The following is a 144,179-nucleotide window of genomic DNA, read 5'->3' as shown; positions in this document are numbered from 1 at the left end:
TCTGTGAAAATTCTTTCTGTTCTGTGCATTCAACTAACAGAGTTGAACCTTACTTTTGATTGAGCTGTTCTGAAACACTCTTTCTGTAGAAACTGCAATTGGACATGCTAAGCGCTAAGAGGCCTACATTGGGAAAAAGAATATCTTCAAATAAAAACTACACAGATGCATTCTGTGAAACTTATTTCTGATCTGTAAATTCAGTTAACAGAGATAAAACATATTTTTGATTGAGCAGTTATGAAACACTCTTTTTGTAGAAAATGCAAGTGGAGATTCGGAGCGCTAAGTGGGTAATAGTGGAAAAAGGAATGTCTTCAAATATAAACTACACAGAAACATTCGGTGAAACTTCTTTCTGATCTGTGCATTCAGCTAACAGAGTTAAACCATACTTTTGATTGAGCAGATCTGAACACTCTTTCTGTAGAAAATGCAACTGGACATTTGCAGCGCTAAGAGCGTAGTAGTGGAAAAAGGAATATATTCAAATATAAACTACACAGAAGCATTCTGTGAAACTTCTTTCTGATCTGAGCATTCAGCTAACAGAGTTAAACCATACCTTTGATTGAGCAGTTTTGAAACACTCTGTCTGTAGAAAATGCAACTGGACATTCGTAGCGCTAAGTGGGTAATCGTGGAAAAAAGAATATGTTCAAATATAAACTACACAGAAGCATTGTATGAAAATTCTTTCTGTTCTGTGCATTCAACTAACAGAGTTGAACCTTACTTTTGATTGAGCCGTTCTGAAACACTCTTTCTGTAGAAACTGCAATTGGACATGCTAAGCTCTAAGAGGCCTATATTGGGAAAAAGAATATCTTCAAATAAAAACTACACAGATGCATTCTGTGAAACTTATTTCTGATCTGTAAATTCAGTTAACAGAGATAAAACATATTTTTGATTGAGCAGTTATGAAACACTCTTTCTGTAGAAAATGCAAGTGGAGATTCGGAGCGCTAAGAGGGTAATAGTGGAAAAAGGAAAGTCTCCAAATATAAACTACACAGAATCATTCTGTGAAACTTCTTTCTGATCTGTGCATTCAGCTAACAGAGTTAAACCATACTTTTGATTGGGCAGATCTGAACACTCTTTCTGTAGAAAATGCAACTGGACATTTGGAGCGCAAAGAGCGTAGTAGTGGAAAAAGGAATATATTCAAATATAAACTACACAGAAGCATTCTGTGAAACTTCTTTCTGATCTGAGCATTCAGCTAACAGAGTTAAACCATACTTTTGATTGAGCAGTTTTGAAACACTCTGTCTGTAGGAAATGCAACTGGACATTCGTAGCGCTAAGTGGGTAATAGTGGAAAAAAGAATATGTTCAAATATAAACTACACAGAAGCATTGTATGAAACTTCTTTCTGTTCTGTGCATTCAACTAACAGAGTTGAACCTTACTTTTTATTGAGCCGTTCTGAAACACTCTTTCTGTAGAAACTGCAATTGGACATTCTGAGCGCTAAGAGGCCTATATTGGGAAAAAGTATGTCTACAAATAAAAACTACACAGAAGAATTGTGTGAAACTTCTTTCTGTTCTGTTTGTTCAACTAAAAGAGTTGAACCTTAGTTTTGATTGAGCCGTTCTGAAACACTCTTTCTGTAGAAAATGAAAGTGGAGATTCGGAGAGCTAAGAGAGTAATAGTGGAAAAAGGAATGTCTCCAAATATAAACTACACAGAATCATTCTGTGAAACTTCTTTCTGATCTGTGCATTCAGCTAACAGAGTTAAACCATACTTTTGATTGAGCAGATCTGAACACTCTTTCTGTAGAAAATGCAACTGGACATTTGGAGCGCTAAGAGAGTAGTAGTGGAAAAAGGAATATATTCAAATATAAACTACACAGAAGCATTCTGTGAAACTTCTTTCTGATCTGAGCATTCAGCTAACAGAGTTAAACCATACTTTTGATTGAGCAGTTTTGAAACACTCTGTCTGTAGAGAATGCAACTGGACATTCGTAGCGCTAAGTGGGTAATAGTGGAAAAAAGAATATGTTCAAATATAAACTACACAGAAGCATTGTATGAAACTTCTTTCTGTTCTGTGCATTCAACTAACAGAGTTGAACCTTTCTTTTGATTGAGCCTTTCTGAAACACTCTTTCTGTAGAAACTGCAATTGGACATTCTGAGCGCTAAGAGGCCTATATTGGGAAAAATAATATCTTCAAATAAAAACTACACAGAAGCATTGTGTGAAACTTATTTCTGAAATGTTCATTAAGCTAACAGAGTTAAACCATACTTTTGATTGCGCAGTTCTGAACACTCTTTCTGTAGAAAATGCAAGTGGACATTCGGAGCGCTAAGGGGGTAATAGTGGAAAAAGGAATATATTCAAATATAAACTACACAGTAGCATTCTGTGAAAATTCTTTCTGTTCTGTGCATTCAACTAAAAGAGTTGAACCTTACTTTTGATTGAGCCGTTCTGAAACACTCTTTCTGTAGAAACTGCAATTGGACATGCTAAGCGCTAAGAGGCCTATATTGGGAAAAAGAATATCTTCAAATAAAAACTACACAGATGCATTCTGTGAAACTTATTTCTGATCCGTAAATTCAGTTAACAGAGATAAAACATATTTTTGATTGAGCAGTTATGAAACGCTCTTTCTGTAGAAAATGCAAGTGGAGATTCGGAGCGCTAAGAGTGTAATAGTGGAAAAAGGAATGTCTCCAAATATAAACTACACAGAATCATTCTGTGAAACTTCTTTCTGATCTGTGCATTCATCTAACAGAGTTAAACCATACTTTTGATTGAGCAGATCTGAACACTCTTTCTGTAGAAAATGCAACTGGACATTTGGAGCGCTAAGAGAGTAGTAGTGGAAAAAGGAATATATTCAAATATAAACTACACAGAAGCATTCTGTGAAACTTCTTTCTGATCTGAGCATTCAGCTAACAGAGTTAAACCATACTTTTGATTGAGCAGTTTTGAAACACTCTGTCTGTAGAAAATGCAACTGGACATTCGTAGCGCTAAGTGGGTAATAGTGGAAAAAAGAATATGTTCAAATATAAACTACACAGAATCATTGTATGAAATTTCTTTCTGTTCTGTGCATTCAACTAACAGAGTTGAACCTTACTTTTTATTGAGCCTTTCTGAAACACTCTTTCTGTAGAAACTGCAATTGGACATTCTGAGCGCTAAGAGGACTATATTGGGAAAAATAATATCTTCAAATAAAAACTACACAGAAGCATTGGGTGAAACTTATTTCTGATATGTTCATTAAGCTAACAGAGTTAAACGATACTTTTGATTGCTCAGTTCTGAACACTCTTTCTGTAGAAAATGCCAGTGGACATTCGGAGCGCTAAGAGGGTAATAGTGGAAAAAGGAATATATTCAAATATAAACTACACAGTAGCATTCTGTGAAAATTCTTTCTGTTCTGTGCATTCAACTAACAGAGTTGAACCTTACTTTTGATTGAGCTGTTCTGAAACACTCTTTCTGTAGAAACTGCAATTGGACATGCTAAGCGCTAAGAGGCCTACATTGGGAAAAAGAATATCTTCAAATAAAAACTACACAGATGCATTCTGTGAAACTTATTTCTGATCTGTAAATTCAGTTAACAGAGATAAAACATATTTTTGATTGAGCAGTTATGAAACACTCTTTTTGTAGAAAATGCAAGTGGAGATTCGGAGCGCTAAGTGGGTAATAGTGGAAAAAGGAATGTCTTCAAATATAAACTACACAGAAACATTCGGTGAAACTTCTTTCTGATCTGTGCATTCAGCTAACAGAGTTAAACCATACTTTTGATTGAGCAGATCTGAACACTCTTTCTGTAGAAAATGCAACTGGACATTTGCAGCGCTAAGAGCGTAGTAGTGGAAAAAGGAATATATTCAAATATAAACTACACAGAAGCATTCTGTGAAACTTCTTTCTGATCTGAGCATTCAGCTAACAGAGTTAAACCATACCTTTGATTGAGCAGTTTTGAAACACTCTGTCTGTAGAAAATGCAACTGGACATTCGTAGCGCTAAGTGGGTAATCGTGGAAAAAAGAATATGTTCAAATATAAACTACACAGAAGCATTGTATGAAAATTCTTTCTGTTCTGTGCATTCAACTAACAGAGTTGAACCTTACTTTTGATTGAGCCGTTCTGAAACACTCTTTCTGTAGAAACTGCAATTGGACATGCTAAGCTCTAAGAGGCCTATATTGGGAAAAAGAATATCTTCAAATAAAAACTACACAGATGCATTCTGTGAAACTTATTTCTGATCTGTAAATTCAGTTAACAGAGATAAAACATATTTTTGATTGAGCAGTTATGAAACACTCTTTCTGTAGAAAATGCAAGTGGAGATTCGGAGCGCTAAGAGGGTAATAGTGGAAAAAGGAAAGTCTCCAAATATAAACTACACAGAATCATTCTGTGAAACTTCTTTCTGATCTGTGCATTCAGCTAACAGATTTAAACCATACTTTTGATTGGGCAGATCTGAACACTCTTTCTGTAGAAAATGCAACTGGACATTTGGAGCGCAAAGAGCGTAGTAGTGGAAAAAGGAATATATTCAAATATAAACTACACAGAAGCATTCTGTGAAACTTCTTTCTGATCTGAGCATTCAGCTAACAGAGTTAAACCATACTTTTGATTGAGCAGTTTTGAAACACTCTGTCTGTAGGAAATGCAACTGGACATTCGTAGCGCTAAGTGGGTAATAGTGGAAAAAAGAATATGTTCAAATATAAACTACACAGAAGCATTGTATGAAACTTCTTTCTGTTCTGTGCATTCAACTAACAGAGTTGAACCTTACTTTTTATTGAGCCGTTCTGAAACACTCTTTCTGTAGAAACTGCAATTGGACATTCTGAGCGCTAAGAGGCCTATATTGGGAAAAAGTATGTCTACAAATAAAAACTACACAGAAGAATTGTGTGAAACTTCTTTCTGTTCTGTTTGTTCAACTAAAAGAGTTGAACCTTAGTTTTGATTGAGCCGTTCTGAAACACTCTTTCTGTAGAAAATGAAAGTGGAGATTCGGAGAGCTAAGAGAGTAATAGTGGAAAAAGGAATGTCTCCAAATATAAACTACACAGAATCATTCTGTGAAACTTCTTTCTGATCTGTGCATTCAGCTAACAGAGTTAAACCATACTTTTGATTGAGCAGATCTGAACACTCTTTCTGTAGAAAATGCAACTGGACATTTGGAGCGCTAAGAGAGTAGTAGTGGAAAAAGGAATATATTCAAATATAAACTACACAGAAGCATTCTGTGAAACTTCTTTCTGATCTGAGCATTCAGCTAACAGAGTTAAACCATACTTTTGATTGAGCAGTTTTGAAACACTCTGTCTGTAGAGAATGCAACTGGACATTCGTAGCGCTAAGTGGGTAATAGTGGAAAAAAGAATATGTTCAAATATAAACTACACAGAAGCATTGTATGAAACTTCTTTCTGTTCTGTGCATTCAACTAACAGAGTTGAACCTTACTTTTGATTGAGCCTTTCTGAAACACTCTTTCTGTAGAAACTGCAATTGGACATTCTGAGCGCTAAGAGGCCTATATTGGGAAAAATAATATCTTCAAATAAAAACTACACAGAAGCATTGTGTGAAACTTATTTCTGAAATGTTCATTAAGCTAACAGAGTTAAACCATACTTTTGATTGCGCAGTTCTGAACACTCTTTCTGTAGAAAATGCAAGTGGACATTCGGAGCGCTAAGGGGGTAATAGTGGAAAAAGGAATATATTCAAATATAAACTACACAGTAGCATTCTGTGAAAATTCTTTCTGTTCTGTGCATTCAACTAAAAGAGTTGAACCTTACTTTTGATTGAGCCGTTCTGAAACACTCTTTCTGTAGAAACTGCAATTGGACATGCTAAGCGCTAAGAGGCCTATATTGGGAAAAAGAATATCTTCAAATAAAAACTACACAGATGCATTCTGTGAAACTTATTTCTGATCCGTAAATTCAGTTAACAGAGATAAAACATATTTTTGATTGAGCAGTTATGAAACGCTCTTTCTGTAGAAAATGCAAGTGGAGATTCGGAGCGCTAAGAGTGTAATAGTGGAAAAAGGAATGTCTCCAAATATAAACTACACAGAATCATTCTGTGAAACTTCTTTCTGATCTGTGCATTCATCTAACAGAGTTAAACCATACTTTTGATTGAGCAGATCTGAACACTCTTTCTGTAGAAAATGCAACTGGACATTTGGAGCGCTAAGAGAGTAGTAGTGGAAAAAGGAATATATTCAAATATAAACTACACAGAAGCATTCTGTGAAACTTCTTTCTGATCTGAGCATTCAGCTAACAGAGTTAAACCATACTTTTGATTGAGCAGTTTTGAAACACTCTGTCTGTAGAAAATGCAACTGGACATTCGTAGCGCTAAGTGGGTAATAGTGGAAAAAAGAATATGTTCAAATATAAACTACACAGAATCATTGTATGAAATTTCTTTCTGTTCTGTGCATTCAACTAACAGAGTTGAACCTTACTTTTTATTGAGCCTTTCTGAAACACTCTTTCTGTAGAAACTGCAATTGGACATTCTGAGCGCTAAGAGGACTATATTGGGAAAAATAATATCTTCAAATAAAAACTACACAGAAGCATTGGGTGAAACTTATTTCTGATATGTTCATTAAGCTAACAGAGTTAAACGATACTTTTGATTGCTCAGTTCTGAACACTCTTTCTGTAGAAAATGCCAGTGGACATTCGGAGCGCTAAGAGGGTAATAGTGGAAAAAGGAATATATTCAAATATAAACTACACAGTAGCATTCTGTGAAAATTCTTTCTGTTCTGTGCATTCAACTAACAGAGTTGAACCTTACTTTTGATTGAGCTGTTCTGAAACACTCTTTCTGTAGAAACTGCAATTGGACATGCTAAGCGCTAAGAGGCCTACATTGGGAAAAAGAATATCTTCAAATAAAAACTACACAGATGCATTCTGTGAAACTTATTTCTGATCTGTAAATTCAGTTAACAGAGATAAAACATATTTTTGATTGAGCAGTTATGAAACACTCTTTTTGTAGAAAATGCAAGTGGAGATTCGGAGCGCTAAGTGGGTAATAGTGGAAAAAGGAATGTCTTCAAATATAAACTACACAGAAACATTCGGTGAAACTTCTTTCTGATCTGTGCATTCAGCTAACAGAGTTAAACCATACTTTTGATTGAGCAGATCTGAACACTCTTTCTGTAGAAAATGCAACTGGACATTTGCAGCGCTAAGAGCGTAGTAGTGGAAAAAGGAATATATTCAAATATAAACTACACAGAAGCATTCTGTGAAACTTCTTTCTGATCTGAGCATTCAGCTAACAGAGTTAAACCATACCTTTGATTGAGCAGTTTTGAAACACTCTGTCTGTAGAAAATGCAACTGGACATTCGTAGCGCTAAGTGGGTAATCGTGGAAAAAAGAATATGTTCAAATACAAACTACACAGAAGCATTGTATGAAAATTCTTTCTGTTCTGTGCATTCAACTAACAGAGTTGAACCTTACTTTTGATTGAGCCGTTCTGAAACACTCTTTCTGTAGAAACTGCAATTGGACATGCTAAGCTCTAAGAGGCCTATATTGGGAAAAAGAATATCTTCAAATAAAAACTACACAGATGCATTCTGTGAAACTTATTTCTGATCTGTAAATTCAGTTAACAGAGATAAAACATATTTTTGATTGAGCAGTTATGAAACACTCTTTCTGTAGAAAATGCAAGTGGAGATTCGGAGCGCTAAGAGGGTAATAGTGGAAAAAGGAAAGTCTCCAAATATAAACTACACAGAATCATTCTGTGAAACTTCTTTCTGATCTGTGCATTCAGCTAACAGAGTTAAACCATACTTTTGATTGGGCAGATCTGAACACTCTTTCTGTAGAAAATGCAACTGGACATTTGGAGCGCAAAGAGCATAGTAGTGGAAAAAGGAATATATTCAAATATAAACTACACAGAAGCATTCTGTGAAACTTCTTTCTGATCTGAGCATTCAGCTAACAGAGTTAAACCATACTTTTGATTGAGCAGTTTTGAAACACTCTGTCTGTAGGAAATGCAACTGGACATTCGTAGCGCTAAGTGGGTAATAGTGGAAAAAAGAATATGTTCAAATATAAACTACACAGAAGCATTGTATGAAACTTCTTTCTGTTCTGTGCATTCAACTAACAGAGTTGAACCTTACTTTTTATTGAGCCGTTCTGAAACACTCTTTCTGTAGAAACCGCAATTGGACATTCTGAGCGCTAAGAGGCCTATATTGGGAAAAAGTATGTCTACAAATAAAAACTACACAGAAGAATTGTGTGAAACTTCTTTCTGTTCTGTTTGTTCAACTAAAAGAGTTGAACCTTAGTTTTGATTGAGCCGTTCTGAAACACTCTTTCTGTAGAAAATGAAAGTGGAGATTCGGAGAGCTAAGAGAGTAATAGTGGAAAAAGGAATGTCTCCAAATATAAACTACACAGAATCATTCTGTGAAACTTCTTTCTGATCTGTGCATTCAGCTAACAGAGTTAAACCATACTTTTGATTGAGCAGATCTGAACACTCTTTCTGTAGAAAATGCAACTGGACATTTGGAGCGCTAAGAGAGTAGTAGTGGAAAAAGGAATATATTCAAATATAAACTACACAGAAGCATTCTGTGAAACTTCTTTCTGATCTGAGCATTCAGCTAACAGAGTTAAACCATACTTTTGATTGAGCAGTTTTGAAACACTCTGTCTGTAGAGAATGCAACTGGACATTCGTAGCGCTAAGTGGGTAATAGTGGAAAAAAGAATATGTTCAAATATAAACTACACAGAAGCATTGTATGAAACTTCTTTCTGTTCTGTGCATTCAACTAACAGAGTTGAACCTTACTTTTGATTCAGCCTTTCTGAAACACTCTTTCCGTAGAAACTGCAATTGGACATTCTGAGTGCTAAGAGGCCTATATTGGGAAAAATAATATCTTCAAATAAAAACTACACAGAAGCATTGTGTGAAACTTATTTCTGAAATGTTCATTAAGCTAACAGAGTTAAACCATACTTTTGATTGCGCAGTTCTGAACACTCTTTCTGTAGAAAATGCAAGTGGACATTCGGAGCGCTAAGGGGGTAATAGTGGAAAAAGGAATATATTCAAATATAAACTACACAGTAGCATTCTGTGAAAATACTTTCTGTTCTGTGCATTCAACTAACAGAGTTGAACCTTACTTTTGATTGAGCCGTTCTGAAACACTCTTTCTGTAGAAACTGCAATTGGACATGCTAAGCGCTAAGAGGCCTATATTGCGAAAAAGAATATCTTCAAATAAAAACTACACAGATGCATTCTGTGAAACTTATTTCTGATCTGTAAATTCAGTTAACAGAGATAAAACATATTTTTGATTGAGCAGTTATGAAACACTCTTTCTGTAGAAAATGCAAGTGGAGATTCGGAGCGCTAAGAGGGTAATAGTGGAAAAAGGAATGTCACCAAATATAAACTACACAGAATCATTCTGTGAAACTTATTTCTGATCTGTGCATTCAGCTAACAGAATTAAACCATACTTTTGATTGAGCAGATCTGAACACTCTTTCTGTAGAAAATGCAACTGGACATTTGGAGCGCTAAGAGAGTAGTAGTGAAAAAAGGAATGTCTTCAAATATAAACTACACAGAAACATTCGGTGAAACTTCTTTCTGATCTGTGCATTCAGCTAACAGAGTTAAACCATACTTTTGATTGAGCAGATCTGAACACTCTTTCTGTAGAAAATGCAACTGGACATTTGCAGCGCTAAGAGCGTAGTAGTGGAAAAAGGAATATATTCAAATATAAACTACACAGAAGCATTCTGTGAAACTTCTTTCTGATCTGAGCATTCAGCTAACAGAGTTAAATCATACCTTTGATTGAGCAGTTTTGAAACACTCTTTCTGTAGAAAATGCAACTGGACATTCGTAGCGCTAAGTGGGTAATCGTGGAAAAAGGAATATGTTCAAATATAAACTACACAGAAGCATTGTATGAAAATTCTTTCTGTTCTGTGCATTCAACTAACAGAGTTGAACCTTACTTTTGATTGAGCCGTTCTGAAACACGCTTTCTGTAGAAACTGCAATTGGACATGCTAAGCGCTAAGAGGCCTATATTGGGAAAAAGAATATCTTCAAATAAAAACTACACAGATGCATTCTGTGAAACTTATTTCTGATCTGTAAATTCAGTTAACAGAGATAAAACATATTTTTGATTGAGCAGTTATGAAACACTCTTTCTGTAGAAAATGCAAGTGGAGATTCGGAGCGCTAAGGGGGTAATAGTGGAAAAAGGAATGTCTTCAAATATAAACTACACAGAATCATTCGGTGAAACTTCTTTCTGATCTGTGCATTCAGCTAACAGAGTTAAACCATACTTTTGATTGAGCAGATCTGAACACTCTTTCTGTAGAAAATGCAACTGGACATTTGGAGCGCTAAGAGAGTAGTAGTGGAAAAAGGAATATATTCAAATATAAACTACACTGAAGCATTCTGTGAAACTTCTTTCTGATCTGAGCATTCAGCTAACAGAGTTAAACCATACTTTTGATTGAGCAGTTTTGAAACACTGTGTCTGTAGAAAATGCAACTGGACATTCGTAGCGCTAAGTGGGTAATAGTGGAAAAAAGAATATGTTCAAATATAAACTACACAGAAGCATTGTATGAAACTTCTTTCTGTTCTGTGCATTCAACTAACAGAGTTGAACCTTACTTTTGATTCAGCCTTTCTGAAACACTCTTTCTGTAGAAACTGCAATTGGACATTCTGAGCGCTAAGAGGCCTATATTGGGAAAAATAATATCTTCAAATAAAAACTACACAGAAGCATTGTGTGAAACTTATTTCTGATATGTTCATTAAGATAACAGAGTTAAACCATACTTTTGATTGCGCAGTTCTGAACACTCTTTCTGTAGAAAATGCAAGTGGACATTCGGAGCGCTAAGGGGGTAATAGTGGAAAAAGGAATATATTCAAATATAAACTACACAGTAGCATTCTGTGAAAATACTTTCTGTTCTGTGCATTCAACTAACAGAGTTGAACCTTACTTTTGATTGAGCCGTTCTGAAACACTCTTTCTGTAGAAACTGCAATTGGACATGCTAAGCGCTAAGAGGCCTATATTGCGAAAAAGAATATCTTCAAATAAAAACTACACAGATGCATTCTGTGAAACTTATTTCTGATCTGTAAATTCAGTTAACAGAGATAAAACATATTTTTGATTGAGCAGTTATGAAACACTCTTTCTGTAGAAAATGCAAGTGGAGATTCGGAGCGCTAAGAGGGTAATAGTGGAAAAAGGAAGGTCTCCAAATATAAACTACACAGAATCATTCTGTGAAACTTATTTCTGATCTGTGCATTCAGCTAACAGAATTAAACCATACTTTTGATTGAGCAGATCTGAACACTCTTTCTGTAGAAAATGCAACTGGACATTTGGAGCGCTAAGAGAGTAGTAGTGAAAAAAGGAATATATTCAAATATAAACTACACTGAAGCATTCTGTGAAACTTCTTTCTGATCTGAGCATTCAGCTAACAGAGTTAAACCATAGTTTTGATTGAGCAGTTTTGAAACACTGTGTCTGTAGAAAATGCAACTGGACATTCCTAGCGCTAAGTGGGTAATAGTGGAAAAAAGAATATGTTCAAATATAAACTACACAGAAGCATTGTATGAAACTTCTTTCTGTTCTGTGCATTCAACTAACAGAGTTGAACCTTACTTTTGATTCAGCCTTTCTGAAACACTCTTTCTGTAGAAACTGCAATTGGACATTCTGAGCGCTAAGAGGCCTATATTGGGAAAAATAATATCTTCAAATAAAAACTACACAGAAGCATTGTGTGAAACTTATTTCTGATATGTTCATTAATCTAACAGAGTTAAACCATACTTTTGATTGCGCAGTTCTGAACACTCTTTCTGTAGAAAATGCAAGTGGACATTCGGAGCGCTAAGGGGGTAATAGTGGAAAAAGGAATATATTCAAATATAAACTACACAGTAGCATTCTGTGAAAATTCTTTCTGTTCTGTGCATTCAACTAACAGAGTTGAACCTTACTTTTGATTGAGCCGTTCTGAAACACTCTTTCTGTAGAAATTGCTATTGGACATGCTAAGCGCTAAGAGGCCTATATTGGGAAAAAGAATATCTTCAAATAAAAACTACACAGATGCATTCTGTGAAACTTATTTCTGATCTGTAAATTCAGTTAACAGAGATAAAACATATTTTTGATTGAGCAGTTATGAAACACTCTTTCTGTAGAAAATGCAAGTGGAGATTCGGAGCGCTAAGAGGGTAATAGTGGAAAAAGGAATGTCTCCAAATATAAACTACACAGAATCATTCTGTGAAACTTCTTTCTGATCTGTGCATTCATCTAACAGAGTTAAACCATACTTTTGATTGAGCAGATCTGAACACTCTTTCTGTAGAAAATGCAACTGGACATTTGGAGCGCTAAGAGAGTAGTAGTGGAAAAAGGAATATATTCAAATATAAACTACACAGAAGCATTCTGTGAAACTTCTTTCTGATCTGAGCATTCAGCTAACAGAGTTAAACCATACTTTTGATTGAGCAGTTTTGAAACACTGTGTCTGTAGAAAATGCAACTGGACATTCGTAGCGCTAAGTGGGTAATAGTGGAAAAAAGAATATGTTCAAATATAAACTACACAGAAGCATTGTATGAAACTTCTTTCTGTTCTGTGCATTCAACTAACAGAGTTGAACCTTACTTTGGATTGAGCCTTTCTGAAACACTCTTTCTGTAGAAACTGCAATTGGACATTCTGAGCGCTAAGAGGCCTCTATTGGGAAAAATAATATCTTCAAATAAAAACTACACAGAAGCATTGTTTGAAACTTATTTCTGATATGTTCATTAAGCTAACTGAGTTAAACCATACTTTTGATTTCACAGTTCTGAACACTCTTTCTGTAGAAAATGCAAGTGGACATTCAGAGCGCTAAGAGGGTAATAGTGGAAAAAGGAATATATTCAAATATAAACTACACAGTAGCATTCTGTGAAAATTCTTTCTCTTCTGTGCATTCAACTAACAGAGTTGAACCTTACTTTTGATTGAGCCGTTCTGAAACACTCTTTCTGTAGAAACTGCAATTGGACATGCTAAGCGCTAAGATTCCTACATTGGGAAAAAGAATATCTTCAAATAAAAACTACACAGATGCATTCTGTGAAACTTATTTCTGATCTGTAAATTCAGTTAACAGAGATAAAACATATTTTTGATTGAGCAGTTATGAAACACTCTTTTTGTAGAAAATGCAAGTGGAGATTCGGAGCGCTAAGAGGGTAATAGTGGAAAAAGTAATGTTTTCAAATATAAACCACACAGAATAATTCGGTGAAACTTCTTTCTGATCTGTGCATTCAGCTAACAGAGTTAAACCATACTTTTGATTGAGCAGATCTGAACACTCTTTCTGTAGAAAATGCAACTGGACATTTGGAGCGCAAAGAGCGTAGTAGTGGAAAAAGGAATATATTCAAATATAAACTACACAGAAGCATTCTGTGAAACTTCTTTCTGATCTGAGCATTCAGCTAACAGAGTTAAACCATACTTTTGATTGAGCAGTTTTGAAACACTCTGTCTGTAGGAAATGCAACTGGACATTCGTAGCGCTAAGTGGGTAATAGTGGAAAAAAGAATATGTTCAAATATAAACTACACAGAAGCATTGTATGAAACTTCTTTCTGTTCTGTGCATTCAACTAACAGAGTTGAACCTTACTTTTGATTGAGCCGTTCTGAAACACTCTTTCTGTAGAAACTGCAATTGGACATTCTGAGCGCTAAGAGGCGTATATTGGGAAAAAGAATGTCTACAAATAAAAACTACACAGAAGAATTGTGTGAAACTTCTTTCTGTTCTGTTTGTTCAACTAAAAGAGTTGAACCTTAGTTTTGATTGAGCCGTTCTGAAACACTCTTTCTGTGTAAAATGAAAGTGGAGATTCGGAGAGCTAAGAGAGTAATAGTGGAAAAAGGAATGTCTCCAAATATAAACTACACAGAATCATTCTGTGAAACTTCTTTCTGATCTGTGCATTCAGCTAACAGAGTTAAAACATACTTTTGATTGAGCAGATCTGAACACTCTTTGTGTAGAAAATGCAACTGGACATTTGGAGCGCTAAGAGAGTAGTAGTGGAAAAAGGAATATATTCAAATATAAACTACACAGAAGCATTCTGTGAAACTTCTTTCTGATCTGAGCATTCAGCTAACAGAGTTAAACCATACTTTTGATTGAGCAGTTTTGAAACACTCTGTCTGTAGAAAATGCAACTGGACATTCATAGCGCTAAGTGGGTAATAGTGGAAAAAAGAATATGTTCAAATATAAACTACACAGAAGCATTGTATGAAACTTCTTTCTGTTCTGTGCATTCAACTAACAGAGTTGAACCTTACTTTGGATTGAGCCTTTCTGAAACACTCTTTCTGTAGAAACTGCAATTGGACATTCTGAGCGCTAAGAGGCCTCTATTGGGAAAAATAATATCTTCAAATAAAAACTACACAGAAGCATTGTGTGAAAATTATTTCTGATATGTTCATTAAGCTAACAGAGTTAAACCATACTTTTGATTGCACAGTTCTGAACACTCTTTCTGTAGAAAATGCAAGTGGACATTCGGAGCGCTAAGAGGGTAATAGTGGAAAAAGGAATATATTCAAATATAAACTACACAGTAGCATTCTGTGAAAATTCTTTCTCTTCTGTGCATTCAACTAACAGAGTTGAACCTTACTTTTGATTGAGCCTTTCTGAAACACTCTTTCTGTAGAAACTGCAATTGGACATGCTAAGCGCTAAGAGGCCTACATTGGGAAAAAGAATATCTTCAAATAAAAACTACACAGATGCATTCTGTGAAACTTATTTCTGATCTGTAAATTCAGTTAACAGAGATAAAACATATTTTTGATTGAGCAGTTATGAAACACTCTTTCTGTAGAAAATGCAAGTGGAGATTCGGAGCGCTAAGAGGGTAATAGTGGAAAAAGGAATGTCTTCAAATATAAACTACACAGAATCATTCGGTGAAACTTCTTTCTGATCTGTGCATTCAGCTAACAGAGTTAAACCATACTTTTGATTGAGCAGATCTGAACACTCTTTCTGTAGAAAATGCAACTGGACATTTGGAGCGCTAAGAGCGTAGTAGTGGAAAAAGTAATATATTCAAATATAAACTACACAGAAGCATTCTGTGAAACTTCTTTCTGATCTGAGCATTCAGCTAACAGAGTTAAACCATACTTTTGATTGAGCAGTTTTGAAACACTCTGTCTGTAGAAAATGCAACAGGACATTCGTAGCGCTAAGTGGGTAATAGTGGAAAAAAGAATATGTTCAAATATAAACTACACAGAAGCATTGTATGAAACTTCTTTCTGTTCTGTGCATTCAACTAACAGAGTTGAACCTTACTTTTGATTGAGCCGTTCTGAAACACTCTTTCTGTAGAAACTGCAATTGGACATTCTGAGCGCTAAGAGGCCTATATTGGGAAAAAGAATGTCTACAAATAAAAACTACACAGAAGAATTGTGTGAAACTTCTTTCTGTTCTGTTTGTTCAACTAAAAGAGTTGAAACTTAGTTTTGATTGAGCCGTTCTGAAACACTCTTTCTGTAGAAAATGCAAGTGGAGATTCGGAGCGCTAAGAGGTTAATAGTGGAAAAAGGAATGTCTCCAAATATAAACTACACAGAATCATTCTGTGAAACTTCTTTCTGATCTGTGCATTCATCTAACAGAGTTAAACCATACTTTTGATTGAGCAGATCTGAACACTCTTTCTGTAGAAAATGCAACTGGACATTTGGAGCGCTAAGAGAGTAGTAGTGGAAAAAGGAATATATTCAAATATAAACTACACAGAAGCATTCTGTGAAACTTCTTTCTGATCTGAGCATTCAGCTAACAGAGTTAAACCATACTTTTGATTGAGCAGTTTTGAAACACTCTGTCTGTAGAAAATGGAACTGGACATTCGTAGCGCTAAGTGGGTAATAGTGGAAAAAAGAATATGTTCAAATATAAACTACACAGAAGCATTGTATGAAACTTCTTTCTGTTCTGTGCATTCAACTAACAGAGTTGAACCTTACTTTGGATTGAGCCTTTCTGAAACACTCTTTCTGTAGAAACTGCAATTGGACATTCTGAGCGCTAAGAGGCCTCTATTGGGAAAAATAATATCTTCAAATAAAAACTACACAGAAGCATTGTGTGAAACTTATTTCTGATATGTTCATTAAGCTAACTGAGTTAAACCATACTTTTGATTGCACAGTTCTGAACACTCTTTCTGTAGAAAATGCAAGTGGACATTCGGAGCGCTAAGAGGGTAATAGTGGAAAAAGGAATATATTCAAATATAAACTACACAGTAGCATTCTGTGAAAATTCTTTCTCTTCTGTGCATTCAACTAACAGAGTTGAACCTTACTTTGGATTGAGCCGTTCTGAAACACTCTTTCTGTAGAAACTGCAATTGGACATGCTAAGCGCTAAGAGCACTACATTGGGAAAAAGAATATCTTCAAATAAAAACTACACAGATGCATTCTGTGAAACTTATTTTGATCTGTAAATTCAGTTAACAGAGATAAAACATATTTTTGATTGAGCAGTTATGAAACACTCTTTTTGTAGAAAATGCAAGTGGAGATTCGGAGCGCTAAGAGGGTAATAGTGGAAAAAGGAATGTTTTCAAATATAAACCACACAGAATAATTCGGTGAAACCTCTTTCTGATCTGTGCATTCAGCTAACAGAGTTAAACCATACTTTTGATTGAGCAGATCTGAACACTATTTCTGTAGAAAATGCAACTGGACATTTGGAGCGCAAAGAGCGTAGTAGTGGAAAAAGGAATATATTCAAATATAAACTACACAGAAGCATTCTGTGAAACTTCTTTCTGATCTGAGCATTCAGCTAACAGAGTTAAACCATACATTTGATTGAGCAGTTTTGAAACACTCTGTCTGTAGGAAATGCAACTGGACATTCGTAGCGCTAAGTGGGTAATAGTGGAAAAAAGAATATGTGCAAATATAAACTACACAGAAGCATTGTATGAAACTTCTTTCTGTTCTGTGCATTCAACTAACAGAGTTGAACCTTACTTTTGATTGAGCCGTTCTGAAACACTCTTTCTGTAGAAACTGCAATTGGACATTCTGAGCGCTAAGAGGCCTATATTGGGAAAAAGAATGTCTACAAATAAAAACTACACAGAAGAATTGTGTGAAACTTTTTTCTGTTCTGTTTGTTCAACTAAAAGAGTTGAACCTTAGTTTTGATTGAGCCGTTCTGAAACTCTCTTTCTGTAGAAAATGAAAGTGGAGATTCGGAGAGCTAAGAGAGTAATAGTGGAAAAAGGAATGTCTCCAAATATAAACTACACAGAATCATTCTGTGAAACTTCTTTCTGATCTATGCATTCAGCTAACAGAGTTAAACCATACTTTTGATTGAGCAGATCTGAACACTCTTTCTGTAGAAAATGCAACTGGACATTTGGAGCGCTAAGAGAGTAGTAGTGGAAAAAGGAATATATTCAAATATAAACTACACAGAAGCATTCTGTGAAACTTCTTTCTGATCTGAGCATTCAGCTAACAGAGTTAAACCATACTTTTGATTGAGCAGTTTTGAAACACTGTGTCTGTAGAAAATGCAACTGGACATTCGTAGCGCTAAGTGGGTAATAGTGGAAAAAAGAATATGTTCAAATATAAACTACACAGAAGCATTGTATGAAACTTCTTTCTGTTCTGTGCATTCAACTAACAGAGTTGAACCTTACTTTTGATTCAGCCTTTCTGAAACACTCTTTCTGTAGAAACTGCAATTGGACATTCTGAGCGCTAAGAGGCCTATATTGGGAAAAAAAATATCTTCAAATAAAAACTACACAGAAGCATTGTGTGAAACTTATTTCTGAAATGTTCATTAAGCTAACAGAGTTAAACCATACTTTTGATTGCGCAGTTCTGAACACTCTTTCTGTGGAAAATGCAAGTGGACATTCGGAGCGCTAATAGGGTAATAGTGGAAAAAGGAATATATTCAAATATAAACTACACAGTAGCATTCTGTGAAAATTCTTTCTCTTCTGTGCATTCAACTAACAGAGTTGAACCTTACTTTTGATTGAGCCTTTCTGAAACACTCTTTCTGTAGAAACTGCAATTGGACATGCTAAGCGCTAAGAGGCCTACATTGGGAAAAAGAATATCTTCAAATAAAAACTACACAGATGCATTCTGCGAAACTTATTTCTGATCTGTAAATTCAGTTAACAGAGATAAAACATATTTTTGATTGAGCAGTTATGAAACACTCTTTCTGTAGAAAATGCAAGTGGAGATTCGGAGCGCTAAGAGGGTAATAGTGGAAAAAGGAATGTCTTCAAATATAAACTACACAGAATCATTCGGTGAAACTTCTTTCTGATCTGTGCATTCAGCTAACAGAGTTAAACCATACTTTTGATTGAGCAGATCTGAACACTCTTTCTGTAGAAAATGCAACTGGACATTTGGAGCGCTAAGAGCGTAGTAGTGGAAAAAGTAATATATTCAAATATAAACTACACAGAAGCATTCTGTGAAACTTCTTTCTGATCTGAGCATTCAGCTAACAGAGTTAAACCATACTTTTGATTGAGCAGTTTTGAAACACTCTGTCTGTAGAAAATGCAACAGGACATTCGTAGCGCTAAGTGGGTAATAGTGGAAAAAAGAATATGTTCAAATATAAACTACACAGAAGCATTGTATGAAACTTCTTTCTGTTCTGTGCATTCAACTAACAGAGTTGAACCTTACTTTTGATTGAGCCGTTCTGAAACACTCTTTCTGTAGAAACTGCAATTGGACATTCTGAGCGCTAAGAGGCCTATATTGGGAAAAAGAATGTCTACAAATAAAAACTACACAGAAGAATTGTGTGAAACTTCTTTCTGTTCTGTTTGTTCAACTAAAAGAGTTGAAACTTAGTTTTGATTGAGCCGTTCTGAAACACTCTTTCTGTAGAAAATGCAAGTGGAGATTCGGAGCGCTAAGAGGTTAATAGTGGAAAAAGGAATGTCTCCAAATATAAACTACACAGAATCATTCTGTGAAACTTCTTTCTGATCTGTGCATTCATCTAACAGAGTTAAACCATACTTTTGATTGAGCAGATCTGAACACTCTTTCTGTAGAAAATGCAACTGGACATTTGGAGCGCTAAGAGAGTAGTAGTGGAAAAAGGAATATATTCAAATATAAACTACACAGAAGCATTCTGTGAAACTTCTTTCTGATCTGAGCATTCAGCTAACAGAGTTAAACCATACTTTTGATTGAGCAGTTTTGAAACACTCTGTCTGTAGAAAATGGAACTGGACATTCGTAGCGCTAAGTGGGTAATAGTGGAAAAAAGAATATGTTCAAATATAAACTACACAGAAGCATTGTATGAAACTTCTTTCTGTTCTGTGCATTCAACTAACAGAGTTGAACCTTACTTTGGATTGAGCCTTTCTGAAACACTCTTTCTGTAGAAACTGCAATTGGACATTCTGAGCGCTAAGAGGCCTCTATTGGGAAAAATAATATCTTCAAATAAAAACTACACAGAAGCATTGTGTGAAACTTATTTCTGATATGTTCATTAAGCTAACTGAGTTAAACCATACTTTTGATTGCACAGTTCTGAACACTCTTTCTGTAGAAAATGCAAGTGGACATTCGGAGCGCTAAGAGGGTAATAGTGGAAAAAGGAATATATTCAAATATAAACTACACAGTAGCATTCTGTGAAAATTCTTTCTCTTCTGTGCATTCAACTAACAGAGTTGAACCTTACTTTGGATTGAGCCGTTCTGAAACACTCTTTCTGTAGAAACTGCAATTGGACATGCTAAGCGCTAAGAGCACTACATTGGGAAAAAGAATATCTTCAAATAAAAACTACACAGATGCATTCTGTGAAACTTATTTTGATCTGTAAATTCAGTTAACAGAGATAAAACATATTTTTGATTGAGCAGTTATGAAACACTCTTTTTGTAGAAAATGCAAGTGGAGATTCGGAGCACTAAGAGGGTAATAGTGGAAAAAGGAATGTTTTCAAATATAAACCACACAGAATAATTCGGTGAAACCTCTTTCTGATCTGTGCATTCAGCTAACAGAGTTAAACCATACTTTTGATTGAGCAGATCTGAACACTATTTCTGTAGAAAATGCAACTGGACATTTGGAGCGCAAAGAGCGTAGTAGTGGAAAAAGGAATATATTCAAATATAAACTACACAGAAGCATTCTGTGAAACTTCTTTCTGATCTGAGCATTCAGCTAACAGAGTTAAACCATACTTTTGATTGAGCAGTTTTGAAACACTCTGTCTGTAGGAAATGCAACTGGACATTCGTAGCGCTAAGTGGGTAATAGTGGAAAAAAGAATATGTGCAAATATAAACTACACAGAAGCATTGTATGAAACTTCTTTCTGTTCTGTGCATTCAACTAACAGAGTTGAACCTTACTTTTGATTGAGCCGTTCTGAAACACTCTTTCTGTAGAAACTGCAATTGGACATTCTGAGCGCTAAGAGGCCTATATTGCGAAAAAGAATGTCTACAAATAAAAACTACACAGAAGAATTGTGTGAAACTTTTTTCTGTTCTGTTTGTTCAACTAAAAGAGTTGAACCTTAGTTTTGATTGAGCCGTTCTGAAACTCTCTTTCTGTAGAAAATGAAAGTGGAGATTCGGAGAGCTAAGAGAGTAATAGTGGAAAAAGGAATGTCTCCAAATATAAACTACACAGAATCATTCTGTGAAACTTCTTTCTGATCTATGCATTCAGCTAACAGAGTTAAACCATACTTTTGATTGAGCAGATCTGAACACTCTTTCTGTAGAAAATGCAACTGGACATTTGGAGCGCTAAGAGAGTAGTAGTGGAAAAAGGAATATATTCAAATATAAACTACACAGAAGCATTCTGTGAAACTTCTTTCTGATCTGAGCATTCAGCTAACAGAGTTAAACCATACTTTTGATTGAGCAGTTTTGAAACACTGTGTCTGTAGAAAATGCAACTGGACATTCGTAGCGCTAAGTGGGTAATAGTGGAAAAAAGAATATGTTCAAATATAAACTACACAGAAGCATTGTATGAAACTTCTTTCTGTTCTGTGCATTCAACTAACAGAGTTGAACCTTACTTTTGATTCAGCCTTTCTGAAACACTCTTTCTGTAGAAACTGCAATTGGACATTCTGAGCGCTAAGAGGCCTATATTGGGAAAAATAATATCTTCAAATAAAAACTACACAGAAGCATTGTGTGAAACTTATTTCTGATATGTTCATTAAGCTAACAGAGTTAAACCATACTTTTGATTGCGCAGTTCTGAACACTCTTTCTGTAGAAAATGCAAGTGGACATTCGGAGCGCTAAGGGGGTAATAGTGGAAAAAGGAATATATTCAAATATAAACTACACAGTAGCATTCTGTGAAAATTCTTTCTGTTCTGTGCATTCAACTAACAGAGTTGAACCTTACTTTTGATTGAGCCGTTCTGAAACACTCTTTCTGTAGAAACTGCAATTGGACAAGCTAAGCGCTAAGAGGCCTATATTGGGAAAAAGAATATCTTCAAATAAAAACTACACAGATGCATTCTGTGAAACTTATTTCTGATCCGTAAATTCAGTTAACAGAGATAAAACATATTTTTGATTGAGCAGTTATGAAACACTCTTTCTGTAGAAAATGCAAGTGGAGATTCGGAGCGCTAAGAGGGTAATAGTGGAAAAAGGAATGTCTCCAAATATAAACTACACAGAATCATTCTGTGAAACTTCTTTCTGATCTGTGCATTCATCTAACAGAGTTAAACCATACTTTTGATTGAGCAGATCTGAACACTCTTTCTGTAGAAAATGCAACTGGACATTTGGAGCGCTAAGAGAGTAGTAGTGGAAAAAGGAATATATTCAAATATAAACTACACAGAAGAATTCTGTGAAACTTCTTTCTGATCTGAGCATTCAGCTAACAGAGTTAAACCATACTTTTGATTGAGCAGTTTTGAAACACTCTGTCTGTAGAAAATGCAACTGGACATTCGTAGCGCTAAGTGGGTAATAGTGGAAAAAAGAATATGTTCAAATATAAACTACACAGAAGCATTGTATGAAACTTCTTTCTGTTCTGTGCATTCAACTAACAGAGTTGAACCTTACTTTTTATTGAGCCTTTCTGAAACACTCTTTCTGTAGAAACTGCAATTGGACATTCTGAGCGCTAAGAGGCCTCTATTGGGAAAAATAATATCTTCAAATAAAAACTACACAGAAGCATTGTGTGAAACTTATTTCTGATATGTTCATTAAGCTAACAGAGTTAAACCATACTTTTGATTGCACAGTTCTGAACACTCTTTATGTAGAAAATGCAAGTGGACATTCGGAGCGCTAAGAGGGTAATAGTGGAAAAAGGAATATATTCAAATATAAACTACACAGTAGCATTCTGTGAAAATTCTTTCTCTTCTGTGCCTTCAACTAACAGAGTTGAACCTTAATTTGATTGAGCCGTTCTGAAACACTCTTTCTGTAGAAACTGCAATTGGACATGCTAAGCGCTAAGAGGCCTACATTGGGAAAAAGAATATCTTCAAATAAAAACTACACAGATGCATTCTGTGAAACTTATTTCTGATCTGTAAATTCAGTTAACAGAGATAAAACATATTTTTGATTGAGCAGTTATGAAACACTCTTTTTGTAGAAAATGCAAGTGGAGATTCGGAGCGCTAAGAGGGTAATAGTGGAAAAAGGAATGTCTTCAAATATAAACTACACAGAATCATTCGGTGAAACTTCTTTCTGATCTGTGCATTCAGCTAACAGAGTTAAACCATACTTTTGATTGAGCAGATCTGAACACTCTTTCTGTAGAAAATGCAAATGGACATTTGGAGCGCTAAGAGCGTAGTAGTGGAAAAAGGAATATATTCAAATATAAACTACACAGAAGCATTCTGTGAAACTTCTTTCTGATCTGAGCATTCAGCTAACAGAGTTAAACCATACTTTTGATTGAGCAGTTTTGAAACACTCTGTCTGTAGAAAATGCAACTGGACATTCGTAGCGCTAAGTGGGTAATAGTGGAAAAAAGAATATGTTCAAATATAAACTACACAGAAGCATTGTATGAAACTTCTTTCTGTTCTGTGCATTCAACTAACAGAGTTTAACCTTACTTTTGATTGAGCCGTTCTGAAACACTCTTTCTGTAGAAACTGCAATTGGACATTCTGAGCGCTAAGAGGCCTATATTGGGAAAAAGAATGTCTACAAATAAAAACTACACAGAAGAATTGTGTGAAACTTCTTTCTGTTTTGTTTGTTCAACTAAAGGAGTTGAACCTTAGTTTTGATTGAGCCGTTCTGAAACACTCTTTCTGTAGAAAATGCAAGTGGAGATTCGGAGCGCTAAGAGGGTAATAGTGGAAAAAGGAATGTCTCCAAATATAAAATACACAGAATCATTCTGTGAAACTTCTTTCTGATCTGTGCATTCAGCTAACAGAGTTAAACCATACTTTTGATTGAGCAGATCTGAACACTCTTTCTGTAGAAAATGCAACTGGACATTTGGAGTGCTAAGAGAGTAGTAGTGGAAAAAGGAATATATTCAAATATAAACTACACTGAAGAATTCTGTGAAACTTCTTTCTGATCTGAGCATTCAGCTAACAGAGTTAAACCATACTTTTGATTGAGCAGATTGAAACACTGTGTCTGTAGAAAATGCAACTGGACATTCGTAGCGCTAAGTGGGTAATAGTGGAAAAAAGAATATGTTCAAATATAAACTACACAGAAGCATTGTATGAAACTTCTTTCTGTTCTGTGCATTCAACTAACAGAGTTGAACCTTACTTTTGATTGAGCCTTTCTGAAACACTCTTTCTGTAGAAACTGCAATTGGACATTCTGAGCGCTAAGAGGCCTATATTGGGAAAAATAATATCTTCAAATAAAAACTACACAGAAGCATTGTGTGAAACTTATTTCTGATATGTTCATTAAGCTAACAGAGTTAAACCATACTTTTGATTGCGCAGTTCTGAACACTCTTTCTGTAGAAAATGCAAGTGGACATTCGGAGCGCTAAGGGGGTAATAGTGGAAAAAGGAATATATTCAAATATAAACTACACAGTAGCATTCTGTGAAAAAACTTTCTGTTCTGTGCATTCAACTAACAGAGTTGAACCTTACTTTTGATTGAGCCGTTCTGAAACACTCTTTCTGTAGAAACTGCAATTGGACATGCTAAGCGCTAAGAGGCCTATATTGGGAAAAAGAATATCTTCAAATAAAAACTACACAGATGCATTCTGTGAAACTTATTTCTGATCTGTAAATTCAGTTAACAGAGATAAAACATATTTTTGATTGAGCAGTTATGAAACACTCTTTCTGTAGAAAATGCAAGTGGAGATTCTGAGCGCTAAGAGGGTAATAGTGGAAAAAGGAATGTCTCCTAATATAAACTACACAGAATCATTCGGTGAAACTTCTTTCTGATCTGTGCATTCAGCTAAAAGAGTTAAAACATACTTTTGATTGAGCAGATCTGAACACTCTTTCTGTAGAAAATGCAACTGGACAGTTGGAGCGCTAAGGGCGTAGTAGTGGAAAAAGGAATATATTCAAATATAAACTACACAGAAGCATTCTGTGAAACTTCTTTCTGATCTGAGCATTCAGCTAACAGAGTTAAACCATACTTTTGATTGAGCAGTTTTGAAACACTCTGTCTGTAGAAAATGCAACTGGACATTCGTAGCGCTAAGTGGGTAAAAGTGGAAAAAAGAATATGTTCAAATATAAACTACACAGAAGCATTGTATGAAACTTCTTTCTGTTCTGTGCATTCAACTAACAGAGTTGAACCTTACTTTTGATTGAGCCGTTCTGAAACACTCTTTCTGTAGAAACTGCAATTGGACATTCTGAGCGCTAAGAGGCCTATATTGGGAAAAAGAATGTCTACAACTAAAAACTACACAGAAGAATTGTGTGAAACTTCTTTCTCTTCTGTTTGTTCAACTAAAAGAGTTGAACCTTAGTTTCGATTGAGCCGTTCTGAAACACTCTTTCTGTAGAAAATGCAAGTGGAGATTCGGAGCGCTAAGAGGGTAATAGTGGAAAAATGAATGTCTCCAAATATAAACTACACAGAATCATTCTGTGAAACTTCTTTCTGATCTGTGCATTCAGCTAACAGAGTTAAACCATACTTTTGATTGAGCAGATCTGAACACTCTTTCTGTAGAAAATGCAAATGGACATTTGGAGCGCTAAGAGAGTAGTAGTGGAAAAAGGAATATATTCAAATATAAACTACACTGAAGCATTCTGTGAAACATCTTTCTGATCTGAGCATTCAGCTAACAGAGTTAAACCATACTTTTGATTGAGCAGTTTTGAAACACTCTGTCTGTAGAAAATGCAACTGGACATTCGTAGCGCTAAGTGGGTAATAGTGGAAAAAAGAATATGTTCAAATATAAACTACACAGAAGCATTGTATGAAACTTCTTTCTGTTCTGTGCATTCAACTAACACAGTTGAACCTTACTTTTGATTCAGCCTTTCTGAAACACTCTTTCTGTAGAAACTGCAATTGGACATTCTGAGCGCTAAGAGGCCTATATTGGGAAAAATAATATCTTCAAATAAAAACTACACAGAAGCATTGTGTGAAACTTATTTCTGATATGTTCATTAAGCTAACAGAGTTAAACCATACTTTTGATTGCGCAGTTCTGAACACTCTTTCTGTAGAAAATGCAAGTGGACATTCGGAGCGCTAAGGGGGTAATAGTGGAAAAACGAATATATTCAAATATAAACTACACAGTAGCATTCTGTGAAAATTCTTTCTGTTCTGTGCATTCAACTAACAGAGTTGAACCTTACTTTTGATTGAGCCGTTCTGAAACACTCTTTCTGTAGAAACTGCAATTGGACATGCTAAGCGCTAAGAGGCCTATATTGGGAAAAAGAATATCTTCAAATAAAAACTACACAGATGCATTCTGTGAAACTTATTTCTGATCTGTAAATTCAGTTAACAGAGATAAAACATATTTTTGATTGAGCAGTTATGAAACACTCTTTCTGTAGAAAATGCAAGTGGAGATTCGGAGCGCTAAGAAGGTAATAGTGGAAAAAGGAATGTCTCCAAATATAAACTACACAGAATCATTCTGTGAAACTTCTTTCTGATCTGTGCATTCAGCTAACAGAGTTAAACCATACTTTTGATTGGGCAGATCTGAACACTCTTTCTGTAGAAAATGCAACTGGACATTTGGAGCGCTAAGAGAGTAGTAGTGGAAAAAGGAATATATTCAAATATAAACTACACAGAAGCATTCTGTGAAACTTCTTTCTGATCTGAGCATTCAGCTAACAGAGTTAAACCATACTTTTGATTGAGCAGTTTTGAAACACTCTGTCTGTAGAAAATGCAACTGGACATTCGTAGCGCTAAGTGGGTAATAGTGGAAAAAAGAATATGTTCAAATATAAACTACACAGAAGCATTGTATGAAACTTCTTTCTGTTCTGTGCATTCAACTAACAGAGTTGAACCTTACTTTGGATTGAGCCTTTCTGAAACACTCTTTCTGTAGAAACTGCAATTGGACATTCTGAGCGCTAAGAGGCCTCTATTGGGAAAAATAATATCTTCAAATAAAAACTACACAGAAGCATTGTGTGAAACTTATTTCTGATATGTTCATTAAGCTAACTGAGTTAAACCATACTTTTGATTGCACAGTTCTGAACACTCTTTCTGTAGAAAATGCAAGTGGACATTCGGAGCGCTAAGAGGGTAATAGTGGAAAAAGGAATATATTCAAATATAAACTACACAGTAGCATTCTGTGAAAATTCTTTCTCTTCTGTGCATTCAACTAACAGAGTTGAACCTTACTTTTGATTGAGCCGTTCTGAAACACTCTTTCTGTAGAAACTGCAATTGGACATGCTAAGCGCTAAGAGGCCTACATTGGGAAAAAGAATATCTTCAAATAAAAACTACACAGATGCATTCTGTGAAACTTATTTCTGATCTGTAAATTCAGTTAACAGAGATAAAACATATTTTTGATTGAGCAGTTATGAAACACTCTTTTTGTAGAAAATGCAAGTGGAGATTCGGATCGCTAAGAGGGTAATAGTGGAAAAAGGAATGTCTTCAAATATAAACCACACAGAATAATTCGGTGAAACTTCTTTCTGATCTGTGCATTCAGCTAACAGAGTTAAACCATACTTTTGATTGAGCAGATCTGATCACTCTTTCTGTAGAAAATGCAACTGGACATTTGGAGCGCAAAGAGCGTAGTAGTGGAAAAAGGAATATATTCAAATATAAACTACACAGAAGCATTCTGTGAAACTTCTTTCTGATCTGAGCATTCAGCTAACAGAGTTAAACCATACTTTTGATTGAGCAGTTTTGAAACACTCTGTCTGTAGGAAATGCAACTGGACATTCGTAGCGCTAAGTGGGTAATAGTGGAAAAAAGAATATGTTCAAATATAAACTACACAGAAGCATTGTATGAAACTTCTTTCTGTTCTGTGCATTCAACTAACAGAGTTGAACCTTACTTTTGATTGAGCCGTTCTGAAACACTCTTTCTGTAGAAACTGCAATTGGACATTCTGAGCGCTAAGAGGCCTATATTGGGAAAAAGAATGTCTACAAATAAAAACTACACAGAAGAATTGTGTGAAACTTCTTTCTGTTCTGTTTGTTCAACTAAAAGAGTTGAAACTTAGTTTTGATTGAGCCGTTCTGAAACACTCTTTCTGTAGAAAATGAAAGTGGAGATTCGGAGAGCTAAGAGAGTAATAGTGGAAAAAGGAATGTCTCCAAATATAAACTACACAGAATCATTCTGTGAAACTTCTTTCTGATCTGTGCATTCAGCTAACAGAGTTAAACCATACTTTTGATTGAGCAGATCTGAACACTCTTTCTGTAGAAAATGCAACTGGACATTTGGAGCGCTAAGAGAGTAGTATTGGAAAAAGGAATATATTCAAATATAAACTACACAGAAGCATTCTGTGAAACATCTTTCTGATCTGAGCATTCAGCTAACAGAGTTAAACCATACTTTTGATTGAGCAGTTTTGAAACACTGTGTCTGTAGAAAATGCAACTGGACATTCGTAGCGCTAAGTGGGTAATAGTGGAAAAAAGAATATGTTCAAATATAAACTACACAGAAGCATTGTATGAAACTTCTTTCTGTTCTGTGCATTCAACTAACAGAGTTGAACCTTACTTTTGATTCAGCCTTTCTGAAACACTCTTTCTGTAGAAACTGCAATTGGACATTCTGAGCGCTAAGAGGCCTATATTGGGAAAAATAATACCTTCAAATAAAAACTACACAGAAGCATTGTGTGAAACTTATTTCTGATATGTTCATTAATCTAACAGAGTTAAACCATACTTTTGATTGCGCAGTTTTGAACACTCTTTCTGTAGAAAATGCAAGTGGACATTCGGAGCGCTAAGAGGGTAATAGTGGAAAAAGGAATATATTCAAATATAAACTACACAGTAGCATTCTGTGAAAATTCTTTCTGTTCTGTGCATTCAACTAACAGAGTTGAACCTTACTTTTGATTGAGCCGTTCTGAAACACTCTTTCTGTAGAAACTGCAATTGGACATGCTAAGCGCTAAGAGTCCTGCATTGGGAAAAATAATATCTGCAAATAAAAACTACACAGATGCATTCTGTGAAACTTATATCTGATCGGTAAATTCAGTTAACAGAGATAAAACATATTTTTGATTGAGCAGTTATGAAACACTCTTTTTGTAGAAAATGCAAGTGGAGATTCGGAGCGCTAAGAGGGTAATAGTGGAAAAAGGAATGTCTTCAAATATAAACTACACAGAATCATTCGGTGAAACTTCTTTCTGATCTGTGCATTCAGCTAACAGAGTTAAACCATACTTTTGATTGAGCAGATCTGAACACCCTTTCTGTGGAAAATGCAACTGGACATTTGGAGCGCTAAGAGCGTAGTAGTGGAAAATGGAATATATTCAAATATAAACTACACAGAAGCATTCTGTGAAACTTCTTTCTGATCTGAGCATTCAGCTAACAGAGTTAAACCATACTTTTGATTGAGCAGTTTTGAAACACTCTGTCTGTAGAAAATGCAACTGGACATTCGTAGCGCTAAGTGGGTAATAGTGGAAAAAAGAATATGTTCAAATATAAACTACACAGAAGCATTGTATGAAACTTCTTTCTGTTCTGTGCATTCAACTAACAGAGTTGAACCTTACTTTTGATTGAGCCGTTCTGAAACACTCTTTCTGTAGAAACTGCAATTGGACATTCTGAGCGCTAAGAGGCCTATATTGGGAAAAAGAATGTCTACAAATAAAAACTACACAGAAGAATTGTGTGAAACTTCTTTCTGTTCTGTTTGTTCAACTAAAAGAGTTGAACCTTAGTTTTGATTGAGCCGTTCTGAAACACTCTTTCTGTAGAAAATGCAAGTGGAGATTCGGAGCGCTAAGAGGGTAATAGTGGAAAAAGGAATGTCTCCAAATATAAACTACACAGAATCATTCTGTGAAACTTCTTTCTGATCTGTGCATTCAGCTAACAGAGTTAAACCATACTTTTGATTGAGCAGATCTGAACACTCTTTCTGTAGAAAATGCAACTGCACATTTGGAGCGCTAAGAGAGTAGTAGTGGAAAAAGGAATATATTCAAATATAAACTACACAGAAGCATTCTGTGAAAATTCTTTCTGAACTGAGCATTCAGCTAACAGAGTTAAACCATACTTTTGATTGAGCAGTTTTGAAACACTCTGTCTGTAGAAAATGCAACTGGACATTCGTAGCGCTAAGTGGGTAATAGTGGAAAAAAGAATATGTTCAAACATAAACTACTCAGAAGCATTGTCTGAAACTTCTTTCTGTTCTGTGCATTCAACTAAAAGAGTTGAACCTTACTTTTGATTGAGCCGTTCTGAAACACTCTTTCTGTAGAAACTGCAATTGGACATTCTGAGCGCTAAGAGGCCTATATTGGGAAAAAGAATGTCTACAAATAAAAACTACACAGAAGAATTGTGTGAAACTTCTTTCTGTTCTGTTTGTTCAACTAAAAGAGTTGAACCTTAGTTTTGATTGAGCCGTTCTGAAACACTCTTTCTGAAGAAAATGCAAGTGGAGATTCGGAGCGCTAAGAGGGTAATAGTGGAAAAAGGAATGTCTCCAAATATAAACTACACAGAATCATTCGGTGAAACTACTTTCTGATCTGTGCATTCAGCTAACAGAGTTAAACCATACTTTTGATTGAGCAGATCTGAACACTCTTTCTGTAGAAAATGCAACTGGACATTTGGAGCGCTAAGAGCTTAGTAGTGGAAAAAGGAATATATTCAAATATAAACTACACAGAAGCATTCTGTGAAACTTCTTTCTGATCTGAGCATTCAGCTAACAGAGTTAAACCATACTTTTGATTGAGCAGTTTTGAAACACTCTGTCTGTAGAAAATGCAACTGGACATTCGTAGCACTAAGTGGGTAATAGTGGAAAAAAGAATATGTTCAAATATAAACTACACAGAAGCATTGTATGAAACTTCTTTCTGTTCTGTGCATTCAACTAACAGAGTTGAACCTGACTTTTGATTGAGCCTTTCTGAAACACTCTTTCTGTAGAAACTGCAATTGGACATTCTGAGCGCTAAGAGGCCTATATTGGGAAAAATAATATCTTCAAATAAAAACTACACAGAAGCATTTTGTGAAACTTAATTCTGATATGTTCATTAAGCTAACAGAGTTAAACCATACTTTTGATTGCGCCGTTCTGAACACTCTTTCTGTAGAAAATGCAAGTGGACATTCGGAGCGCTAAGAGGGTAATAGTGGAAAAAGTAATATATTCAAATATAAACTACACAGTAGCATTCTGTGAAAATTCTTTCTGTTCTGTGAATTCAACTAACAGAGTTGAACCTTACTTTTGATTGAGCCGTTCTGAAACACTCTTTCTGTAGAAACTGCAATTGGACATGCTAAGCGCTAAGAGGCCTACATTGGGAAAAAGAATATCTTCAAATAAAAACTACACAGATGCATTCTGTGAAACTTATTTCTGATCTGTAAATTCAGTTAACAGAGATAAAACATATTTTTGATTGAGCAGTTATGAAACACTCTTTTTGTAGAAAATGCAAGAGGAGATTCGGAGCGCTAAGAGGGTAATAGTGGAAAAAGGACTGTCTTCAATATAAACTACACAGAATCATTCGGTGAAACTTCTTTCTGATCTGTGCATTCAGCTAACAGAGTTAAACGATACTTTTGATTGAGCAGATCTGAACACTCTTTCTGTAGAAAATGCAACTGGACATTTGGAGCGCTAAGAGCGTAGTAGTGGAAAAAGGAATATATTCAAATATAAACTACACAGAAGCATTCTGTGAAACTTCTTTCTGATCTGAGCATTCAGCTAACAGAGTTAAACCATACTTTTGATTGAGCAGTTTTGAAACACTCTGTCTGTAGAAAATGCAACTGGACATTCGTAGCGCTAAGTGGGTAATAGTGGAAAAAAGAATATGTTCAAATATAAACTACACAGAAGCATTGTATGAAACTTCTTTCTGTTCTGTGCATTCAACTAACAGAGTTGAACCTGACTTTTGATTGAGCCTTTCTGAAACACTCTTTCTGTAGAAACTGCAATTGGACATTCTGAGCGCTAAGAGGCCTCTATTGGGAAAAATAATATCTTCAAATAAAAACTACACAGAAGCATTGTGTGAAACTTATTTCTGATATGTTCATTAAGCTAACAGAGTTAAACCATACTTTTGATTGCGCAGTTCTGAACACTCTTTCTGTAGAAAATGCAAGTGGACATTCGGAGCGCTAAGAGGGTAATAGTGGAAAAAGGAATATATTCAAATATAAACTACACAGTAGCATTCTGTGAAAATTCTTTCTCTTCTGTGCCTTCAACTAACAGAGTTGAACCTTAATTTGATTGAGCCGTTCTGAAACACTCTTTCTGTAGAAACTGCAATTGGACATGCTAAGCGCTAAGAGGCCTACATTGGGAAAAAGAATATCTTCAAATAAAAACTACACAGATGCATTCTGTGAAACTTATTTCTGATCTGTAAATTCAGTTAACAGAGATAAAACATATTTTTGATTGAGCAGTTATGAAACACTCTTTTTGTAGAAAATGCAAGTGGAGATTCGGAGCGCTAAGAGGGTAATAGTGGAAAAAGGAATGTCTTCAAATATAAACTACACAGAATCATTCGGTGAAACTTCTTTCTGATCTGTGCATTCAGCTAACAGAGTTAAACCATACTTTTGATTGAGCAGATCTGAACACTCTTTCTGTAGAAAATGCAAATGGACATTTGGAGCGCTAAGAGCGTAGTAGTGGAAAAAGGAATATATTCAAATATAAACTACACAGAAGCATTCTGTGAAACTTCTTTCTGATCTGAGCATTCAGCTAACAGAGTTAAACCATACTTTTGATTGAGCAGTTTTGAAACACTCTGTCTGTAGAAAATGCAACTGGACATTCGTAGCGCTAAGTGGGTAATAGTGGAAAAAAGAATATGTTCAAATATAAACTACACAGAAGCATTGTATGAAACTTCTTTCTGTTCTGTGCATTCAACTAACAGAGTTTAACCTTACTTTTGATTGAGCCGTTCTGAAACACTCTTTCTGTAGAAACTGCAATTGGACATTCTGAGCGCTAAGAGGCCTATATTGGGAAAAAGAATGTCTACAAATAAAAACTACACAGAAGAATTGTGTGAAACTTCTTTCTGTTTTGTTTGTTCAACTAAAGGAGTTGAACCTTAGTTTTGATTGAGCCGTTCTGAAACACTCTTTCTGTAGAAAATGCAAGTGGAGATTCGGAGCGCTAAGAGGGTAATAGTGGAAAAAGGAATGTCTCCAAATATAAAATACACAGAATCATTCTGTGAAACTTCTTTCTGATCTGTGCATTCAGCTAACAGAGTTAAACCATACTTTTGATTGAGCAGATCTGAACACTCTTTCTGTAGAAAATGCAACTGGACATTTGGAGTGCTAAGAGAGTAGTAGTGGAAAAAGGAATATATTCAAATATAAACTACACTGAAGAATTCTGTGAAACTTCTTTCTGATCTGAGCATTCAGCTAACAGAGTTAAACCATACTTTTGATTGAGCAGATTGAAACACTGTGTCTGTAGAAAATGCAACTGGACATTCGTAGCGCTAAGTGGGTAATAGTGGAAAAAAGAATATGTTCAAATATAAACTACACAGAAGCATTGTATGAAACTTCTTTCTGTTCTGTGCATTCAACTAACAGAGTTGAACCTTACTTTTGATTGAGCCTTTCTGAAACACTCTTTCTGTAGAAACTGCAATTGGACATTCTGAGCGCTAAGAGGCCTATATTGGGAAAAATAATATCTTCAAATAAAAACTACACAGAAGCATTGTGTGAAACTTATTTCTGATATGTTCATTAAGCTAACAGAGTTAAACCATACTTTTGATTGCGCAGTTCTGAACACTCTTTCTGTAGAAAATGCAAGTGGACATTCGGAGCGCTAAGGGGGTAATAGTGGAAAAAGGAATATATTCAAATATAAACTACACAGTAGCATTCTGTGAAAAAACTTTCTGTTCTGTGCATTCAACTAACAGAGTTGAACCTTACTTTTGATTGAGCCGTTCTGAAACACTCTTTCTGTAGAAACTGCAATTGGACATGCTAAGCGCTAAGAGGCCTATATTGGGAAAAAGAATATCTTCAAATAAAAACTACACAGATGCATTCTGTGAAACTTATTTCTGATCTGTAAATTCAGTTAACAGAGATAAAACATATTTTTGATTGAGCAGTTATGAAACACTCTTTCTGTAGAAAATGCAAGTGGAGATTCTGAGCGCTAAGAGGGTAATAGTGGAAAAAGGAATGTCTCCTAATATAAACTACACAGAATCATTCGGTGAAACTTCTTTCTGATCTGTGCATTCAGCTAAAAGAGTTAAAACATACTTTTGATTGAGCAGATCTGAACACTCTTTCTGTAGAAAATGCAACTGGACAGTTGGAGCGCTAAGGGCGTAGTAGTGGAAAAAGGAATATATTCAAATATAAACTACACAGAAGCATTCTGTGAAACTTCTTTCTGATCTGAGCATTCAGCTAACAGAGTTAAACCATACTTTTGATTGAGCAGTTTTGAAACACTCTGTCTGTAGAAAATGCAACTGGACATTCGTAGCGCTAAGTGGGTAAAAGTGGAAAAAAGAATATGTTCAAATATAAACTACACAGAAGCATTGTATGAAACTTCTTTCTGTTCTGTGCATTCAACTAACAGAGTTGAACCTTACTTTTGATTGAGCCGTTCTGAAACACTCTTTCTGTAGAAACTGCAATTGGACATTCTGAGCGCTAAGAGGCCTATATTGGGAAAAAGAATGTCTACAACTAAAAACTACACAGAAGAATTGTGTGAAACTTCTTTCTCTTCTGTTTGTTCAACTAAAAGAGTTGAACCTTAGTTTCGATTGAGCCGTTCTGAAACACTCTTTCTGTAGAAAATGCAAGTGGAGATTCGGAGCGCTAAGAGGGTAATAGTGGAAAAATGAATGTCTCCAAATATAAACTACACAGAATCATTCTGTGAAACTTCTTTCTGATCTGTGCATTCAGCTAACAGAGTTAAACCATACTTTTGATTGAGCAGATCTGAACACTCTTTCTGTAGAAAATGCAAATGGACATTTGGAGCGCTAAGAGAGTAGTAGTGGAAAAAGGAATATATTCAAATATAAACTACACTGAAGCATTCTGTGAAACATCTTTCTGATCTGAGCATTCAGCTAACAGAGTTAAACCATACTTTTGATTGAGCAGTTTTGAAACACTCTGTCTGTAGAAAATGCAACTGGACATTCGTAGCGCTAAGTGGGTAATAGTGGAAAAAAGAATATGTTCAAATATAAACTACACAGAAGCATTGTATGAAACTTCTTTCTGTTCTGTGCATTCAACTAACACAGTTGAACCTTACTTTTGATTCAGCCTTTCTGAAACACTCTTTCTGTAGAAACTGCAATTGGACATTCTGAGCGCTAAGAGGCCTATATTGGGAAAAATAATATCTTCAAATAAAAACTACACAGAAGCATTGTGTGAAACTTATTTCTGATATGTTCATTAAGCTAACAGAGTTAAACCATACTTTTGATTGCGCAGTTCTGAACACTCTTTCTGTAGAAAATGCAAGTGGACATTCGGAGCGCTAAGGGGGTAATAGTGGAAAAACGAATATATTCAAATATAAACTACACAGTAGCATTCTGTGAAAATTCTTTCTGTTCTGTGCATTCAACTAACAGAGTTGAACCTTACTTTTGATTGAGCCGTTCTGAAACACTCTTTCTGTAGAAACTGCAATTGGACATGCTAAGCGCTAAGAGGCCTATATTGGGAAAAAGAATATCTTCAAATAAAAACTACACAGATGCATTCTGTGAAACTTATTTCTGATCTGTAAATTCAGTTAACAGAGATAAAACATATTTTTGATTGAGCAGTTATGAAACACTCTTTCTGTAGAAAATGCAAGTGGAGATTCGGAGCGCTAAGAAGGTAATAGTGGAAAAAGGAATGTCTCCAAATATAAACTACACAGAATCATTCTGTGAAACTTCTTTCTGATCTGTGCATTCAGCTAACAGAGTTAAACCATACTTTTGATTGGGCAGATCTGAACACTCTTTCTGTAGAAAATGCAACTGGACATTTGGAGCGCTAAGAGAGTAGTAGTGGAAAAAGGAATATATTCAAATATAAACTACACAGAAGCATTCTGTGAAACTTCTTTCTGATCTGAGCATTCAGCTAACAGAGTTAAACCATACTTTTGATTGAGCAGTTTTGAAACACTCTGTCTGTAGAAAATGCAACTGGACATTCGTAGCGCTAAGTGGGTAATAGTGGAAAAAAGAATATGTTCAAATATAAACTACACAGAAGCATTGTATGAAACTTCTTTCTGTTCTGTGCATTCAACTAACAGAGTTGAACCTTACTTTGGATTGAGCCTTTCTGAAACACTCTTTCTGTAGAAACTGCAATTGGACATTCTGAGCGCTAAGAGGCCTCTATTGGGAAAAATAATATCTTCAAATAAAAACTACACAGAAGCATTGTGTGAAACTTATTTCTGATATGTTCATTAAGCTAACTGAGTTAAACCATACTTTTGATTGCACAGTTCTGAACACTCTTTCTGTAGAAAATGCAAGTGGACATTCGGAGCGCTAAGAGGGTAATAGTGGAAAAAGGAATATATTCAAATATAAACTACACAGTAGCATTCTGTGAAAATTCTTTCTCTTCTGTGCATTCAACTAACAGAGTTGAACCTTACTTTTGATTGAGCCGTTCTGAAACACTCTTTCTGTAGAAACTGCAATTGGACATGCTAAGCGCTAAGAGGCCTACATTGGGAAAAAGAATATCTTCAAATAAAAACTACACAGATGCATTCTGTGAAACTTATTTCTGATCTGTAAATTCAGTTAACAGAGATAAAACATATTTTTGATTGAGCAGTTATGAAACACTCTTTTTGTAGAAAATGCAAGTGGAGATTCGGATCGCTAAGAGGGTAATAGTGGAAAAAGGAATGTCTTCAAATATAAACCACACAGAATAATTCGGTGAAACTTCTTTCTGATCTGTGCATTCAGCTAACAGAGTTAAACCATACTTTTGATTGAGCAGATCTGATCACTCTTTCTGTAGAAAATGCAACTGGACATTTGGAGCGCAAAGAGCGTAGTAGTGGAAAAAGGAATATATTCAAATATAAACTACACAGAAGCATTCTGTGAAACTTCTTTCTGATCTGAGCATTCAGCTAACAGAGTTAAACCATACTTTTGATTGAGCAGTTTTGAAACACTCTGTCTGTAGGAAATGCAACTGGACATTCGTAGCGCTAAGTGGGTAATAGTGGAAAAAAGAATATGTTCAAATATAAACTACACAGAAGCATTGTATGAAACTTCTTTCTGTTCTGTGCATTCAACTAACAGAGTTGAACCTTACTTTTGATTGAGCCGTTCTGAAACACTCTTTCTGTAGAAACTGCAATTGGACATTCTGAGCGCTAAGAGGCCTATATTGGGAAAAAGAATGTCTACAAATAAAAACTACACAGAAGAATTGTGTGAAACTTCTTTCTGTTCTGTTTGTTCAACTAAAAGAGTTGAAACTTAGTTTTGATTGAGCCGTTCTGAAACACTCTTTCTGTAGAAAATGAAAGTGGAGATTCGGAGAGCTAAGAGAGTAATAGTGGAAAAAGGAATGTCTCCAAATATAAACTACACAGAATCATTCTGTGAAACTTCTTTCTGATCTGTGCATTCAGCTAACAGAGTTAAACCATACTTTTGATTGAGCAGATCTGAACACTCTTTCTGTAGAAAATGCAACTGGACATTTGGAGCGCTAAGAGAGTAGTATTGGAAAAAGGAATATATTCAAATATAAACTACACAGAAGCATTCTGTGAAACATCTTTCTGATCTGAGCATTCAGCTAACAGAGTTAAACCATACTTTTGATTGAGCAGTTTTGAAACACTGTGTCTGTAGAAAATGCAACTGGACATTCGTAGCGCTAAGTGGGTAATAGTGGAAAAAAGAATATGTTCAAATATAAACTACACAGAAGCATTGTATGAAACTTCTTTCTGTTCTGTGCATTCAACTAACAGAGTTGAACCTTACTTTTGATTCAGCCTTTCTGAAACACTCTTTCTGTAGAAACTGCAATTGGACATTCTGAGCGCTAAGAGGCCTATATTGGGAAAAATAATACCTTCAAATAAAAACTACACAGAAGCATTGTGTGAAACTTATTTCTGATATGTTCATTAATCTAACAGAGTTAAACCATACTTTTGATTGCGCAGTTTTGAACACTCTTTCTGTAGAAAATGCAAGTGGACATTCGGAGCGCTAAGAGGGTAATAGTGGAAAAAGGAATATATTCAAATATAAACTACACAGTAGCATTCTGTGAAAATTCTTTCTGTTCTGTGCATTCAACTAACAGAGTTGAACCTTACTTTTGATTGAGCCGTTCTGAAACACTCTTTCTGTAGAAACTGCAATTGGACATGCTAAGCGCTAAGAGTCCTGCATTGGGAAAAATAATATCTGCAAATAAAAACTACACAGATGCATTCTGTGAAACTTATATCTGATCGGTAAATTCAGTTAACAGAGATAAAACATATTTTTGATTGAGCAGTTATGAAACACTCTTTTTGTAGAAAATGCAAGTGGAGATTCGGAGCGCTAAGAGGGTAATAGTGGAAAAAGGAATGTCTTCAAATATAAACTACACAGAATCATTCGGTGAAACTTCTTTCTGATCTGTGCATTCAGCTAACAGAGTTAAACCATACTTTTGATTGAGCAGATCTGAACACCCTTTCTGTGGAAAATGCAACTGGACATTTGGAGCGCTAAGAGCGTAGTAGTGGAAAATGGAATATATTCAAATATAAACTACACAGAAGCATTCTGTGAAACTTCTTTCTGATCTGAGCATTCAGCTAACAGAGTTAAACCATACTTTTGATTGAGCAGTTTTGAAACACTCTGTCTGTAGAAAATGCAACTGGACATTCGTAGCGCTAAGTGGGTAATAGTGGAAAAAAGAATATGTTCAAATATAAACTACACAGAAGCATTGTATGAAACTTCTTTCTGTTCTGTGCATTCAACTAACAGAGTTGAACCTTACTTTTGATTGAGCCGTTCTGAAACACTCTTTCTGTAGAAACTGCAATTGGACATTCTGAGCGCTAAGAGGCCTATATTGGGAAAAAGAATGTCTACAAATAAAAACTACACAGAAGAATTGTGTGAAACTTCTTTCTGTTCTGTTTGTTCAACTAAAAGAGTTGAACCTTAGTTTTGATTGAGCCGTTCTGAAACACTCTTTCTGTAGAAAATGCAAGTGGAGATTCGGAGCGCTAAGAGGGTAATAGTGGAAAAAGGAATGTCTCCAAATATAAACTACACAGAATCATTCTGTGAAACTTCTTTCTGATCTGTGCATTCAGCTAACAGAGTTAAACCATACTTTTGATTGAGCAGATCTGAACACTCTTTCTGTAGAAAATGCAACTGCACATTTGGAGCGCTAAGAGAGTAGTAGTGGAAAAAGGAATATATTCAAATATAAACTACACAGAAGCATTCTGTGAAAATTCTTTCTGAACTGAGCATTCAGCTAACAGAGTTAAACCATACTTTTGATTGAGCAGTTTTGAAACACTCTGTCTGTAGAAAATGCAACTGGACATTCGTAGCGCTAAGTGGGTAATAGTGGAAAAAAGAATATGTTCAAACATAAACTACTCAGAAGCATTGTCTGAAACTTCTTTCTGTTCTGTGCATTCAACTAAAAGAGTTGAACCTTACTTTTGATTGAGCCGTTCTGAAACACTCTTTCTGTAGAAACTGCAATTGGACATTCTGAGCGCTAAGAGGCCTATATTGGGAAAAAGAATGTCTACAAATAAAAACTACACAGAAGAATTGTGTGAAACTTCTTTCTGTTCTGTTTGTTCAACTAAAAGAGTTGAACCTTAGTTTTGATTGAGCCGTTCTGAAACACTCTTTCTGAAGAAAATGCAAGTGGAGATTCGGAGCGCTAAGAGGGTAATAGTGGAAAAAGGAATGTCTCCAAATATAAACTACACAGAATCATTCGGTGAAACTACTTTCTGATCTGTGCATTCAGCTAACAGAGTTAAACCATACTTTTGATTGAGCAGATCTGAACACTCTTTCTGTAGAAAATGCAACTGGACATTTGGAGCGCTAAGAGCTTAGTAGTGGAAAAAGGAATATATTCAAATATAAACTACACAGAAGCATTCTGTGAAACTTCTTTCTGATCTGAGCATTCAGCTAACAGAGTTAAACCATACTTTTGATTGAGCAGTTTTGAAACACTCTGTCTGTAGAAAATGCAACTGGACATTCGTAGCACTAAGTGGGTAATAGTGGAAAAAAGAATATGTTCAAATATAAACTACACAGAAGCATTGTATGAAACTTCTTTCTGTTCTGTGCATTCAACTAACAGAGTTGAACCTGACTTTTGATTGAGCCTTTCTGAAACACTCTTTCTGTAGAAACTGCAATTGGACATTCTGAGCGCTAAGAGGCCTATATTGGGAAAAATAATATCTTCAAATAAAAACTACACAGAAGCATTTTGTGAAACTTAATTCTGATATGTTCATTAAGCTAACAGAGTTAAACCATACTTTTGATTGCGCCGTTCTGAACACTCTTTCTGTAGAAAATGCAAGTGGACATTCGGAGCGCTAAGAGGGTAATAGTGGAAAAAGTAATATATTCAAATATAAACTACACAGTAGCATTCTGTGAAAATTCTTTCTGTTCTGTGCATTCAACTAACAGAGTTGAACCTTACTTTTGATTGAGCCGTTCTGAAACACTCTTTCTGTAGAAACTGCAATTGGACATGCTAAGCGCTAAGAGGCCTACATTGGGAAAAAGAATATCTTCAAATAAAAACTACACAGATGCATTCTGTGAAACTTATTTCTGATCTGTAAATTCAGTTAACAGAGATAAAACATATTTTTGATTGAGCAGTTATGAAACACTCTTTTTGTAGAAAATGCAAGAGGAGATTCGGAGCGCTAAGAGGGTAATAGTGGAAAAAGGACTGTCTTCAATATAAACTACACAGAATCATTCGGTGAAACTTCTTTCTGATCTGTGCATTCAGCTAACAGAGTTAAACGATACTTTTGATTGAGCAGATCTGAACACTCTTTCTGTAGAAAATGCAACTGGACATTTGGAGCGCTAAGAGCGTAGTAGTGGAAAAAGGAATATATTCAAATATAAACTACACAGAAGCATTCTGTGAAACTTCTTTCTGATCTGAGCATTCAGCTAACAGAGTTAAACCATACTTTTGATTGAGCAGTTTTGAAACACTCTGTCTGTAGAAAATGCAACTGGACATTCGTAGCGCTAAGTGGGTAATAGTGGAAAAAAGAATATGTTCAAATATAAACTACACAGAAGCATTGTATGAAACTTCTTTCTGTTCTGTGCATTCAACTAACAGAGTTGAACCTGACTTTTGATTGAGCCTTTCTGAAACACTCTTTCTGTAGAAACTGCAATTGGACATTCTGAGCGCTAAGAGGCCTCTATTGGGAAAAATAATATCTTCAAATAAAAACTACACAGAAGCATTGTGTGAAACTTATTTCTGATATGTTCATTAAGCTAACAGAGTTAAACCATACTTTTGATTGCGCAGTTCTGAACACTCTTTCTGTAGAAAATGCAAGTGGACATTCGGAGCGCTAAGAGGGTAATAGTGGAAAAAGGAATATATTCAAATATAAACTACACAGTAGCATTCTGTGAAAATTCTTTCTGTTCTGTGCATTCAACTAACAGAGTTGAACCTTACTTTTGATTGAGCCGTTCTGAAACACTCTTTCTGTAGAAACTGCAATTGGACATGCTAAGCGCTAAGAGGCCTATATTGGGAAAAAGAATATCTTCAAATAAAAACTACACAGATGCATTCTGTGAAACTTATTTCTGATCTGTAAATTCAGTTAACAGAGATAAAACATATTTTTGATTGAGCAGTTATGAAACACCCTTTTGTAGGAAATGCAAGTGGAGATTCGGAGCGCTAAGAGGCTAATATTGGAAAAAGGAATGTCTCCAAATGTAAACTACACAGAATCATTCTGTGAAACTTCTTTCTGATCTGTGCATTCAGCTAACAGAGTTAAACGATACTTTTGATTGAGCAGATCTGAACACTCTTTCTGTAGAAAATGCAACTGGACATTTGGAGCGCTAAGAGAGTAGTAGTGGAAAAAGGAATATATTCAAATATAAACTACACAGAAGCATTCTGTGAAACTTCTTTCTGATCTGAGCATTCAGCTAACAGAGTTAAACCATACTTTTGATTGAGCAGTTTTGAAACACTCTGTCTGTAGAAAATGCAACTGGACATTCGTAGCACTAAGTGGGTAATAGTGGAAAAGAATATGTTCAAATATAAACTACACAGAAGCATTGTATGAAACTTCTTTCTGTTCTGTGCATTCAACTAACAGAGTTGAACCTTACTTTTGATTGAGCCGTTCTGAAACACTCTTTCTGTAGAAACTGCAATTGGACATTCTGAGTGCTAAGAGGCCTCTATTGGGAAAAATAATATCTTCAAATAAAAACTACACAGAAGCATTGTGTGAAACTTATTTCTGATATGTTCATTAAGCTAACAGAGTTAAACCATATTTTGATTGCGGAGTTCTGAACACTCTTTCTGTAGAAAATGCAAGTGGACATTCGGAGCGCTAAGAGGGTAATAGTGGAAAAAGGAATATATTCAAATATAAACTACACAGTAGCATTCTGTGAAAATTCTTTCTGTTCTGTGCATTCAACTAACAGAGTTGAACCTTACTTTTGATTGAGCCGTTCTGAAACACTCTTTCTGTAGAAACTGCAATTGGACAAGCTAAGTGCTAAGAGGCCTACATTGGGAAAAAGAATATCTTCAAATAAAAACTACACAGATGCATTCTGTGAAACTTATTTCTGATCTGTAAATTCAGTTAACAGAGATAAAACATATTTTTGATTGAGCAGTTATGAAACACTCTTTTTGTAGAAAATGCAAGAGGAGATTCGGAGCGCTAAGAGGGTAATAGTGGAAAAAGGAATGTCTTCAAATATAAACTACACAGAATCATTCGGTGAAACTTCTTTCTGATCTGTGCATTCAGCTAACAGAGTTAAACCATACTTTTGATTGAGCAGATCTGAACACTCTTTCTGTAGAAAATGCAACTGGACATTTGGAGCGCTAAGAGCGTAGTAGTGGAAAAAGGAATATATTCAAATATAAACTACACAGAAGCATTCTGTGAAACTTCTTTCTGATCTGAGCACTCAGCTAACAGAGTTAAACCATACTTTTGATTGAGCAGTTTTGAAACACTCTGTCTGTAGAAAATGCAACTGGACATTCGTAGCGCTAAGTGGGTAATAGTGGAAAAAAGAATATGTTCAAATATAAACTACACAGATGCATTGTATGAAACTTCTTTCTGTTCTGTGCATTCAACTAACAGAGTTGAACCTTACTTTTATTGAGCCGTTCTGAAACACTCTTTCTGTAGAAACTGCAATTGGACATTCTGAGCGCAAAGAGGCCTATATTGGGAAAAAGAATGTCTACAAATAAAAACTACACAGAAGAATTTTGTGAAACTACTTTCTGTTCTGTTTGTTCAACTAAAAGAGTTGAACCTTAGTTTTGATTGAGCCGTTCTGAAACACTCTTTCTGTAGAAAATGCAAGTGGAGATTCGGAGCGCTAAGAGGGTAATAGTGGAAAAAGGATTGTCTCCAAATATAAACTACACAGAATCATTCTGTGAAACTTCTTTCTGATCTGTGCATTCAGCTAACAGAGTTAAAAAATACTTTTGATTGAGCAGATCTGAACACTCTTTCTGTAGAAAATGCAACTGGACATTTGGAGCGCTAAGAGAGTAGTAGTGGAAAAAGGAATATATTCAAATATAAACTACACAGAAGAATTCTGTGAAACTTCTTTCTGATCTGAGCATTCTGCTAACAGAGTTAAACCATACTTTTGATTGAGCAGTTTTGAAACACTCTGTCTGTAGAAAATGCAACTGGACATTCGTAGCGCTAAGTGGGTAATAGTGGAAAAAAGAATATGTTCAAATATAAACTACACAGAAGCATTGTATGAAACTTCTTTCTGTTCTGTGCATTCAACTAACAGAGTTGAACCTTACTTTTGATTGAGCCGTTCTGAAACACTCTTTCTGTAGAAACTGCAATTGGACATGCTAAGCGCTAAGAGGCCTACATTGGGAAAAAGAATATCTTCAAATAAAAACTACACAGATGCATTCTGTGAAACTTATTTCTGATCTGTAAATTCAGTTAACAGAGATAAAACATATTTTTGATTGAGCAGTTATGAAACACTCTTTTTGTAGAAAATGCAAGAGGAGATTCGGAGCGCTAAGAGGGTAATAGTGGAAAAAGGACTGTCTTCAATATAAACTACACAGAATCATTCGGTGAAACTTCTTTCTGATCTGTGCATTCAGCTAACAGAGTTAAACGATACTTTTGATTGAGCAGATCTGAACACTCTTTCTGTAGAAAATGCAACTGGACATTTGGAGCGCTAAGAGCGTAGTAGTGGAAAAAGGTATATATTCAAATATAAACTACACAGAAGCATTCTGTGAAACTTCTTTCTGATCTGAGCATTCAGCTAACAGAGTTAAACCATACTTTTGATTGAGCAGTTTTGAAACACTCTGTCTGTAGAAAATGCAACTGGACATTCGTAGCGCTAAGTGGGTAATAGTGGAAAAAAGAATATGTTCAAATATAAACTACACAGAAGCATTGTATGAAACTTCTTTCTGTTCTGTGCATTCAACTAACAGAGTTGAACCTCACTTTTGATTGAGCCTTTCTGAAACACTCTTTCTGTAGAAACTGCAATTGGACATTCTGAGCGCTAAGAGGCCTATATTGGGAAAAATAATATCTTCAAATAAAAACTACACAGAAGCATTGTGTGAAACTTATTTCTGATATGTTCATTAAGCTAACAGAGTTAAACCATACTTTTGATTGCGCAGTTCTGAACACACTTTCTGTAGAAAATGCAAGTGGACATTCGGAGTGCTAAGAGGGTAATAGTGGAAAAAGGAATATATTCAAATATAAACTACACAGTAGCATTCTGTGAAAATTCTTTCTGTTCTGTGCATTCAACTAACAGAGTTGAAAATTACTTTTGATTGAGCCGTTCTGGAACACTCTTTCTGTAGAAACTGCAATTGGACATGCTAAGCGCTAAGAGGCCTACATTGGGAAAAAAATATCTTCAAATAAAAACTACACAGATGCATTCTGTGAAACTTATTTCTGATATGTAAATTCAGTTAACAGAGATAAAACATATTTTTGATTGAGCAGTTATGAAACACTCTTTTTGTAGAAAATGCAAGTGGAGATTCGGAGCGCTAAGTGGGTAATAGTGGAAAAAGGAATGTCTTCAAATATAAACTACACAGAATCATTTGGTGAAACTTCTTTCTGATCTGTGCATTCAGCTAACAGAGTTAAACCATACTTTTGATTGAGCAGATCTGAACACTCTTTCTGTAGAAAATGCAACTGGACATTTGGAGCGCTAAGAGCGTAGTAGTGGAAAAAGGAATATATTCAAATATAAACTACACAGAAGCATTCTGTGAAACTTCTTTCTGATCTGAGCATTCAGCTAACAGAGTTAAACCATACTTTTGATTGAGCAGTTTTGAAACACTCTGTCTGTAGAAAATGCAACTGGACATTCGTAGCGCTAAGTGGGTAATAGTGGAAAAAAGAATATGTTCAAATATAAACTACACAGAAGCATTGTATGAAACTTCTTTCTGTTCTGTGCATTCAACTAACAGAGTTGAACCTTACTTTTGATTGAGCCTTTCTGAAACACTCTTTCTGTAGAAACTGCAATTGGACATTCTGAGCGCTAAGAGGCCTCTATTGGGAAAAATAATATCTTCAAATAAAAACTACACAGAAGCATTGTGTGAAACTTATTTCTGATATGTTCATTAAGCTAACAGAGTTAAACCATACTTTTGATTGCGCAGTTCTGAACACTCTTTCTGTAGAAAATGCAAGTGGACATTCGGAGCGCTAAGAGGGTAATAGTGGAAAAAGGAATATATTCAAATATAAACTACACAGTAGCATTCTGTGAAAATTCTTTCTGTTCTGTGCATTCAACTAACAGAGTTGAACCTTACTTTTGATTGAGCCGTTCTGAAACACTCTTTCTGTAGAAACTGCAATTGGACATGCTAAGCGCTAAGAGGCCTATATTGGGAAAAAGAATATCTTCAAATAAAAACTACACAGATGCATTCTGTGAAACTTATTTCTGATCTGTAAATTCAGTTAACAGAGATAAAACATATTTTTGATTGAGCAGTTATGAAACACTCTTTTTGTAGAAAATGCAAGTGGAGATTCGGAGCGCTAAGAGGCTAATATTGGAAAAAGGAATGTCTCCAAATGTAAACTACACAGAATCATTCTGTGAAACTTCTTTCTGATCTGTGCATTCAGCTAACAGAGTTAAACGATACTTTTGATTGAGCAGATCTGAACACTCTTTCTGTAGAAAATGCAAATGGACATTTGGAGCGCTATGGGAGTAGTAGTGGAAAAAGGAATATATTCAAATATAAACTACACAGAAGCATTCTGTGAAACTTCTTTCTGATCTGAGCATTCAGCTAACAGAGTTAAACCATACTTTTGATTGAGCAGTTTTGAAACACTCTGTCTGCAGAAAATGCAACTGTACATTCGTAGCGCTAAGTGGGTAATAGTGGAAAAAAGAATATGTTCAAATATAAACTACACAGAAGCATTGTATGAAACTTCTTTCTGTTCTGTGCATTCAACTAACAGAGTTGAACCTTACTTTTGATTGAGCCTTTCTGAAACACTCTTTCTGTAGAAACTGCAATTGGACATTCTGAGCGCTAAGAGGCCTACATTGGGAAAAATAATATCTTCAAATAAAAACTACACAGAAGCATTGTGTGAAACATATTTCTGATATGTTCATTAAGCTAACAGAGTTAAACCATACTTTTGATTGCGCAGTTCTGAACACTCTTTCTGTAGAAAATGCAAGTGGACATTCGGAGCGCTAAGAGGGTAATAGTGGAAAAAGGAATATATTCAAATATAAACTACACAGTAGCATTCTGTGAAAATTCTTTCTGTTCTGTGCATTCAACTAACAGAGTTGAACCTTACTTTTGATTGAGCCGTTCTGAAACACTCTTTCTGTAGAAACTGCAATTGGACATGCTAAGCGCTAAGAGGCCTACATTGGGAAAAAGAATATCTTCAAATAAAAACTACACAGATGCATTGTGTGAAACTTATTTCTGATCTGTAAATTCAGTTAACAGAGATAAAACATATTTTTGATTGAGCAGTTAGGAAACACTCTTTTTGTAGAAAATGCAAGTGGAGATTCGGAGCGCTAAGTGGGTAATAGTGGAAAAAGGAATGTCTTCAAATATAAACTACACAGAATCATTCGGTGAAACTTCTTTCTGATCTGTGCATTCAGCTAACAGAGTTAAACGATACTTTTGATTGAGCAGATCTGAATACTCTTTCTGTAGAAAATGCAACTGGACATTTGGAGCGCTAAGAGAGTAGTAGTGGAAAAAGGAATATATTCAAATATAAACTACACAGAAGTATTCTGTGAAACTTCTTTCTGATCTGAGCATTCAGCTAACAGAGTTAAACCATATTTTGATTGAGCAGTTTTGAAACACTCTGTCTGTAGAAAATGCAACTGGACATTCGTAGCACTAAGTGGGTAATAGTGGAAAAAAGAATATGTTCAAATATAAACTACACAGAAGCATTGTATGAAACTTCTTTCTGATCTGTGCATTCAACTAACAGAGTTGAACCTTACTTTTGATTGAGCCTTTCTGAAACACTCTTTCTGTAGAAACTGCAATTGGACATTCTGAGTGCTAAGAGGCCTCTATTGGGAAAAATAATATCTTCAAATAAAAACTACACAGAAGCATTGTGTGAAATTTATTTCTGATATGTTCATTAAGCTAACAGAGTTAAACCATATTTTGATTGCGCAGTTCTGAACACTCTTTCTGTAGAAAATGCAAGTGGACATTCGGAGCGCTAAGAGGGTAATAGTGGAAAAAGGAATATATTCAAATATAAACTACACAGTAGCATTCTGTGAAAATTCTTTCTGTTCTGTGCATTCAACTAACAGAGTTGAACCTTACTTTTGATTGAGCCGTTCTGAAACACTCTTTCTGTAGAAACTGCAATTGGACAAGCTAAGTGCTAAGAGGCCTACATTGGGAAAAAGAATATCTTCAAATAAAAACTACACAGATGCATTCTGTGAAACTTATTTCTGATCTGTAAATTCAGTTAACAGAGATAAAACATATTTTTGATTGAGCAGTTATGAAACACTCTTTTTGTAGAAAATGCAAGAGGAGATTCGGAGCGCTAAGAGGGTAATAGTGGAAAAAGGAATGTCTTCAAATATAAACTACACAGAATCATTCGGTGAAACTTCTTTCTGATCTGTGCATTCAGCTAACAGAGTTAAACCATACTTTTGATTGAGCAGATCTGAACACTCTTTCTGTAGAAAATGCAACTGGACATTTGGAGCGCTAAGAGCGTAGTAGTGGAAAAAGGAATATATTCAAATATAAACTACACAGAAGCATTCTGTGAAACTTCTTTCTGATCTGAGCACTCAGCTAACAGAGTTAAACCATACTTTTGATTGAGCAGTTTTGAAACACTCTGTCTGTAGAAAATGCAACTGGACATTCGTAGCGCTAAGTGGGTAATAGTGGAAAAAAGAATATGTTCAAATATAAACTACACAGATGCATTGTATGAAACTTCTTTCTGTTCTGTGCATTCAACTAACAGAGTTGAACCTTACTTTTATTGAGCCGTTCTGAAACACTCTTTCTGTAGAAACTGCAATTGGACATTCTGAGCGCAAAGAGGCCTATATTGGGAAAAAGAATGTCTACAAATAAAAACTACACAGAAGAATTTTGTGAAACTACTTTCTGTTCTGTTTGTTCAACTAAAAGAGTTGAACCTTAGTTTTGATTGAGCCGTTCTGAAACACTCTTTCTGTAGAAAATGCAAGTGGAGATTCGGAGCGCTAAGAGGGTAATAGTGGAAAAAGGATTGTCTCCAAATATAAACTACACAGAATCATTCTGTGAAACTTCTTTCTGATCTGTGCATTCAGCTAACAGAGTTAAAAAATACTTTTGATTGAGCAGATCTGAACACTCTTTCTGTAGAAAATGCAACTGGACATTTGGAGCGCTAAGAGAGTAGTAGTGGAAAAAGGAATATATTCAAATATAAACTACACAGAAGAATTCTGTGAAACTTCTTTCTGATCTGAGCATTCTGCTAACAGAGTTAAACCATACTTTTGATTGAGCAGTTTTGAAACACTCTGTCTGTAGAAAATGCAACTGGACATTCGTAGCGCTAAGTGGGTAATAGTGGAAAAAAGAATATGTTCAAATATAAACTACACAGAAGCATTGTATGAAACTTCTTTCTGTTCTGTGCATTCAACTAACAGAGTTGAACCTCACTTTTGATTGAGCCTTTCTGAAACACTCTTTCTGTAGAAACTGCAATTGGACATTCTGAGCGCTAAGAGGCCTATATTGGGAAAAATAATATCTTCAAATAGAAACTACACAGAAGCATTGTGTGAAACTTATTTCTGATATGTTCATTAAGCTAACAGAGTTAAACCATACTTTTGATTGCGCAGTTCTGAACACACTTTCTGTAGAAAATGCAAGTGGACATTCGGAGTGCTAAGAGCGTAATAGTGGAAAAAGGAATATATTCAAATATAAACTACACAGTAGCATTCTGTAAAAATCTTTCTGTTCTGTGCATTCAACTAACAGAGTTGAAAATTACTTTTGATTGAGCCGTTCTGGAACACTCTTTCTGTAGAAACTGCAATTGGACATGCTAAGCGCTAAGAGGCCTACATTGGGAAAAAGAATATCTTCAAATAAAAACTACACAGATGCATTCTGTGAAACTTATTTCTGATCTGTAAATTCAGTTAACAGAGATAAAACATATTTTTGATTGAGCAGTTATGAAACACTCTTTTTGTAGAAAATGCAAGAGGAGATTCGGAGCGCTAAGAGGGTAATAGTGGAAAAAGGACTGTCTTCAATATAAACTACACAGAATCATTCGGTGAAACTTCTTTCTGATCTGTGCATTCAGCTAACAGAGTTAAACGATACTTTTGATTGAGCAGATCTGAACACTCTTTCTGTAGAAAATGCAACTGGACATTTGGAGCGCTAAGAGCGTAGTAGTGGAAAAAGGAATATATTCAAATATAAACTACACAGAAGCATTCTGTGAAACTTCTTTCTGATCTGAGCATTCAGCTAACAGAGTTAAACCATACTTTTGATTGAGCAGTTTTGAAACACTCTGTCTGTAGAAAATGCAACTGGACATTCGTAGCGCTAAGTGGGTTATAGTGGAAAAAAGAATATGTTCAAATATAAACTACACAGAAGCATTGTATGAAACTTCTTTCTGTTCTGTGCATTCAACTAACAGAGTTGAACCTCACTTTTGATTGAGCCTTTCTGAAACACTCTTTCTGTAGAAACTGCAATTGGACATTCTGAGCGCTAAGAGGCCTATATTGGGAAAAATAATATCTTCAAATAAAAACTACACAGAAGCATTGTGTGAAACTTATTTCTGATATGTTCATTAAGCTAACAGAGTTAAACCATACTTTTGATTGCGCAGTTCTGAACACACTTTCTGTAGAAAATGCAAGTGGACGTTCGGAGTGCTAAGAGGGTAATAGTGGAAAAATGAATATATTCAAATATAAACTACACAGTAGCATTCTGTGAAAATTCTTTCTGTTCTGTGCATTCAACTAACAGAGTTGAACCTTACTTTTGATTGAGCCGTTCTGAAACACTCTTTCTGTAGAAACTGCAATTGGACATGCTAAGCGCTAAGAGGCCTACATTGGGAAAAAAATATCTTCAAATAAAAACTACACAGATGCATTCTGTGAAACTTATTTCTGATATGTAAATTCAGTTAACAGAGATAAAACATATTTTTGATTGAGCAGTTATGAAACACTCTTTTTGTAGAAAATGCAAGTGGAGATTCGGAGCGCTAAGTGGGTAATAGTGGAAAAAGGAATGTCTTCAAATATAAACTACACAGAATGATTTGGTGAAACTTCTTTCTGATCTGTGCATTCAGCTAACAGAGTTAAACCATACTTTTGATTGAGCAGATCTGAACACTCTTTCTGTAGAAAATGCAACTGGACATTTGGAGCGCTAAGAGCGTAGTAGTGGAAAAAGGAATATATTCAAATATAAACTACACAGAAGCATTCTGTGAAACTTCTTTCTGATCTGAGCATTCAGCTAACAGAGTTAAACCATACTTTTGATTGAGCAGTTTTGAAACACTCTGTCTGTAGAAAATGCAACTGGACATTCGTAGCGCTAAGTGGGTAATAGTGGAAAAAAGAATATGTTCAAATATAAACTACACAGAAGCATTGTATGAAACTTCTTTCTGTTCTGTGCATTCAACTAACAGAGTTGAACCTGACTTTTGATTGAGCCTTTCTGAAACACTCTTTCTGTAGAAACTGCAATTGGACATTCTGAGCGCTAAGAGGCCTATATTGGGAAAAATAATATCTTCAAATAAAAACTACACAGAAGCATTTTGTGAAACTTAATTCTGATATGTTCATTAAGCTAACAGAGTTAAACCATACTTTTGATTGCGCCGTTCTGAACACTCTTTCTGTAGAAAATGCAAGTGGACATTCGGAGCGCTAAGAGGGTAATAGTGGAAAAAGGAATATATTCAAATATAAACTACACAGTAGCATTCTGTGAAAATTCTTTCTGTTCTGTGCATTCAACTAACAGAGTTGAACCTTACTTTTGATTGAGCCGTTCTGAAACACTCTTTCTGTAGAAACTGCAATTGGACATGCTAAGCGCTAAGAGGCCTACATTGGGAAAAAGAATATCTTCAAATAAAAACTACACAGATGCATTGTGTGAAACTTATTTCTGATCTGTAAATTCAGTTAACAGAGATAAAACATATTTTTGATTGAGCAGTTATGAAACACTCTTTTTGTAGAAAATGCAAGTGGAGATTCGGAGCGCTAAGTGGGTAATAGTGGAAAAAGGAATGTCTTCAAATATAAACTACACAGAATCATTCGGTGAAACTTCTTTCTGATCTGTGCATTCAGCTAACAGAGTTAAACGATACTTTTGATTGAGCAGATCTGAATACTCTTTCTGTAGAAAATGCAACTGGACATTTGGAGCGCTAAGAGAGTAGTAGTGGAAAAAGGAATATATTCAAATATAAACTACACAGAAGTATTCTGTGAAACTTCTTTCTGATCTGAGCATTCAGCTAACAGAGTTAAACCATACTTTTGATTGAGCAGTTTTGAAACACTCTGTCTGTAGAAAATGCAACTGGACATTCGTAGCACTAAGTGGGTAATAGTGGAAAAAAGAATATGTTCAAATATAAACTACACAGAAGCATTGTATGAAACTTCTTTCTGTTCTGTGCATTCAACTAACAGAGTTGAACCTTACTTTTGATTGAGCCTTTCTGAAACACTCTTTCTGTAGAAACTGCAATTGGACATTCTGAGTGCTAAGAGGCCTCTATTGGGAAAAATAATATCTTCAAATAAAAACTACACAGAAGCATTGTGTGAAATTTATTTCTGATATGTTCATTAAGCTAACAGAGTTAAACCATATTTTGATTGCGGAGTTCTGAACACTCTTTCTGTAGAAAATGCAAGTGGACATTCGGAGCGCTAAGAGGGTAATAGTGGAAAAAGGAATATATTCAAATATAAACTACACAGTAGCATTCTGTGAAAATTCTTTCTGTTCTGTGCATTCAACTAACAGAGTTGAACCTTACTTTTGATTGAGCCGTTCTGAAACACTCTTTCTGTAGAAACTGCAATTGGACAAGCTAAGTGCTAAGAGGCCTACATTGGGAAAAAGAATATCTTCAAATAAAAACTACACAGATGCATTCTGTGAAACTTATTTCTGATCTGTAAATTCAGTTAACAGAGATAAAACATATTTTTGATTGAGCAGTTATGAAACACTCTTTTTGTAGAAAATGCAAGAGGAGATTCGGAGCGCTAAGAGGGTAATAGTGGAAAAAGGAATGTCTTCAAATATAAACTACACAGAATCATTCGGTGAAACTTCTTTCTGATCTGTGCATTCAGCTAACAGAGTTAAACCATACTTTTGATTGAGCAGATCTGAACACTCTTTCTGTAGAAAATGCAACTGGACATTTGGAGCGCTAAGAGCGTAGTAGTGGAAAAAGGAATATATTCAAATATAAACTACACAGAAGCATTCTGTGAAACTTCTTTCTGATCTGAGCACTCAGCTAACAGAGTTAAACCATACTTTTGATTGAGCAGTTTTGAAACACTCTGTCTGTAGAAAATGCAACTGGACATTCGTAGCGCTAAGTGGGTAATAGTGGAAAAAAGAATATGTTCAAATATAAACTACACAGATGCATTGTATGAAACTTCTTTCTGTTCTGTGCATTCAACTAACAGAGTTGAACCTTACTTTTATTGAGCCGTTCTGAAACACTCTTTCTGTAGAAACTGCAATTGGACATTCTGAGCGCAAAGAGGCCTATATTGGGAAAAAGAATGTCTACAAATAAAAACTACACAGAAGAATTTTGTGAAACTACTTTCTGTTCTGTTTGTTCAACTAAAAGAGTTGAACCTTAGTTTTGATTGAGCCGTTCTGAAACACTCTTTCTGTAGAAAATGCAAGTGGAGATTCGGAGCGCTAAGAGGGTAATAGTGGAAAAAGGATTGTCTCCAAATATAAACTACACAGAATCATTCTGTGAAACTTCTTTCTGATCTGTGCATTCAGCTAACAGAGTTAAAAAATACTTTTGATTGAGCAGATCTGAACACTCTTTCTGTAGAAAATGCAACTGGACATTTGGAGCGCTAAGAGAGTAGTAGTGGAAAAAGGAATATATTCAAATATAAACTACACAGAAGAATTCTGTGAAACTTCTTTCTGATCTGAGCATTCTGCTAACAGAGTTAAACCATACTTTTGATTGAGCAGTTTTGAAACACTCTGTCTGTAGAAAATGCAACTGGACATTCGTAGCGCTAAGTGGGTAATAGTGGAAAAAAGAATATGTTCAAATATAAACTACACAGAAGCATTGTATGAAACTTCTTTCTGTTCTGTGCATTCAACTAACAGAGTTGAACCTCACTTTTGATTGAGCCTTTCTGAAACACTCTTTCTGTAGAAACTGCAATTGGACATTCTGAGCGCTAAGAGGCCTATATTGGGAAAAATAATATCTTCAAATAAAAACTACACAGAAGCATTGTGTGAAACTTATTTCTGATATGTTCATTAAGCTAACAGAGTTAAACCATACTTTTGATTGCGCAGTTCTGAACACACTTTCTGTAGAAAATGCAAGTGGACATTCGGAGTGCTAAGAGCGTAATAGTGGAAAAAGGAATATATTCAAATATAAACTACACAGTAGCATTCTGTAAAAATCTTTCTGTTCTGTGCATTCAACTAACAGAGTTGAAAATTACTTTTGATTGAGCCGTTCTGGAACACTCTTTCTGTAGAAACTGCAATTGGACATGCTAAGCGCTAAGAGGCCTACATTGGGAAAAAGAATATCTTCAAATAAAAACTACACAGATGCATTCTGTGAAACTTATTTCTGATCTGTAAATTCAGTTAACAGAGATAAAACATATTTTTGATTGAGCAGTTATGAAACACTCTTTTTGTAGAAAATGCAAGAGGAGATTCGGAGCGCTAAGAGGGTAATAGTGGAAAAAGGACTGTCTTCAATATAAACTACACAGAATCATTCGGTGAAACTTCTTTCTGATCTGTGCATTCAGCTAACAGAGTTAAACGATACTTTTGATTGAGCAGATCTGAACACTCTTTCTGTAGAAAATGCAACTGGACATTTGGAGCGCTAAGAGCGTAGTAGTGGAAAAAGGAATATATTCAAATATAAACTACACAGAAGCATTCTGTGAAACATCTTTCTGATCTGAGCATTCAGCTAACAGAGTTAAACCATACTTTTGATTGAGCAGTTTTGAAACACTCTGTCTGTAGAAAATGCAACTGGACATTCGTAGCGCTAAGTGGGTTATAGTGGAAAAAAGAATATGTTCAAATATAAACTACACAGAAGCATTGTATGAAACTTCTTTCTGTTCTGTGCATTCAACTAACAGAGTTGAACCTCACTTTTGATTGAGCCTTTCTGAAACACTCTTTCTGTAGAAACTGCAATTGGACATTCTGAGCGCTAAGAGGCCTATATTGGGAAAAATAATATCTTCAAATAAAAACTACACAGAAGCATTGTGTGAAACTTATTTCTGATATGTTCATTAAGCTAACAGAGTTAAACCATACTTTTGATTGCGCAGTTCTGAACACACTTTCTGTAGAAAATGCAAGTGGACGTTCGGAGTGCTAAGAGGGTAATAGTGGAAAAATGAATATATTCAAATATAAACTACACAGTAGCATTCTGTGAAAATTCTTTCTGTTCTGTGCATTCAACTAACAGAGTTGAAAATTACTTTTGATTGAGCCGTTCTGGAACACTCTTTCTGTAGAAACTGCAATTGGACATGCTAAGCGCTAAGAGGCCTACATTGGGAAAAAAATATCTTCAAATAAAAACTACACAGATGCATTCTGTGAAACTTATTTCTGATATGTAAATTCAGTTAACAGAGATAAAACATATTTTTGATTGAGCAGTTATGAAACACTCTTTTTGTAGAAAATGCAAGTGGAGATTCGGAGCGCTAAGTGGGTAATAGTGGAAAAAGGAATGTCTTCAAATATAAACTACACAGAATGATTTGGTGAAACTTCTTTCTGATCTGTGCATTCAGCTAACAGAGTTAAACCATACTTTTGATTGAGCAGATCTGAACACTCTTTCTGTAGAAAATGCAACTGGACATTTGGAGCGCTAAGAGCGTAGTAGTGGAGAAAGGAATATATTCAAATATAAACTACACAGAAGCATTCTGTGAAACTTCTTTCTGATCTGAGCATTCAGCTAACAGAGTTAAACCATACTTTTGATTGAGCAGTTTTGAAACACTCTGTCTGTAGAAAATGCAACTGGACATTCGTAGCGCTAAGTGGGTAATAGTGGAAAAAAGAATATGTTCAAATATAAACTACACAGAAGCATTGTATGAAACTTCTTTCTGTTCTGTGCATTCAACTAACAGAGTTGAACCTGACTTTTGATTGAGCCTTTCTGAAACACTCTTTCTGTAGAAACTGCAATTGGACATTCTGAGCGCTAAGAGGCCTATATTGGGAAAAATAATATCTTCAAATAAAAACTACACAGAAGCATTTTGTGAAACTTAATTCTGATATGTTCATTAAGCTAACAGAGTTAAACCATACTTTTGATTGCGCCGTTCTGAACACTCTTTCTGTAGAAAATGCAAGTGGACATTCGGAGCGCTAAGAGGGTAATAGTGGAAAAAGGAATATATTCAAATATAAACTACACAGTAGCATTCTGTGAAAATTCTTTCTGTTCTGTGCATTCAACTAACAGAGTTGAACCTTACTTTTGATTGAGCCGTTCTGAAACACTCTTTCTGTAGAAACTGCAATTGGACATGCTAAGCGCTAAGAGGCCTACATTGGGAAAAAGAATATCTTCAAATAAAAACTACACAGATGCATTGTGTGAAACTTATTTCTGATCTGTAAATTCAGTTAACAGAGATAAAACATATTTTTGATTGAGCAGTTATGAAACACTCTTTTTGTAGAAAATGCAAGTGGAGATTCGGAGCGCTAAGTGGGTAATAGTGGAAAAAGGAATGTCTTCAAATATAAACTACACAGAATCATTCGGTGAAACTTCTTTCTGATCTGTGCATTCAGCTAACAGAGTTAAACGATACTTTTGATTGAGCAGATCTGAATACTCTTTCTGTAGAAAATGCAACTGGACATTTGGAGCGCTAAGAGAGTAGTAGTGGAAAAAGGAATATATTCAAATATAAACTACACAGAAGTATTCTGTGAAACTTCTTTCTGATCTGAGCATTCAGCTAACAGAGTTAAACCATACTTTTGATTGAGCAGTTTTGAAACACTCTGTCTGTAGAAAATGCAACTGGACATTCGTAGCACTAAGTGGGTAATAGTGGAAAAAAGAATATGTTCAAATATAAACTACACAGAAGCATTGTATGAAACTTCTTTCTGTTCTGTGCATTCAACTAACAGAGTTGAACCTTACTTTTGATTGAGCCTTTCTGAAACACTCTTTCTGTAGAAACTGCAATTGGACATTCTGAGTGCTAAGAGGCCTCTATTGGGAAAAATAATATCTTCAAATAAAAACTACACAGAAGCATTGTGTGAAATTTATTTCTGATATGTTCATTAAGCTAACAGAGTTAAACCATATTTTGATTGCGGAGTTCTGAACACTCTTTCTGTAGAAAATGCAAGTGGACATTCGGAGCGCTAAGAGGGTAATAGTGGAAAAAGGAATATATTCAAATATAAACTACACAGTAGCATTCTGTGAAAATTCTTTCTGTTCTGTGCATTCAACTAACAGAGTTGAACCTTACTTTTGATTGAGCCGTTCTGAAACACTCTTTCTGTAGAAACTGCAATTGGACAAGCTAAGTGCTAAGAGGCCTACATTGGGAAAAAGAATATCTTCAAATAAAAACTACACAGATGCATTCTGTGAAACTTATTTCTGATCTGTAAATTCAGTTAACAGAGATAAAACATATTTTTGATTGAGCAGTTATGAAACACTCTTTTTGTAGAAAATGCAAGAGGAGATTCGGAGCGCTAAGAGGGTAATAGTGGAAAAAGGAATGTCTTCAAATATAAACTACACAGAATCATTCGGTGAAACTTCTTTCTGATCTGTGCATTCAGCTAACAGAGTTAAACCATACTTTTGATTGAGCAGATCTGAACACTCTTTCTGTAGAAAATGCAACTGGACATTTGGAGCGCTAAGAGCGTAGTAGTGGAAAAAGGAATATATTCAAATATAAACTACACAGAAGCATTCTGTGAAACTTCTTTCTGATCTGAGCACTCAGCTAACAGAGTTAAACCATACTTTTGATTGAGCAGTTTTGAAACACTCTGTCTGTAGAAAATGCAACTGGACATTCGTAGCGCTAAGTGGGTAATAGTGGAAAAAAGAATATGTTCAAATATAAACTACACAGATGCATTGTATGAAACTTCTTTCTGTTCTGTGCATTCAACTAACAGAGTTGAACCTTACTTTTATTGAGCCGTTCTGAAACACTCTTTCTGTAGAAACTGCAATTGGACATTCTGAGCGCAAAGAGGCCTATATTGGGAAAAAGAATGTCTACAAATAAAAACTACACAGAAGAATTTTGTGAAACTACTTTCTGTTCTGTTTGTTCAACTAAAAGAGTTGAACCTTAGTTTTGATTGAGCCGTTCTGAAACACTCTTTCTGTAGAAAATGCAAGTGGAGATTCGGAGCGCTAAGAGGGTAATAGTGGAAAAAGGATTGTCTCCAAATATAAACTACACAGAATCATTCTGTGAAACTTCTTTCTGATCTGTGCATTCAGCTAACAGAGTTAAAAAATACTTTTGATTGAGCAGATCTGAACACTCTTTCTGTAGAAAATGCAACTGGACATTTGGAGCGCTAAGAGAGTAGTAGTGGAAAAAGGAATATATTCAAATATAAACTACACAGAAGAATTCTGTGAAACTTCTTTCTGATCTGAGCATTCTGCTAACAGAGTTAAACCATACTTTTGATTGAGCAGTTTTGAAACACTCTGTCTGTAGAAAATGCAACTGGACATTCGTAGCGCTAAGTGGGTAATAGTGGAAAAAAGAATATGTTCAAATATAAACTACACAGAAGCATTGTATGAAACTTCTTTCTGTTCTGTGCATTCAACTAACAGAGTTGAACCTCACTTTTGATTGAGCCTTTCTGAAACACTCTTTCTGTAGAAACTGCAATTGGACATTCTGAGCGCTAAGAGGCCTATATTGGGAAAAATAATATCTTCAAATAAAAACTACACAGAAGCATTGTGTGAAACTTATTTCTGATATGTTCATTAAGCTAACAGAGTTAAACCATACTTTTGATTGCGCAGTTCTGAACACACTTTCTGTAGAAAATGCAAGTGGACATTCGGAGTGCTAAGAGGTTAATAGTGGAAAAAGGAATATATTCAAATATAAACTACACAGTAGCATTCTGTGAAAAATCTTTCTGTTCTGTGCATTCAACTAACAGAGTTGAAAATTACTTTTGATTGAGCCGTTCTGGAACACTCTTTCTGTAGAAACTGCAATTGGACATGCTAAGCGCTAAGAGGCCTACATTGGGAAAAAAATATCTTCAAATAAAAACTACACAGATGCATTCTGTGAAACTTATTTCTGATATGTAAATTCAGTTAACAGAGATAAAACATATTTTTGATTGAGCAGTTATGAAACACTCTTTTTGTAGAAAATGCAAGTGGAGATTCGGAGCGCTAAGTGGGTAATAGTGGAAAAAGGAATGTCTTCAAATATAAACTACACAGAATGATTTGGTGAAACTTCTTTCTGATCTGTGCATTCAGCTAACAGAGTTAAACCATACTTTTGATTGAGCAGATCTGAACACTCTTTCTGTAGAAAATGCAACTGGACATTTGGAGCGCTAAGAGCGTAGTAGTGGAAAAAGGAATATATTCAAATATAAACTACACAGAAGCATTCTGTGAAACTTCTTTCTGATCTGAGCATTCAGCTAACAGAGTTAAACCATACTTTTGATTGAGCAGTTTTGAAACACTCTGTCTGTAGAAAATGCAACTGGACATTCGTAGCGCTAAGTGGGTAATAGTGGAAAAAAGAATATGTTCAAATATAAACTACACAGAAGCATTGTATGAAACTTCTTTCTGTTCTGTGCATTCAACTAACAGAGTTGAACCTGACTTTTGATTGAGCCTTTCTGAAACACTCTTTCTGTAGAAACTGCAATTGGACATTCTGAGCGCTAAGAGGCCTATATTGGGAAAAATAATATCTTCAAATAAAAACTACACAGAAGCATTTTGTGAAACTTAATTCTGATATGTTCATTAAGCTAACAGAGTTAAACCATACTTTTGATTGCGCCGTTCTGAACACTCTTTCTGTAGAAAATGCAAGTGGACATTCGGAGCGCTAAGAGGGTAATAGTGGAAAAAGGAATATATTCAAATATAAACTACACAGTAGCATTCTGTGAAAATTCTTTCTGTTCTGTGCATTCAACTAACAGAGTTGAACCTTACTTTTGATTGAGCCGTTCTGAAACACTCTTTCTGTAGAAACTGCAATTGGACATGCTAAGCGCTAAGAGGCCTACATTGGGAAAAAGAATATCTTCAAATAAAAACTACACAGATGCATTGTGTGAAACTTATTTCTGATCTGTAAATTCAGTTAACAGAGATAAAACATATTTTTGATTGAGCAGTTATGAAACACTCTTTTTGTAGAAAATGCAAGTGGAGATTCGGAGCGCTAAGTGGGTAATAGTGGAAAAAGGAATGTCTTCAAATATAAACTACACAGAATCATTCGGTGAAACTTCTTTCTGATCTGTGCATTCAGCTAACAGAGTTAAACGATACTTTTGATTGAGCAGATCTGAATACTCTTTCTGTAGAAAATGCAACTGGACATTTGGAGCGCTAAGAGAGTAGTAGTGGAAAAAGGAATATATTCAAATATAAACTACACAGAAGTATTCTGTGAAACTTCTTTCTGATCTGAGCATTCAGCTAACAGAGTTAAACCATACTTTTGATTGAGCAGTTTTGAAACACTCTGTCTGTAGAAAATGCAACTGGACATTCGTAGCACTAAGTGGGTAATAGTGGAAAAAAGAATATGTTCAAATATAAACTACACAGAAGCATTGTATGAAACTTCTTTCTGTTCTGTGCATTCAACTAACAGAGTTGAACCTTACTTTTGATTGAGCCTTTCTGAAACACTCTTTCTGTAGAAACTGCAATTGGACATTCTGAGTGCTAAGAGGCCTCTATTGGGAAAAATAATATCTTCAAATAAAAACTACACAGAAGCATTGTGTGAAATTTATTTCTGATATGTTCATTAAGCTAACAGAGTTAAACCATATTTTGATTGCGCAGTTCTGAACACTCTTTCTGTAGAAAATGCAAGTGGACATTCGGAGCGCTAAGAGGGTAATAGTGGAAAAAGGAATATATTCAAATATAAACTACACAGTAGCATTCTGTGAAAATTCTTTCTGTTCTGTGCATTCAACTAACAGAGTTGAACCTTACTTTTGATTGAGCCGTTCTGAAACACTCTTTCTGTAGAAACTGCAATTGGACAAGCTAAGTGCTAAGAGGCCTACATTGGGAAAAAGAATATCTTCAAATAAAAACTACACAGATGCATTCTGTGAAACTTATTTCTGATCTGTAAATTCAGTTAACAGAGATAAAACATATTTTTGATTGAGCAGTTATGAAACACTCTTTTTGTAGAAAATGCAAGAGGAGATTCGGAGCGCTAAGAGGGTAATAGTGGAAAAAGGAATGTCTTCAAATATAAACTACACAGAATCATTCGGTGAAACTTCTTTCTGATCTGTGCATTCAGCTAACAGAGTTAAACCATAATTTTGATTGAGCAGATCTGAACACTCTTTCTGTAGAAAATGCAACTGGACATTTGGAGCGCTAAGAGCGTAGTAGTGGAAAAAGGAATATATTCAAATATAAACTACACAGAAGCATTCTGTGAAACTTCTTTCTGATCTGAGCACTCAGCTAACAGAGTTAAACCATACTTTTGATTGAGCAGTTTTGAAACACTCTGTCTGTAGAAAATGCAACTGGACATTCGTAGCGCTAAGTGGGTAATAGTGGAAAAAAGAATATGTTCAAATATAAACTACACAGATGCATTGTATGAAACTTCTTTCTGTTCTGTGCATTCAACTAACAGAGTTGAACCTTACTTTTATTGAGCCGTTCTGAAACACTCTTTCTGTAGAAACTGCAATTGGACATTCTGAGCGCAAAGAGGCCTATATTGGGAAAAAGAATGTCTACAAATAAAAACTACACAGAAGAATTTTGTGAAACTACTTTCTGTTCTGTTTGTTCAACTAAAAGAGTTGAACCTTAGTTTTGATTGAGCCGTTCTGAAACACTCTTTCTGTAGAAAATGCAAGTGGAGATTCGGAGCGCTAAGAGGGTAATAGTGGAAAAAGGATTGTCTCCAAATATAAACTACACAGAATCATTCTGTGAAACTTCTTTCTGATCTGTGCATTCAGCTAACAGAGTTAAAAAATACTTTTGATTGAGCAGATCTGAACACTCTTTCTGTAGAAAATGCAACTGGACATTTGGAGCGCTAAGAGAGTAGTAGTGGAAAAAGGAATATATTCAAATATAAACTACACAGAAGAATTCTGTGAAACTTCTTTCTGATCTGAGCATTCTGCTAACAGAGTTAAACCATACTTTTGATTGAGCAGTTTTGAAACACTCTGTCTGTAGAAAATGCAACTGGACATTCGTAGCGCTAAGTGGGTAATAGTGGAAAAAAGAATATGTTCAAATATAAACTACACAGAAGCATTGTATGAAACTTCTTTCTGTTCTGTGCATTCAACTAACAGAGTTGAACCTCACTTTTGATTGAGCCTTTCTGAAACACTCTTTCTGTAGAAACTGCAATTGGACATTCTGAGCGCTAAGAGGCCTATATTGGGAAAAATAATATCTTCAAATAAAAACTACACAGAAGCATTGTGTGAAACTTATTTCTGATATGTTCATTAAGCTAACAGAGTTAAACCATACTTTTGATTGCGCAGTTCTGAACACACTTTCTGTAGAAAATGCAAGTGGACATTCGGAGTGCTAAGAGGGTAATAGTGGAAAAAGGAATATATTCAAATATAAACTACACAGTAGCATTCTGTGAAAAATCTTTCTGTTCTGTGCATTCAACTAACAGAGTTGAAAATTACTTTTGATTGAGCCGTTCTGGAACACTCTTTCTGTAGAAACTGCAATTGGACATGCTAAGCGCTAAGAGGCCTACATTGGGAAAAAAATATCTTCAAATAAAAACTACACAGATGCATTCTGTGAAACTTATTTCTGATATGTAAATTCAGTTAACAGAGATAAAACATATTTTTGATTGAGCAGTTATGAAACACTCTTTTTGTAGAAAATGCAAGTGGAGATTCGGAGCGCTAAGTGGGTAATAGTGGAAAAAGGAATGTCTTCAAATATAAACTACACAGAATCATTTGGTGAAACTTCTTTCTGATCTGTGCATTCAGCTAACAGAGTTAAACCATACTTTTGATTGAGCAGATCTGAACACTCTTTCTGTAGAAAATGCAACTGGACATTTGGAGCGCTAAGAGCGTAGTAGTGGAAAAAGGAATATATTCAAATATAAACTACACAGAAGCATTCTGTGAAACTTCTTTCTGATCTGAGCATTCAGCTAACAGAGTTAAACCATACTTTTGATTGAGCAGTTTTGAAACACTCTGTCTGTAGAAAATGCAACTGGACATTCGTAGCGATAAGTGGGTAATAGTGGAAAAAAGAATATGTTCAAATATAAACTACACAGAAGCATTGTATGAAACTTCTTTCTGTTCTGTGCATTCAACTAACAGAGTTGAACCTCACTTTTGATTGAGCCTTTCTGAAACACTCTTTCTGTAGAAACTGCAATTGGACATTCTGAGCGCTAAGAGGCCTACATTGGGAAAAATAATATCTTCAAATAAAAACTACACAGAAGCATTGTGTGAAACATATTTCTGATATGTTCATTAAGCTAACAGAGTTAAACCATACTTTTGATTGCGCAGTTCTGAACACTCTTTCTGTAGAAAATGCAAGTGGACATTCGGAGCGCTAAGAGGGTAATAGTGGAAAAAGGAATATATTCAAATATAAACTACACAGTAGCATTCTGTGAAAATTCTTTCTGTTCTGTGCATTCAACTAACAGAGTTGAACCTTACTTTTGATTGAGCCGTTCTGAAACACTCTTTCTGTAGAAACTGCAATTGGACATGCTAAGCGCTAAGAGGCCTACATTGGGAAAAAGAATATCTTCAAATAAAAACTACACAGATGCATTGTGTGAAACTTATTTCTGATCTGTAAATTCAGTTAACAGAGATAAAACATATTTTTGATTGAGCAGTTATGAAACACTCTTTTTGTAGAAAATGCAAGTGGAGATTCGGAGCGCTAAGTGGGTAATAGTGGAAAAAGGAATGTCTTCAAATATAAACTACACAGAATCATTCGGTGAAACTTCTTTCTGATCTGTGCATTCAGCTAACAGAGTTAAACGATACTTTTGATTGAGCAGATCTGAATACTCTTTCTGTAGAAAATGCAACTGGACATTTGGAGCGCTAAGAGAGTAGTAGTGGAAAAAGGAATATATTCAAATATAAACTACACAGAAGTATTCTGTGAAACTTCTTTCTGATCTGAGCATTCAGCTAACAGAGTTAAACCATATTTTGATTGAGCAGTTTTGAAACACTCTGTCTGTAGAAAATGCAACTGGACATTCGTAGCACTAAGTGGGTAATAGTGGAAAAAAGAATATGTTCAAATATAAACTACACAGAAGCATTGTATGAAACTTCTTTCTGATCTGTGCATTCAACTAACAGAGTTGAACCTTACTTTTGATTGAGCCTTTCTGAAACACTCTTTCTGTAGAAACTGCAATTGGACATTCTGAGTGCTAAGAGGCCTCTATTGGGAAAAATAATATCTTCAAATAAAAACTACACAGAAGCATTGTGTGAAATTTATTTCTGATATGTTCATTAAGCTAACAGAGTTAAACCATATTTTGATTGCGCAGTTCTGAACACTCTTTCTGTAGAAAATGCAAGTGGACATTCGGAGCGCTAAGAGGGTAATAGTGGAAAAAGGAATATATTCAAATATAAACTACACAGTAGCATTCTGTGAAAATTCTTTCTGTTCTGTGCATTCAACTAACAGAGTTGAACCTTACTTTTGATTGAGCCGTTCTGAAACACTCTTTCTGTAGAAACTGCAATTGGACAAGCTAAGTGCTAAGAGGCCTACATTGGGAAAAAGAATATCTTCAAATAAAAACTACACAGATGCATTCTGTGAAACTTATTTCTGATCTGTAAATTCAGTTAACAGAGATAAAACATATTTTTGATTGAGCAGTTATGAAACACTCTTTTTGTAGAAAATGCAAGAGGAGATTCGGAGCGCTAAGAGGGTAATAGTGGAAAAAGGAATGTCTTCAAATATAAACTACACAGAATCATTCGGTGAAACTTCTTTCTGATCTGTGCATTCAGCTAACAGAGTTAAACCATACTTTTGATTGAGCAGATCTGAACACTCTGTAGAAAATGCAACTGGACATTTGGAGCGCTAAGAGCGTAGTAGTGGAAAAAGGAATATATTCAAATATAAACTACACAGAAGCATTCTGTGAAACTTCTTTCTGATCTGAGCACTCAGCTAACAGAGTTAAACCATACTTTTGATTGAGCAGTTTTGAAACACTCTGTCTGTAGAAAATGCAACTGGACATTCGTAGCGCTAAGTGGGTAATAGTGGAAAAAAGAATATGTTCAAATATAAACTACACAGATGCATTGTATGAAACTTCTTTCTGTTCTGTGCATTCAACTAACAGAGTTGAACCTTACTTTTATTGAGCCGTTCTGAAACACTCTTTCTGTAGAAACTGCAATTGGACATTCTGAGCGCAAAGAGGCCTATATTGGGAAAAAGAATGTCTACAAATAAAAACTACACAGAAGAATTTTGTGAAACTACTTTCTGTTCTGTTTGTTCAACTAAAAGAGTTGAACCTTAGTTTTGATTGAGCCGTTCTGAAACACTCTTTCTGTAGAAAATGCAAGTGGAGATTCGGAGCGCTAAGAGGGTAATAGTGGAAAAAGGATTGTCTCCAAATATAAACTACACAGAATCATTCTGTGAAACTTCTTTCTGATCTGTGCATTCAGCTAACAGAGTTAAAAAATACTTTTGATTGAGCAGATCTGAACACTCTTTCTGTAGAAAATGCAACTGGACATTTGGAGCGCTAAGAGAGTAGTAGTGGAAAAAGGAATATATTCAAATATAAACTACACAGAAGAATTCTGTGAAACTTCTTTCTGATCTGAGCATTCTGCTAACAGAGTTAAACCATACTTTTGATTGAGCAGTTTTGAAACACTCTGTCTGTAGAAAATGCAACTGGACATTCGTAGCGCTAAGTGGGTAATAGTGGAAAAAAGAATATGTTCAAATATAAACTACACAGAAGCATTGTATGAAACTTCTTTCTGTTCTGTGCATTCAACTAACAGAGTTGAACCTCACTTTTGATTGAGCCTTTCTGAAACACTCTTTCTGTAGAAACTGCAATTGGACATTCTGAGCGCTAAGAGGCCTATATTGGGAAAAATAATATCTTCAAATAAAAACTACACAGAAGCATTGTGTGAAACTTATTTCTGATATGTTCATTAAGCTAACAGAGTTAAACCATACTTTTGATTGCGCAGTTCTGAACACACTTTCTGTAGAAAATGCAAGTGGACGTTCGGAGTGCTAAGAGGGTAATAGTGGAAAAAGGAATATATTCAAATATAAACTACACAGTAGCATTCTGTGAAAATTCTTTCTGTTCTGTGCATTCAACTAACAGAGTTGAAAATTACTTTTGATTGAGCCGTTCTGGAACACTCTTTCTGTAGAAACTGCAATTGGACATGCTAAGCGCTAAGAGGCCTACATTGGGAAAAAAATATCTTCAAATAAAAACTACACAGATGCATTCTGTGAAACTTATTTCTGATATGTAAATTCAGTTAACAGAGATAAAACATATTTTTGATTGAGCAGTTATGAAACACTCTTTTTGTAGAAAATGCAAGTGGAGATTCGGAGCGCTAAGTGGGTAATAGTGGAAAAAGGAATGTCTTCAAATATAAACTACACAGAATGATTTGGTGAAACTTCTTTCTGATCTGTGCATTCAGCTAACAGAGTTAAACCATACTTTTGATTGAGCAGATCTGAACACTCTTTCTGTAGAAAATGCAACTGGACATTTGGAGCGCTAAGAGCGTAGTAGTGGAAAAAGGAATATATTCAAATATAAACTACACAGAAGCATTCTGTGAAACTTCTTTCTGATCTGAGCATTCAGCTAACAGAGTTAAACCATACTTTTGATTGAGCAGTTTTGAAACACTCTGTCTGTAGAAAATGCAACTGGACATTCGTAGCGCTAAGTGGGTAATAGTGGAAAAAAGAATATGTTCAAATATAAACTACACAGAAGCATTGTATGAAACTTCTTTCTGTTCTGTGCATTCAACTAACAGAGTTGAACCTGACTTTTGATTGAGCCTTTCTGAAACACTCTTTCTGTAGAAACTGCAATTGGACATTCTGAGCGCTAAGAGGCCTATATTGGGAAAAATAATATCTTCAAATAAAAACTACACAGAAGCATTTTGTGAAACTTAATTCTGATATGTTCATTAAGCTAACAGAGTTAAACCATACTTTTGATTGCGCCGTTCTGAACACTCTTTCTGTAGAAAATGCAAGTGGACATTCGGAGCGCTAAGAGGGTAATAGTGGAAAAAGGAATATATTCAAATATAAACTACACAGTAGCATTCTGTGAAAATTCTTTCTGTTCTGTGCATTCAACTAACAGAGTTGAACCTTACTTTTGATTGAGCCGTTCTGAAACACTCTTTCTGTAGAAACTGCAATTGGACATGCTAAGCGCTAAGAGGCCTACATTGGGAAAAAGAATATCTTCAAATAAAAACTACACAGATGCATTGTGTGAAACTTATTTCTGATCTGTAAATTCAGTTAACAGAGATAAAACATATTTTTGATTGAGCAGTTATGAAACACTCTTTTTGTAGAAAATGCAAGTGGAGATTCGGAGCGCTAAGTGGGTAATAGTGGAAAAAGGAATGTCTTCAAATATAAACTACACAGAATCATTCGGTGAAACTTCTTTCTGATCTGTGCATTCAGCTAACAGAGTTAAACGATACTTTTGATTGAGCAGATCTGAATACTCTTTCTGTAGAAAATGCAACTGGACATTTGGAGCGCTAAGAGAGTAGTAGTGGAAAAAGGAATATATTCAAATATAAACTACACAGAAGTATTCTGTGAAACTTCTTTCTGATCTGAGCATTCAGCTAACAGAGTTAAACCATACTTTTGATTGAGCAGTTTTGAAACACTCTGTCTGTAGAAAATGCAACTGGACATTCGTAGCACTAAGTGGGTAATAGTGGAAAAAAGAATATGTTCAAATATAAACTACACAGAAGCATTGTATGAAACTTCTTTCTGTTCTGTGCATTCAACTAACAGAGTTGAACCTTACTTTTGATTGAGCCTTTCTGAAACACTCTTTCTGTAGAAACTGCAATTGGACATTCTGAGTGCTAAGAGGCCTCTATTGGGAAAAATAATATCTTCAAATAAAAACTACACAGAAGCATTGTGTGAAATTTATTTCTGATATGTTCATTAAGCTAACAGAGTTAAACCATATTTTGATTGCGCAGTTCTGAACACTCTTTCTGTAGAAAATGCAAGTGGACATTCGGAGCGCTAAGAGGGTAATAGTGGAAAAAGGAATATATTCAAATATAAACTACACAGTAGCATTCTGTGAAAATTCTTTCTGTTCTGTGCATTCAACGAACAGAGTTGAACCTTACTTTTGATTGAGCCGTTCTGAAACACTCTTTCTGTAGAAACTGCAATTGGACAAGCTAAGTGCTAAGAGGCCTACATTGGGAAAAAGAATATCTTCAAATAAAAACTACACAGATGCATTCTGTGAAACTTATTTCTGATCTGTAAATTCAGTTAACAGAGATAAAACATATTTTTGATTGAGCAGTTATGAAACACTCTTTTTGTAGAAAATGCAAGAGGAGATTCGGAGCGCTAAGAGGGTAATAGTGGAAAAAGGAATGTCTTCAAATATAAACTACACAGAATCATTCGGTGAAACTTCTTTCTGATCTGTGCATTCAGCTAACAGAGTTAAACCATACTTTTGATTGAGCAGATCTGAACACTCTTTCTGTAGAAAATGCAACTGGACATTTGGAGCGCTAAGAGCGTAGTAGTGGAAAAAGGAATATATTCAAATATAAACTACACAGAAGCATTCTGTGAAACTTCTTTCTGATCTGAGCACTCAGCTAACAGAGTTAAACCATACTTTTGATTGAGCAGTTTTGAAACACTCTGTCTGTAGAAAATGCAACTGGACATTCGTAGCGCTAAGTGGGTAATAGTGGAAAAAAGAATATGTTCAAATATAAACTACACAGATGCATTGTATGAAACTTCTTTCTGTTCTGTGCATTCAACTAACAGAGTTGAACCTTACTTTTATTGAGCCGTTCTGAAACACTCTTTCTGTAGAAACTGCAATTGGACATTCTGAGCGCAAAGAGGCCTATATTGGGAAAAAGAATGTCTACAAATAAAAACTACACAGAAGAATTTTGTGAAACTACTTTCTGTTCTGTTTGTTCAACTAAAAGAGTTGAACCTTAGTTTTGATTGAGCCGTTCTGAAACACTCTTTCTGTAGAAAATGCAAGTGGAGATTCGGAGCGCTAAGAGGGTAATAGTGGAAAAAGGATTGTCTCCAAATATAAACTACACAGAATCATTCTGTGAAACTTCTTTCTGATCTGTGCATTCAGCTAACAGAGTTAAAAAATACTTTTGATTGAGCAGATCTGAACACTCTTTCTGTAGAAAATGCAACTGGACATTTGGAGCGCTAAGAGAGTAGTAGTGGAAAAAGGAATATATTCAAATATAAACTACACAGAAGAATTCTGTGAAACTTCTTTCTGATCTGAGCATTCTGCTAACAGAGTTAAACCATACTTTTGATTGAGCAGTTTTGAAACACTCTGTCTGTAGAAAATGCAACTGGACATTCGTAGCGCTAAGTGGGTAATAGTGGAAAAAAGAATATGTTCAAATATAAACTACACAGAAGCATTGTATGAAACTTCTTTCTGTTCTGTGCATTCAACTAACAGAGTTGAACCTCACTTTTGATTGAGCCTTTCTGAAACACTCTTTCTGTAGAAACTGCAATTGGACATTCTGAGCGCTAAGAGGCCTATATTGGGAAAAATAATATCTTCAAATAAAAACTACACAGAAGCATTGTGTGAAACTTATTTCTGATATGTTCATTAAGCTAACAGAGTTAAACCATACTTTTGATTGCGCAGTTCTGAACACACTTTCTGTAGAAAATGCAAGTGGACATTCGGAGTGCTAAGAGGGTAATAGTGGAAAAAGGAATATATTCAAATATAAACTACACAGTAGCATTCTGTGAAAAATCTTTCTGTTCTGTGCATTCAACTAACAGAGTTGAAAATTACTTTTGATTGAGCCGTTCTGGAACACTCTTTCTGTAGAAACTGCAATTGGACATGCTAAGCGCTAAGAGGCCTACATTGGGAAAAAAATATCTTCAAATAAAAACTACACAGATGCATTCTGTGAAACTTATTTCTGATATGTAAATTCAGTTAACAGAGATAAAACATATTTTTGATTGAGCAGTTATGAAACACTCTTTTTGTAGAAAATGCAAGTGGAGATTCGGAGCGCTAAGTGGGTAATAGTGGAAAAAGGAATGTCTTCAAATATAAACTACACAGAATCATTCGGTGAAACTTCTTTCTGATCTGTGCATTCAGCTAACAGAGTTAAACGATACTTTTGATTGAGCAGATCTGAATACTCTTTCTGTAGAAAATGCAACTGGACATTTGGAGCGCTAAGAGAGTAGTAGTGGAAAAAGGAATATATTCAAATATAAACTACACAGAAGTATTCTGTGAAACTTCTTTCTGATCTGAGCATTCAGCTAACAGAGTTAAACCATACTTTTGATTGAGCAGTTTTGAAACACTCTGTCTGTAGAAAATGCAACTGGACATTCGTAGCACTAAGTGGGTAATAGTGGAAAAAAGAATATGTTCAAATATAAACTACACAGAAGCATTGTATGAAACTTCTTTCTGTTCTGTGCATTCAACTAACAGAGTTGAACCTTACTTTTGATTGAGCCTTTCTGAAACACTCTTTCTGTAGAAACTGCAATTGGACATTCTGAGTGCTAAGAGGCCTCTATTGGGAAAAATAATATCTTCAAATAAAAACTACACAGAAGCATTGTGTGAAATTTATTTCTGATATGTTCATTAAGCTAACAGAGTTAAACCATATTTTGATTGCGCAGTTCTGAACACTCTTTCTGTAGAAAATGCAAGTGGACATTCGGAGCGCTAAGAGGGTAATAGTGGAAAAAGGAATATATTCAAATATAAACTACACAGTAGCATTCTGTGAAAATTCTTTCTGTTCTGTGCATTCAACGAACAGAGTTGAACCTTACTTTTGATTGAGCCGTTCTGAAACACTCTTTCTGTAGAAACTGCAATTGGACAAGCTAAGTGCTAAGAGGCCTACATTGGGAAAAAGAATATCTTCAAATAAAAACTACACAGATGCATTCTGTGAAACTTATTTCTGATCTGTAAATTCAGTTAACAGAGATAAAACATATTTTTGATTGAGCAGTTATGAAACACTCTTTTTGTAGAAAATGCAAGAGGAGATTCGGAGCGCTAAGAGGGTAATAGTGGAAAAAGGAATGTCTTCAAATATAAACTACACAGAATCATTCGGTGAAACTTCTTTCTGATCTGTGCATTCAGCTAACAGAGTTAAACCATACTTTTGATTGAGCAGATCTGAACACTCTTTCTGTAGAAAATGCAACTGGACATTTGGAGCGCTAAGAGCGTAGTAGTGGAAAAAGGAATATATTCAAATATAAACTACACAGAAGCATTCTGTGAAACTTCTTTCTGATCTGAGCACTCAGCTAACAGAGTTAAACCATACTTTTGATTGAGCAGTTTTGAAACACTCTGTCTGTAGAAAATGCAACTGGACATTCGTAGCGCTAAGTGGGTAATAGTGGAAAAAAGAATATGTTCAAATATAAACTACACAGATGCATTGTATGAAACTTCTTTCTGTTCTGTGCATTCAACTAACAGAGTTGAACCTTACTTTTATTGAGCCGTTCTGAAACACTCTTTCTGTAGAAACTGCAATTGGACATTCTGAGCGCAAAGAGGCCTATATTGGGAAAAAGAATGTCTACAAATAAAAACTACACAGAAGAATTTTGTGAAACTACTTTCTGTTCTGTTTGTTCAACTAAAAGAGTTGAACCTTAGTTTTGATTGAGCCGTTCTGAAACACTCTTTCTGTAGAAAATGCAAGTGGAGATTCGGAGCGCTAAGAGGGTAATAGTGGAAAAAGGATTGTCTCCAAATATAAACTACACAGAATCATTCTGTGAAACTTCTTTCTGATCTGTGCATTCAGCTAACAGAGTTAAAAAATACTTTTGATTGAGCAGATCTGAACACTCTTTCTGTAGAAAATGCAACTGGACATTTGGAGCGCTAAGAGAGTAGTAGTGGAAAAAGGAATATATTCAAATATAAACTACACAGAAGAATTCTGTGAAACTTCTTTCTGATCTGAGCATTCTGCTAACAGAGTTAAACCATACTTTTGATTGAGCAGTTTTGAAACACTCTGTCTGTAGAAAATGCAACTGGACATTCGTAGCGCTAAGTGGGTAATAGTGGAAAAAAGAATATGTTCAAATATAAACTACACAGAAGCATTGTATGAAACTTCTTTCTGTTCTGTGCATTCAACTAACAGAGTTGAACCTCACTTTTGATTGAGCCTTTCTGAAACACTCTTTCTGTAGAAACTGCAATTGGACATTCTGAGCGCTAAGAGGCCTATATTGGGAAAAATAATATCTTCAAATAAAAACTACACAGAAGCATTGTGTGAAACTTATTTCTGATATGTTCATTAAGCTAACAGAGTTAAACCATACTTTTGATTGCGCAGTTCTGAACACACTTTCTGTAGAAAATGCAAGTGGACATTCGGAGTGCTAAGAGGGTAATAGTGGAAAAAGGAATATATTCAAATATAAACTACACAGTAGCATTCTGTGAAAATTCTTTCTGTTCTGTGCATTCAACTAACAGAGTTGAAAATTACTTTTGATTGAGCCGTTCTGGAACACTCTTTCTGTAGAAACTGCAATTGGACATGCTAAGCGCTAAGAGGCCTACATTGGGAAAAAAATATCTTCAAATAAAAACTACACAGATGCATTCTGTGAAACTTATTTCTGATATGTAAATTCAGTTAACAGAGATAAAACATATTTTTGATTGAGCAGTTATGAAACACTCTTTTTGTAGAAAATGCAAGTGGAGATTCGGAGCGCTAAGTGGGTAATAGTGGAAAAAGGAATGTCTTCAAATATAAACTACACAGAATCATTTGGTGAAACTTCTTTCTGATCTGTGCATTCAGCTAACAGATTTAAACCATACTTTTGATTGAGCAGATCTGAACACTCTTTCTGTAGAAAATGCAACTGGACATTTGGAGCGCTAAGAGCGTAGTAGTGGAAAAAGGAATATATTCAAATATAAACTACACAGAAGCACTCTGTGAAACTTCATTCTGATCTGAGCATTCAGCTAACAGAGTTAAACCATACTTTTGATTGAGCAGTTTTGAAACACTCTGTCTGTAGAAAATGCAACTGGACATTCGTAGCGCTAAGTGGGTAATAGTGGAAAAAAGAATATGTTCAAATATAAACTACACAGAAGCATTGTATGAAACTTCTTTCTGTTCTGTGCATTCAACTAACAGAGTTGAACCTTACTTTTGATTGAGCCTTTCTGAAACACTCTTTCTGTAGAAACTGCAATTGGACATTCTGAGTGCTAAGAGGCCTCTATTGGGAAAAATAATATCTTCAAATAAAAACTACACAGAAGCATTGTGTGAAACTTATTACTGATATGTTCATTAAGCTAACAGAGTTAAACCATATTTTGATTGCGCAGTTCTGAACACTCTTTCTGTAGAAAATGCAAGTGGACATTCGGAGCGCTAAGAGGGTAATAGTGGAAAAAGGAATATATTCAAATATAAACTACACAGTAGCATTCTGTGAAAATTCTTTCTGTTCTGTGCATTCAACTAACAGAGTTGAACCTTACTTTTGATTGAGCCGTTCTGAAACACTCTTTCTGTAGAAACTGCAATTGGACAAGCTAAGCGCTAAGAGGCCTACATTGGGAAAAAGAATATCTTCAAATAAAAACTACACAGATGCATTCTGTGAAACTTATTTCTGATCTGTAAATTCAGTTAACAGAGATAAAACATATTTTTGATTGAGCAGTTATGAAACACTCTTTTTGTAGAAAATGCAAGAGGAGATTCGGAGCGCTAAGAGGGTAATAGTGGAAAAAGGAATGTCTTCAAATATAAACTACACAGAATCATTCCGTGAAACTTCTTTCTGATCTGTGCATTCAGCTAACAGAGTTAAACCATACTTTTGATTGAGCAGATCTGAACACTCTTTCTGTAGAAAATGCAACTGGACATTTGGAGCGCTAAGAGCGTAGTAGTGGAAAAAGTAATATATTCAAATATAAACTACACAGAAGCATTCTGTGAAACTTCTTTCTGTTCTGTGCATTCAACTAACAGAGTTGAACCTTACTTTTGATTGAGCCGTTCTGAAACACTCTTTCTGTAGAAACTGCAATTGGACATTCTGAGCGCAAAGAGGCCTATATTGGGAAAAAGAATGTCTACAAATAAAAACTACACAGAAGAATTTTGTGAAACTACTTTCTGTTCTGTTTGTTCAACTAAAAGAGTTGAACCTTAGTTTTGATTGAGCCGTTCTGAAACACTCTTTCTGTAGAAAATGCAAGTGGAGATTCGGAGCGCTAAGAGGGTAATAGTGGAAAAAGGATTGTCTCAAAATATAAACTACACAGAATCATTCTGTGAAACTTCTTTCTGATCTGTGCATTCAGCTAACAGAGTTAAAAAATACTTTTGATTGAGCAGATCTGAACACTCTTTCTGTAGAAAATGCAACTGGACATTTGGAGCGCTAAGAGAGTAGTAGTGGAAAAAGGAATATATTCAAATATAAACTACACAGAAGCATTCTGTGAAACTTCTTTCTGATCTGAGCATTCTGCTAACAGAGTTAAACCATACTTTTCATTGAGCAGTTTTGAAACACTCTGTCTGTAGAAAATGCAACTGGACATTCGTAGCGCTAAGTGGGTAATAGTGGAAAAAAGAATATGTTCAAATATAAACTACACAGAAGCATTGTATGAAACTTCTTTCTGTTCTGTGCATTCAACTAACAGATTTGAACCTCACTTTTCATTGAGCCTTTCTGAAACACTCTTTCTGTAGAAAATGCAATTGGACATTCTGAGCGCTAAGAGGCCTATATTGGGAAAAATAATATCTTCAAATAAAAACTACACAGAAGCATTGTGTGAAACTTATTTCTGATATGTTCATTAAGCTAACAGAGTTAAACCATACTTTTGATTGCGCAGTTCTGAACACTCTTTCTGTAGAAAATGCAAGTGGACAATCGGAGCACTAAGAGGGTAAGAGTGGAAAAAGGAATATATTCAAATATAAACTACACAGTAGCATTCTGTGAAAATACTTTCTGTTCTGTGCATTCAACTAACAGAGTTGAACCTTACTTTTGATTGAGCCGTTCTGAAACACTCTTTCTGTAGAAACTGCAATTGGACATGCTAAGCGCTAAGAGGCCTACATTGGGAAAAAGAATATCTTCAAATAAAAACTACACAGATGCATTCTGTGAAACTTATTTCTGATCTGTAAATTCAGTTAACAGAGATAAAACATATTTTTGATTGAGCAGTTATGAAACACTCTTTTTGTAGAAAATGCAAGTGGAGATTCGGAGCGCTAAGTGGGTAATAGTGGAAAAAGGAATGTCTACAAATATAAACTACACAGAATCATTCGGTGAAACTTCTTTCTGATCTGTGCATTCAGCTAACAGAGTTAAACCATACTTTTGATTGAGCAGATCTGAACACTCTTTCTGGAGAAAATGCAACTGGACATTTGGAGCGCTAAGAGCATAGTAGTGGAAAAAGGAATATATTCAAATATAAACTACACAGAAGCATTCTGTGAAACTTCTTTCTGATCTGAGCATTCAGCTAACAGAGTTAAACCATACTTTTGATTGAGCAGTTTTGAAACACTCTGTCTGTAGAAAATGCAACTGGACATTCGTAGCGCTAAGTGGGTAAGAGTGGACAAAAGAATATGTTCAAATATAAACTACACAGAAGCATTGTATGAAACTTCTTTCTGTTCTGTGCAATCAACTAACAGAGTTGAACCTTAATTTTGATTGAGCCGTTCTGAAACACTCTTTCTGTAGAAACTGCAATTGGACATTCTGAGCGCTAAGAGGCTTATATTGGGAAAAAGAATGTCTACAAATAAAAACTACACAGAAGAATTGTGTGAAACTTCTTTCTGTTCTGTTTGTTCAACTAAAAGAGTTGAACCTTAGTTTTGATTGAGCCGTTCTGAAACACTCTTTCTGTAGAAAATGCAAGTGGAGATTCGGAGCGCTAAGAGGGTAATAGTGGAAAAAGGAATGTCTCCAAATATAAACTACACAGAATCATTCTGTGAAACTTCTTTCTGATATGTGCATTCAGCTAACAGAGTTAAACCATACTTTTGATTGAGCAGATCTGAACACTCTTTCTGTAGAAAATGCAACTGGACATTTGGAGCGCTAAGAGAGTAGTAGTGGAAAAAGGAATATATTCAAATATAAACTACACAGAAGCATTCTGTGAAACTTCTTTCTGATCTGAGCATTCAGCTAACAGAGTTAAACCATACTTTTGATTGAGCAGTTTTGAAACACTCTGTCTGTAGAAAATGCAACTGGACATTCGTAGCGCTAAGTGGGTAATAGTGGAAAAAAGAATATGTTCAAATATAATCTACACAGAAGCATTGTATGAAACTTCTTTCTGTTCTGTGCATTCAACTTACAGAGTTGAACCTTACTTTGGATTGAGCCTTTCTGAAACACTCTTTCTGTAGAAACTGCAATTGGACATTCTGAGCGCTAAGAGGCCTCTATTGGGAAAAATAATATCTTCAAATAAAAACTACCCAGAAGCATTGTGTGAAACTTATTTCTGATATGTTCATTAAGCTAACAGAGTTAAACCATACTTTTGATTGCGCAGTTCTGAACACTCTTTCTGTAGAAAATGCAAGTGGACATTCGGAGCGCTAAGAGGGTAATAGTGGAAAAAGGAATATATTCAAATATAAACTACACAGTAGCATTCTGTGAAAATTCTTTCTGTTCTGTGCATTCAACTAACAGAGTTGAACCTTACTTTTGATTGAGCCGTTCTGAATCACTCTTTCTGTAGAAAATGCAATTGGACATGCTAAGCGCTAAGAGGCCTACATTGGGAAAAAGAATATCTTCAAATAAAAACTACACAGATGCATTCTGTGAAACTTATTTCTGATCTGTAAATTCAGTTAACAGAGATAAAACATATTTTTGATTGAGCAGTTATGAAACACTCTTTTTGTAGAAAATGCAAGTGGAGATTCGGAGCGCTAAGTGGGTAATAGTGGAAAAAGGAATGTCTACAAATATAAACTACACAGAATCATTCGGTGAAACTTCTTTCTGATCTGTGCATTCAGCTAACAGAGTTAAACCATACTTTTGTTTGAGCAGATCTGAACACTCTTTCTGTAGAAAATGCAACTGGACATTTGGAGCGCTAAGAGCATAGTAGTGGAAAAAGGAATATATTCAAATATAAACTACACAGAAGCATTCTGTGAAACTTCTTTCTGATCTGAGCATTCAGCTAACAGAGTTAAACCATACTTTTGATTGAGCAGTTTTGAAACACTCTGTCTGTAGAAAATGCAACTGGACATTCGTAGCCCTAAGTGGGTAATAGTGGACAAAAGAATATGTTCAAATATAAACTACACAGAATCATTGTATGAAACTTCTTTCTGTTCTGTGCATTCAACTAACAGAGTTGAACCTTACTTTTATTGAGCCTTTCTGAAACACTCTTTCTGTAGAAACTGCAATTGGACATTCTGAGCGCTAAGAGGCCTATATTGGGAAAAAGAATGTCTACAAATAAAAACTACACAGAAGAATTGTGTGAAACTTCTTTCTGTTCTGTTTGTTCAACTAAAAGAGTTGAACCTTAGTTTTGATTGAGCCGTTCTGAAACACATTTTCTGTAGAAAATGCAAGTGGAGATTCGGAGCGCTAAGAGGGTAATAGTGGAAAAAGGAATGTCTCCAAATATAAACTACACAGAATCATGCTGTGAAACATCTTTCTGATCTGTGCATTCAGCTAACAGAGTTAAACCATCCTTTTGATTGAGCAGATCTGAACACTCTTTCTGTAGAAAATGCAACTGGACATTTGGAGCGCTAAGAGAGTAGTAGTGGAAAAAGGAATATATTCAAATATAAACTACACAGAAGCATTCTGTGAAACTTCTTTCTGATCTGAGCATTCAGCTAACAGAGTTAAACCATACTTTTGATTGAGCAGTTTTGAAACACTCTGTCTGTAGAAAATGCAACTGGACATTCGTAGCGCTAAGTGGGTAATAGTGGAAAAAAGAATATGTTCAAATATAAACTACACAGAAGCATTGTATGAAACTTCTTTCTGTTCTGTGCATTCAACTTACAGAGTTGAACCTTACTTTTGATTGAGCCTTTCTGAAACACTCTTTCTGTAGAAACTGCAATTGGACATTCTGAGCGCTAAGAGGCCTATATTGGGAAAAATAATATCTTCAAATAAAAACTACACAGAAGCATTGTGTGAAACTTATTTCTGATATGTTCATTAAGCTAACAGAGTTAAACCATACTTTAGATTGCGCAGTTCTGAACACTCTTTCTGTAGAAAATGCAAGTGGACATTCGGAGCGCTAAGAGGGTAATAGTGGAAAAAGGAATATATTCAAATATAAACTACACAGTATCATTCTGTGAAAATTCTTTCTGTTCTGTGCATTCAACTAACAGAGTTGAACCTTACTTTTGATTGAGCCGTTCTGAAACACTCTTTCTGTAGAAACTGCAATTGGACATGCTAAGCGCTAAGAGGCCTACATTGGGAAAAAGATTATCTTCAAATAAAAACTACACAGATGCATTCTGTGAAACTTATTTCTGATCTGTAAATTCAGTTAACAGAGATAAAACATATTTTTGATTGAGCAGTTATGAAACACTCTTTTTGTAGAAAATGCAAGTGGAGATTCGGAGCGCTAAGTGTGTAATAGTGGAAAAAGCAATGTCTACAAATATAAACTACACAGAATCATTCGGTGAAACTTCTTTCTGATCTGTGCATTCAGCTAACAGAGTTAAACCATACTTTTGATTGAGCAGATCTGAACACTCTTTCTGTAGAAAATGCAAGTGGACATTTGGAGCGCTAAGAGCATAGTAGTGGAAAAAGGAATATATTCAAATATAAACTACACAGAAGCATTCTGTGAAACTTCTTTCTGATCTGAGCATTCAGCTAACAGAGTTAAACCATACTTTTGATTGAGCAGTTTTGAAACACTCTGTCTGTAGAAAATGCAACTGGACATTCGTAGCGCTAAGTGGGTAAGAGTGGACAAAAGAATATGTTCAAATATAAACTACACAGAAGCATTGTATGAAACTTCTTTCTGTTCTGTGCAATCAACTAACAGAGTTGAACCTTACTTTTGATTGAGCCTTTCTGAAACACTCTTTCTGTAGAAACTGCAATTGGACATTCTGAGCGCTAAGAGGCCTATATTGGGAAAAAGAATGTCTACAAATAAAAACTACACAGAAGAATTGTGTGAGACTTCTTTCTGTTCTGTTTGTTCAACTAAAAGAGTTGAACCTTAGTTTTGATTGAGCCGTTCTGAAACACATTTTCTGTAGAAAATGCAAGTGGAGATTCGGAGCGCTAAGAGGGTAATAGTGGAAAAAGGAATGTCTCCAAATATAAACTACACAGAATCATGCTGTGAAACATCTTTCTGATCTGTGCATTCAGCTAACAGAGTTAAACCATACTTTTGATTGAGCAGATCTGAACACTCTTTCTGTAGAAAATGCAACTGGACATTTGGAGCGCTAAGAGAGTAGTAGTGGAAAAAGGAATATATTCAAATATAAACTACACAGAAGCATTCTGTGAAACTTCTTTCTGATCTGAGCATTCAGCTAACAGAGTTAAACCATACTTTTGATTGAGCAGTTTTGAAACACTCTGTCTGTAGAAAATGCAACTGGACATTCGTAGCGCTAAGTGGGTAAGAGTGGACAAAAGAATATGTTCAAATATAAACTACACAGAAGCATTGTATGAAACTTCTTTCTGTTCTGTGCAATCAACTAACAGAGTTGAACCTTAATTTTGATTGAGCCGTTCTGAAACACTCTTTCTGTAGAAACTGCAATTGGACATTCTGAGCGCTAAGAGGCTTATATTGGGAAAAAGAATGTCTACAAATAAAAACTACACAGAAGAATTGTGTGAAACTTCTTTCTGTTCTGTTTGTTCAACTAAAAGAGTTGAACCTTAGTTTTGATTGAGCCGTTCTGAAACACTCTTTCTGTAGAAAATGCAAGTGGAGATTCGGAGCGCTAAGAGGGTAATAGTGGAAAAAGGAATGTCTCCAAATATAAACTACACAGAATCATTCTGTGAAACTTCTTTCTGATATGTGCATTCAGCTAACAGAGTTAAACCATACTTTTGATTGAGCAGATCTGAACACTCTTTCTGTAGAAAATGCAACTGGACATTTGGAGCGCTAAGAGAGTAGTAGTGGAAAAAGGAATATATTCAAATATAAACTACACAGAAGCATTCTGTGAAACTTCTTTCTGATCTGAGCATTCAGCTAACAGAGTTAAACCATACTTTTGATTGAGCAGTTTTGAAACACTCTGTCTGTAGAAAATGCAACTGGACATTCGTAGCGCTAAGTGGGTAATAGTGGAAAAAAGAATATGTTCAAATATAATCTACACAGAAGCATTGTATGAAACTTCTTTCTGTTCTGTGCATTCAACTTACAGAGTTGAACCTTACTTTGGATTGAGCCTTTCTGAAACACTCTTTCTGTAGAAACTGCAATTGGACATTCTGAGCGCTAAGAGGCCTCTATTGGGAAAAATAATATCTTCAAATAAAAACTACCCAGAAGCATTGTGTGAAACTTATTTCTGATATGTTCATTAAGCTAACAGAGTTAAACCATACTTTTGATTGCGCAGTTCTGAACACTCTTTCTGTAGAAAATGCAAGTGGACATTCGGAGCGCTAAGAGGGTAATAGTGGAAAAAGGAATATATTCAAATATAAACTACACAGTAGCATTCTGTGAAAATTCTTTCTGTTCTGTGCATTCAACTAACAGAGTTGAACCTTACTTTTGATTGAGCCGTTCTGAATCACTCTTTCTGTAGAAAATGCAATTGGACATGCTAAGCGCTAAGAGGCCTACATTGGGAAAAAGAATATCTTCAAATAAAAACTACACAGATGCATTCTGTGAAACTTATTTCTGATCTGTAAATTCAGTTAACAGAGATAAAACATATTTTTGATTGAGCAGTTATGAAACACTCTTTTTGTAGAAAATGCAAGTGGAGATTCGGAGCGCTAAGTGGGTAATAGTGGAAAAAGGAATGTCTACAAATATAAACTACACAGAATCATTCGGTGAAACTTCTTTCTGATCTGTGCATTCAGCTAACAGAGTTAAACCATACTTTTGTTTGAGCAGATCTGAACACTCTTTCTGTAGAAAATGCAACTGGACATTTGGAGCGCTAAGAGCATAGTAGTGGAAAAAGGAATATATTCAAATATAAACTACACAGAAGCATTCTGTGAAACTTCTTTCTGATCTGAGCATTCAGCTAACAGAGTTAAACCATACTTTTGATTGAGCAGTTTTGAAACACTCTGTCTGTAGAAAATGCAACTGGACATTCGTAGCCCTAAGTGGGTAATAGTGGACAAAAGAATATGTTCAAATATAAACTACACAGAATCATTGTATGAAACTTCTTTCTGTTCTGTGCATTCAACTAACAGAGTTGAACCTTACTTTTATTGAGCCTTTCTGAAACACTCTTTCTGTAGAAACTGCAATTGGACATTCTGAGCGCTAAGAGGCCTATATTGGGAAAAAGAATGTCTACAAATAAAAACTACACAGAAGAATTGTGTGAAACTTCTTTCTGTTCTGTTTGTTCAACTAAAAGAGTTGAACCTTAGTTTTGATTGAGCCGTTCTGAAACACATTTTCTGTAGAAAATGCAAGTGGAGATTCGGAGCGCTAAGAGGGTAATAGTGGAAAAAGGAATGTCTCCAAATATAAACTACACAGAATCATGCTGTGAAACATCTTTCTGATCTGTGCATTCAGCTAACAGAGTTAAACCATCCTTTTGATTGAGCAGATCTGAACACTCTTTCTGTAGAAAATGCAACTGGACATTTGGAGCGCTAAGAGAGTAGTAGTGGAAAAAGGAATATATTCAAATATAAACTACACAGAAGCATTCTGTGAAACTTCTTTCTGATCTGAGCATTCAGCTAACAGAGTTAAACCATACTTTTGATTGAGCAGTTTTGAAACACTCTGTCTGTAGAAAATGCAACTGGACATTCGTAGCGCTAAGTGGGTAATAGTGGAAAAAAGAATATGTTCAAATATAAACTACACAGAAGCATTGTATGAAACTTCTTTCTGTTCTGTGCATTCAACTTACAGAGTTGAACCTTACTTTTGATTGAGCCTTTCTGAAACACTCTTTCTGTAGAAACTGCAATTGGACATTCTGAGCGCTAAGAGGCCTATATTGGGAAAAATAATATCTTCAAATAAAAACTACACAGAAGCATTGTGTGAAACTTATTTCTGATATGTTCATTAAGCTAACAGAGTTAAACCATACTTTAGATTGCGCAGTTCTGAACACTCTTTCTGTAGAAAATGCAAGTGGACATTCGGAGCGCTAAGAGGGTAATAGTGGAAAAAGGAATATATTCAAATATAAACTACACAGTATCATTCTGTGAAAATTCTTTCTGTTCTGTGCATTCAACTAACAGAGTTGAACCTTACTTTTGATTGAGCCGTTCTGAAACACTCTTTCTGTAGAAACTGCAATTGGACATGCTAAGCGCTAAGAGGCCTACATTGGGAAAAAGATTATCTTCAAATAAAAACTACACAGATGCATTCTGTGAAACTTATTTCTGATCTGTAAATTCAGTTAACAGAGATAAAACATATTTTTGATTGAGCAGTTATGAAACACTCTTTTTGTAGAAAATGCAAGTGGAGATTCGGAGCGCTAAGTGTGTAATAGTGGAAAAAGCAATGTCTACAAATATAAACTACACAGAATCATTCGGTGAAACTTCTTTCTGATCTGTGCATTCAGCTAACAGAGTTAAACCATACTTTTGATTGAGCAGATCTGAACACTCTTTCTGTAGAAAATGCAAGTGGACATTTGGAGCGCTAAGAGCATAGTAGTGGAAAAAGGAATATATTCAAATATAAACTACACAGAAGCATTCTGTGAAACTTCTTTCTGATCTGAGCATTCAGCTAACAGAGTTAAACCATACTTTTGATTGAGCAGTTTTGAAACACTCTGTCTGTAGAAAATGCAACTGGACATTCGTAGCGCTAAGTGGGTAAGAGTGGACAAAAGAATATGTTCAAATATAAACTACACAGAAGCATTGTATGAAACTTCTTTCTGTTCTGTGCAATCAACTAACAGAGTTGAACCTTACTTTTGATTGAGCCTTTCTGAAACACTCTTTCTGTAGAAACTGCAATTGGACATTCTGAGCGCTAAGAGGCCTATATTGGGAAAAAGAATGTCTACAAATAAAAACTACACAGAAGAATTGTGTGAGACTTCTTTCTGTTCTGTTTGTTCAACTAAAAGAGTTGAACCTTAGTTTTGATTGAGCCGTTCTGAAACACATTTTCTGTAGAAAATGCAAGTGGAGATTCGGAGCGCTAAGAGGGTAATAGTGGAAAAAGGAATGTCTCCAAATATAAACTACACAGAATCATGCTGTGAAACATCTTTCTGATCTGTGCATTCAGCTAACAGAGTTAAACCATCCTTTTGATTGAGCAGATCTGAACACTCTTTCTGTAGAAAATGCAACTGGACATTTGGAGCGCTAAGAGAGTAGTAGTGGAAAAAGGAATATATTCAAATATAAACTACACAGAAGCATTCTGTGAAACTTCTTTCTGATCTGAGCATTCAGCTAACAGAGTTAAACCATACTTTTGATTGAGCAGATTTGAAACACTCTGTCTGTAGAAAATGCAACTGGACATTCGTAGCGCTAAGTGGGTAATAGTGGAAAAAAGAATATGTTCAAATATAAACTACACAGAAGCATTGTATGAAACTTCTTTCTGTTCTGTGCATTCAACTTACAGAGTTGAACCTTACTTTTGATTGAGCCTTTCTGAAACACTCTTTCTGTAGAAACTGCAATTGGACATTCTGAGCGCTAAGAGGCCTATATTGGGAAAAATAATATCTTCAAATAAAAACTACACAGAAGCATTGTGTGAAACTTATTTCTGATATGTTCATTAAGCTAACAGAGTTAAACCATACTTTTGATTGCGCAGTTCTGAACACTCTTTCTGTAGAAAATGCAAGTGGACATTCGGAGCGCTAAGAGGGTAATAGTGGAAAAAGGAATATATTCAAATATAAACTACACAGTAGCATTCTGTGAAAATTCTTTCTGTTCTGTGCATTCAACTAACAGAGTTGAACCTTACTTTTGATTGAGCCGTTCTGAAACACTCTTTCTGTAGAAACTGCAATTGGACATGCTAAGCGCTAAGAGGCCTACATTGGGAAAAAGAATATCTTCAAATAAAAACTACACAGATGCATTCTGTGAAACTTATTTCTGATCTGTAAATTCAGTTAACAGAGATAAAACATATTTTTGATTGAGCAGTTATGAAACACTCTTTTTGTAGAAAATGCAAGTGGAGATTCGGAGCGCTAAGTGGGTAATAGTGGAAAAAGGAATGTCTACAAATATAAACTACACAGAATCATTCGGTGAAACTTCTTTCTGATCTGTGCATTCAGCTAACAGAGTTAAACCATACTTTCGATTGAGCAGATCTGAACACTCTTTCTGTAGAAAATGCAACTGGACATTTGGAGCGCTAAGAGCATAGTAGTGGAAATAGGAATATATTCAAATATAAACTACACAGAAGCATTCTGTGAAACTTCTTTCTGATCTGAGCATTCAGCTAACAGAGTTAAACCATACTTTTGATTGAGCAGTTTTGAAACACTCTGTCTGTAGAAAATGCAACTGGACATTCGTAGCGCTAAGTGGGTAAGAGTGGACAAAATAATATGTTCAAATATAAACTACACAGAAGCATTGTATGAAACTTCTTTCTGTTCTGTGCAATCAACTAACAGAGTTGAACCTTACTTTTGATTGAGCCGTTCTGAAACACTCTTTCTGTAGAAACTGCAATGGGACATTCTGAGCGCTAAGAGGCTTATATTGGGAAAAAGAATGTCTACAAATAAAAACTACACAGAAGAATTGTGTGAAACTTCTTTCTGTTCTGTTTGTTCAACTAAAAGAGTTGAACCTTAGTTTTGATTGAGCCGTTCTGAAACACTCTTTCTGTAGAAAATGCAAGTGGAGATTCGGAGCGCTAAGAGGGTAATAGTGGAAAAAGGAATGTCTCCAAATATAAACTACACAGAATCATTCTGTGAAACTTATTTCTGATCTGTGCATTCAGCTAACAGAGTTAAACCATACTTTTGATTGAGCAGATCTGAACACTCTTTCTTTAGAAAATGCAACTGGACATTTGGAGTGCTAAGAGGGTAGTAGTTGAAAAAGGAATATATTCAAATATAAACTACACAGAAGCATTCTGTGAAACTTCTTTCTGATCTGAGCATTCAGCTAACAGAGTTAAACCATACTTTTGATTGAGCAGTTTTGAAACACTCTGTCTGTAGAAAATGCAACTGGACATTCGTAGCGCTAAGTGGGTAATAGTGGAAAAAAGAATATGTTCAAATATAAACTACACAGAAGCATTGTATGAAACTTCTTTCTGTTCTGTGCATTCAACTTACAGAGTTGAACCTTACTTTTGATTGAGCCTTTCTGAAACACTCTTTCTGTAGAAACTGCAATTGGACATTCTGAGCGCTAAGAGGCCTCTATTGGGAAAAATAATATCTTCAAATAAAAACTACCCAGAAGCATTGTGTGAAACTTATTTCTGATATGTTCATTAAGCTAACAGAGTTAAACCATACTTTTGATTGCGCAGTTCTGAACACTCTTTCTGTAGAAAATGCAAGTGGACATTCGGAGCGCTAAGAGGGTAATAGTGGAAAAAGGAATATATTCAAATATAAACTACACAGTAGCATTCTGTGAAAATTCTTTCTGTTCTGTGCATTCAACTAACAGAGTTGAACCTTACTTTTGATTGAGCCGTTCTGAAACACTCTTTCTGTAGAAAATGCAATTGGACATGCTAAGCGCTAAGAGGCCTACATTGGGAAAAAGAATATCTTCAAATAAAAACTACACAGATGCATTCTGTGAAACTTATTTCTGATCTGTAAATTCAGTTAACAGAGATAAAACATATTTTTGATTGAGCAGTTATGAAACACTCTTTTTGTAGAAAATGCAAGTGGAGATTCGGAGCGCTAAGTCGGTAATAGTGGAAAAAGGAATGTCTACAAATATAAACTACACAGAATCATTCGGTGAAACTTCTTTCTGATCTGTGCATTCAGCTAACAGAGTTAAACCATACTTTTGTTTGAGCAGATCTGAACATTCTTTCTGTAGAAAATGCAACTGGACATTTGGAGCGCTAAGAGCATAGTAGTGGAAAAAGGAATATATTCAAATATAAACTACACTGAAGCATTCTGTGAAACTTCTTTCTGATCTGAGCATTCAGCTAACAGAGTTAAACCATACTTTTGATTGAGCAGTTTTGAAACACTCTGTCTGTAGAAAATGCAACTGGACATTCGTAGCCCTATGTGGGTAATAGTGGACAAAAGAATATGTTCAAATATAAACTACACAGAATCATTGTATGAAACTTCTTTCTGTTCTGTGCATTCAACTAACAGAGTTGAACCTTACTTTTATTGAGCCTTTCTGAAACACTCTTTCTGTAGAAACTGCAATTGGACATTCTGAGCGCTAAGAGGCCTATATTGGGAAAAAGAATGTCTACAAATAAAAACTACACAGAAGAATTGTGTGAGACTTCTTTCTGTTCTGTTTGTTCAACTAAAAGAGTTGAACCTTAGTTTTGATTGAGCCGTTCTGAAACACATTTTCTGTAGAAAATGCAAGTGGAGATTCGGAGCGCTAAGAGGGTAATAGTGGAAAAAGGAATGTCTCCAAATATAAACTACACAGAATCATGCTGTGAAACATCTTTCTGATCTGTGCATTCAGCTAACAGAGTTAAACCATCCTTTTGATTGAGCAGATCTGAACACTCTTTCTGTAGAAAATGCAACTGGACATTTGGAGCGCTAAGAGAGTAGTAGTGGAAAAAGGAATATATTCAAATATAAACTACACAGAAGCATTCTGTGAAACTTCTTTCTGATCTGAGCATTCAGCTAACAGAGTTAAACCATACTTTTGATTGAGCAGATTTGAAACACTCTGTCTGTAGAAAATGCAACTGGACATTCGTAGCGCTAAGTGGGTAATAGTGGAAAAAAGAATATGTTCAAATATAAACTACACAGAAGCATTGTATGAAACTTCTTTCTGTTCTGTGCATTCAACTTACAGAGTTGAACCTTACTTTTGATTGAGCCTTTCTGAAACACTCTTTCTGTAGAAACTGCAATTGGACATTCTGAGCGCTAAGAGGCCTATATTGGGAAAAATAATATCTTCAAATAAAAACTACACAGAAGCATTGTGTGAAACTTATTTCTGATATGTTCATTAAGCTAACAGAGTTAAACCATACTTTTGATTGCGCAGTTCTGAACACTCTTTCTGTAGAAAATGCAAGTGGACATTCGGAGCGCTAAGAGGGTAATAGTGGAAAAAGGAATATATTCAAATATAAACTACACAGTAGCATTCTGTGAAAATTCTTTCTGTTCTGTGCATTCAACTAACAGAGTGGAACCTTACTTTTGATTGAGCCGTTCTGAAACACTCTTTCTGTAGAAACTGCAATTGGACATGCTAAGCGCTAAGAGGCCTACATTGGGAAAAAGAATATCTTCAAATAAAAACTACACAGATGCATTCTGTGAAACTTATTTCTGATCTGTAAATTCAGTTAACAGAGATAAAACATATTTTTGATTGAGCAGTTATGAAACACTCTTTTTGTAGAAAATGCAAGTGGAGATTCGGAGCGCTAAGTGGGTAATAGTGGAAAAAGGAATGTCTACAAATATAAACTACACAGAATCATTCGGTGAAACTTCTTTCTGATCTGTGCATTCAGCTAACAGAGTTAAACCATACTTTTGATTGAGCAGATCTGAACACTCTTTCTGTAGAAAATGCAACTGGACATTTGGAGCGCTAAGAGCATAGTAGTGGAAATAGGAATATATTCAAATATAAACTACACAGAAGCATTCTGTGAAACTTCTTTCTGATCTGAGCATTCAGCTAACAGAGTTAAACCATACTTTTGATTGAGCAGTTTTGAAACACTCTGTCTGTAGAAAATGCAACTGGACATTCGTAGCGCTAAGTGGGTAAGAGTGGACAAAATAATATGTTCAAATATAAACTACACAGAAGCATTGTATGAAACTTCTTTCTGTTCTGTGCAATCAACTAACAGAGTTGAACCTTACTTTTGATTGAGCCGTTCTGAAACACTCTTTCTGTAGAAACTGCAATGGGACATTCTGAGCGCTAAGAGGCTTATATTGGGAAAAAGAATGTCTACAAATAAAAACTACACAGAAGAATTGTGTGAAACTACTTTCTGTTCTGTTTGTTCAACTAAAAGAGTTGAACCTTAGTTTTGATTGAGCCGTTCTGAAACACTCTTTCTGTAGAAAATGCAAGTGGAGATTCGGAGCGCTAAGAGGGTAATAGTGGAAAAAGGAATGTCTCCAAATATAAACTACACAGAATCATTCTGTGAAACTTATTTCTGATCTGTGCATTCAGCTAACAGAGTTAAACCATACTTTTGATTGAGCAGATCTGAACACTCTTTCTTTAGAAAATGCAACTGGACATTTGGAGTGCTAAGAGAGTAGTAGTTGAAAAAGGAATGTATTCAAATATAAACTACACAGAAGCATTCTGTGAAACTTCTTTCTGATCTGAGCATTCAGCTAACAGAGTTAAACCATACTTTTGATTGAGCAGTTTTGAAACACTCTGTCTGTAGAAAATGCAACTGGACATTCGTAGCGCTAAGTGGGTAATAGTGGAAAAAAGAATATGTTCAAAGATAAACTACACAGAAGCATTGTATGAAACTACTTTCTGTTCTGTGCATTCAACTTATAGAGTTGAACCTTACTTTTGATTGAGCCTTTCTGAAACACTCTTTCTGTAGAAACTGCAATTGGACATTCTGAGCGCTAAGAGGCCTATATTGTTAAAAATAATATCTTCAAATAAAAACTACACAGAAGCATTGTGTGAAACTTATTTCTGATACGTTCATTAAGCTAACAGAGTTAAACCATACTTTTGATTGCGCAGTTCTGAACACTCTTTCTGTAGAAAATGCAAGTGGACATTCGGAGCGCTAAGAGGGTAATAGTGGAAAAAGGAATATATTCAAATATAAACTACACAGTAGCATTCTGTGAAAATTCTTTCTGTTCTGTGCATTCAACTAACAGAGTTGAACCTTACTTTTGATTGAGCCGTTCTGAAACTCTCTTTCTGTAGAAACTGCAATTGGACATGCTAAGCGCTAAGAGGCCTACATTGGGAAAAAGAATATCTTCAAATAAAAACTACACAGATGCATTCTGTGAAACTTATTTCTGATCTGTAAATTCAGTTAACAGAGATAAAACATATTTTTGATTGAGCAGTTATGAAACACTCTTTTTGTAGAAAATGCAAGTGGAATTTCGGAGCGCTAAGAGGGTAATAGTGGAAAAAGGAATGTCTTCAAATATAAACTACACAGAATCATTCGGTGAAACTTCTTTCTGATCTGTGCATTCAGCTAACAGAGTTAAACCATACTTTTGATTGAGCAGATCTGAACACTCTTTCTGTAGAAAATGCAACTGGACATTTGGAGCGCTAAGAGAGTAGTAGTGGAAAAAGGAATATATTGAAATATAAACTACACAGAAGCATTCTGTGAAACTTCTTTCTGATCTGAGCATTCAGCTAACAGAGTTAAACCATACTTTTGATTGAGCAGTTTTGAAACACTCTGTCTGTAGAAAATGCAACTAGACATTCGTAGCGCTAAGTGGGTAATAGTGGAAAAAAGAATATGTTCAAATATAAACTACACAGAAGCATTGTATGAAACTTCTTTCTGTTCTGTGCATTCAACTTACAGAGTTGAACCTTACTTTTGATTGAGCCGTTCTGAAACAGTCTTTCTGTAGAAACTGCAATTGGACATTCTGAGCGCTAAGAGGCCTCTATTGGGAAAAATAATATCTTCAAATAAAAACTACACAGAAGCATTGTGTGAAACTTATTTCTGATATGTTCATTAAGCTAACAGAGTTAAACCATACTTTTGATTGAGCAGATCTGAACACTCTTTCTGTAGAAAATGCAACTGGACATTTGGAGCGCTAATAGCGTAGTAGTGGAAAAAGGAATATATTCAGAGATAAACTACACAGAAGCATTCTGTGAATCTTCTTTCTGATCTGAGCATTCAGCTAACAGAGTTAAACCATACTTTTGATTTAGCAGTTTTGAAACACTCTGTCTGTAGAAAATGCAACTGGACATTCGTAGCGCTAAGTGGGTAATAGTGGAAAAAAGAATATGTTCAAATATAAACTACACAGAAGCATTGTATGAAACTTCTTTCTGTTCAGTGCATTCAACTAACAGAGTTGAACCTTACTTTTGATTGAGCCTTTCTGAAACACTCTTTCTGTAGAAACTGCAATTGGACATTCTGAGCGCTAAGAGGCCTCTATTGGGAAAAATAATATCTTCAAATAAAAACTACACAGAAGCATTGTGTGAAACTTATTTCTGATATGTTCATTAAGCTAACAGAGTTAAACCATACTTTTGATTGCGCAGTTCTGAACACTCTTTCTGTAGAAAATGCAAGTGGACATTCGGAGCGCTAAGAGGGTAATAGTGGAAAAAGGAATATATTCAAATATAAACTACACAGTAGCATTCTGTGAAAATTCTTTCTGTTCTGTGCATTCAACTAACAGAGTTGAAAATTACTTTTGATTGAGCCGTTCTGAAACACTCTTTCTGTAGAAACTGCAATTGGACATGCTAAGCGCTAAGAGGCCTACATTGGGAAAAAAATATCTTCAAATAAAAACTACACAGATGCATTCTGTGAAACTTATTTCTGATCTGTAAATTCAGTTAACAGAGATAAAACATATTTCTGATTGAGCAGTTAAGAAACACTCTTTTTGTAGAGAATGCAACTGGACATTCGGAGCGCTAAGTGGGTAATAGAGGAAAAAAGAATATGTTCAAATATAAACTACACAGAATCATTTGGTGAAACTTCTTCCTGATCTGTGCATTCAGCTAACAGAGTTAAACCATACTTTTGATTGAGCAGATCTGAACCCTCTTTCTGTAGAAAATGCAACTGGACATTTGGAGCGCTAAGAGCGTAGTAGTGGAAAAAGGAATATATTCAAATATAAACTACACAGAAGCATTCTGTGAAACTTCTTTCTGATCTGAGCATTCAGCTAACAGAGTTAAACCATAATTTTGATTGAGCAGTTTTGAAACACTCTGTCTGTAGAAAATGCAACTGGACATTCGTAGCGCTAAGTGGGTAATAGTGGAAAAAAGAATATGTTCAAATATAAACTACACAGAAGCATTGTATGAAACTTCTTTCTGTTCTGTGCATTCAACTAACAGAGTTGAACCTTACTTTTGATTGAGCCGTTCTGAAACACTCTTTCTGTAGAAACTGCAATTGGACATTCTGAGCCCTAAGAGGCCTATATTGGGAAAAAGAATGTCTACAAATAAAAACTACACAGAATAATTGTGTGAAACTTCTTTCTGTTCTGTTTGTTCAACTAAAAGAGTTGAACCTTAGTTTTGATTGAGCCGTTCTGAAACACTCTTTCTGTAGAAAATGCAAGTGGAGATTCGGAGCGCTAAGACGGTAATAGTCGAAAAAGGAATATCTTCAACTAAATACTACACAGAAGCATTCTGTGAAACTTCTTTCTGTTCTGTGCATTCAACTAAAATAGTTGAACATTAGTTTTGATTGAGCCGTTCTGAAACACTCTTTCTGTAGAAAATGAAAGTGGAGATTTGGAGCGCTAACAGTGTAATAGTGGAAAAAGGAATATCTTCAAATATAAAATACACAGAATCATTCTGTGAAACTTCTTTCTGATCTGAACATTCAGGTAACAGAGTTAAAACATGCTTTTGATTGAGCAGTTCTGAACACTCTTTCTGTAGAAAATGCAACTGGACATTTGGAGCGCTAAGAGGGAAGTAGTGGAAAAGGGTATATATTCAAATATAAACTACACAGAAGAATTCTGTGAAACTTCTTTCTGATCTGAGCATTCAGCTAACAGAGTTAAACCATACTTTTGATTGAGCAGTTTTGAAAAACTCTGTCTGTAGAAAATGCAATTGGACATTCGGAGCGCTAAGTGGGTAATAATGGAAAAAGGAATATGTTCATATATAAACTACACAGAAGCATTGTATGAAACTTCTTTCTGTTCTGTGCATTCAACTAACAGAGCTGAACCTTACTTTTGATTGAGCCTTTCTGAGACACTCTTTCTGTAGAAACTGCAATTGGACATTCTGAGCGCTAAGAGGCCTATATTGGGAAAAATAATATCTTCAAATAAAAACTACACAGAAGCATTGTGTGAAACTTATTTCTGATATGTATATTAAGCTAACAGAGTTAAACCATACTTTTGATTGCGCAGTTCTGAACACTCTTTCTGTAGAAAATGCAAGTGGACATTCGGAGCGCTAAGAGGGTAATAGTGGAAAAAGGAATATATTCAAATATAAACTACACAGTAGCATTCTGTGAAACTTCTTTCTGTTCTGTGCATTCAACTAACAGAGTTGAACCTTACTTTTGATTGAGCCGTTCTGAAACACTCTTTCTGTAGAAACTGCAACTAGACATTTGGAGCGATAAGAGGGTAGTAGTGGAAAAAGGAATATATTCAAATATAAACTACACGGAAGCATTCTGTGAAACTAATTTCTGATCTGAGCATTCAGCTAACAGAGTTAAACCATACTTTTGACTGAGCAGTTTTGAAACACTCTGTCTGTAGAAAATGCAACTGGACATTCGGAGCGCTAAGTGGGTAATAGTGGAAAAAGGAATATGTTCAAATATAAACTACACAGAAATATTGTATGAAACATCTTTATGTTCTGTACATTCAACTAACAGAGTTGAAACTTACTTTTGATTGAGCCGTTCTGAAACACTCTTTCTGTAGAAACTGCAATTGGACATTCGGAGCCCTAAGAGGCCTATATTGGGAAAAATAATATATTCAAATAAAAACTACACAGAGGTATTGTGTGAAACTTATTTCTGATATGTGCATTCAGCTAACAGAGTTAAACCATACTTTTGATTGCGCAGTTCTGAACACTCTTTCCGTAGAAAATGCAAGTTGACATTCGGAGCGCTAAGAGGGTAATAGTGGAAAAAGCAATATACTCAAATATAAACTACACAGAAACATTCTGTGAAACTTCTTTCTGTTCTCTGCATTCAACTAACTGAGTTGAACCTTGCTTTTGATTGAGCCGTTCTGGAACACTCTTTCTGTAGAAAATGCAATTGGACATTCTGAGCGCTAAGAGGCCTATATTGGGAAAAAGAATATCTACAAATAAAAACTACACAGAAGCATTCTGTGAAACTTATTTCTGTTCTGTGCATTCAACTAAAAGTGTTGAACCTTAGTTTTGATTGAGCCGTTCTGAAACTCTCTTTCTGTAGAAAATGCAAGTGGACATTCGGAGCGCTAAGTTAGTAATAGTGGAAAAAGGAATATCTCCAAATAAAAACTACACAGAAGCATTCTCTGAAACTCCTTTCTCTTCTCTGCATTCAAATAACAGAGCTGAGCCTTACTTTTGAAGGAGCAGTTCTGAAACACTCTTTGTGTAGAAACTGCCAGTGGAAATTCAGAGCGCTAAGAGGGTAATAGTCGAAAAAGGAATATCTTCAACTAAATACTACACAGAAGCATTCTGTGAAACTTCTTTCTGTTCTGTGCATTCAACTAAAAGAGTTGAAACTTAGTTTTGATTGAGCCGTTCTGAAACACTTTTTCTGTAGAAAATGAAAGTGGAGATTCGGAGCGCTAAGAGGGTAATAGTGGAAAAAGGATTATCTTCAAATATAAACTACACAGAATGACTCTGTGAAACTTCTTTCTGATATGTGCATTCAGCTAACAGAGTTAAACCATAGTTTTGATAGTGCAGTTCTGAACACTCTTTCTGTTGAAAATGCAACTGGACATTTGGAGCGCTAAGAGGGTAGTAGTGGAAAAAGGAATATATTCAATTATAAGCTACACAGAAGCATTCTGTGAAACTTCTTTCCGATCTGAGCATTCCGCTAACAGAGTTAAACCATACTTTTGATTGAGGAGATTTGAAACACTCTGACTGTAGAAAATGCAACTGGACATTCGGAGCGCTAAGTGGGTAATAATGGAAAAAGGAATATGTTCAAATATAAACAACACAGAAGCATTGTATGAAACTTCTTTCTGTTCTGTGCATTCAACTAACAGAGTTGAACCTTACTTTTGATTGAGCCGTTCTGAAACACTCTTTCTGTAGAAACTGCAATTGGACATTCTCAGCTCTAAGAGGCCTATATTGGGAATAATAATATCTTCAAATAAAAACTACACAGCAGCATTGTGTGAAACTTATTTCTGATATGTGCATTCAGCTAACAGAGTTAAACCGTACATTTGATTGCGCAGTTCTGAACACTCTTTCTGTAGAAAATGCAAGTGGACATTCGGAGCGCTAATACGGTAATAGTGGAAAAAGGAATATATTCAATTATAAACTACACAGAAGCATTCTGTGAAACTTCTTTCTGTTCTGTGCATTCAACTAACTGAGTTGAACCTTACATTTGATGGAGCCGTTGTGAAACACTCTTTCTGTAGAAACTGCAATTGGACATTCTGACTGCTAAAAGGCCTATATTGGGAAAAAGAATATCTACAAATAAAAACTACACAGAAGCATTCGGTGAAACTTCTTTCTGATCTGTGCATTCAACTAACAGAGTAAAACCATACTTTTGATTGAGCCGTTCTGAACACTCTTTCTGTAGAAAATGCAAGTGGACATTCGGAGCGTTAAGAGGGTAATAGTTGAAAAAGGAATATATTCAAATATAAACTACACAGAAGCATTCTGTGAAACTTCTTTCTGTTCTGTGCATTCAACTAACAGAGTTGAACCTTACTTTTGATTGAGACGTTCTGAAACACTCTTTCTGTAGAAACTGCAATTGGACTTTCTAAGCGCTAAGAGGCCTACATTGTTAAAAAGAATAACTTCAAATAAAAACTACACAGAAGCATTCTGTGAAACATATTTCTGATATGTGCATTCAGTTAACAGAGCTAAAACATACTTTTGATTGAGCAGTTATGAAACACTCTTTGTGTAGAAAATATAAGTGGACCTTCGGAGCGCTAAGATTGTAATAGAGGAAAAAGGATTATCTCCAAATAAAAACCACACAGAAGCATTCTCTGAAACTCCTTTCTGTTCTCTGAATTCAACTAACAGAGTTGAGCCTTACTTTTGAAGGAACAGTTCTGAAACACTCTTTGTGTAGAAACTGCCAGTGGACATTCGGAGCGCTAAGTGGGTAATAGTCAATAAAGGAATATCTTCAACTAAATACTACATAGAAGCATTCTGTGAAACTCCTTTCTGTTCTGTGCATTCAACTAAAAGAGGTGAACCTTACTTTTCATTGAGCCGTTCTGAAACACTCTTTCTATAGAAACTGCAATTGGACATTCTGAGCGCTAAGAGGCCTATATTGGTAAAAAGAATATTTTCATATAAACACTACACAGAAGCATTCTGTGAAACTTCTTTCTGATCTGTGCATTCAGCTAACAGAGTCAAACCATACTTTGGATTGAGCAGTTCTGAAACACTCTTTCTGTAGAAAATGCTACTGGACATTTGGAGCGCAAAGTTGGTAATAGTGGAAAAAGGAATATCTTCAAATATAAACTACACAGAATCATTCTGTGAAACTTCTTTCTGATCTGTGCATTCAGCTAACAGAGTTAAAGCATACTTTTGATTGAGCCGTTCTGAACACTCTTTCTGTAGAAAATGCAACTGGACACTTGGAGCGCTAAGAGGGTAGTAGTGGAAAAAGTAATATATTCAAATATAAACTACACAGAAGCATTGTATGAAACTCCTTTCTCTTCTGTGCATTTAACTAACAGAGTTGAACCTTATTTTTGATTGAGCCGTTCTGAAACACTCTTTCTTTAGAAAATGCAAGTGGATATTCGCAGCGCTAAGACGGTAATACTGGAAAAGGAATATATTCAAATATAAACTACACAGAAGCATTCTGTGAAACTTATTTCTGTTCTGTGCATTCAACTAACTGAGTTGAACCTTACTTTTGATGGAGCCGTTCTGAAAAGCTCTTTCTCTAGAAACTGCAATTGGACATTCTGAGCGCTAAGAGGCCTATATTTTGAAAAAGAATATCTTCAAATAAAAACTACACAGAAGCATTCTGTGAAACTTATTTCGGATATGGGCATTCAACTAATAGAGTAAAACCATACTTTTGATTGAGCCTTTCTGAACACTCTTTCTGTAGAAAATGCAAGTGGACATTCTGAGCGCTAAGAGGGTAATACTAGAAAAAGTAATATCTTCAAATATAAACTACACAGAATCATTCTGTGAAACTTCTTTCTGATCTGTGCATTCAGCTAACAGAATTAAACCATACTTTTCATTGAGCAGTTCTGAACACTCTTTCTGTAGAAAATGCAACTAGACATTTGGAGCGATAAGAGGGTAGTAGTGGAAAAAGGAATATATTCAAATATAAACTACACGGAAGCATTCTGTGAAACTTCTTTCTGATCTGAGCATTCAGCTAACAGAGTTAAACCATACTTTTGACTGAGCAGTTTTGAAACACTCTGTCTGTAGAAAATGCAACTGGACATTCGGAGCGCTAAGTGGGTAATAATGGAAAAAGGAATATGTTCAAATATAAACTACACAGAAGCATTGTATGAAACTTCCTTCTGTTCTGTGCATTCAAGTAACAGAGTTGAGCCTTACTTTTGATTGAGCCGTTCTGAAACACTCTTTCTGTAGAAACTGCAATTGGACATTCTGAGCGCTAAGAGGCCTATATTGGGAATAATAATATCTTCAAATAAAAACTACACAGCAGCATTGTGTGAAACTTATTTCTGATATGTGCATTCAGCTAACAGAGCTAAACCATACTTTTGATTGCGCAGTTCTGAACACTCTTTCTGTAGAAAATGCAAGTGGACATTCGGAGCGCTAATACGGTAATAGTGGGAAAAGGAATATATGAAATTATAAACTACACAGAAGCATTCTGTGAAACTTCTTTCTGTTCTGTGCATTCAACTAACAGAGTTGAACCTTACATTTGATTGAGCCGTTCTGAAACACTCTTTCTGTAGAAACTGCAATTGGACTTTCTAAGCGCTAAGAGGCCTACATTGTTAAAAAGAATATCTTCAAATAAAAACTACACAGAAGCATTCTGTGAAACTTATTTCTGATCAGTGCATTCAGTTAACAGAGCTAAACCATACTTTTGATTGAGCAGTTATGAAACACTCGTTCTGTAGAAAATGCAAGTGGACATTCGGAGCGCTAATATTGTAATAGAGGAAAAGGGAATATCTCCAAATAAAAACTACACAGAAGCATTCTCTGAGACTCCTTTCTGTTCTCTGCATTCAACTAACAGAGTTCAGCCTTACTTTTGAAGGAGCAGTTCTGAAACACTCTTTGTGTAGAGACTACCAGTGGACATTCGGAGCGCTAAGTGGATAATAGTCAAAAAAGGAATATCTTCAACTAAATACTACACAGAAGCATTCTGTGAAACTTCTTTCTGTTCTGTGCATTCAACTAAAAGAGGTGAACCTTATTTTTATTGAGCCGTTCTGAAACACTCTTTCTATAGAAACTGCAATTGGACATTCTGAGCGCTAAGAGGCCTATATTGGTAAAAAGAATATCTTCATATAAACACTACACAGAAGCATTCTGTGAAACTTCTTTCTGATCTCTGCATTCAACTAACAGAGTTAAACCATACTTTTGATTGAGCAGTTCTGAAACACTCTTTCTGTAGAAAATGCAACTGGACATTTGGAGCGGTAAGTGGGTAATAGTGGAAAAAGTAATATCTTCAAATATCAACTACACAGAATCATTCTGTGAAACTTCTTTCTGATCTGTGCATTCAGCTAACAGAATTAAACCATACTTTTGATTGAGCAGCTCTGAACACTCTTTCTGTAGAAAATGCAACTGGACATTTGGAGCGCTAAGAGGGTAGTAGTGGAAAAAGGGATATATTCAAATACAAACTACACAGAAGCATTCTGTGAAACTTCTTTCTGTTCTTTGCATTCAACTAACGGAGTTGAACCTTACTTTTGATGCAGCCGTTCTGAAACACTCTTTCTGTAGAAACTGCAATTGGACATTCTGAGCGCTAAGAGGCCTATATTGGGAAAAAGAATATCTTCAAATAAAAACTACACAGAAGCATTCTGTTAAACTTATTTCTGATATTGGCATTCAGCTAATAGAGTTAAACCACAGTTTGATTGAGCAGTTCTGAACACTCTTTCTGTAGAAAATGCAAGTGGACATTCGGAGCGCTAAGAGGGTAATAGTGGAAAAAGGAATATATTCAAATATAAACTACACAGAAGCATTCTGTGAAACTTCTTTCTGTTCTGTGCATTCAACTAAAAGAGTTGAACCTTACTTTTGATTGAGCAGTTCTGAAACACTCTTTCGGTAGATAATGCAACTGGACATTTGGAGCGCTAAGTGGGTAATAGTGGAAAAAGGAATATCTTCAAATATAAACTACACAGAAGCATTGTATGAAACTTCTTTCTGTTCTGTGCATTCAACTAACACTATTGAACCTTATTTTTGATTGAGCAGTTCTGTAACACTCTTTCTGTAGATACTGCAATTGGACATTCAGAGCGCTAAGTGGCCTATATTGGGAAAAAGAATTTCTTCAAATAAAAACTACACAGAAGCATTCTGTGAAACTTCTTTCTGATCTGTTCATACAGCTAACAGAGTTAAACCATTCTTTTGATTGAGCAGTTCTGACCACTCTTTCTGTAGAAAATGCAAGTGGACATTCGGAGCGCTAAGATTGTAATAGTGGAAAATGGAATATCTCCAAATAAAAACTACACAGAAGCATTCTCTGAAACTCCTTTCTGTTCTCTGCATTCAACTAACAGAGCTGAGCCTTACTTTTGAAGTAGCAGTTCTGAAACACTCTTTGTGTAGAAACTGCCAGTGGACATTCGGAGCACTAAGACGGTAATAGTCGAAAAAGGAATATCTTCAACTAAATACTACACTGAAGCATTCTGTGAAACTTCTTTCTGTTCTGTGCATTCAACTAAAAGAGTTGAACCTTAGTTTTGATTGAGCCGTTCTGAAACACTCTTTCTGTAGAAAATGCAAGTGGAGATTCGGAGCGCTAAGAGGGTAATAGTGGAAAAAGTAATATCTTCAAATATGAACTACACAGAATCATTCTGTGAAACTTCTTTCTGATCTGTGCATTCAGCTAACAGAGTTAAACCATACTTTTGATTGAGCAGTTCTGAACACTCTTTCTGTAGAAAGTGCAACTGGACATTTGGAGCGCTAAGAGGGTAGTAGTGGAAAAAGGAATATATTCAAATATAAACTACACAGAAGCATTCTGTGAAACTTCTTTCTGATCTGAGCATTGAGCTAACAGATTTAAACCATACTTTTGATTGAGCAGTTTTGAAACACTCTGTCTGTAGAAAATGCAACTGGACATTCGGAGCGCTAAGTGGGTAACAGTGGAAAAAGGAATATGTTCAAATATAAACTACACAGAAGCATTGTATGAAACTTCTTTCTGTTCTGTGCATTCAACTAACAGTGTTGAACCTTACTTTTGATTGAGCCGTTCTGAAACACTCTTTCTGTAGAAACTGCAATTGGACATTCTGCGCGCTAAGAGGCCTATATTGGGAAAAATAATATCTTCAAATAAAAACTACACAGAAGCATTGTGTGAAACTTATTTCTGATATGTGCATTCAGCTAACAGAATTAAACCATACTTTTGATTGCGCAGTTCTGAACACTCTTTCTGTAGAAAATGCAAGTGGACATTCGGAGCGCTAAGAGGGTAATAGTGAAAAAGGAATTTATTCAAATCTAAACTACACAGAAGCATTCTGTGAAACTTCGTTCTGTTCTTTGCATTCAACTAAAAGAGTTGAACCATATTTTTGATTGAGCCTTTCTGAAACACTCTTCCTGTAGAAACATTCAGGCTGTAGATATCACCAGTGTACCTTGCCTTCCTGGTAATAATGACATAATCTTTCTTCCTCCCCTGGCCACTCTCAGCCTTGGAAGTTACTGGCTAGTGGATAGTAGATACTGGATGAGCCATCACACGGTGGCCCTGGCACAGAAAGCCTGGGTGACACGGCTCCACACAGCATAATTCAGACGGGCTGTGGGAAATATCATGTGGGGAAGCAATGTCGTTTCAACAAAGAACTCAGCAGGATAAATACGACCAATCTCATGTCTCACAAATGATCACTTGTGTCTGAATGTCTTCCATTTCTGTTCGTATTCATGCCTTATGGGTTAAGTCTCATCCCCAAGTATGTTTCTAGTGAATATGAAAGACCCTATTGTCACATATTTCTTTCTTTATATGCAACTACCACCATTTCATTAACTTTTGCTTAAAGGAACAATTTTTAAAAGTAATCTGACATGTTACTTTACCATTTTTTGATCAATTTATTTTGTGTCTTCTTTACATATATTTTGAAGGGCCATATCTGAAACAGAACTTTCCTTTTTCATTAAAAAACTAGCATATGTGGGCTATGTGCCTTTATATTCATTTTATTGACTATTTTACAATGAACAGTCTTATATTTTACTTTATACTAATTCCTCCAGATTAATGACAAGTATTTAACCTAACATATTGATCCATCTCACGTAATATTAGTTTAACTTCAATTAATTCCTTCCTTTTTACTCATAATCAACATTTTTCCTGATGAGAAATTAAGAAAGAAGATATGTTTGGCACCTCTGTCCATATCTTTGCCCATTTCTTACTCCTCTAAGAAGGCAAGAGATTCTAATCTGATTACACATTACCAATTAATTGGGCCACATTTACTTGTGGGCCATCTGGCTGAATATTTTTTAATCATGAGCAAACCATGGTGCTCTTCTTCTCTCTTGCCCCTGCCTTAACGCAGTAAGGCATTTTCCTTGGCTTATTTCCTTCTCATTGCAGCAGAGTTGAAATGTGAGACGGGGTGTAGCTTCTCCTAACCCCTGGCACATCATCTGATGGAACTGAAGAGTGAGAAATGACCTCCACGGACCTGGAGCCTCAGCTTCAGGTCTCCACCGAGATGCCACATTGGAGGCAAGCTCAACGCAATGCCTTTATTAGAAACGTTTTTAAAAGGGAACCCGTATTCACGTTTGTCAGGACACTGCTTATCTCTCTAGTTGAACCCGTATAACTTACTTTATAAGATGGTAAGATACAAAGACTCTTAATCTTCCATCTACCAGGACTCTTGACATAAATTGAAAGCTCACTTATAACAGCTCTAGCATCCCAAGTGCCTTTGACTACACTCCAATTTAACTTATTGTTCAGTTTTTATATAAATGTCTTCCTTATATTGTGCTTAATTTTCTTATTAATTTAACATTTTCAGAAGAATACTCATTCTGAGAAGTTCACAAATCAGTTAGGCTTAAGTTTTTAAATAAATGTTTTAAAAATATTAAAGGCACACGTATGAAACAATGATACTAGACTTAATTATGGAGAGCAGCCTCCCCTACAAATTTCAGCCACAACACAAGAGCAGTAAGCAGATCAGTCCCCTCACCTTCATTCCAACATTTCAAGTGACTGGGGAAAGAATAGGGACAAAATAAAATAAATCAAAATAAAGGTTTCTTGTGGAACACTGAAAAATTATTATGTGCTAAAGTGTAAGAATGCTTTATATCCATCCCATCGTTTGTCCTGGGAGGTACTTTCTATTATTGATTTCATTTGACAAATGAGGAAACAGAGGTCTGAATAGGTAGAGAAACAATTGTCAACTTTCTACTTCTTAGTATAACTTTACTACCTCTGAGGCCTGCCTGCATTCCTGCACTGGGGTTTCATGGACATTGCTCGAGACCACTGGCCCTATGTCTGTCATCTTTTATGTTTCATTTATAAACACCCTCAGCTCTTGATCTGTGAGGGTCTTAATAAATAGAGCTGTATTAAATTTTTGCGCTTTAAAAATAATATATGATATTAAGAAATAGTAATTCTGATAACAGCTTAAGCCATAATATGAAGTGTGCTGATACAAGAGGAGTTTGTAGGTCTTAAAAAAAAAACTAAGCTTTAATTTAGTACAAGTTTCTGACTTTCCTGCTAAAATTTATCTAGGAGTATATATAAAGAAAAGGCCTTATTGAATAAACTGGTAAATGCATCTCTCAAGTTTTATTTTATATTCAACATAATATGAAGTAAAAATAAAAATAAAATACAACTAAGAAATATAGCATTGGCTACTTTTCGAAACATTTCTCCACAAAATAGGGGGTAAAATATGAAAAAGTTTTGACACAATGTTTTGAGTCTCTATTTATTTATAACCTAAAGGAAATAAGAATTTGATATGCCTCAAGGAAAAAAAATCCAACGAAGAGTTTTTTTGTGGGGGAAAGAAAGCCTACTATCCAGCCTCAGAGATTAGATTTAAAAGCCAAAGAAAACTTTGTTAGATTATAGTGTGACAGAGCAAACCAATCTTTAAATCTACCAAAACACTTCTAGAATGCTAGAACACAGTATGTGTGAGAAAATAACAAGTGTTTTGAGAAACATCATTTTTTAATGTCCTAAACCACTGACTTACAACATATGAAAAGATGTGGCATGACACGAATTTGAGAATATATACTGTAGAACAGCTATTAACAAGCTTTTCTTGGTACTGAAGTGTGTTCCACAAAACAGTTTTTACTCTTACATGAAGAAGACAGTGAACCAAAGTAAATTAAACTACCAGAAACAGGTGTTAGCTTGACATTAAGAACCCACAAATCTACATTTGTTTCCATTCCTAAAAATCAGCTTTCAATTAATAATAATATAATCATTAAAAAATATATATTTTTAAAGCGTCTGTTTACTTTCCTTAACTTGTAAATCACTACTGGTGTTTCCAACTCTCTTAGTGAATTTAAATGACAATATCATTCCTTAATTTTTCTATGACCTGAAAACGTCCGATTAGAAAATGAGCAAATTGCTCACAATGCTGATAAAAATCAAAGTAAAAGCTTGTATTTAAGAACATCAGTCTCTACTAAAACGAGAAATACCTAAAAATACGAATATATCCGAAATGTCGCAAAGCACATAAACCAGGTTGAAATAAAAATTTGGATGGGCAATTATGTAACATAAAGCCAGATAACCCAACCAGTTCATACATTTTATACTCAATATAGGATATTATAAATTAGATAGTTACTGATGAGATAATAGCTTTTATAGTTAACTCTGTAGTAATTAAGCAGGATGGCAAGGCAGCAAAGAGGTCAAATTAATTTCTGAGTTCTTCCATTTATCTTTAGAAATGATAGGGAAAATTCTAACTCCAAAAGTGTTTTGTGGGAATCTAAAGAACAGTTTTGACAAAGAGGGGGTCTCAAGAAAGCATTTATGATTAAGCAACCTGACATAAACAGTAACTGCAAATTGTTAGAACCAGTTGATGTTTATCTAAATGGATAAATCATTCATCTGAATAATTATCAACCCAGACAAACTATAGGCCCTGAAATTGCAATTATGAAAGAGAACCAATCAAATGTTAAGACCAAATTTAAAATTTTAGCAATGGTAGAAACTATGAATCATAAAATGCTACCTTTGACTCAAGAAATGCAACCCTTGGTTAGACAGCATATTAAAAACTAGATGGCTAATGAGGTATTTGTATGGTTTCTTTTTATACTTGTTTTTGTGACATTAAGAATCTCAAAGAATCACAAATTCAAATAAAGCAATAGGCCTCTTCTCTCTGAGTTTAGCTTAGACCTTCCCTTACCTAACACGTCTGAACGTGTTCTTTGTTCTTGAACAAGATTTCGCCATTAAAACTCACACAGAAAGAACTTGTCAAGACTTTACTAAACAAAGTTTAGGATGTTTCTAATTTTCATTAAAAAATAGTGTAGGAATTTTAATGAGATTACATAATTTCTAAGTCAGTTATTTAAGACCCACCAAATTACAATAATTTATTTCTTTCAGGAAAAAAAAAAAACTAGCCATCAGCCTGCTGTCCGGCTTCATCAGCTCTAGACGCAAACAGGAAACTAAGGCAATATTCCATTGAGAGCTGATGGTGGTTTATACCAAGTAGTGTCAGTGCAAATTACCTCAACAGGCATTCAGTTTAAAAGTAGACTTGCAGGATTTCCTGATGGATTGAATCTGGGAAAACTAGAAATAGCAGGTAAGGATAACTTCATAGAGTTTGGTTTAAATTATCGAAGAATAAAACTGTCATTTATTGAGCTGGCCAAGTTGCGGCAGAACCAGGTTTAGGGAGAAAATCAGAGGGTCAATTTTGCAAATAATAACCTAGAGTTACTTATTAGATTTCAAGAAGTGATATCAACTAGGTGGCTCAATGTACAATTCTAGAGTTCTACAGCACAATGAAGGCTGGGGATTAAACACTTGAAAATCGGCAGTATACGCATAGGAGTTAAAGCATGACACCATCTGAGATAAAAAAGAAAATGCATTTAAATAAAGTAAATAAATGCCAGAATCATCCCTTCTGTGCTGTAACTGAGAAATCAGGAAGATGGTGGTGAACGAAGGAACGCAGGAAGCAGCAGCTGTAACAAGGTGAATGGAACTGACAATACTGTGACCTGGAACCCAGGTGACAAACATGTTTCAAGGAGAAGTCAGTGATTACCTGTGTCAAATTCTGTGAAAAGGACTAAAAGTTGAAGAATATGGAGATCAATGTTGCCCTTGGCAACAACAAATTTTGGACAGTAGAAAAGGAGAAGGCAGATTGGGGTGGAATCTTTAAAAACCAAGATGAAAGGATTTGGGTATAATGGGTGCATGGAGTTTTGCTCTGAGGATCAGAGAACGGAGGCAGTATCTTGAGAGATTTGTAGAATGTGGAAAGGTATTTTAAAATAAGAATAATTGTAGCATGTTTGCATATGAAGAATATTATTAATTAGCAAGAGGAGAATTGATGATGCAGAAGAAAGGGAAAAGTTGGGGGAATGATGTTCCTGCATTAGGTGAGAGGTGACAGTGTCTGGCACACAGGTAGAAGGCTTAGCATTTCCTATGAACACACTGTGGCCTCTTAGGGCACCTTCTCCATGGCACCCACAGTGACAGTTTCTCGTATTAAACCAGACCATAAGGTATGGCTGGTTACAAACTCCTCAGTGGCTTTCCATCTCATTCAAAGTAAAAGCCTGAGGTGTTACGGAGGCCTACAAGGAACTATGTAATTTGGCTCCATTACCCCGCTGTCCCCTTCTGCTCTCACTGTCCTTTTGCTGACTACAGCCCAGTCAGACAGAACTCCTTACCCTCCCTCAAACACACCAGACACCTGCACGCCTCTGTACCTGCAAAGTCTGTGCTCTTAACAACTAGGCTATTCTGCAGGGCTTGCCTTCTCTTTTCATTTGTGCCTTTGCTCACATTTCACCTGCTTAATGAAGTCTTTCCTGACCTTGTAACCCTCCACCCTCCACGTGTACTTCTTCTCCTTAGCACTCACCAATACACGACATATTAAGAGTTTTAAATATTTTCTTTGATAATTGTCTTACCCCTTTAGATTTTAAGAGAACACAAATTTTTACCCGTCGTTCACTGCTATATATCCAGCAGCTAAATTACTATCCATCACATATTACATGTTCAGTAAGTTTGCCAGATAAATGAATAAAATGATATTTTAGGGCTTAACCTCAAATTTTTACTACTTTGCATAAAAATCCTAAAACAACAATGTTTACACTATATGCAATCATGTACACTAGAGGTATTGTAGTTTTCAGTGAGATTTCTCGTAAGACTAGAAGGCAAAAATAAATACTGGTAACTAGAGCACTGGTGAAAGTTTACAAAATAAATACATTTCCTACTTTGTAATTGGAAGAAACCAGGCCCTCTCGCAAAGGTTTTTGATATGACACCAAGTACAGATAAATGCTACAGGATAATAATAATATAAAAAAGATTCTTTTTCTACTTAATTGTGCGGAGCCTGATATATTTATGGATCTTTAGGTAAACAATAGTTTTTTTTAAAAAAAACATTTCCAAGGCTCTGGTATCTATTGTAAAGAAAAGCAGTGAATCGCAGGAATTCTGTAAACTATTTGACTAAATTTGGCTGCCAATCTCTACCATGTTTTCCAAACATTTGTTCAGAAAGATTCCTCTTAGTCCCTGTTACTAGTATACACAATAGCTGTTATTTGCTGATTATTATGCAGATATTGTCCTCCTTTGATCTTGATATACAATAATTAATCATACAACAGATGTGAGCTGTGTTGTATTCTTTATTATCCCCATTTTTAACAGAAGGGAACTGGGGCTTAGAAAAATCAGATAACTGGCCTGTGATCACATTTCTGATTTGTGTCTAATCTGGGATTCAAACCAAAAAAGCCGACTCCAGAATTCACAACCTGAACCACTTTGCTCAGCTATTGCCTCGGGCTTCCTGTGTCAGCCACACAACCTCAGGAACCCTACAGTCATCGAGCTGGAGACTCGTATTTGTCCATGGAAAGTGTCTTTGTTTCGAAAGAGCTAATAAAGAATTCACATTAAGGCAAAAGACAATTGAAAAGAAATTGCTGGCTTCAAACACGCAGCCAAGAAGATAACACCCGGATTCCAAAAGATTCTGATGCAATCTAAGCTAACTTGATTGATTATATCTATCAGCTTAATTATCTTTTAATATTTATATATTATTTCTTAAATTCTTAAAACTCAACATGAAATTTTAAAGAGAACAGAAAAGAACTTCTTATAAAGTACCACTAAGATAAATGTCTGAAAACCTAATTTCTAATTTCATTTCTTTGTCAGTCTAACTGATTGCATTCCTTAACATAGGTGAGCCTATGTTTTTTCACATATAAAATTGGCAGACTAAATCATATTTCTCTATTCCTTTCTTCTCTGTGGATTCTAATATCCTTAAAATAAAGTTTTCTCTTAAATTTATTCTTGCTAATTTGAAAAATGTTCAACAAACATCTCAATTTTTGCAAAGTCTTATTAGACTTATGTCTATTGTATTATTCTTAAGAAAATGGTTCATTATAAAAAATATTTGGTTCCGTAATTTAGTATTTTGTACAACTAAAGAAGTTAACTTATATAAAATATTAGCAAATAATTAAATAATTTTGAGTATTCATTTGCATTATCCATTCTAAGTTATAAATTGGTGTAAGACTACAGATTTAATGCAGAGACTGGATGCTGACTAATCATTTTGATGTAAGCTTACAAAGAATAATTTCAACACTCTCCAAACTGGAATGATTTATTAGCATGTCATGCTATTTATTGTGTGATATGATAAATATAATATGATTCATCATGACATTCTATAAATATTGCAAAGGATTATTAAAGCGATAAAATCCATTGGCAGAAGTATAATGAGACCATGTCACATTTGTACGAAAGCTACATGATAAGAGGCTGTTGTAACCTTAGACGGATTTAAAGTGAGAATTCTTAGAACAACAAAGCAAAAGAAAACAATCCTAAATCGTACCTAGGGTTCAATTAAGAGCAGCTGTTGAGAGCAGGGAATAATACAGAAGTACAGAAAGCTTATCATCTGCACTGCCATGGGATGGACAATTTTTCAATACAGGGACTATTCTTTAAATAGTTAATCTAAAATATTTCAGACAAAATTTGGAATAACCACTGCACTGAATCAACATGTCTAAGTAAAACTACAAATGGCAGCATATATGTGAGTGTATATATATATACACATGCTTATATTTAGTTTAAAAATTGGTATGAATGTGAAAACTCATATCAGGCTGTATTTTTAGGCATTTAAAATTTTACTTTGTCAAATAATTTTTATTTCTTCCATAACATTACAAAAATATAACCCTTTGGAGGAAAGGTTATTATAAGGGAAATTTCATTTTCTAAGTAGAGGCTTTTTAGGTTTCTGATGCTTTTACAGACAGAATTTGCCAAAGATTTTGTTTCTTATAGTTCAAAATATGGTTAACTAGTGGCCAACAATCTTTGGCATCGATTTGGAAGTAAGTATTCAACACAACACGATTGTTATGTCTTTACCAATGATTTTTGAATCATATACACAGTGTTTTAAAAGCCGCTTTGCAGTCATCTTCCTTGAGATTGTAAATTGTTCTCGCACATTATTTAAAATATCCTGAGAATAAGCACTAATTACTACTTTACAATTGAGCAAAGAAAAACATATTCTATAATTCTAGGATAAGCAACCACAATGATTGTTGAAAGCACTTTTTTGTGAGGAAATCAAGTTAACTCTGACAACAGAGAGATACGGAGCCTGTGTCTCTCACCACATTAATGAAATCTTTACGGGCTACAAATCTTTCGGTTTCTTACAATAATTTTTATGCTATTATATTTATTAACCACTTTTGCTTCATTTCTTTCTGAAAGTTGTTTCAACTTATCTATTTCCCTATATATGGACAATCTGGAATGCAAATATATATATAATAACAATCTGGAATGCAAATTGATTAATGACTATACATATAATCTTTGTTATACTCCTGTGATAAAGATATACAAGTCAAACACAAACAAACAAAGAAAAAAAACTTACCTTTATTTTATGGCAGCATGGCACATTTGAAATAAAATTGGAAAAGATAGGTATTATTAGGTACATACACCCTTTAAAATATTTAGATCTTTCTCTTTTTTATTTTTAAAATGTTATTTCCAGGAGCATAGATTCAAGCTGCCCTGAATAGACACTTCCTCAAATATCTTAGCTCTATTGTGCTTTTACATTGTATGTATTCTTTCAGGCCCCCAACTTTTATTTTCATTAAAAGAAAATCAGTTTAAAAGACCTGATTCAGATGTACTTATATTTGCTAAAGGAATAAAAGTAATTATTAGAAAATCTTTCTTTCTTTTTAAGGATTGTTAGAGCTAATCATATATTAGCATTCAGATAAATTTCAAATCACCAATAATTTGTCTTTAAATTTGGTCATCAGAGGACCAAACCGTAATTCTCTAATGAGAGTGGAACTACCTAGGAGCTTGGCCCAGAGGACAAGGGTTGTGCTAGTTCCCTGGACTGGTTCACGGCTGAGTCCTCGAATTTGAAGGCAACCATCTATAATGGGAGAGGCCAGAGGATTTGCAGCTGAGCTTCCTCAGCAAAATACTTAACTCCTCATCAGCTGTGTAACCTTCATAATATGTCAGTTTCCTCTTGCTGCATAACAGATTACAACAAAATTAGAAGTGTAACACAACACAAGTGTATTATTTCACATTTTCCATGGGTCAGGAATCTGAGTGTGTGACTCAACTGCATCCTCTGCTCTGGGTCTCACAAGTCTGAAATCAAGGTGTCAACCGGTCTGCAATTCTCACATGAAACTCGGAGGTCTTTTTCCAGTCTCATTCTGATTGATGGCAGAACTCAGCTTCTTGCAGTTAGAGGACTGACGTCCCTGTTTCTCTGCTGGTTGTCAACGAGAGTTGCTTTCAGCTCTTGGAGGCCACCTTCAGATCCAAGCCATATGGCCCTCTCAACACATAGCAGCTTACTTCTCTAAAGCTAGAGGAAACTCTCCAGCCTGCTATAAGGGAGGCTTATGTAACAAGAAATAATCCCAAGAGGATCACTCTTGTGGTATAATTTGCTTAGTTATATTCACACACACCAATTCCACTTAAAGGTAGGGTATTAAACAAAGCACATGTACACAGGAGACAAAACAGATGTACAGAGATTTTACTCTGCCATAAGTCTGCTGAGTGACCTTTGTCAAGTTACATCTCAGTATATGAATAAGCTTAGCACCTATCTCAAAAGTTTGGTAGAAAGAAAAGTTAACACAGGCTGGGTACAGTGGCTTATGCCTGTATTGCCAGCACTTTGGGAGGTCGAAATGGGAGGATAGCTTGAGGCCAGGAGTTCAAGACAAGCCTGGATCGCAGAGTGAGGTCTCATCTCTACAAAAAAAATAATAAAATTGGTCATGTGTGGTGGCAACACCTGCAGTCTCAGCTACCTGGGGGTCTGAGGTGGGAGGATTGCTTGAGCCCAAAGGGAGTCAAGACTGCAGTCAGCCACCGTTGCACCACTGCACTCCAGCCTGGGCAGCAAAGTGAGACTCTGTCTCAAAAAAAAAAAAAAAAAAGGCCGGGCGCGGTGGCTCACGCTTGTAATCCCAGCACTTTGGGAGGCTGAGGCGAGCGGATCACGAGGTCAGGAGATCGAGACCACGGTGAAACCCCGTCTCTACTAAAAATACAAAAAAATTAGCCGGGCGTGGTGGTGGCGCCTGTAGTCCCAGCTACTTGGAGGCTGAGGCAGGAGAATGGCGTGAACCCGGGAGGTGGAGTTTGCAGTGAGCCAAGATTGTGCCACTGCACTCCAACCTGGGTGACAGAGTGAGACTCCGCCTCAAAAAAAAAAAAAGGGGGGGAGGAGGGCAGCATAAAAAAATTCTCAGAGCAACGTCTACGGTCTGGACTCAGTGAATGGCAGCTATTTTTAGACTTCGCCCAGTAACTCAAAAGGCCCCATGCCCTCTGCCACATTACATTACGCTCATGATTAACAATGCAAAACTTTTGCATAGCTGCCAAGTATGGTGACTCATTCCCTCTTTAAAGACTATAGTTAGTGTTACCTTGCATAAACATAGGTTAAGTATTTGAGTATCAGTTGTTTAAATGAGCTGATATGTGACAAAATGTAACCAGGCTTTTAGAATGAATGAATCTAATAAGCTTAATCAAGAACTTACAGTAATAGATTTCTTACTTATGAATAGAAAATCACTTAAATGAACTCTGATTGTTAAAAATGACATAGACAAATATTAGTATCAGTAGGCATAATTTTCTCCTATATTAACTCCAACATATATGATTTTAACAATTTTGAAATCTCCCCAAATGTTTTCTGTGATTTCTCACCATTATCTGGGGGAAAACAGAACAAAGCTATGATTTGCTAGGGTCAAGCAACGATTCCGTTCTGACAGCCCTATAGCTAACACTGTTCATGCTTTTTGATCTGCATTTCTTTGAATACTGTGCCTGTGTCTGGGAAAATTTCACCTTATAAATTCTTCTCTAAGATGAAAGCAAAAACCCAATTTCCTTTGCATCTAGAACACAGGCCTATAACCCAAGTAAGAAGAAGAATGCCAGGTAAGACTGAGTATTGACTTCACTTTTTATCAATGAAGGAGGGAGAAACTTGGATTTGAAATTTCGCGTTTTGTGACTGACAAAACCTGGTACAAAGTTTTGCTAATGTCGTAAAACTACAGTGACTCGTACACCTGTAATTGTTTGGGGATCACATTAGTGAAGTAGTCGGACAGCATATAACTCTGCTAGGATTTCTGATAAAAAAAAATATGTTTCAATTGAAATTTGTAAGTTAACTTTTAAAACAAATTATTTTAGACGTGCTGTTTTGATTATCTTATTAATATTTAAATTTTACTGTTGCACCCAAAAATCAGTTATGCCTTTCAAAGATTGTTTTAAGAGTTGGCTCCATCTTTGTGGTGGGCAGAACTAGGCCATATCCCCCAAGAATGTCCGCATTCTAATCTCTGTACACCTGTGAATATGTTAGGTTACATGGCACAGGGAAAGTTAAGATTGCTAGCCAATTGGCCTCAAAATAGGTAGATTATTTAGAGTCATCCCAGCAAGCCCAGTGACATCAGAATGGTCTTTAAAATGGGAAAGAGAAGCTGAAGAGCGAGAGTCAGAGGGAGATGTGACTATGGAAGAAAGAAACAGAGAGAGCAGTGTTGCTGGCTTTGAGGATGCTGTGGGACCAAAGGAATGCGGGTGGCCCCTGCCGGATAGAAAAAGAAAGGAAATGGACCCTGTAGAACCTCCAGAAAGGAATTCAGTCCTGCTGATACCTCGATTTCAGCCCACTGAGACCCTTGTTGAATTTCTAAGATACATAATTTAAGATAATGGATTTCTGGGGTTTTAGCCACCAAGCCATTAGAGGTAATTTGTTACAGCAGCTGCATAGAACTAACACAATTAAAAAGTGTGACTTTACTTTCTCCAGGAGGGAAATTTCTGGTGCTTCCAGCTATATATCCAAAAAGTATTTGGTAAACAGGTTCATCTAGATAAAATATGTTTTTTTCACAAATTTCAACAGAACATGTCTCTACTATCAAACAACTCTGTTAATAACTCCTGGTCAAATATAGAAAATACAGGCAAGCAATATTTTATATCTGTGTCCACCTTTAGTTACAGAGTAAACAATGACTACAGGTTCCTTTAAAAGTAAAAAATACATCTTACCAGAAAAAGAAAAAAAACAATCTGAATAATGAGACTATACTTAAACACAGAGAGCTCAAACAACTCAGCTGAAATGCGATGTGTTTCCTAATTATTAACTTGGTTGCTGACCATGAGATGCAGGATGCAGGTGTTCAAAGGAAGCATGCACTTTACCTGAATTTATTCAGTAAAACAATTCCAGCTTCTAAAATTGGTTTTAGGAATGATAACGACATTTTTTTTAAACTTTGACATTAAATTAACTTGTTGCTGAGAATTTGCACATGTGAATTCACCTTGACATTGATTTTTCGCAATCTTTATAAAGAAGAATAACATAAATAAACATGGCATTTTCCAGGTGGCTGCAAATCATACCAGGGAAAATAAAATCCTCAAATCGAGTGGAGTTTTGCAATAATCTTGTCCTTGGGGTGAAACTATAGCAAGAACATGCTTCTAGGATTTCTAATGTTGAAACACTGACCGCTGTCCAAGGTGAAAGAACATTAAATCAAATTCCAAGGTGGGAACAGGGATGATCATGAGATGGCGAAGTTTGAGATTTCTTATTCTCTGTTATTTCTCTGCCCATAACAAATCATTTTTCCAAGTTAAGAGTCACAGACAAGATCTATTAATTATCTTTCACACAGCAGTAAGAAGGAGATGTCTATTCCTGACTTGAAAAAATTCAAAAGAGTTGTAACATTGGTGTGACACCTTAAGCAAAAACCTTGGACTAGTTATTTACAGTTGTAAAGGGACCCAAATTAGCCACAGCAGTCAGATTATATTTACACTTCCCATTGTTAGGGATGAAAATCCTCGGTGACAGTCACCAGCAGAAATCGCTGCCAGCCTTCGAAACGACCACCTTCTGTGGAAGCCAATGTTTTCCCAGAAGACAACAGATCCGGGGCCAAAATGTCCTGTGCTGATTAAAATAACTAACCCTAGCATAATTTTATAAACCTCAGAGAGATGCAACCGCAGATGGGTTTTATTATTTACTAAAAGGTAAGATATTTCTCAAGATTATGGTTACAGATATAGTTAATCGTTCCTTCACCACATGGAATTATTAATACAATACCCATATTAGGTTTTATTCTATTTCTGATGTACACAAAAATCAGGTCTCTGTGTGAAAATGCTTTTTAATTTATGTATGAATGAACATTCAGCATAGATGTGATTGCTAATAATTTTCCCACAGGTAGTTTTTGGATTATAAGAGCATGGAAATGATTTATAGTTATAGTCAGTGATGATAATCAAATACTCAAATCACATTTTCTTTTTTTAAAAAAAAACATTTTCTAGCCGATTCTGCTGGAAATCACACCAAAATACCTTGATGTGATAATGTCTTAAAAATATATAAAAGAATTTCTCTGGTACCAAAACAGAGATATAGACCAATGGAACAGAACAGAGCCCTCAGAAATAACACCACACATCTACAACCATCTGATCTTTGACAAACCTGACAAAAACAAGAAATGGGGAAAGGATTCCCTATTTAATAAATGGTGCTGGGAAAACTGGCTAGCCATATGGAGAAAGCTGAAACTGGATCCCTTCCTTACACCTTATACAAAAACTAATTCAAGATGGATTAAAGACTTACATGTTAGACCTAAAACCATACAAACCCTAGAAGAAAACCTAGGTAATACCATTCAGGACATAGGCATGGGCAAGGATTTCATGTCTAAAACACCAAAAGCAATGGCAACAAAAGCCAAAATTGACAAATGGGATCTAATTAAACTCAAGAGCTTCTGCACAGCAAAAGAAACCACCATCAGAGTGAACAGGCAACCTACAGAAAGGGAGAAAATTTTCACAACCTACTCATCTGACAAAGGGCTAATATCCAGAATCTACAATGAACTCAAACAAATTTACAAGAAAAAAACAAACAACCCCATCAGAAAGTGGGTGAAGGAGATGAAAAGACACTTCTCAAAAGAAGACATTTATGCAGCCAAAAAACACATGAAAAAATGCTCATCATCACTGGCCATCAGAGAAATGCAAATCAAAACCACAGTGAGATACCATCTCACACCAGTTAGAATGGCCATCATTAAAAAGTCAGGAAACAACAGGTGCTGGAGAGGATGTGGATAAATGGATAAATAGGAACACTTTTACACTGTTGGTGGGACTGTAAACTAGTTCAACCATTGTGGAAGTCAGTGTGGCGATTTCTCAGGGATCTAGAACTAGAAATACCATTTGACCCAGCCATCCCATTACTGGGCATATACCCAAAGGATTATAAATCGTTGCTACTATAAAGACACATGCACACATATGTTTACTGAGGCACTATTCACAATAGCAAAGACTTGGAACCAACCCAAATGTCCATCAGTGATAGACTGGATTAAGAAAATGTGGCACATATACACCATGGAATACTATGCAGCCATAAAAAAGGATGAGTTCATGTCCTTTGTAGGGACATGGATGAAGCTGGAAACCATCATTCTCAGTAAACTGTCACAAGGACAAAAACCAAACACCACATGTTCTCACTCATAGGTGGGAATTGAACAATGAGAACACATGGACACAGGAAGGGGAACATCACACTCCGGGGACTGTTGTGGGGTGGGGAGAGGGACAGCATTAGGAGATATACCTAATGTTAAATGACGAGTTAATGGGTGCAGCAAACCAACACGGCACATGGATACATATGTAACAAACCTGCACGTTGTGCACATGGACCCTAAAACCTAAAGTATAATAATAATTAAAAGAAAAAGGCAAAGAAACCATCTTGCAACCAAATAGCAAAAAAAAAAAAAAAAGAGTTTCTGCTGTTTCGACATGTGATAGTTCATGTGTAACGTTCATCAACAAGTGGAAATTGTCACTCTACCTATTTAATCAATTAGGTCGCAATGAGTTTTATAATTACCCACTAGGTGCTTCAGGCAAAAGGCAGTATTACATTCATAATATGAACTTATTAGAACTTCTAAATACATTCAGTAGTAATAACTATAGTATCTGTTTTCCTTTTAAAAATATTCTCTACAGAAAACCAAACACCGCGTGTTCTCACTCCTAAGTGGGAGTTGAACAATTAGAACACGTGGACACAGGGAGGGGACATCACACACTGGGGCCTGTCAGGGGTGGGAGTTATGGGAGGGAGAGCATTAGGAGAAATGCCTAATGGAGGTGATGGGTTGATGGGTGCAGCTATCCACCATGGCACGTGTAGACCTACGTAACAAACCTTCACATTCTGCACATGTGTCCCAGAAGTGAATGTATAGTTTAAAAAAGGGGAAAAAAAAAGCTCTTTATAATGATTACAATTCTGAAAGTTACAACACTATCCTCCTAAAATAACATTATTGGATTTCTTTTATCTACCTCACTCAGGTTCCATTTTTAATCATAACCCTTCACAAACACATGGTAAAAGCAGTGATTTACTGTACTGGATTTTTAACTACCTATCTACATTTATGCTTTGCTGTTAAATCTGTCATTCCTGACAAACACAGCTAAACAAAAACATTTGTTTATGGTATGAGATTAGGAACAAAAATCAAGAAAAATGATTTAGAACAGGGAATGATCTTATTTTTCAGACCAAAAAACTAATTGAATTGTTACTTCAACAAGGAAAGATAAAACAAAGGACATTTGGTGAATATTTGCAAAAAGGGAAAAAAAAGCTGGTCTCATTGGTCAGCAGCAGTGATCTACAGCTCTGTATAATACGGTTCCAGCTCTATAAATCTGTTCTACTCCACAATACTTTCCCGAGAAAGTGATATATCTCTAAAAAAGTTCCATCTACGTGTCACCCTGAAAGCTTACTATGCTGAGGATAATTCCAAATGCAGAAGTGTGCAGCACAACCCCTTTTTGTGACCCAAAACTGACTTATTTATCAACCATGAACATGTTTATAAAGGAAATATGGAAATATTCTAGCTTTTTAAGAGAATGCTTGTCTCCTTTAAAGTATTTCGAACCTTCCAAAGCTTCTAAATATTAACATCTCTAAGCATAAGAGCTTTGTTCCTCCTGAGGTACTGAGGATCATTCATACTGAATTACTGAAGTAACAAATGTGTCGTATAAACCCAAGGATGGAGAGTCTAAATGACTTTAAGAAACTCCTTCAATGTCATAGGCACTGCAGGCTGTGAGTGGCACACATTTGAATAAGCCTGCATACGCCTAGTATCAGATTGAAGCACGTATAAATAAAAGGCCCTAGAAGGTGAGAGATGATGGTAACTTAAAATATTACACACAAAGGAACGGAATCCAGATGCTCATGATAAAATATTTTAAGATCTCATTTTGTTTCTAACTGGTCTTTAGAAAATTTGGGGAACTCCAAAATTAAGTAGACAGAATATTTAGGTAAATAACATATTTTAAATACATACACATGCATACACAACATAATTATTTTTTTTTAAAAAAGACCATAATTTTTAGCTGTTTTGTTTTGTTTTAATGAAGGATTGAAACTGCATACTATTAACATATGCCCCAAAATTGCAATTTGCTACATCTGACATTACACTTTCCTCTATTATAGGGTAGACTTTAGCAAATCAATTTGCAGATTATAAAGTGCTACCAATCACCACTTCTGAATTCATAATCTACTGATGTATGTTTAAGATGTGTACCTCCTTAAATTGCCATAAACATCTGCAACCCTCCCCTCATAAATGTTCCTCAGAATGTTACAAGACTCAAATTTAAGTCTATGCTAAGTATTCTGAAGGCAATTGCTTCAGTGTAGTGATACATGTAAGATCCTTTTTCTTTTCTTTTTTTTTGGTAACCTCCTCTATAAACAGGCAACAAAACCTCAGTATTTTAAAAGTGAATGGGTTATTTTTTTTCGATTTTATTTTGGAGACCCTTTTAGAACATGTAGTTAAAATTAAATACAACCAACATGATCGTGCCTTTTAAAAAGTCACCATTTTTTAAAGAAAATATCATGTAATTTAAAGGTTTTAAAAGCAGGGTTAGTATTAGAACTATATTATATGGGCCAATGGCTTCTGTTTAAGAATATTTTGTTTCAGTCTGAATACAGTCATCCCTTGGTACCTGTGGGGCGCTTGTTCCAGAACGGACCCTCCTCAGAATCTGCAGATACTCAAGTCCTTTACATAAAATGGTGTAATATGTGTATATAATCTATGCACATCCTCCCGTATACTTTAAATTATCTACAGAGTTGTTATAATACTTAATACAATATGAATGCTATGTAGTTGTTATACTGTATTGTTTTTAATTTGTGTTATTTGTATCTTTTTTTGTTTTTCATTTTTTCAAATATTTTCAATTAGCACTTGGTTGAATCCATGGATGCAAAACCAGAGGATGTATTTTTAATCTCCAAAGTGTTGAATGAGTCGTGAGTCACAAAAACTAGTAAAATTAGTCAATCAAGTTTGTTTTTAAAAGCTGGTGGTCCAGCCGGGTGTGGTGGTGGTGCCTGTAGTCCCAGCTACTTGGGAGGCTGAAGCAGGAAAATCGCTTGAACCCAGGAGGTGGAGGTTGCAGCTAGCCGAGATGGCACCACTGCACTCCAGCCTGGCAACAGAGTGAGACTCCATCTCAAAAAATGAAATTAAAAAAATAAATAAATAAAATAAAAGCTGGTAGTCAACAGTTGATTAGATTTAAAAAATGTATATATACACCATGGAATACCATACAGTCATAAAAATAATAAAATCATGCCCTTTGCAGCAATGTGGATGGAGCTAGAGGCTATTATTCTAAGTGAACAAACCCAGAAGCAGGAAATCAAATCATTTCATATTCTCACAAGTAGGAGCTAAATAATGGGGACACATGGACATAAAGATGGAGATAACAGACACTGAAAACTCCAAAAGCGGGGAGGGCGATGGGAATGAGGGTTCATAAACTGCCTATTGTGTATAATGTTCACCATTTGGGTGACAGGTGTACTAGAAGCACATTCCCTACCATCACGCATGGAATAGCCATGTAACAAATAATCTATGTATCTAAAATTAGACATAAGATAAATACAATAAAAAGATGGTGGTGACAATTAGTAAGGTCTGCCTGATATGGTTTGGCTTTGTGTCCCCACCCAAATCTCATCTTGAATTGTAGCTCCCAGAATCCCCACAGGTTGTGGGAGGGACCCCGTGCGAGATACTGAATCATGGAGGTGGTTATTTTCCATGCTGTTCTCGTGATGTTGAATAAGTCTCATGAGAGCTGATGGTTTTATAAAGCACATGCCCTCTTCCCTGCTGCCATGTAAGATGTGACTTTGCTCCTCATTCACCTTCAGCCATGATTGTGAGGCCTCTCCAGCAATGTAGAACTGTGAGTCCATTAAACCTCTTTCCTTCATAAATGACCCAGTCTCGGGTGTGTCTTTATTAGCAGCATGAGAACAGACTAGTACACTGCACTTTCAAACTGATAATCAATCAACTCAAGGATATGTCCAGAGATTCCTCACCTCCCCAAACTCCAGCTTAAGGGTTTCAGGGCTGACACGGGATGTGTCAGTTTATGCAAGCTAATGCATAAGCAAGCATACCAAGAGGACAGCTAGAAAATCTCTGCTCTTCTCTCCAACTTTCCCTGATAAACTATGCCAAAAATGCGTTTCAAACTTCCATGTTTAAAATTATTTTTGAAATAATTATTATGCACCTCCACTGATAGGCTCATAGGACTTAATGTGAATAATATAATACATAATCCAAATCCTGTTGGAATTCCCAGTGTCTGTTATCTCTGTTTATGTCCATGTGTCCTTACTCTTCAGCTCCTACTTATAAGTGACAACATGCAATAGGCATGTAAACAAGAAGGCATTAAACTTGGAGGGAATAAAACTAGAAGTATTTTTGGCCGGATAGAAAAATGAAAGTCATGATAACAGTGAACAACAGGGGTATAGTTAACTTTAGTTGACGTTTCTGAATTTCTGTCTAAACTCACTCTATGACTACTACTTTTAGAAGTTGATTCCTCAAGAGAAGTGACTTGACATGTCAGTAAGTAGATTTTCCAATTATTGGAGGTAGGGCTAGGCAGGAGAGGTTTTTCAATCTGAACTAAAGAACTAAATTCAGATAAAATATTTTATACAAATTACACAATACTGTATACAATTTATACAAACATAAACTAAGACATTTCACCTCACCAAATCAGGATTCATTCATGATAGGGGTTGCCTTATGATTGTAATTACTTATAACATTTAAATATTCGAGTAAAAATATAACTCTCAATTACAAAAAGGCAGGACTTAAAACATATTTCCATAAAGACATAAAACTTAAATTTCCCTATATGTTTGTTAATGTCTTTGGTCAATTTAGTTTCAAATAGATAAATTACATTGTTAGACAATGGTAATAGATATATAAAGTACGGATTATTGACTTAAATTTAGTATGTTTGCACGATATTTTTGGGAAATAGGCAAATGTTTATTAAACTATAAAAAGCTCTGAAAAACTATTTTATGAGTACTACTGTATCTGCTAGCCCACTTAATCTACATCAACAAGAGTTCATACAAGAAGATATATCATCAGGAAGCCAGGATTTCAATTTGCCTCTTATCACAGTAATATGAAGTCAATCTCCAAAATAAAAAAGGTGGGTGGAAGAAGTTAATGAACGCATTTATCTTAATGTATGGAAAATCTAATGCCAAAACAGCACATGATATTGTATTCACTATTTTCCTAGTGCATCCTACATTATGGAAGAGTTATTTTATAGCATCTGATAACATTTCTTTTGACTTCTATTTGTATGAAATAATAGTTTAAATATAAAGAAATGTTTTCATGTAGAATGTATTCAAATGCTAAAATATACATACATGTTATTCTCATCACAGTTGTAACAAATCTTTGCTTATTAATGAACTACCTTTAAATAATAGAACATTGTTTAGGTTTTGAAATGAAAGGAAAAGAACATCTACAATGCAGTTTTAACCTTTTTACAACTAGAAAATAGTCTCAGACTTTAAGTGGTTTATTTAAATTTAACTCTAGAAATAACAGTGCACTTCTCAAAGCTCTGTAAGTCTCAGTAACTTTGTATTAGTTGTAAAATTTAAAGAACTAAGTCAGCAGACTTGGCCCTCAGATATTTTATTTTAAAAACAAAAACTAAATGAATCATGTACTTTAACGTAAAAAGTAAAACTGACCCTGAATAAGTTCAGTGGATTATATCAATGTCAGCATCTTTGTTACGATACTGTCCTATAGTTTGGCCTACATGACCACTGCGGGAAGCTAGGCAAGTGGCAATAAAATATCTCTGTATTATTTCTTATAACTGCCTATGAACATATAATTATCTCAGAATTAAAGCTTAATTCATAAAACTAGCTTCTTTCAAATATAAATAACCAAAGGTTATATTTCCTGAGGAAAAATCCAGACTTGAACACTTTCAATGTTTAGAATTTCCCCAGTCAATTTAACATGTGATATGACCATTAGCTATTTTGAAGGTGACAACTTTGTGTTCCCTTGTCCGAAACACAGAATGAGTTTTACAAAATATCACTTACAAAGAGATTGGTCAGTTTATCACATCAGATCTGAAGATATGAATGTTAGATTATGCAGGGAAAATTTCAATTTGGAACCACAAACAATAATTCCTGAGAAATCTGCTGTAAAAAGACATCAACATAGTGAAGGATTACAAAGATTTCTGGTTCTTATATTTTGCTTTATAAAGCAGAAAGAGTATTTGCCAAAGTCCTTACAGAAACACTGAGAAATTTTACTTTAATCAGAAAATAAGGAGATACCCTAAGTTTTAAAAATACTTCACGCAAAATGTGTATCATGCAGTTTAACAAAAAGAATCTCAAGGACAGCATCTGAAATAATTGGGGTAGGAAATTCCACAAGCAAACATTACTAATTTAGATTAACCAAGCATTTCTTTGCTAGAAATTAAACCCATTATTTTATTTCACCAATTAACTTTATTATGGAACACAAACCATCTATGCGTGCATGTGTCAGTCCCAGCATACACATTTGATGCTAGATGATAAATGTTGCAATTTGCAGGGTAAAGTTAGTATTTGCATTACTCCGTTGTCTCTTAATTTTAAACAGAATTGGCACCTCTTCCTGGAAGACATCCTGTCCTTTCCTGTGCCATTTCAAGGGTTGTTAACTTTTTCTGACTGCTGTAGTTCTTAACACATCCTATGACACTGTTGTTTACATATGGGTTTTTAAAATAGATTGAGAACTTTTTAATTTATGAAGTGTGTGTAAAAGAATGTATGATCATTCATATTCCCATTTCATGAAAAAATAAATCATATTTTGGACGTAAACATTGTTAAAGGAAAGCTTTTCTATAAATATTTTCTTTTAATAGTACTTTTAATCATTGAAATTTAGATCATTCAATTATGGAGATTTCTTCATTGAAGAGAAAATATCTCTTCAAAACTCTAAATAAGCTGAGCTTTGTCAACTAAATTTATAGGAATACAGGCTTCAGAGGTATTAATTTATCTTACAATATTTTCCCTTCTAAAATTTCTCATGTTTTGTCACAGGTTTAAAGTGCAAGGCAACTATTGACATGAAAGATAATGTGGTATATGTAGTATAAGTGAACCTGATCTTTTCTCAAATATTTATTATTTTTATTTTCTTTGCTGTCAAGAAGAGTGGTAACAAATACGTATTATTTGTAAAGCCCCACAAAATTTGCATGAAAATAATTGTTGCATGAACTAGACATGCTTTCTGTGATATTAATCTGCAATATTCTGCAAGCCCCCCAAAAAATTCACATTCATTACAAGAAGCTTATTTCAGCATTTTACCTGTCAGAAACAGTGATTAATGTAGTTCAAATTATTTCATCAGCTAAATTCCCTTGAGATGTGTAAGATAAGGTGGTTCTTCAGAGGAACTTTGGACGGGAACTTATGACTGTAGTGACATGAATACATATGAAAGTACTTCATTTTTAAAATATAGAAAACAGACATGAAGAAAATGTACTTTAGAGTTTCATATCACTGAAATCATTTTTTTCAAATGAGGCACTAAGTAAGTGCATACGTCAATTTTTTTCCCAGCCTAGGCAATATGGCAATATATATAAGAACAAGTAAATATAACAAACAGTACAAGATTCATCTGGAGAAAAATAATTATACACGTGATAAAATACGAAAGAACAGAAGAAAACTCAATTGTTGATGTGGGATAAACTCATCACAGGATATCAATATATCACCAAGGTTTGCACATTTAAAACATGGGCAGGCCACAAGGAGGAGCTCTTGTGCAGGGATAGTGGCCTTTAATCTTCTATCTTCACTGTTTAATGAAAACGATAGGAATGTTAGTAATTTCAAAAAGCATCACAGCAGTATTCATTAGAGAAGAATTGTGTGAACTGCCTTTCACCTGCTGAGCCCTGTTGGAAGGAATCAGCTGTAGGAGGGAAGAAGGCATTTATAAAGGCAAAAGATCTGGAAACAGCTCTGGCCATCAGGTACTGAGAGAGAAGAGGGAGAGCACAGCAAGCACACAGCCGTTGCGAACTCGATGGAGAAATAAACACTGTAAGAGGCAGTGGCCACAAGAACCAGCCTGTGGGTGGTATTTACAACTTAACTGTACCTCCTAGCTGGGTGTATTAGTCAGGGTTCTCTAGGGCGACAGGACTAATAGGATAGATGTATGCATGAAAGGGAGTTTATTAGGAGAATTGACTCACATGATCTTAAGGTGAAGCCCCCAATACGCCATCTGCAAGCTGAGGACCCAGGAAGCCAGTCTGAGTCCCAAACTGCAAAAGCAGGGAAGCCAGCAGTGTCCCCTTCAGTGTGTGGCCGAAGACGCGAGAGCCCCTGGCAAATCACTGGTGTAATCCAAGAGTCTGAAAGCTGAAGAACTCAGAGTCCGATGTTCGAGGGCAGAAAGCACCCAGCACGGGAGAAAGATGGAGACCTGAGGACTTAGCCGGTCTGGTCCTTCTGCGTTCTCCTGCCTGCTTTTATCTTAGCCACAATGGCAGCTGCTTAGACAGCGCCCACTCAGATTGACGGTGGGTCTGTGTCTCTTAGTCCACTGACTCGAATGCTAATGTCCTTTGGCAATACCCTCAAAGACACACCCAGGAACAGTTATTTGCATCTTTCAACCCAATCAAGTTGACACTCGTTATTAACCATCACACTGGGGAATAGCAAGCATCAGCTACCAACTATTCTCTACTCATTTAATCAAAGCTTTGCTATGCTTGGGTTGTATTACAACACGAAGAAGAAGAGGCCTATCTTTTTATCATTTTTAATACACTGGGGCAGGAGGCAGAAATACAGAGGACTCTACCAATTGACCTGATTTCCAGGGAGGGACTATGCACTACCAGGAGTGAAAAATTTGCAACATGCCACCCAGGGTACGAGGACACACACATATCTTCCTCGTTTGATGAAAAAGTGGCACAAATTAGAGGACACTGGACAATAACTTTTATGAATTAAATTCAGAGAAGAATATGTGTAAATAATAAAGTAAGAGGAGGTGCTTCTCTAAAGAGCGTGATATAAATAACTTTACTTAGAAAATATTTAAGGTCTAAATATTTTCTCATTGTTTGTCCTTGTTGGAATATTGAATACATAGACACTAAAGGAACGCTTGTGGCCAGGCTCTGTGGCTCTCGCCTGTAATCCCAGCACTTTGGGAGACTGAGGGAGATGGATCACTTGAGTCCAGGAGTTTGAGATCAGCCTGGGCAATATGGAAAACTCTGTCTCTACACACACAAAATATATATATATACACGTAAATTAGCCAGGGGTGGTGGCATGCGCCTGTGGTCTCAGCTACTCCAGAGGCTGAGGTGACAGGACTGCTTGAGCCCAAGAGGTCGTGGCTGAAGCAGTGAGCTGTGGTCACATCATTGCACTCCAGCCTGGGCAGCACAGCAAAACCCTGTCTCAAAAAAACAAAAGCAAAAACAAAAAATGCTTGTGATAAACGTGAGACACTGAGATTAAATGTAAAAGGGTGTTCCTTACACCCACCGCCTAGCTACCCAGCTCAAAATAAGAAGTTGCTGAGGCTGGGCACGGTGGCTCACGCTTGTAATCCCAGCACTTTGGGAGGCCGAGGCGGGCGGATCACGAGGTCAGGAGATCGAGACCACGGTGAAACCCCGTCTCTACTAAAAATACAAAAAATTAGCCGGGCGTGGTGGCGGCGCCTGTAGTCCCAGCTACTCGGAGAGGCTGAGGCAGGAGAATGGCGGGAACCCGGGAGGCGGAGCTTGAAGTGAGCCGAGATCGCGCCACTACACTCCAGCCTGGGTGACAGAGCGGGACTCCGTCTCAAAAAAAAATAAAAAAAAAAGAAGTTGCCGAAACCCTTAGGGTCCCTGAGGGTCCCTCAACCTGACAACTCTCTCCCCCAAAGAGATTACCATTATCCTGTATCTTGTGTGGTTTTTAATTCCTCTTTATTTTTATTAATAGTTGTACCATCATATGTGCCTCTAATATGTTGTTTAGTGTTGCATGCTTTGAACTTTATTCAGGTATACTCAAGAAGTATGTATCTTTCTGTGGTGTGCTATTTTCATTCAACATTGTGTTCCTGAGATTAATCTTGTTAACATTTACAGTTCCGGTCCCTCATTCACACTGCTGTGTAGTATTCCATTTGTAAACATGCTATGATTTGTTAACTTGCTCTCCTGCTAATCTTCAGTGCCCCGTTACCGTAGACAGAGCTGCCATGGATGCTCTTGTGTGTCCTTATGCACATGTGTCTGAGCTTCCTTGCTAGCTTTTTAGGGGTTGTGAGCATCTTAAAACATATTGTATAATTTCATATTGTTTTTTCAACCAGTGTGACAATCCATAATCTCATCTGCAGTGCATAAGGGCTGCAATATTCCCACGTTCAAATTGTCATTCATATGATCAAAAACATTGACTAATTATTTACTGCTTACTATATTAAGTAAAAATATTTGCAGTTTACGTACAAACTCATTTTTCTGGCTTATCACTGTCTGTTTGCTACTCTAAAACATAAACCTGAGTGCCAATCATGATGTGTGCCTCCCTGTCATTGCAGGAAAAATTCACAATTTTCAAGTTATACAAATACAAGTTTAATTTTTAATTTTATCTAAAATGGTATGATTTCAATCAGAATTGCCCTATCACTAGCAGAAGATAGAGCTTTGCCAAACCCCACCGTGCAAAGGAAGTGTGCATATAGGTTAAGAGATGTGAATGCAACTATTTTCTTTTTTTTTTTAGCATAAAATACCTGCCCACCTAAGGGAATGCAAACAATTTACTCCACTTATCATTCTCAAAATGTTGACAATGCATTCCATAAAATGTTTTACGATGACTAAATGAGATAATATATGAAAAGCCGCTAATACAACGCTCAGTATCAAGCAGACATTCAATAAAGCTATTGTTATTCAGCAACAACGCATTGATAAATCACCAACTTTGAGGGCTACTCTAATAACGAACAGGTATAATATAACCATATTCATTAAAAATATAATTTCTCCAAAGTTGTAACTTCAATAATATTTAATATTCCAGGTAAGATAACCTTACTATATTTTAAAAGCCCAGGTGTTCTTTATCGTAATAAAAATGTAGTAATCTGCAGATGAGATTATTAGATCAGAGACTAACACACTTCTTCGTAGAAATTAACTGGGGTCAAAGAATGTACATGCTTTCCAGACATACACCATGCACACAGGCATATTGTCTCTGGTCTCAAGACTGAATTCAAGGCTAGCCTTTTGAACATCTACATCTTATTAAATTATGTTTACACTAAGTTAAAAGCATTTTAATATAATTATCGCTGAGGCTTGTCGTCACTTACAAATCCCAGAAGGATTGTGTTGCATGACAAAGCAGACCAGAGATCCAGATCCTAAGTGGTAAACAAGACTCCTTCTCACCTCCACACAGTGCTGTCAATCTGCACTGAGGGCAATCTCTGTATCACTAACATCTATTAATGTCACACACATGTTGAGGGCAGGCTAGGTCTTTTCATAGAACCAGACGGACAGAGAGAAATGGAGAATGAATATTAGCTTTAATGAATGGATGCAGAGGATCAAATATTATCCTTAAAAGAATATTTTTGGTTCTTTTCATCTCTTTCTCCCTATTTAGCTATATTTTTCATGAGGAATATTAATGCATTATTAGTCCACAAGTTCAACCTCTGTGCACTGAGAAATAGGATTAGCATGGCTTATAAAATTTATCTGGGGGGAGGTTTCAGCTATCGAGGAATTATAGGGTGTATTAATTCTTACTTATTTAGGTTACAGACGGTTAAGCCAGGAATTATGTACTTATAATTAGGTACAGAATCGATAGCGATCCCATGGTTGCTACTTATCTATCACTTCTGTTCCCAATGCATTTAAGTTGCTTGCAAATGCATACAATATAGCAATATAAAATACTTAAACTCTTTAGAAAGAATCTTTAGAAAATACAAAAAATAGGGAAGCAAGATGGTGTCAGAAACGTGGTCAGTGAACAAATGGACACTTTGACGAATCATGCACTGAGTCAGGGCAGAGCACAAATTTGACTTTGAGTTTTCTAATTAACATGCAGAAAGGAGAAAATATAACCAGTAACAAGACCGTGCATGATATATTCTAGTTATTTGGGAGAACACCAATATGAAATAAGAGAAAATATTTCCTACGGCCCCTCAAGAAGAGAAGGTTTTATGATGGCTAAAGCAGTTCAGTAAGAAGCGACTGTGTTGGGCCCAGTATGATGTGGTCCAGTTAGGCTTCTTTTTCTTTTTTCTTTTTTTTTTTTTTTGAGACAGAGTCTCACTCTGTCGCCCAGGCTGGAGTGCAGTGGTGCAATCTCGGCTCACTGCAAGCTCCGCCTCCCGGGTTCACACCATTCTCCCACCTCAGCCTCCCAAGTAGCTGGGACTACAGGCGCCGCCACCACGCCTGGCTAATTTTTTGTGTTTTTAGTAGAGACGGGGTTTCACCGTGTTAGCCAGGATGGTCTCGATCTCCTCATCTCATGATCCGCCCGCCTCAGCCTCCCAAAGTGCTGGGATTACAGGGGTGAGCCACCGCACCCGGCCAGTTAGGCATTTTTGATGGTCTCACTTCATCTTGAAACAGATTTTAGATAACAATGCAGAATAGATGGCTTCGTTTCCTCCAGGCCATCTTTCATAAATATTATTTATCTTATCCACGTGTCTGAAAAGTATCCAGCTGCAGTGAATTCGTGATTATAGTCCCTGACAAGTACCGGGAAAGCTGTAATTCTATGTTTTCATTTGCAAACAAAGCATTACACTCCAAAAGTCAACAAAATTGCATGTAGCACAAACATCCTCATGTGAAAAGCAGGAGCTGGATAAAGATGGGCCTTAACAGACCGCTCAATTTCTGACTTGAAAGGTACACAAGCAGCGCTGGCAGTCAAAGTGAAGTGTTCCTCAGAAAACAATTTTGGGACTACTTTAATGCAAAGAAAAGCAGGAAATAAAGTTCAACAGCTGCATTCCATAAAGCATACTGGCAGTCATTTGTCAAAAAAAATAAATAAAAATAAAATTAAAAATAAAACTCTTCTAGTGAAAAATGGCTCAAGCCTTAGGAAGGAAGAAGGAAGAGAGAGGAAGGGAGAGGAGGAAAGAAACCAGCTCCAGCTACAGTGCTTGGTTTTGAGCAACAAAGATTCCTGAAATACTTTCCAAAATAAACCTGTGGCAAAATGCTGAACTTGGAAACAGAAATAGACAACTTGATGCACAAAATAATCAGTTCTAAAATAGTCAAAATGTACAAAAGGATACAAAGCATTTGTGGTGTTGACTGAGAAATTAACCATGTACATTTGCTAAACGTAGAAATCTGGGGACAGAGACTGAAAAATACAATGATCCCCAAGGCTATTTATTTTGGCATTACTTATTTATAAAGTAAATACATAAAATTGAAAGTCTTTCCTATAACCTGCTTCTCCAAATCTCTCGGAGTCTTTGTTTCAGGTCTAGTCTGGCCTCCCTCATTTTTGTTCTCAGTCTGCCTGGATCCTGAGGTCACTGGATTCTGTGCTCCCAGCGCGTGTCCATTCCACAGTGGAATGTGAGAAAGTAGTAAAACACAAAAATACAAATGAATAAGATTCTATGTTTGAGTCTGAGTGAGAGCAGCTAGAGGTGACTTAGATTAACTGAAAAAGGTGTAAAAGAATTTTGCTAAAATCATGCCTCAAAGAGTCTACAGTATTAATCGTGTAATACAGCACTACGCCACACGAGGGCACTATATGGTCAGCTTACTCAGATGAAAGCAAAATGTAAACGGAGTTTATAAGAACAAGATTTGATGAAAATAAAATTACATTCTCTCCCAGGTAATAAAAAAAATCAAAATTCTGGAACATTTAAAGACCCTATGTGTGGTTTGTAATAAAATGGTAATAGCTTGACTTGCTCTCATCCATTTCACCTGCAACTTGGCCGCTATCAGTTTTTCAAACAGCTTAGGAATTTTTCAACGTAAAGTCATTTACACATTCTATTTATCTCTGCCTAGGACACTCTCCGACCTCATTGTAATCTTTTAGGTCTCAGCTGAAATGCAATTTCCTCAGAGACAGCTAACCTAGACACCTTACCTAACGCAAGTCTCTCTTACGCAACATGCAACTGTATGTCAGCCCTCGGTGTATTTTAGTCATGGCACTTACCGAAAGTATTTTATTTATGCACATCGCACATTCCTATGTGAGTTTTGTCTGTTCCCTTCAATATGCTTTAAGCTCCATGAGGCTAAATACCTGTCAGTTTTGGTCACTGTCTAATCCCCAGAGCCTAGGACACTGGGGCATAATAGAAACAAAGCTATGTGTTGAATGAATGAATGAATCTCTGTGACTGTGGCTTATTTCTCCCTACAAAGTTTGACTGAGCCCCACACTCTCACAGAAATCTTTAAAATAATAACAAAAAAGTAGTGAATGTCACCATGTGTTTTCTGACCAATAAACCTGAGAGCTTGTCTGGAGGTTATATGAATTATGGAGCGTCATGATATACTCTTTATTCAACATTGCTTCTCTTCTATTTAAAAACCTGCCCTTCTTTGGAAAGGGTGAAGTGGGACAGGCTGAAGAACACAGATGTTTGAGGGAAGAATGCTTACATTCACCTACTTTGTGATAACTTTACCCTTGTTAAAACGGAAATACAGAAAAGAGGTTACGGAGGAGTTTAATGCTGCCCTTTCTTAGAACGAGAACAACACAATTCTCTTTTCTTTGTCTCCAACTTTACAGGTACTTACTGTGGCGTATAAAATGGTCACTTACAAATTAGACCAACAAAAGGGTATTAAAAGTATTTGTTTATGGGACATCGGGGTGTAAAACACACCACTCAACATCGTGATGTAACTTTACACGACAATAGGGAAGGAGATAGAAAAGACAAAATGCACGGGGTGGGGGGACAACAGCAGGGCAAAGTGATCCGAAGACAATCTCCACAGAGTTCCAAGATCATGTGGATTCCAAAAGGCCAGAGGCCATTTGCTCCTTGATATTAACTCCAGGCTTAGCGTGATACTACAATGTAATTGTGGATGAATTAGATAAGTGCGTCTTGAAGGCTTAAACCAAAACTATGGTTGGTCATAAAGAGGTGGCCGTGTTTTTTTGTTTTGTTTTGTTTGGTTTTTGGTTGTTTTTTTTTTTGGCCGAGGAAGAATTGGTTAGGGTATAAGGTCTGCATTTCAGGCTTCCATCATCAAAGACTGACAAATTCAGGCGAGCTGGAGTGAAGGTTAGGTCTTCCCCAGCCGTGGTCTTCACAGAGTGGGGGATCAGACCAGCAGGATTAAGGGGAATTCGGTGACCTTGTTACTCATAGGTCAGTAGCTTGGGGTTGCGCTTTCTCCTTTTTTCAACCTGTAGTCGACACAGCAAAAAGGCCCAGAACTGGCGAAGGAACAAAGCAGCAAAAAGTGAGGCCCAATAAAAGCTTCAGGCTCAAGAAGACCCCTGAGAAACGAAAGGGAGAGACTATTCCAGGGGACAGTAGGTGAAAAGGAGATAACTAAAAGCGCAGTGGCAAAATGTTCTTACACGTAAGGGATGTTCGTTAATGGACAAATATTCATGGCACTATGATCTGTTAGGACAAATGTAGAATCATCTGTATGCTTTAAATACCGTGTGTGTAAGATTTTAACTGTTTATTAGAAGTCCGAGAACCCCGTTTAAGGTATCTGGATATTCCCTCCCCTTCCTTTCCAAGATTCAGACACTACTAAGTGTGTAGCAGGATGAGCCGCAGACAAAACCCCTCAGACGCCGAGTTGTAGAAGGAAGGGCTTTATTCAGTTGGGAGCATCAGCAAGCTACTGCCTCAAAACCCGAGCTCCCCAAGTGCACAATTTCTGTCCCTTTTAAGGGCTCACAACACTAAGGATTTCACAAGAAAGGGTCGTGATTGATTTGAGCAAGCAAGGGGTACGTGGCAGGGGCTGCATGCACCGGTGGTCAGAGTGAAACGGAACAGGGCAGGGAGTTTCACAATGTTCTTCCATACAATGCCTGAAATCTATGGGTAACATCGGGTTCTAAGTCATGAGTTGATTTTTAGCTACTAGGTTTAGGCCAGGCAGGCCCAGGCCTGGTTTTGGGTCTGGCGCTGGGCTGCCTGTCTTTGATTTCACTTCCTTGTTTTTTTCTTAAAACAGGTACTGAGTATAAAACAGTATAAAACAATATGAGAGGGTCTCTCTCTTCCCTCAAGGGTAAAAATAAGATTGCGACAAATCTAAACTTTATGGAAGTCAAATAAAAAACACTTAAACATATGTAAATAATTGCATACATAAAATATTGCATTAAAATGCCTCGTAAGTGTCACGTAGTCTTTAAACAAATACATTTTCAATGATGGCACAGCTTTTTGGTTCCATTTCTATTTTAATCTCTGATATTCGCACATACCTGTGCACACGTGGAAACATCTATTACTGTTTCAAAAAGACAACTATTAGCAAAGTTCTTACATACACCTGCATATCATGCATTAGAATCAAGTACTTTATTCATTTCATGTCTTCAAAATTACGTTAATGTACTAATCAGGTATTCCATCCTTTCTACAGTATGGTCTTCCTAGAATAAGCTACCCAACTTTCTCAAAGGTGCAAAATGACCATATTTAAAGTTTGGATGAAATTTAATTCATCTTTAATTTGTTTCTGTCACTTTACTATGTTCTGGGGTGTTTTTTAATCTCTCTCTCTCTCGCTCTCTCTCTCTCTCTCTCACTGTCACACACACACAAACACACATGCCTGGTGCTGTCAGCTCTGAGATTTCTGATGATCAAGAGAAACAGGACATCTTTTAAACTTGAAGTACATTCATATGTCAATGAATGACAATGTGTTTGCACCATTACAGACAAAATCACAGCAGTCTTTATTTCCAAAAGCCAAAAATGTAGGGCTCAATCAACATAAAATGTCATAAGCAATAATTAAATAAATGCCAATAGAATGACCTTATAATTTTCAAACCCATGTCAGATAAAGTTATAAGAGATATCCAAATGCCAATACATATGATATTAATACCTGTGTTTTGTGGTATTAAGAACACGAAAAAATAGAAAATTCTATGAAGTTCAAAGTTCTTTAAAGTTAGATGGAAAAGGCATTCATTGGTATTCCCACGAAGTTTTACGGTTTAGTTGGAAAATACACATATGTTTCTTAAGAGCTAAAATAATGCATTCGACATACAGACAAATGACCAATGTAGGTGGGAGGGCAGAGTTCTGTGATTAGACAGGAGAATTAGAAAATCTGTTCCAAGTAACTCCAGGGAATGGGTGGTATAACTTCCTCCTTGAGGTCCGAGGGTCACCAACATAAAAGCTCTACATAAGTTTTTATTAGTAGCTCAGAAAAAAAAATAGAATCTAAAAAGATCAAAATCCTGGCAAAGGTTTCCGGTCATAATAAATCATAGTCGCGCAGGATGACATAATCTCCCACAGCATAAGATTTAGAATTAAGTGTTTGGTACTGTGAGTATCTTCAGTTACCAGATAGTCGTTGCTTTCATGATGTGTACACGTCTCCTTAGCCTCGGCAGGGTTTCCAATTAAGCATAGAAATACTTTAAAAATTTGAAATCCTAGTAAAGACAGTTTGGCATTGGAAAGGATCCAATCTGTGTTGGAAATCTACATACGTGTAATGTTTAAGAGAACTTCGCTTATGAGAGAAAGCTTCGTTTTGTTTTTTGAGAGAGAGTCTCACTCTGTCACCCAGGCTGGAGGGCAGTGGTGGGATCTCAGCTCACTGCAACCTCCCCTCCCAGTTCAAGCAATTCTCCTGCCTCAGCCTCCTGAGTAACTGGCACTACAGATGCACCCCACCACGCCCGGCTAATTTTTGTATTTTTAGTAGAGACAAGGTTTCTCCAGGTTGGCCAGGCTGGTCTTGAACTCCTGACCTCAGGTGATCTGCCCTCCTTTGCCTTCCAAAGTGCTGGGATTACAGGCATGAGCCCCCATGCCCAGCAGAGAGTGAGTTTTAAAGGTACAATATCTAATATGCAGTTGAGTACTTGAAACAGATATTTGATTTTAAATTTCTTACTAATATAAACAATATTGGAACATTTGGCAAAGCGTTTGGATTCACCATATTGATTGTTCTTACAAAAATAAAATTATCGGGGAAATTTTGTTTGTAGATGCAGACACTAAAGAACTTAAGTGAAATAAAATATATTACATTTGGAATTCCTAGTGAATTGGAATGATGGTTTCATAATTTCAAACTTAAAATATGTAATTATTTGCTTGATTTTGACATGGTATTTTAAATTGATATTTTAGTATTTATATATTATTTTGGAACAACTAGATGCATTTTAGGGTCACTATTTTTATTAATTAGATTTATAAAAGTTATTTAGATATGCAGAAAAAATTTACTGTCCTAAATTTGAAGCACTCAAAAAATAAGTTATAAAGGTTTATAAATAAATTTAAAAATATTTGAAAATGTCTTACATTTGTAAACAAGATTAAAAAAATTCATAAGCCCTTAAAATAATTGCTGCAATTTCCCATTTTAAAAATAAAATAATCTCAGTAATGAAAGAGACCTAGAGAAGAACTAGGCTTATAAATCTATAAATTGAATAGCAAATGTTAAAAATGAGCTTTAGAAGTTTTCTCTGCACAAAAAAGAAGACAAAAGAAGTCATTAAACCCTACATTCATTTTTAATTACAAGTCGGATATTATTTAAGAGAGCAATAATATGTCCCCTTTCATGTAATGTCCAGAATTCAAAGGAACCACAGGATGTCATGTCGTTTATTCTCCGAAGTGGAATGCCATCACTTCCGCAGATAATACTGATTAATTTGAGCCAGCCTTCCACCTACATCCCCTATGCAAATAAACTTTACAAAGCCTTTCATTACATTATATACAAATATTTCTTCTCTTCATCAGTCATATTCTAATTATAGAGGCTCAACCAGGTAAGTTTAGCCTGACAAATATCTATGCTTAATATTATAGATTCACAAAGAGCTCCTTCTTCCTTATTAGTCAGATAATGTTCTTTCCTTTTACCCTATAGAAAAAGGATGCGATTCATTAGGAAGTATTCCCCAACAGAGAAAATGTTTATATAAGCTTATTGATGTGTTCTTTTCAAATGCAAGGTAATTTAAATTTCCTTTAAATGGTATTTTTCTTAAGAGAGTAAAAAAAAAGGGAAACAGATGTTTTCATCACAAACACCATTTACCAACCAACCCAAAATGCATGGCCATTTATATTAAACAAGAAAACAAGTAGAACATGTGATTGCCTACATTTGTGCCGTATAAATTCATTGTCATTACTCTCAACTGAACTCCTGATGCTGCCTAAAAAAAAAGAGACCACGTTTATTTTCTCAATTCAACCCATCACCCTTCAGAATGACTATTTTAATCTTTCACCACAAACACAACCTGTATTTCCCTCTGCTGTCCTTAATCTTTGTCTCTTTCTTCCCTGAAACAAACAAAAGCCAAGACAGGAAACTGTGCTGCATCCTCCTCTAGTCAACCTAACGCCAGTCTTTCCTATGGCCCCTCCGCCACCTGTGGAGGAACATTCCAAAGTCAATGTCATTTCTTCCACCTGAAACAAATTTTACATGTGTTACCACTGTCCTGATTTTGTGTTTCCTCCTAAGCTCTTCAGGAAGATTGTCAACATTACCCATCCTAAGTCTCCCTCTCTTATTCCTCTACACGGTCCAATTCCATTGCTGCTGGCATGACTTGACCAATTTAGCTGCATTCACTACTGAAACAAAAGGGCGAATCACTACTTTGTTCCTATTGCAGACATTATTTATTGACTGTGCAAGATTACTAGACACAATCTAGCACACTCTTTTAACACACACATACACACACACACATAAACACACATACACACACATACACACACACATACATACACACACATACACACACATACACACACACACATACACACACATACACACACATACATAAACACACATACACACACATACACACACACATACATACACACACATACACACATACACACACACACATACACACACACATACACACACATACATAAACGCACATACACACACATACATACACATACACACACACATACATACACACACATACACACACAGATACACACACACACACACATACACACACACACACATGCAGTTTTCCATGTGCTACCAGTTGTGTTCCCAGGGAAGGAGAATGTCAGATGGATACTAACAAGAAGGATGTCTTTTATGGAATTCTCTTGGGATCAATACCTAGGAAAGTAGAGAGAAGCATGGTAGGACAAGGAGAGAAAGTGGGCTGGACGCAGCTTCAGCCTATGGGGACACTGGTAAAATAACACTTCAGAGTTGTATAAAGGCCAAGTTCTAGTTGGAACGGGTAGACTGTGCCTTCATATCCGTCTATTGATCAGTCATTGGTTGCAGGCAGTTGAGACCACCCTTAAAGAGGGCTGTGATCACAGCACCCATCATACAATGTAACCTCATTCTGAGGATGTTCCTCACACCTCTATCATTCTTGCATCTTGATTGTTCCTTACCAGGTCCTACTTTTCTACTTAATTTTAAAGTGTTGAAGTTTCTCATAATTTCTTTTCCCCACTCTTCATGCAATATACACTCAATGCAATCTCACCTACTCCCATTCTTTCCTTTAATAATGATAGACTGAAGGGACCCAAATTTATATCTGTACCAGATATTTCTTCTAGCTCTACACATATATTTGCAAAACCTACTTGTAGAATTCTACTCACCATCTTCCCCCACTTCCTGTTCTTTCCCAAACAATCTTTCTTTTTTCTTGCTCCACAAACAGAAACTAGAATGATTTCTTTAAAAATACAAATGAGGTCAAGTTACCCTTCTGCTGAAACTTTTCGGTATCTTCCCAGTACCCTTCAGAAAAGGTAAGAACATTCTTAAAATGACTCTTTCAAAGCTCTGCACATTCTGATCTACGTTTCTTCCTTAAGTTCCTCTCTAGGTTAATTTTACTTATTCATACGTCCTCCTTGATCCCTGTCATTCGGTGAATCTTTCTTTATTTTTAAAGTATCTGTTTAAATGGCATTTCTTTAAAAACTCTTACTCATTGTCCAAAAGTAGTTAAGGATTTTGTTCTATAATATCACTCTATCTTTGTGTTTATTCAAATGACAAAATTATTTACTTTATTCTTTTGTTTCATATATTTTTCTTCTGTTTGACCGTGAGTTTCAAGGGGGCAGGGGAACAGATTATCCTATTTTGTTTGTTTTTAGTCTATCCCCAGTGCCTAGAATAAGGCTTGATGCACAGAAAACATTTTATGTATGTATACGCTGAGAAAAGCAGTATGATTGAAGAATGCGTAAATAGTGACTGGAAAATGAACATGCGAATCCCAGCACTTTGGGAGTCCGAGGAGGGCAGATCACGAGGTCAGGAGTTTGAGACCAGCCCAGCCCACAGGTGAAACCCCGTCTCTAGTAAAAATACAAAAATTAGCCAGGCATGGTGGTGGACACCTGTAATCTCAGCTACTTGGGAGGCTGAGGCAGCAGAATCGCTTGAAGCCAGGAGGCAGAGGTTGCAGTGAGCCAAGATCGTGCCAGTGCACTCCAGCCTGGGCAACAGAGTGATACTCTGTCTAAAAAAAAAAAGAAAAAAGAAAATGTACATGCATAATTTAGCATGTGTTTCTACCACTGAACACAGTGTGGGAAACATAGGAATATAAATCAGGATGATGCAGATGAGTAAATAATTCTGAATTATTTAATAGTCAGGATTTATAGCTAGGATTATTTTCAAAGGCCTATTGATATGCAATGGAGATGGATGAGCATGTACTACTTGAGGGCAGAAGAAAATCTCAATGAAAAATAGGGAGTAGAAATCTGAAGACAACAAAGAGGATGGCAAGATAATTGCTTTTCCAAAGTAATACAAATGAACACACTTAAAAACAGGCATGGGTAAGTTCACTATGGCAAAATGTCCAAATATATACTGGGAAGCAAATGGAAAGTTTTATCTTGACTTTCGAGGTGAACAGAGATCTACAGGGATAAATATTTTATAGCTGAGAAAACATGTGAAAAAGGGGAGAAATGGCTGGGCACGGTGGCTCATGCCTGTAATCCCAGCACTTTGGGAGGCCGAGGCTGGCGGATCACCTGAGGGCGGGAGTCTGAGACCAGCCTCACCAACATGGAGAAACCCCGTCTCTACTAAAAACATGAAATTAGCTGGGCATGGTGGCGCATGCCTGTAATCCCAGCTACTAGGGAAGCTGAGGCAGGAGAGTCGCTTGACCCTGGGAGGCAGAGGTTGTGGTGAGCTGAGATTGCGCCATTGAACTCCAGCCTGGGCAACAAGAATGAAACTCTATTTCAAAAAAAAGAAGAAAAACAGGAGAAACTTGCCCCAAATCATTTGGTTAAAAAGTTGCATATTTAAAATGTGAACCAGCCAGGCGCGTTGGCTCACACCTGTAATCCCAGCACTTTGGGAGGCCGAGGCTGGCGGATCACCTGAGGGCGGGAGTCTGAGACCAGTCTCACCAACATGGAGAAACCCCGTCTCTACTAAAATCATGAAATTAGCTGGGCATGGTGGCGCATGCCTGTAATCCCAGCTACTAGGGAAGCTGAGGCAGGAGAGTCGCTTGACCCTGGGAGGCAGAGGTTGTGGTGAGCTGAGATTGCGCCATTGAACTCCAGCCTGAGCAACAAGAATGAAACTCTATTTCAAAAAAAAAAAGAAAAACAGGAGAAACTTGCCCCAAATCATTTGGTTAAAAAGTTGCATATTTAAAATGTGAACCAGCCAGGCGCGTTGGCTCACACCTGTAATACCAGCACTTTGGGAGGCCGAGGCAGGCAGATCACCTGAGGTCAGGAGTTTGAGACCAGCCTGGCCAACATGGTGAAACCCCATTTCTACTAAAAATACAAAAATTAACTGGGCGTGGTGGCGGGTGCCTGTAATCCCAGCTACTTGGGAGCCTGAGGCAGGAGAATCACTTGAACCCGGGAGGCGGTGGTTGCAGTGAGCCGGGATCGCACCACTGCACTCCACCCTGGGCAAGAGTGAGATCCTGCCTCAAAAAAAAAAAGAAGTGAAACAGTTTCTTTCTAACCTCCAAATGCACAATATTCCACGACACCAACCCTACACCAAAGAAATGTGTAGAAGTTTATAAAAATGGTTATTAACTGATTTTTTTCAGCACCAGAATCAACTATCCTGACTCTAGCTTTAGAAACGTAAGTTAAAAAAAGAGGAAAATAACTTCGAAGGAAGTAATTCTTTGAAAGCCGTTAGGACAACACAATGATTTGAGGGTCTTGTGCTTTTCCATGAAAAGGTGGGGCTAAGTCTGTTTTAGAGGGTGAAGGAGACACAGGAGTTAAAAATGTGCCAACACCGTGGCCCTTGGAAATAACTTGTAAGATCAAATGAAAATCGCAATCGAGACTGTCACTTTTCGATCAGATTGTTTTCAATCGATAATGAGTGCAGGCCCGCAAATGTGTATGGGTGTTATGTGGCATATCAAGGTACATTTCTGCAGAACATACTCAGTGCAATATGGCTTGTGGGTACAACATTCCTTTATATAATTGCACTCAACTAATGTATGCCTTGGAAAGCAAGCACATCAAACATTATGTCTTAACAGACTTCTGAAAGAAAAACTGGAGTTCCTGGTGGCTCTTAAACAGTCTGCTGGTTATTTTATGGCATAGAGGAGAAAATTTACCCTGCAGAAATCTAGCCGAGCACATCCTCAGACTGATCACATTCACCTTCTCATCATGGTTCCAGTCTCAATTAAAAAAAAAAAAAACAACAAAGAATCATATTTGAGTAATCTGTTCTGAATCATAGAGCGAAAGTCCATGCTGAGATAATACTTATGCATCTGTCTTAGAACATGTCTAGAATATTTACTAGGAAGACTCACTATCAAAAGGGATTTTGGCATATGTGCATTAATTCAGCAAGCCTCATTTCTTCAATACCAAACATGCGCCAGACATTGTCCTAGGAAGAGAGGATTTAGAAAAAAAAAAAATAAAGATATATTTACCGCAGTCCAGCCATAGAAAAAGATAAGTAAGTAATTAAATGCAGGAGTATACTATAGCTTCAAAGATAAAACTTATGAAGGTCTAGAAATTAGCACACATGGGATAAAACAGTCACTTCTACATAAGAGGAGGCGATTATAAAGAAGATTCACTTAAGATTCAGTATTGGCTAAGGTTAAAGAGAGAAGCATTGTTCTTGGACCAAGTTTTCTGGGAGGTGGGAGAGTAAAAGAAGTCCGGGACCAAAGGAAGCTACAACAGAGAGCACTGAACGAGCAGCCTTGCAGGTCTGACCCAGACTGCCATCTGAGAAAATTACAGGCAGTTTGATTGGCTGGGGCACAGGCCGTGAGGTGGGGCATGATGAGTGACAGCTGGAACCAGGCAAGGCTCATAAATGTCACACTAAGGAATTTTCACTGTTTTCTACCAGCCACTGGAAGAAACTGAAGAGCTTAAAGCAAGATAATGGCACATCACAAAACACATGGATTCGAGGTGGTAAGACAAAAAGAAGTTACTGTAGCAGAAGCATCAGGAAGTAGACTTGTATTAATTTAACTGCAAAATAATTACTTCTCCTACCCCCACAACAACATTCCAACACACAGAACTAATGTGGGTTATTAATTATTTCCCACTGTTCCCTACTGAAACAACATACTTTCAACTTTATTCTTTCAGTTCTGAGCGTGCTTATCTGCAAAGATATATAACCTAGTCTCCACGTCTTATCATAGAAAATTAGTACAGGTGACTTGTCTATTTTCAAACAGGGAGAAAAATAGAAATAGATGCATTTAGTCCTTCTGAATTAACCAGCTAAGCTACTTGAGGAGGAAGAGATTATATCAAAATTGTAAACTTTTAAAACTAATTTAACATTATAACCACAAATGGATATATAAATTTTTTTCCTTCAGGGAATACTTGGGAGAAAAATTAGAATCCATGCTCCTGCCTTATTCAAAGCAAAATGATATTGGGTATAGCTGTTCATTTCAAAGGCCACTGCACATCTCCCATAAAAGCAGTGTGCTACAGTGATGAAAACTGCCCACCAATGGTCATGCCTATGCGCGTTTTCTAAGGTGTTTGCCACCCTCCTGTCAAGAGGTGAAGTCTGTTTCTTTAACTCCTGAATCTGGGTTGCCCACGTGGCTTGCTTTGATCAATGAAATGTCACAGAAGTTATGTTCTAGGACTTTTGAGCTCAGGTCTTCAGTTTCTACTTTCCCTTTCGGAACTCAGCTCCGAATAAAGAATTCCGGAATCTCCTATTAAGGAGGGTAACCACACAGAGAGACGGGAGAGTGACAGGCCACAGGCAGAAACACAATCTACATGGAAGAGACCCATGGCATTCCAGCCAACAGCAAGTACCAGGCCCCACGTGCAAATGAGGCCAATGGGTTCCACTATGTCCAGCTGAGCTGTCCCAGCCAAAACCATGTCAATCATGGACGAGTTCTCTCTTCTTCATCCTGCCCATATTGCTGTCTCATGGCATCATACCCAATAAAATGGCTGTGATTTGAAGTCATTAAGCTTTGCGGTGCTTTATTACATAGCAACATATAAATAATAATGAGTAGTAAAATGCTTATTGCTAACTTTTCAGTGTAAAATTCCAGTGGCAGACCATGATGCCATGTAGAAAATATCTGGCTCAATTCGTACAAAAATGGCACAGCGTGTGGGACTCAGAGGAAACACCACGGTAGCAGGCCCTATATGCACAGCAGGACACACAGGAAGCCAGTGTCCAAGGAGCTGAAGGTGACCCTGTGGCCTTTCAATATTCACACGAAGAAGCAAAAGCAATAGCACAGCATATCCTGGTCGGTGATGTGTGTGTATGTGTATGTGTCACAGCTGCATTAGACCAGACCACGTGGTAACATTGTCTAAAGAAAGAAATAGAAAATACATAGAAAGCTCTAAACTTGTTTTTCTTTAGAAGTTATGTCCCAACCATGATAAAAGTGTTATTTTTCCTCCTTGAGGAAACAAAGAAAAATCAACGATAACATTTCTACCCATTTTTTTTTTTTTTTTGCTGTTATATCCATTTTATGATGCTTTGCAAGTACTATTTATTCTTACTTTTACAGCCAGTCAGAATGTGTTTGGGTTTCTCTTATTTCTGTCTTTTTAAAGCTTCAACATTAAAGTTCTTTAGTACATCACACATTGCAATATTAAAAGAAAACACTATCTTGCCTAAATAAGCAGTATCGTATAATATCCAGTCGAAACTAACTTCAATGTACGTGATATGAATATTGCTTTCTGAAAACTTTACGGTCTGTTTGGACCACTCAATATGTAATTTTTAAACTAGGATGCCATAGTGTTTAAACAGTTTTCACATCAGAAATGTAAGAAGTGCTTCTCCTCAGCAAATGTAAAAGAACACACATCACAACAAACTATCTCTCAGACCACAGTGCAATCAAATTAGAACTCAGGATTAAGAAACTCACTCAAAACTGCACAACTACATGGAAACTGAACAACCTGCTCCTGAATGACTACTGGGTACATAACGAAATGAAGGCAGAAATAAAGATGTTCTTTGAAACCAATGAGAAAAAAGACACAACATACCAGAATCTCTGGGACACATTCAAAGCAGTATGTAGAGGGAAATTTATAGCACTAAATGCCCACAAGAGAAAGCAGGAAAGATCTAAAATCAACACCCTAACATGACTATTAAAAGAACAAGAGAAGCAAGAGCAAACACATCCCAAAGCTAGCAGAAGTCAGGAAATAACTAAGATCAGAGCAGAACTGAAGGAAATAGAGACACAAAACACCCTTCAAAAAAACCAATGAATCCAGGAGCTGGTTTTTTTTAAAAGATCAACAAAATTGATAGACCGCTAGCAAGACAAATAAAGAAGAAAAGAGAGAAGAATCAAATAGACGCAATAAAAAATGATAAAGGGGATATCACCACCGATCCCACAGAAATACAAACTACCATCAGAGAATACTATAAATGCCTCTATGCAAATAAATTAGAAAATCTAGAAGAAATGGATAAATTCCTGGACACATACACCCTCCCAAGACTAAACCAGAAAGATGCTGAATCCCTGAATAGACCAACAACAGACTCTGAAATTGAGGCAATAATTAATAGCCTACCAACCAAAAAAAGTCCAGGATTCACAGCTGAATTCTACTAGAGGTACAAAGAGGAACTGGTACCATTCCTTCTGAAACTATTCCAAACAATAGGAAAAGAGGGAATCCTCCCTAACTCATTTTATGAGGCCAGCTTCATCCTGATACCAAAGCCTGTCAGAGACACAACAAAAAAAGAGAATTTTAGACCAATATCCCTGATGAACATCGATGCGAAAATCCTCAGTAAAATACTGGCAAACCGAATCCAGCAGCACATCAAAAAGCTTATCCACCAAGATCAATTTGGCTTCATCCCTGGGATGCAATGCTGGTTTAACATACGCAAATCAATAGATATAATCCATCACATAAACAGAACCAAAGACAAAAA

Source organism: Symphalangus syndactylus, chromosome 12, assembly GCF_028878055.3.
Source record: "Symphalangus syndactylus isolate Jambi chromosome 12, NHGRI_mSymSyn1-v2.1_pri, whole genome shotgun sequence".
Taxonomy (NCBI): domain Eukaryota; kingdom Metazoa; phylum Chordata; class Mammalia; order Primates; family Hylobatidae; genus Symphalangus; species Symphalangus syndactylus.
The sequence above is the reverse complement of the archived record's forward strand: the minus strand, read 5'-3'. Positions refer to the sequence as shown.